The 104,971-nt window shown below is 42.6% G+C and overlaps 2 protein-coding genes and 2 long non-coding RNA genes across 4 annotated transcripts; all 4 read right to left on the bottom strand.

The window, feature by feature from the left end:
• Positions 1-6,079: 6,079 nt before the first annotated feature.
• LOC140374544 (IgGFc-binding protein-like) lies at positions 6,080-58,368 on the bottom strand. Its single transcript, XM_072461483.1, has 37 exons — positions 58,108-58,368; positions 57,444-58,023; positions 56,768-57,366; positions 56,135-56,702; positions 46,693-46,958; positions 46,199-46,531; positions 45,432-46,005; positions 45,163-45,362; positions 44,950-45,091; positions 44,550-44,878; positions 43,889-44,474; positions 43,081-43,682; positions 42,223-42,790; positions 41,547-42,142; positions 40,907-41,474; positions 40,633-40,832; positions 39,994-40,371; positions 39,498-39,784; positions 18,783-19,107; positions 18,119-18,698; positions 17,430-18,028; positions 16,797-17,364; positions 13,754-14,019; positions 13,288-13,620; positions 12,520-13,093; positions 12,251-12,450; positions 12,038-12,179; positions 11,638-11,966; positions 10,977-11,562; positions 10,073-10,674; positions 9,215-9,782; positions 8,542-9,137; positions 7,903-8,470; positions 7,629-7,828; positions 6,783-7,160; positions 6,340-6,626; positions 6,080-6,123 (listed from the first exon to the last, which is right to left on the bottom strand). The coding sequence occupies exons 1-37, from the start codon at positions 58,336-58,338 to the stop codon at positions 6,114-6,116; spliced, it is 15,318 nt and encodes a 5,105-aa protein (XP_072317584.1). The 5' UTR covers positions 58,339-58,368; the 3' UTR covers positions 6,080-6,113.
• On the bottom strand, positions 30,078-30,450 carry LOC140374147 (uncharacterized). The gene is made up of 2 exons (XR_011929071.1): positions 30,376-30,450; positions 30,078-30,283 (listed from the first exon to the last, which is right to left on the bottom strand). It is a non-coding gene; the product is annotated as an uncharacterized lncRNA (long non-coding RNA).
• A 1,694-nt stretch (positions 58,369-60,062) lies between the features above and the next one.
• LOC140374148 (uncharacterized) lies at positions 60,063-61,374 on the bottom strand. The gene is made up of 3 exons (XR_011929072.1): positions 61,285-61,374; positions 61,172-61,219; positions 60,063-60,443 (listed from the first exon to the last, which is right to left on the bottom strand). It is a non-coding gene; the product is annotated as an uncharacterized lncRNA (long non-coding RNA).
• Positions 61,375-62,971: 1,597 nt separating this feature from the next.
• On the bottom strand, positions 62,972-76,510 carry LOC140374546 (IgGFc-binding protein-like). The gene is made up of 21 exons (XM_072461484.1): positions 76,324-76,510; positions 75,335-75,681; positions 74,670-75,249; positions 73,971-74,569; positions 73,338-73,905; positions 70,843-71,108; positions 70,377-70,709; positions 69,609-70,182; positions 69,340-69,539; positions 69,127-69,268; positions 68,727-69,055; positions 68,066-68,651; positions 67,162-67,763; positions 66,304-66,871; positions 65,626-66,221; positions 64,987-65,554; positions 64,713-64,912; positions 63,878-64,255; positions 63,435-63,721; positions 63,267-63,310; positions 62,972-63,174 (listed from the first exon to the last, which is right to left on the bottom strand). Exons 1-20 carry the CDS (start codon positions 76,508-76,510, stop codon positions 63,301-63,303), a joined length of 7,920 nt encoding a protein of 2,639 aa, XP_072317585.1. The 3' UTR covers positions 62,972-63,174; positions 63,267-63,300.
• Positions 76,511-104,971: the final 28,461 nt, after the last annotated feature.

The raw sequence follows: 104,971 nt of genomic DNA on the forward strand, positions 1-104,971 counted from the left end.
AACGAAAAAAAAAATGGCCCAGAAAAAATAAAATTTTTCGCCGATTCTGAATTTTGGGCAAAGTTTGGTGAGTTTTTGAGCATGTTCAGGGGGTCAAATTAGAGATCAAAGCGCTGAAGAAGAACAAGAAAAATAATAATAATAATAATAATATTTTTAGCAAAAACAATATAGCCGTTTTTACTATAACAACAAATGATACATCGTTTGAAAGCTCTAAGCCTTCCCGATGCCGCCATGGGGTGGAATCATCATTACGAGCGCTTACGCGCTCGTCACTCCCTATTCCGTCGGGATGCCCCGCCCACTCCCCATAGACTTCCATTGATTTGAGCAGATACAAGCATGGCCCATGCCTGCGGCATGGATTCTCGCATACGGGACGATGCCAGGAGGGTTTTTGGAGGAATGCAGCGCTTCGCGCTGCTGTTGTCAACAATTAGTGAATGGGCTACGCCCATTCACTAATTGTTGACTATTTCTGTCATAGCAGGAGTAAGTATGCATGATCCATGCCTTCGGCATGGGCTAGTTCACTGTACTTGCCAGGGGCGACGGGGCACCAAACATGCGGGCTGCGCCCGCATGTTTGGTAAGACAGTTGCAACGCTGCCTTCGGCAGCGTTGCGGGAGCAATAGGCCCTCCGCCCTGCTGGGGCTCGGGCCTAATAATAATAATAATATTTTTAGCAAAAACAATATAGCCGTTTTTACTATAACAACAAATGATACATCGTTTGAAAGCTCTAAGCCTTCCCGATGCCGCCATGGGGTGGAATCATCATTACGAGCGCTTACGCGCTCGTCACTCCCTATTCCGTCGGGATGCCCCGCCCACTCCCCATAGACTTCCATTGATTTGAGCAGATACAAGCATGGCCCATGCCTGCGGCATGGATTCTCGCGTACGGGACGATGCCAGGAGGGTTTTTGGAGGAATGCAGCGCTTCGCGCTGCTGTTGTCAACAATTAGTGAATGGGCTACGCCCATTCACTAATTGTTGACTATTTCTGTCATAGCAGGAGTAAATATGCATGATCCATGCCTTCGGCATGGGCTAGTTCACTGTACTTGCCAGGGGCGACGGGGTACCAAACATGCGGGCTGCGCCCGCATGTTTGGTCAGACAGTTGCAACGCTGCCTTCGGCAGCGTTGCGGGAGCAATAGGCCCTCCCCCTGCTGGGGCTCGGGCCTAATAATAATATTTTTAGCAAAAACAATATAGCCGTTTTTACTATAACAACAAATGATACATCGTTTGAAAGCTCTAAGCCTTCCCGATGCCGCCATGGGGTGGAATTATCATTACGAGCGCTTACGCGCTCGTCACTTCCTATTCCGTCGGGATGCCCCGCCCACTCCCCATAGACTTCCATTGATTTGAGCAGATACAAGCATGGCCCATGCCTGCGGCATGGATTCTCGCATACGGGACGATGCCAGGAGGGTTTTTGGAGGAATGCAGCGCTTCGCGCTGCTGTTGTCAACAATTAGTGAATGGACTACGCCCATTCACTAATTGTTGACTATTTCTGTCATAGCAGGAGTAAGTATGCATGATCCATGCCTTCGGCATGGGCTAGTTCACTGTACTTGCCAGGGGCGACGGGGTACCAAACATGCGGGCTGCGCCCGCATGTTTGGTCAGACAGTTGCAACGCTGCCTTCGGCAGCGTTGCGGGAGCAATAGGCCCTCCCCCTGCTGGGGCTCGGGCCTAATAATATTCCGATGCGAAAACAATGTTTCCCATTTTTCAAATATCATAAACTATACATTTTCGGAAAGCGCTCGCGCTTTCCTACCTCATGGTGTGGGTCACTGACGGGTACTTTCGTTAATTTTGAGTGGGCTCCGCCCACTTTGTGTTTTTGGCCCTCTATACAGTAATAATGTTCAATTTTTGCATTACATGCTTATATGCACGGAACATGCAAGAGATGGGGAACGTATTCGTGAGCTACTTAGCGCAAATGAGTGCTTTATATGGGGATGACGACCGCTTCGCGGTCGTCATCTCAATGTAAAGTGCTCGTTTAGTGCGCACTTTTGCACGGGCTTCGCCCGTTTACAACGGTAATGTTCCATTTTCCTACTACTAATTAGTATGCACGGGGCGTGCATGAGTGAAGGAGTGCGTTAGTGAGTGTTTGGAAGTGGGCGAGCGCTTCGCGCTCGATTTCGTGCGCACTACGTGCGCACTTTCGCAGCCGTGCTTCGCACGGCCTTACGAGTTTAATAGGCCTCTCGCCAGCTTGTGGCGCTCGGGCCTAATAATAATAATAATAATATTTTTAGCAAAAACAATATAGCCGTTTCCACTATAACAACAAATGATACATCGTTTGAAAGCTCTAAGCCTTCCCGATGCCGTCATGGGGTGGAATCATCATTACGAGCGCTTACGCGCTCGTCACTCCCTATTCCGTCGGGATACCCCGCCCACTCCCCATAGACTTCCATTGATTTGAGCAGATACAAGCATGGCCCATGCCTGCGGCATGGATTTTCGCGTACGGGACGATGCCAGGAGGGTTTTTGGAGGAATGCAGCGCTTCGCGCTGCTGTTGTCAACAATGAGTGAATGGGCTACGCCCATTCACTCATTGTTGACTATTTCTGTCATAGCAGGAGTAAGTATGCATGATCCATGCCTTCGGCATGGGCTAGTTTACTGTACTTGCCAGGGGCGACGGGGTACCAAACATGCGGGCGCAGCCCGCATGTTTGGTCAGACAGTTGCAACGCTGCCTTCGGCAGCGTTGCGGGAGCAATAGGCCCTCCGCCCTGCTGGGGCTCGGGCCTAACAAGATGCAGCCCAGATTGTTCCTTAAGGCACTTGGCCCAATTACCCTATCAGAGGTGGCGCTGGTCCGTAGTAGCAGGCCTGGGACCCGGTACAGTCCCACAGTCCGGCCAGGTGCCAGAGCAGGCACTCAGAAACTCCAAACCTCGATATGTTACAGTCTGTCAGTGTAGAATGGGGCCGGTGCAAACGTGCCTGAACCCACCAAGGGCACTTAGAGGGAAGTTCGTGGTTTTTGGGGTCGAAGGAGAGACCCGCGGAGTTACCAATCCGGTGCTCAAATCTGTGCACAATGCGCGCCTGGAGCAAGCCGTCACGGGTTGCCGTGGACACGGATACAATACGCAATCTTAATATGGGTGATGCGCTGCGTTTGGGAGGAATCCCGCCGCACAAAACCTGCACCTAACGTCACGCACCACAAACAGTGCCAAATTAGAGCGAGTTTGGTTAAAATATACATCTAAGAAGCGAGACGGCTTACCGGGGCGTTAAACCTGGAGAGCGTGCGGTACGAGTCATACAGCAAGGTTTGAGCAGGGTTTGGTGAGCGCGCTGGAATGATCGCTGGTTTAAGCCTAAACTTTGGGTTGTTTTTGGGGCGATCAGAACTAATGCTCCGGTCCTCGTGCCGCTTGCACTGCTCCCAGATGGCGGGTGACGTCAGAGGCAAGAAGGGCCAGCGCAGGTGAGGAAGCCTCCTTTTAAAGGCCCAGGTCACAGGCCATAGGCTGTCAGTGGTTATGAGGGCCTACTGCCACATTCGCACCAGTACTTGGTGAATAATTTTGTTCAAGTTTTTATATTGCTGTCACCAGAGATCCTTAAATTGTTGTTAATGGTATTAGTGTCCATGATCTACACTGAACCGTTTGTGATTTTAGATGCCTCAGACTTGTTTTCTTTTACGCTGCTTTTCACACCTATCACCTTGGCACCAAAACCTCAGTATACACAATATTATAGAGCATATACAATTAAGTTTTATTGTATGTATTTGGGAATTAATGTCATCACATCAAGCACTTGAGGCGCAATCAAGAAGCAAGATGTTTACAGGACAAATAAAACATATCAATGTAGCAAAGTGGACTGGCGCTTCCACTATTTTACTCTGTAGTTGTTTACATACACAAATCACCAACAACGCCACCTGAGATTTTGGCTCAGGACCAATTTAAAGCACATATGTTCATTGTTGGACGACAGAGGCAAGGTTTAAGTCATAATACTGATCATTTATTAATACAATCATGAATGGTTTCACAGTTCATAGTTTCCATAGTTTAGTCCATTCAGTTCATGCACTTTGAGACAAGTTGTAATAGAGTTCACAAAAAGGTTTCACAGAAAGGCAAGACAGGGTCTTCTCCGGGGCACCTACAGACGAAGAAACTTATAACCACACTGATCGAACTTCACTATAGGGTCTTATCTAAAGCAGGCCACGAACCTGAAACGAGATGGATGAAACACGGCTCAGCTAGCGCTTGGATAGCGAGGCTTTACGCCGCGGTAGCCGCCCGGCAAAAAGTACACCGTACATCCCGGAGGTCGCACACCACGCGGACCCATGGTAGCACCGCGGCACAATAAATATTGACACTAGTACATATCATACAGGGTTATCGCACCCAAATGATTCTACAGCTAAAACATCTGGACTGAGGAGCGATTTGGAGCAACACAGCAACCAGGAAGTGTGTGAGGTCAGAGGGCGACTGACGTCACCAGACGTTAATTTATGGAGCTACTCTAGATTGATTCACCTATCAGGGGTGTCTAAGCAGTGGCAGGGGCCCGCCGGCAGGCTATCTTGCCACATAAAGTTCAAGCTTGTTCGATTTTTTATGATATTGCTACACTTTTAAATGTCCGAAATTTGCAAACATTAGTGCTGTTTTTGTACTGTAGATGTGGTGGGATGGGTGAATGTGTAGTGGTTGAAATGGCATGTCTTGTTTTGTTTCGGAGAGTCTTTGTGACCATCGTTTGTCCAATAGGAATTTCTCTATAAGAAGACAATGAAGGCAGATCTAATCTAATCTAAAATGCAAAATTGATTATTTACTCTCAGTAAACTGTTACTAACAACATTTAGCCATATTTTATGTTTTTTGGATTTGTTGGTTCTAATTACTGAGAATAACAAGACAAGATTCTGCTCGTTATAATAAAAGTGTTTATTCCCTACGATTACAAAACTAACAGATTAAAACGCATGTCATGTCCCTCAAGTTCCCATCAGCCATCTGTGCTCCTCATCTGGGGGCTTGTCACACACAGGACAAAGAATATGAATATTCATAAGAAGGTGGATCTTTTCTGGCACCTCTTGGTACCAGGCTGTACCAGGCTTCACCTTCCAGGACATCCTAATATGGTCGTGAGATGCGACCCTTGACCCAAACAGAGAAGTTGGAGGGGCAGAGACAGACACAACCAGACAGAGCAAAGAATGTGCAGTGTGTGTGTGTGTGTGTGTGTGTGTGTGTGTGTCCAGTCTGCAATAACTATGATGAAGGTATTTTAATGCATTACAATATTAAATGCTTAGTAATTCCTTCAGATTCAAAGATATTTTGCTAAAATTGACATTTCCCTTCTTCAACCCAAGCAGGCTTCAAGGTGCAGGACTGTTGAACTGTTGAGGGTCATCTGATTGTGATCTATACTCGAAAAAGTATGTTGCTAAAGGTTTCAACATGAACTCAAAACCTTTTGGTTGAATGGCACCATGGATGTGCTAAAAATAGCCCCATAATCATATAAAAGGTATTTTCAGCCCAGCTAATTTAAGATTATTCAAGGTTTGGCACTAATGCTGCTTAACGTGATGCTAAATGTCTTCAAATCTAAGGAAAGTGACAGTGAGGTTGTTGAAAGCAATAGTAGCTTAAACACATTTCTAGGCCATTCTATCACAGCCTCATTTCTCTGAGCCCCGCTAAAACAACTTCTCAAAAAAACAATAAGCAGAACGGAATGTGAGATGCTTTTTATTTGTCAGTTAAAGAAAAATGCTTAAAACGTATACAGCTGTATCTTTGTCCAGTCAGCTGAAGGTGGATGATAGGTCCCATCACCACAAGACGGAGCTGTTAGTCCAAAATAAGCGAGGAGAAACAGGTAATACATTCCCATAACCGAGGGGATAGGAGAAGATTGTAGGCTGTGTAGTTATCCTGCTTATGAGAAAAAACATGTGTCACAAGGCTGGTTATGGACATTATAATAAGTATGCAAAATAAATGCTTTTTGTTTGTTTTTTACCTTTAAACTCGATCATTTCCATCATGTGGAAGAACTAGAGGCCACTGTGAAAATAACAAATAACAAGTTAAATTCACTCAGCCACACAACAAAAAATTCTAAAAGTTGAAATCTCAAATTGATACAGCACCCAGAAGAAACTTAAGTGTCCATTGAGGACAAGCACTGATTGGATTGCAAGCTTGGTAACATTTGATGCAATGTTTGGTAATTAAGTTTAGATCAAAAGTAGACTTGATGTACTTTTTCTGAAAACTTACCAGATTGAAAAGTCGCCTGCACTCCAAGAACGCACGACCGCAGACACATCCTCAGCGCTTTTTCCATCTGACGTCATCATGTCATCTTTGGAGTTGTGATTGTAGTTACCACAGGCCCCACACATTCTATAGGAGAAGCTGGCGTCCACAATCACAGTGACCTCCAGCGAGATGGAGAATTTGATCTGAAGAACCGACGCCTTCTCGATGATAATGATCCCGTCTAAGATGTGCACGTATATGTCACAGCTCACTTTTAGAGGAAGAGACACTTTTCTGCCATTTACCTGAACAAAAGAGAAAAGTTAGAGGAGGAAAACATTTGTTTAATCTAAATCTCACTAAATGATAATTATTGTGTTACTGTTGTTACATTTCAAAGTACCGGTAATACAACTAAAAGATGTTTGATAAAGGAGATCATTCTGATATTGTTCTCTCACCCAAACTTCATGCAGACTGTTCACTACGATGATGGTTTTTCTGGTGAATATATAAATTATGTCCACTGAATAGGTCTCGTTCCTGCAGCTCCGTACGTCTACCACGACCCTGAACCAAAGATCTGCAGTGACATTACACAAAGAGGCCACCTCAAAAGCCCCCAGAGCACCCATGGGTCCAGTCATGCCGTCAAAGGAGGAGAGAAGGCCATCCTGGTTGATGATACATTGGCCTTGTGCCACGTGGCAGTCTCTGACACCATTTCGGACTTCACAAACTTTTCCGCTGTCACAGGACAATCTTTGACATTTCACTGTCCCAGACGCCTTGCACACACATTTGGACTTACATTCTGGATCCACGACAGTTTCACCAACCTGTAAACAAATGTGTTTAAGTTTGAGGTGAACAATAAAACATCTGCAAGGTAGTAAAGCCACCCCAGGAGATGTCGTTTTGTGTCCTTAGGAAAGACACTTCACCCACATTGGTCATTGCAATGTACCTTGAAGGTGGAAAATAGTTGTTTTGAAAGTTTAAATAGGGTACAATGATTCTAAGTTTTAAAAATAAATAAAAAAATTAAGCAACAGTAAGATTTAAGAAAGAAACAAAACCCTGCAGTCTGATCTTCCTAACAAGGGATAAGGAGATATTTTAAAGCCTTAGTGTTTTACTGTCCATTCTGAACTAAAATGGGATAAAATGGGATCATCATTAGCCGGGAATCCAAAAATTTAATATATTTTATACCCAAAAATAAAATATAATGTGAAAAGTGCCTATCTCTACTCTGACCACGTCACCCTTTCACCTCTCATCTAATGTATAAGCATAAATGTTACCGTTAGGTATCTGCCGTTGTGTTCACATCCACAGTTGCCCATAGAAACACAATGAACCCCGTCAAAAACCAAGCCCTGGTCACACTGACATCCTTCAAAGCAGGCCTTAGAACAGGTGACTGGGTACATTAGATTAGCACAGGTGACTCCACAGGTGTCAGCACACAGCTCATAGTGGCTGTTCTTTGGGCACAAACCAGCTGCAAAAAATGTCTGTAGTTAAAACACTGGATAGAAAAGCACCTTTTTACGTACTTATGTTTGTGTTTCTTACGGCAGAAGGAGTCTGTCCTCCACGACTGGATCTGAACTCCAGCACTCTGGCAGGCCAGGGCGTATGCCAGGACACTGTTGCACAGAGTATCCTTATTGCCATCCATCGCACAGACATCAAAGACACAGTGAGAAAAGTAAGTCGCTGGATCAATTTTGCTGTGACAATCTTTAAAAGGCCCATTTGGTGCACTTATGATACCACAGGACTCAGGCTTTCCAAATGAAGCTGCTTTGGCCTCATCACAGACTGGGCACTGACCACCACATCCTCCGCACAAGAATCCAGGAAGATCCACGACCCAGGCCTTTCCAAACTCATCAACATTATTGATCGGTTTGCCATTTGGGAGCATGAAGTCATCTTTGGGGTTCTTGTTGTAGTTGCCACAAAGGCCACACATCCTTTCCACATAACTGGATGGCACAATGACTTCAACATAATAGACAGTGTCATACAGCACTGTCAAACCAAAGTCAGTTCTAACAATAATGTTGCGGCCTTCTTGAGTGATTTGTATGCGCCCATCATGAAGGAACAGGGGAAGCTTGACAAGTTCATCATTCACCTAAACAAAATAATCACAAACATTATGGTTTTTGTTTTTTATCTGTTTTAAATGGAAACAGTTTAACTTACAATGACTTTCCAGGAGATTCTTTGTTGAATATAGATGACAAAACCATAGACAGCCACTGTAACAGACTTCGTCACAGCAACTTTTCCATTTCCATACTTCTCATTCCCCTGGGTTACAGTGAATGGTGTTAGCTGGCCTTTGTCATCATCACAAACCTTAGCCAGAACATAAACGCAGGTACCCTGGAAATCAAACCTGCGCCCATCAAAGGAAATATAATGTGGGTCACCAGAAGCCACACACTTGGCCTGGCCCTCGGGGTGGCAGCCTTTCACACCGTTCACGAGCCTACACGTCTCACCAGGACGGCACTTGGCATTTTCACATGAAACTGCTCCGTTCTCTCCACATGTGCACTTCTCCACACATTCGTCCTCTGGATAGAAGATGTCTCCTATTTTGTAATAGTGTCCATCATAGGAGCAGCCACAGTCTTTAACAGGCACGCACACATCCCCACTCAGCAGGAAGCCCTCATCGCATTCACAAGCTTCTGTACAGGGTCTTTTGCAGGTCACAGAGGTTAAGCTGGCACAGGTTTCTGGGCAGCCCGTGGCACAGAGGGTGTAATGGCTATTAGCGGGGCACACCATCGCTACGGGACAAGAACAAAGAAGGTTTGAGCAACATAAAACACTGAATTGTTAAAGCTGAAAGTTGAAATAAACTTACGGCAGAAATCTTCTGTTCTCCAGGAGAGGACTGTTATTCCAGAGCTCTGACAGGCAGAGGCATACGCACTAATGGCCTCACATACTGAGCTAGAGTGCCCATTATACTGACAGGCATCAAACACACAGTCCTCCAGATATGGGGCAGGATCGACCACACTGTGGCACTCTTTAAAAGGCCCGTCTTTGTCTGCGATAATGCCGCAGTATTTCTGTGCTCTATACATTTCTTTCTGGGAGTCTGTACAAGCATGGCACCATGGCCCCTGGCAGACTGATGAACAGCCTGGAACAAGGGCCAACAGCCAGCTCTCGCCCAGCTCTTCTCCATTTGCAGCAGTCTGGCCATTGCGCATGGTCAGATCGTCCTGGGGTCTTCCATTGTAGTTGCCACACAGACCGCACACGGCGCCCTGGTAGTTGCTGGGCAGAGTCACAGTGACAGTGGAGCGCCAGTCAAAGGTCAGAGTGATGCCAGCAGTTGTTTCCACCACGGCTTTTTTGCCGGAGCGATACACCTTCAGATCATCACTGTACACCAGAGGCAGAGACTCGAGCTGTCCATTAAGCTGAGGAGAACACAAAGAGCGGATATGTTAAGGAGTTTATAGATTGAATAATTATACAGCCTAATCTATATTGATATGCAGCTAGGTCTCAGTTTAATTGAAAAATGATTTTGAAATTTAACTAACTTGTGTGCAAATGTATAATATGAAATTCTGCCTTTATTCCCACATGTCAGAGTATGTGTCCTGGTTCTTTATCCCTTAAACTAATACAGTGTCCCGTTTTGTCCTCTTCAAAATGCTTCTGCCTGGTTCCAGTCTAAAGGCCAATTTGACATGTCTGCACTCACCAAGATTTTGTTGGGGATGTCTCTGCTGATAGTGATAGTGGCTCCATAGATACTGAAGGTGACAGATTTGGTGATGGACACGGCCTTGTTGTTGCCTCTGTGCTCATTCTGCACATTCACTGTAAATGGCACCAGACCAGGTCGTCTGGAGCACAGAGCTACCAGTTGATACACACATGTGCCTTGGAAGTCAAATTTGCGACCATCAAAAGAGCGGTAATGGGGGTCACCCGAGGCTCTACAGATAGCATAGCTGGTGGGGGTGCAGCCACGGACCCCATCCACCACTGTGCACTGCTCATTGGCAGAGCAGGACGCGTCTTTGCATATCACCATACCCAGAGTTGTGTCACAATCACAGAGGCGCCTACAAGCCTGGTCCTCCCAAAACTGTTGGCCTGGTTTGTAGTAGCGGCCCTGATATGAGCAGCCACAGGTTTTTTCCGGCACACAGACCCCAGCACTGAGGACATAACCCTCATCGCACACGCATGTCTCTACGCAAACAGCTGTGCATATCTCCTTTTGTTCTGGGAAGGGGCAGGACGGCTGGCATGGGCTGGCACATTCTTCAAAGTGGCTGTGGCGCTGACAGTTCATTGCTGCAAAAAAGTTATACAAAGACAATTATAACTTTATTGTTATTATCATAATTATTAATGATAATATATTACTAACATTTTAAAGATAGATGTATTTATTTCAAAGGTGAGTGTTGTTTGTTAAATATTACCATTTGGTTTTATGATATTGACATTATTGTGTTGTTAATGTGTTTTTTCCGGTATCAATACAATTTCAATTGTTTTTGTGTTATTTTGTGTTTGTTTTAACATTTTAAAATATGTAGTAAATTAACAACAGTATCGATCAAATTAACAGCATGTTAGTCAAAAATACTCACGACAGCCAAATTTCTTCCTCCAGCCTTGGATAATGATTCCCTCGTCGCGACATTCCTCGATGTAGGAGGCCAGAGCCTGACAGAGCATCTTCTTGTCTCCATTATTCAAACACATGTCAAACACACAGTTTTTCATGAACGCTTCAGGGTCCACTTTATCATGACACTTCTGGAACACATTTTCGACTTTGGTGGTGAGGGCTCCGCAGAAGGCTTCAGTCTCATATAGCTTACGTTGGTCGTCATCACAAGTTGGACAGTTTCCTTCGCACGTGTCCCAGCACGGACTGTCCTTATCTTGCTCAGGGGTTTGCCAGCTTTTGGCCCATTCGACGATAGAGGACACAGATTTGCCGGCTGGATTTTGAAGCTCATCGCTGCGGTTGCCATTGAAGTTGCCGCACAGGCCACAGACATGGTTGTAGTAAGAGCTCGGGAGCCTGATCACAAGTGCCTGGTTCCAGTCGTAAGTGACAGTGAGACCGAAGTCTGTCTTGATTTTGATTTTATTCCCCTGTTGAACTAGAGACACAACAGTGTCTTCCTCATCCAAAAGCACTGGCAGGTTTAAAAGATCTCCGTCCACCTGTAAAAACACACATTCATGTTTTCAAAGATGCATTTGAAGCTTGCTGAATAATGCCTAATAGGGAAATCTTACAGTGACTTTGCCGACTTGGTTCTTGCGCACAATGATACTATATCCATACACAGATACCTCCACCTCTCGGACGTAGGAAACAGCTCTGTTCCCTCTATTGTCATTTCTCTCTGTGATTGAGTAGGGCACTAGACCGTCCAAGTCTCCACATGTTTTAGAGATGACGTATCTGCATGTGCCTTGGAAGTCAAAGTTATACTTATCAAAGGTGTGATAGTGTGGGTCGCCCCAGGCCCAGCAGACACCAGTGTACTCTGGGACGCACACAGCTTCACCCTTTTCAACACGACACTTTTCTTTAACACGACAGTTTGCATCTTTGCAGGGATCTACGACAAAGAGAGGTACTTGTAAGTCCACGTATCATCTGTTCCTCCGGTTGTGTCAGAGTGGGCCTTGCCTGTGTTGTAGCATCCCTGAATGCCTTTCTTCACTGTGCAATTGGTGCCTTGAGGACATGAGTGATTTTCACAAACCAGGCCTGTAGTTGAATTACACATACACTTTGTAGTGCAGTCTTCATTGTAAACCACTTCACCAGGCTAAGTGCAAAGAGCATTATTGGGCATCAATATTGACACTTGTTTTCAAATGACTTCATTATTGAAAGTACCTTGTACGTTGTTCCCTGGTCATAGCAGCCACACTCGTCCTCTTTGACACATGTTTGTCCATTGAACATGAACCCTGCGTCACATTCACATCCCTCTGTGCAGCCGGTGGGACACTGCACTATTTCTGTGAGGCCAGGACAGGCAGCAGAGCAGGAATCTGCGCACACTTCATAGTGGCTGTTGGCTGGGCACTTCATTGCTGAAAAATATGAAGACATTGTTTTATTACAAACTATTTAACAGCACTTTGAAAATCGACAGCACTTACGGCAGAAGGAGGGAGACCTCCAGCTTTTCACATCCACTCCTGCGATTTGACAGTTCAAGGCATAGGCCGCTACACTGTCACAGAGCACCTTTCCTTCTCCATTAGACGCACAGACATCAAAGACACAGTCATCAAAGTACAGCTGTGGGTCCAGTTTACTGTGGCACTCTGAGAAAGGACCTTGTGGAGCTGTTATTATTCCACAGTAGGTGGACCTGGAGAACACAGCCTTTCGTGCTTCGTCACAGTTGGGACATTCATTTCCTTCACAGCCATTGGAACACACAACATTTGGAATGTTGACTTTCCATGATTTTCCAAAGGTGTTGACATTGTCAGTGAGATTTTCATTAGGCATTTTAAAGTCATCTGTGGGTTTGCCGTTGAAGTTACCGCACAGGCCACAGACCTTATCGCGATAATTGCCAGGCACTGTCACAGTAACAAGGTATATGAGGTTATAGCTGACTCGAAGCCCGAAATCTGTCTCAATCACATAATTAGTCCCCTCCTGGTAGACCAGGACTGCACCGTCCATAATATTTAAAGGGAGATTGTTTAAAATTCCATTCACCTAAAAAACAATAAAAAACAATAAATTATAAAGAGCAGAATACTATAGTCTGAACATTGTAGTATTCTTTAGGTCAGTGTAAGAATTTCTGTTAGTCACAGCAATTACACATAAAAAACAATTCATTTATTCACAGAAAACAATGTAAGTTCAATATTTGTAAACTTGTTGCTGTGTGAAATGTATGAACTTACCAGAACTCCAAACATGTTCTTTCTCATAATGAATGTTGTGTCATAGACTTTCACAGCAACAAGCTTTGTGACTGATGCCCTCCTGTTCCTGGGCCACTCCTCGTTCAACACTTGAACTGAGAAGGACGTGAGGTGTGTTCCCTCCAGACCGCAGCTCTGGGACAGGATATAGGTGCAGGTTCCTTGGAAGTCAAATTTCCTCCCGTCAAAAGAGGTATAGTGGGGATCACCGGAGGCTTGACACACGCCCTTCCCAACTGGGTGACACTTCTGGACGCCATTCTCTATTGCACACTTTTCATTCGGACCACAAGAGAACTTCTTACATTCAACCTAAGGAAAAGAAAAAAACAAATAAACATGTATAGAAATTTAAAACTGGGTTGTTATGTACTTTATTGATTTTTTGTCTTGGCTTTACTGTATTTAAATGTTAATATTTCAATATCATATAAAAATGATGTACCTCTCCATCTTGTCCACATTTGCATTCTTCCTCACATTGTCCATTGGGGTAAAACACTTGGCCAAAAGTGTAGTAGCGTTCTTCATAGACACAACCGCACTCTGTGGATTCCACACATTTGTCTCCGCTGAGGATGTATCCATCATCACAGGCGCAGTCCTCTTTACACAATTCCTTACAGTTCTCTGGAGGGCTCAGGCTCTGACAGGTAGCAGGACAAGCATCTGCACAAACCTCATAGTGACTATGGACTGGACACTTCATAGCTGTGAACAAACAAATAAATAAATATTAAAGCAAAGCAAGTATGAACTCAATGGTCCTGGGCCCCCATCATGATAATGAGGAATCTACCCACTCCACATATGGCCCTTCTGATGCCATGTTGCCTCCCTGCACACTGCACCAGGAGTCTGTACTGCCTGCTGTGGTGGTAGAGAATCTGTCAGTCGGTCAGTGCAGGTACTTAAAGGAGTGATGGAAGATTTTTCGCAGATTTGAGAACTCAAGCGGAAGTGCGAATGCGCACTCACCCTGTGCAGACGTGCACAACAGCCTCGCGGGTACACGTGCGTTTGTTTATTAGCGCCACAAATCGCATCGCTCTCGTCTACCGTAGATTTCCGTCTCTTCTGAGCCAGTTCAAACTGTCTTTCTCTGTCTTAATTTTGTCCTGTACACTGAGGGAACTATTTTATGATAGATCCATGCGCCTAGACACAGGGAAATGTGCTGCTCTCCTGGGGACGAGCCGACGAGGCTGCAGGTGAGCAGTAGGTGCATTCTAAGATTGATACGTGGCAGGACTAATTGGCAATCCACGCTACGAGGAAATGAGACTCAGATTTGGGCAAAAAAATAGTCCATTACGCCTTTAATACACTGGGTACTAATACAACATTTAGTCTAGAAAAACATGTGCGGCAGTGCGCGCTCCCTCTAGTTCTCGCTCTCTGGCCTTTGACACTGCTGTCACTTCCGGGTTTGCGCCGAGGGTTGGGCTCCCATCGTCCTCAGGTATGAGATAGACAGAGGCTGATAATGTATTTTAATTTAATTCTAACCTACTTTGGCCTTAGTGCCGTCGCTCCTAGGGCATCACCCCTGCAACGTCTCACACAGACATTCGTCTCGCTTGTGTACGCTCCTGCGTGTGTCTGGTCGCTCGCTATGCCCCATTGTCACTGTCGCTCACTTTGTCGTCCACGTTTGGTCGGTTCCGCTGACATGGCGTAAAGCCTATGGATTGAGGCGTGGTGCGCCAGGAAAGTGGTACGTGTTGCCCGTTCGCTTAGATCCCACGTGAGGGGGCTGTTGTACTAATGAAACTGTCCATAGGTAACTGGTAGATCAATGAAGCTGCTGCGTGGAGTGATGGCACTGAGGAAGACCTACAGTTTTGTCTTGTTTTGCTTTGTTTTGTTTTTTGTTTTTGTTTTGTCTTGTCTCTTTATTATACATTGTTTACTTCCTGTAATTGTACGGTGTAATGTGGCGGTCCTGCACCTCCGTAGGTTTGAATGGGAATTGACCTGAATGTATTTTACATTTTAACTGAAAATAGAATTAAATTATGTATAAACTGAACCAAGTGTCTGTCTGCCAATAAAGAACCCGCGTGTCCTTCACTTTTAATTTCGGTCCTGGGCCTATCCCAGGTGGCGTTGTTGGTGTCGTTAATCCATCTCCTAAACTAAAATATAAATGTAAATGCCTGTAACACCCTCGTCGTGCCACACATGCTTTAACTGCTGTAACACACCAGGTGCATTGGTACATAAATTGGTCAAGTGTGATGCTATATCCATCCCTTGGGTTTGTCTACATATAATCTTTTTCGTGAAAGTTTCTGTAAACTAGACATAACCTTTCTCAATCAATGACAAACCCTTTCATAGGATCTGTGTGGTCACTCAGTTTTATTCAAGCAATGTGCTTCTTAACATTTTTTTGAAAAATCACTATAGTTAATTTAATGAGAGCATTATTATCATTATATTATTATTAACAGAATTATGCATGTATGCAAAATAAGAATGCTTTTAAGAGGAACACAATTGATTTTCCAGAAGTGCCAGAAATGTCAACAGGCAGGAGGTTCTATCGGGCCTTTATATAGCTAGTTATAGCTTCCTCTGCAGCCCATCCACTCAAATTTAAACTTAAAACTTAACTTTGTCAGCTTTCACACACAGCCCCTCTCCCACCTGCAGCATCTGACTGAAAAACCACGTAGCCACAAACGCCACCATAATCAAAGTGTGGTGTGGATTGGCCAGTAGGTGTCACTCCACTCAGTATAAAGTGTCAAGGGTGCGCAGCAGAAGTTTCCCAACGGTCATGGGGGATGGGACAAGCAAGCTCCGCCACCTTGCCTTTTTCTTGACCTCAACATAAATGTGATTGTTTTTATAGACAACGATGACTGTGTCATTTCACTGAGACCTATGTTTTGATTAAGAAACGTAAGAAAACGTATTCATAAATAAATCATATTCTGTATTAAAAATGTGTAAGTGCCTCTTGTCAACAACGAGTCTGTGCGCCTTTCTTTTAATGTTTTCAATATGGTCCTGGGCCCATTAATGCCCAGGTGGCGTTGTTGGTCCTCTGATTGGGTTTTAAACAGTAACAGCTAAAGTTAAAACACCCCACATGCCACAAAAGCATATTTTCTAGACTCTTTGTAGTTCTAGTTCCCAGTCAGTGTATCAAGTCTATCTGAGAGTTGAACCTGCTGATCCACAGGCAGATTCTCTACACCATATTAAGCAGTACAGGCTCCTGGCACACTTTATGCATGACTTTAAAAGGGCCACATGTGGTATGAGTGGATTATTCATTATCATAAATGGAGGGACATGGTCACACACCAATAAGAAAACCAGAACAGTAGTCCATAGTGTGGGAGTAGACAATTGCTCAAAAACAATGGTGTTCAAAATTGGAATTAATTGGAGTTATTAGAAGAATATATTCATTATTTTTGACTTCTTTTTTTAAACATTGTACACCTTTGATAATTAAATGAAAACAAACTTACCACAGCACTGACCGGTGCGCCAGCTGTAGACCTCGGCTCCTACTGCTTGACAAGCAGAAGTGTAGCTTGTGATAGACTGACACAGCACATCTTTTCTTCCTCTAAACAGGCAGACGTCATACACACAGTCTTCAAAATAGCCTGCAGGGTCTACTTTGGCATGGCAGTCACGGAAAGGACCTGTAGGATCTCTGATAATGCCACAAAAATCTTCTTTCTCATATTGAACCATCTCAGTTATGTCACAATCCGGACAATTTCCTTTACATTGGTCAACACATCCTGGTATCTCTGCCACTCTCCAGCTTGCACCAAAGTCTGCTGGATTGGCAGGATTGTTACCGTTTTTAGGAATGAGATCATCCGCTGGTTTATCATTGTAGTTGCCACATAGGCCACACACTGCTCCCATGTACACACTGGGCAGAGTTACAAAAACAGCACTTTGCCAGTTGAAGATAACCTTTAGTCCAAAGTTTGTGTGAACGACGGCGTACATCCCACTTTTGTACACATTCACATCTCCATCTTGAAGACTGATTGGGAGGTTTACTAACTCATTATTTACCTGTGAAAGAAATCAATGTAAGTATTTCAGAAAAACTATTACTACATCTCTAGCTGTAAACTCACCAGGATACGTCCTTTATGTGTTTGTGTAATCACAATGCTGATGGAGAAGACCTTAACTTCCACTAACTTAGTTAAGGAAACAGCTTTATTGCCTCTGTTGTTATTCTGCACATAAACTTCAAATGGCACTAACTCAGGATCCTCGGAGCACAGAGCAGTAAGCTGATAAACACACGTGCCTTGGAAATCAAACTTCTTCCCATCAAAGGTCTTATAATGGGGGTCACCTGTGGCCTGACATGTTTTGACAGAGATGGCTGCACACTTCCTGATGCCATCTACAACTTGACACTGCTCTCCATTCCTACAGCCTTTGTCTTTGCAATCCACCTTTTGGCTTTTGGGATCACATCTGCACCACTTCTGACAGTTCTGGTCAGCCCAAAACGACTCTCCGGGAGGAACATAACACCCGTTGTAGGTGCAGCCACATTTTTTTGCCTGAACACATCTATTTCCACTCCACAAAAAGCCCTTTCTGCAAGTGCAGCTCTCAATACAGGGGCGTTTGCATTTTGAGGGCGCGTCGGGATCAGAGCAGGTGGCAGGGCAAGCGCTGCCACAGAGCTCATACTGACTGTTGGCTGGACATCTAGGTGCTAAACAAGGAAAAATACACAATAATCAACAATCAGAAATCAACAATAGTGTGTTCACATCAGGTTTACTTGTTTTTTTAAATTACTTACGGCATTTGGCCATTTTTCTCCATCCACTGACCACAATTCCTGCACTTTGACAAGCATCGCTGTAGGTTTCCAGAGCTTTGCAGAGGAAATATCGCTGACCCTTTCCCATGCAGATGTCATATTTACAGTTTTCAAAGTAGGCTTGTGGGCCAATGACACTATGGCATTTGCTGAATGGGCCATCTATGACCATAGTGATAAGCCCACAGTTTAAGTCTCCCTCCCATATCGTCATTAGCTTGTGTTCACATGTCTCACAATTGCCCACACAGTCATCTCTGCACAAAGCCCCTTGCGTCAGCCCCGGGACCTTCCAGCTGCTGCCGAATGCAACCACGTCTCCTGCCTGGTTGCCTGAAGGTGTGGTGAAGTCATCACTGGAGTTTCCGTTGAAGTTTCCACAAAGGCCACATGTTTTTCCACTGTAAGAGGGAGACAGGGAGAGCACCAGAGAGTGCTCCCAGTCGTACCGCACACTCAGACCAAAATCAGTGTCAATGACCACAGAACGACCACTCTGAGAAAGGACCAGTTTGTTGCTATTCAGAGTGACAGGCAATGCCCAACGATTGTTATCAATCTAGAAGAGGGAAAGAAAATAAAGACGTGTATTGTTTATAGTAATACATTTTATAATAGTGTTTAATGTTGAAAAATATCTTACCCTGACATAACCTCTCTCAGACCGGGCCACAATAATAGTTGTGTCATACACCTTTACTATGACCAGGCCAACGTATGACACTTTAACGTTGCCTCGGTTTTCATTTTGAGCGAGAACCTCAAACGCTGGAAGATTGTCACTTGGCATACAGTTTTTAGCGATGACATATGTGCAGGTGCCCATGAAGTCATAGCGTCGCCCATCAAATGTCTCGTAATGCGGATCCCCCATTGCCCAGCAGGTGGCAGGTGTTTTGGGCTTGGGCACACACATGGGAGAGCCATCAATCATCTGACACTCGAGATTGTAACCACATTTAACCGTGCTGCAAGTAGGAGATTTCATGGATTTCCCTCCATGAGCTAAAGGAAGAAAAAAATCAAATTTTTCTTGCTTACTGTTTTTTGCTCACCATATTATAAAGCCCACCATCAATAAATGGTCTATTATGGATAATTTCTCATTTATAAAGCACATCGGACTATAAAGCGCATTAAACAAAACAGACGGATAAGTCAGAGTCAGTTGAGCTGTATTAAACACGTTCAAATCATTCAGATCAACATTATTCAACATCAAAACACACTCTGCTACCGCTAAATGACACGTTAGCATATTCACAACCATTCTCAGACAAGCTCACTTGTAAACACGTAAAATCTTTTTCAGTTCATTCCTCATCCACAAATCCCTCAAATTCTTCATCTTCAGATGCCGTACATCCCCCATCCCCGGATCACGTCGGATCCATCTCCGAGTCACGCGGCAGTTCAGTGATGATTTCGGCCTTTGTGAAAGCTTGGACTAATAGTTGAGCCCAGAGTTTAAAGTCTGCGTCGTAAGTGTGTCTCTTGCGATAATATAATAGATCCATGGCCAAATAGATCCATGATCCATGGTCTCTCGGCAGGAGCCATCTTGGGGTCCTTAATTTGGGGTCCTGTATTTCGGTGTCCGCGTTGTTCCTGACGTATAATGTAGTTTACATTTTGACAGAGCGCGACCCCAAAAAAGGGAACAAGCGGTAGAAAATGGATGGATGGATGGACAGAGCGCCACGAGCGCCATGTGTAGCGGTAGACTACTGTTCCCAGAATGCTTTGCATCATTCCGGAGTACCGTAAACATACTTCTAGACGTGCATCTGAGTCTTTCGTGTCCCGAGTCTTATTTATACATCGTGTACCACACAAAATCACTGCGCACTTTAAGTGCACCTTAAAGTGCGGAAAATACGGTGCTTACTATTAACTGTGGCACTTCTTTTTCAAAACTTGAAACTTTTCTCTCCCTGAGGAATCATCTACTATGCTAATGTAGCAAAGTGGGCCGGCAAGTTATAATACTGATAATTTATTAATACAATCATAAATGGTTTCACAGTTCGTTGTTTTCATAGTTTAGTCCAGTCATGCACTTTGAGACAAGTTGTCAAGTGAAGAGAGTTCACAGAAAGGCAAGACAGGGTCTTCTCCAGGGCACATGGAACGAGATGGATGTAACACGGCTCAGCTAGCGCTTGGACAGCGAGGCTTTACGCCGCGGTAGCCGGCCGGCACGCCATTTATCGCGGAGGTCGCACACCACACGGGCCCATGGTAGCACCGCGGAACACTGGACTGAGGAGCGATGTGGAGCAACCAGCAACCAGGAAGTGCAGTCAGAGGGCGACTGACGTCACCAGAGGCTAATTTATGGAGCTATGTCTAGATCAATTCACCTATCAGGGGTGTCTAAGCAGTGGCAGGGGCCCGCCTGCAGGCTATCCTGCCACACTAATGTGCCATTACGAGTGGTAGAGCCGTCTTCGTACCCACAGTATCTGCTTCACAAGTACAACAACGCCACCCTGTTTTTAGAGCAAGGACCAGGGAACCCTCAAACTAATTAGTTAATCCTGTGTCATAAAGGTCACACAGGTAAGTTAGGACTGTAATAATTGGACAGAGACAAAGATGTAAAAAGGGTGTACATTTATCAAGCTGCAGAATAATTTATATAAGTTAGTTCGATAAATTAAAACAGATATTTTCATGTTACCTTTGAGATTACAGTTTGACTCGCATCCAGCGTTGTCACTACTTCACTGTAACGTGACACTTGAATAGTCCCAGATCATTTAATCACATACTCTAGTCTTAGATGGAAGAAGAAGAAAGAAAGGGGAGGACCGCATGATGTTTCATTCTATGCCCAAAGCGCGTTTGGAGACGCCACCGAGGCCGGCTTCCCGGAAGGACCCCAAACGCTGATGAATGGCATGTTAGGCTCCTGAGTTAAGGACCAGAGCGACTCAACAAGCCGACACCCGAGCCTAGATTACGGACGAGTTAGCTCCCGCTACACAAGAGTGCAGAAAGTACGTATAGATTCAACACACCAAGTGTGAGCTAAACTACCTTGAGGCCACGACGCTTTACACTAAAAATAGCACTAGTTTGTCACTATTCTTTGGCTGCCTAGTCTGCGGCTCTGCGAGCTGCCATCTTTGTTTGACGTCAGAGGTGAGGTCGGGCAACGTAACAGACCCTCCTTTTATAGGGCGCCCTCACCTCCGTCATTACCTGCAGGTGGACAATAGACCGTCCTGCTACACTAACATCACTATGTTTCCTAAAACCTACCATTATATATTTTTGGGTATACTTTGTAATAGAATTGTATTTTCTTCAAAGTTAGTTCATGGAAAATTTCTCCCTGGACAGGGTTCCAATCTATAACAATATTGATTGTATACACTACATTATTCATTTATTTTGAGAAACTTTAGGGTGCATCTGATCCAAACTCTGGTCCGATTGGAAAGGTCGGTTTTGGTCCGATTGAATCAAACTCTGGCGCGATTCGTCTGAATTGTGGAAGATACAATGTCCTCAATCAAACCAAATCCACTTCAGTTTGTATTGTGGATGCAACCACCAATTTGGTGTACAAAAATGGGTTTATGTGTGAGTGAGTTATGTGTAAGCTCCCACTCCTTCCAGGAAAAAATAAATTACCCTGTCTAGTGCATTATCCTGGTGCACCGTATCTCAGCCGACCCGATGCTGTACAGACCAAACAAGGGGCAGATGCTTGAAACTGTGGGGCTGTAACCATCTTCTGTTTAGCTATAGGACATCTTGGCCCATGAATACTCTGTTCCTTCTGGGCACATCGCCATTAACTTTGATGTACCAAAGCCTGGTTATCAAACCCATTTAGACCCTTGAGTTCATATGCAGAACAGAAGAGATTTGAAGACTTGGATAGCATGGTCAGCTTCAATGGCCTCTGTTGCAGGGTATTTGTAGGTGATTTATTTTGAGTCTCCTTTTTTCATTTTCAAAACTTCTTTCTTTTGGCCATTTTGGACAGTGACCTGAGTACTCTGTGATGTCTGGATATAGACACTGTCAAATTTTGTCTGTGTGACCCACTCACTCTCAATAGCAGCTAGCTAGCTAGGCATATGCTATTCCCAACAAAAGCTATTTTCAATTTAGATGGCCATTCTTTGTGCTGCTCCAACAATGGACTCTGATGGAGGCGACGACACAGATCCATTACGACACATTAAACCATGACTTGGCCACACACAGGGCCAGAAATAAAGAGCTGCCATTCAACAGTCAATACTCTTTGGTGATATTCCCCATTAGATTTAAAACGGTTTGTAAAAATGTGCTAACAGATATATGACATGATTTAAAATGACCAAATTAATCTTAATAAAGATCAACAGAAATCAGAAGAAACACTTTTAAAACAATGAACTTACAGCTCTGGAAAAGCAGTGCAGCACAAAGCAGCAACAGGGAACCCATGGCTGAAAGACAATTTCCAAATGTTACTTAGTATTAATTCAATTTGAATTATCTAATGGTATTTCTTGAGCTCTTCTTACCTGCTAAGATGCACACTATAGAGACATTCAATATGCATCAATTTATACGGATACTGCCACAAAAAGGTGTGACCAATCACAATTTGAGACCTACCCACCACAAACAGGACTTAATGTGAGATAGAACAGTGTGTGCGTGCGTGTGTGTGTGTGTGTGTGTTTACAAAGGAACAAGGACTTTAATAATAAATAACACACCCATTTGAGTCAATTTCATGACACAAAAGATGTTGGGAATCAGAGCTCTATAAATTCTGAATGTACTAATGGGCACAAACTTTTGTATTTAACATATGTATATTCCCATAAGACTTGGTTTGAGAGAAATAAATACTCCCCTCCTTGAACCAACACCTTAAAGTGGTGGAGGGGTTCGAGTGCCCGAATGATCCCAGGAGCTATGTTGTCGGGGGCTTTTCTTAATTTTGTATTTACAGATACAAAACAGTAACAATAGTATATTAGAACAACAACGGCCCCTGCCGGTCTTCGGACTCTGCTCTCTGCATTTTACAGAGATGGCGCTAACGCGCCCTCATTGTGTGTGTTAACTAAGAACTAAGACAGCGACACATTGTACATGGCCAATGCTGTGCTTAACCAGTGCAATTTAACACAATTGTCGGTCAAATTTGCGGCTCCGCCACACAGAGACCGTGACACTTGAAATAAAAATTTTAATAACTTTTGATGGCCCGCTTGTGTAGATGATTTTCCCCAAATATGAGCTTGATCGGGCAATCGCCCACGGATGAATTTGTTTAAGTGTGAAGCGTAAATGTGAACATTTCAGAGATTGTGCGTTTTTTCCCATTTGTGACGTATATTTGCGGCTCCGCCGCACAGAAACCGTAACACTTGGAATAAAAATTTGAATAACTTTTTATGCCCCGCTTGTGTAGATGATTTTCCCCAAATTTGAGGAATCAGGCTATCGCCTTAGGAGGAGTTCGTTAGAGTGTGAAGCGTAAAAATGTGGTAGTTTTACAGATTTTGCGGTTTTTCCATAGGGATAACATGGGATGTTTCAGTCATCGCTACGGGTACGCCGTACAAAATATGACTTTGTCTCCCATACTTTTATGATCGGGATGGCAAATTAGAATTGTGTGCAAAATGTCATGTCATTTGGAAAAACTCTATTGTTTATAGGCCACTCTGAAGGCCAAATTGTCCAAATTCTGGGAAAAGTTTGCAGCACCGCCGCACAGAGATTGTAAAAGTGATCCCAAAAATTTTAATAACTGTAGATGCCCAACTTGTCTAGAGGACGTACACCGATTTTGAGGTCGGTGGGCAAAATGCCCTAGGAGGGGTTTGTTAAAGTGTGAAGCATAAATGTGAACATTTCAGAGATTTTGCATGTTTCCCATTTGTGACAGTATATTTGCGGCTCCGCCGCACAGAGACCGTAACACTTGGAATAAAAATGTTAATAACTATTGATGCCCCGCTATTGTAGATGATTTTACCCAAATATGAGCTTGATCGGGCAATCACCCACGGAGGAGTTCGTTAAAGTGTGAAGCGTAAAAAATTGGTAATTTTAGAGATTTTGCAATTTTTCCATAGAGATAACATGGGAGGCTTCAGTCATCGCTACGGATACGCCGTACAAAATATGACTTTGGCTCTCATACTTTTATGATCGGGATGCCAAATTAGAACTTTGTCCAAAATGTCATGTTATTTGGAAAAACTCTTATTGTTTATAGGCCACTCTAAACACCAAATAGTTCAAATTCTGGGAAAAGTTTGCGGCTTTGCCGCACATACACCGTTTAACAAATCAAAATAATTTGAATAACTTTTGATGCCAAAGTGCTGAAGATGATTCTAATCCAATTTTAGGTTGATCGGGCAAACGCCCTTGGAGGAGTTCGTTAAAGTGTGAAACATAAAAATGTAAAAATTTGGGCATATGTCTGATTGGCTTTTTTGATTCTGACGCCAAAATAGAATTTTGGGCAAAGTTTTGAACATTTTTGTAAAACTAATTTATGTCCGTCAATGTTAATTTAAAGGTCACTCTGTAGGGGGCGCTATCAAAGCCATTGACATTTTTTCACCATAAACTGGTCCACACTTGAAAGTTTAACAACTGATTCAAATTTGGTCCTATTCTGACTCGTTTTGTTCAAATGGGAGCAATTTTTAGATTTGCAAAATTACTGACTCAGCGTGTTTTCATTTTCCCACAGGGTAAGTCTAGGGGCATGGCCACAACAATATATATTTTTTGTTCGTATGAGAGGAATGCGTGTCCCGAATTTTGTAGCTCTACGACAAAGTTGACGTCGGGGCATCTCCCATAGGCGCAATGTATTTTGACTTTTGTTGGTGGTGTTTTTTAACGAAAAAAAAATGGCCCAGAAAAAACTGAATTTTTCGCCGATTCTGAATTTCGGACAGAGTTTTGTGAGTTTTTTGAGCATGTTCAGGGGGTCAAATTAGAGCTCAAAGAGCAGAAGAAGAACAAGAAAAAAAATTAAAGCCGGCCTTCCAACTCTGCTCTTGTATTTTACAGAGATGGCGCTAACGCGCCCTCATTGTGTGTGTTATCTAAGAACTAGAAAGAAATTTGCAACTCCGCCACACAGAGACCGTGACACTTGAAATAAAAAAATGTATAACTTTTGATGCCCCGCTTGTGTAGATTTTCCCCAAATATGAGCTTGATCGGGCAATCGCCCTAGGGATGATCAAAGACCAAATCCCACTCCTTTTTTGTGATAACACCGTTTCTGTGGAGCCTGTTTCCCAAAATTGGTCTTCTTTTAAGCCTGTCACTCTAGGGGACATCTCAGCTTTGGTGACCAAGATGAAACCCTCCTCTTGTACATCTGATGCCCTTCCCTGCAGGCTCTTCCTTAAAGTGTTTGATGTTATTGGCCCCTGGGTTACCAAAATGGTAAATCTCTCTCTTTCTATCGGTGTGTTTCCTGGTCCATTTAAACATGCATAGAGCCATTACTCAAAAAGACAAATTTAGACCCGACAGACCCAAAAAGTTTCAGACCTATTTCAAAGCTCCCTTTCATGTCCAAGATCCTAGAGAAGGTGGTCTCTGAACAATTGTCAGATTTCCTTGAACAGTCCAACTTTCACGACTCTTTTGAATCTGGTTTCCGCAAACGTCATTCAACGGAAACCGCATTGCTAAAAGTGTCCAGTGACATCATGATGTCTGCTGATTCTGGAAAATGCACTGTTCTAGTTTTGCTGGATCTGTCTGCAGCCTTCGACACTGTCGACCATCATGTACTGTTAAACAAATTGAGGGACCTGATTGGACTATCAGGGTCAGTTCTTCATTGGTTTCCCTCATATTTATCCGGTCAGAGCTTTAGTGTCGCTGCAAACCAAATAATGTCTGATTCAGCTGATCTGTTGTGTGGAGTTCCTCAGGGCTCCATTTTGGGTCCCGTCTTATTTTTGGTTATATAATCCCCCTGGGAATGATCATTAAAGAGTTTAGTGATGTGTCCTATCACCTGTTCGCTGACGATATTCAGCTATATTGCTCTTTTAAACCTTCTGAGATCCAAAAGCTGAACTACTTCAGTCAGTTGTTTAGTGCAAATGCAACAATGGCTCAGTAAAAACTCTCTGCAGCTAAATGCAGACAAAACAGAAACACTGATTATTGCCCCTGATGATGCCATTCCAGGGATAAACCAGTATTTGGGTGTTTTAGGCCAGACTGCTAAACCAAGTCTTAGAAACTTGAGGGTTATCTTTGACAAAGACATGTCTTTAGAGCACCACTCCAAGCTGTTGACGAGGAACTGTTTCTTTCAGTTGAGGGAAATCTCCAAACTCAGGAAAATGGTGTCTCAAAATGATCTGGAACTCATAATTCATGCTTTTGTCTCTTCACGTTTAGACTATTGTAACAGTTTGTTTTCCTGTCTAAACAAGAAGGAGCTCTCTCGTCTGCAGATGGTCCAGAACTCTGCAGAGAGGATCTTGACCCGCACAAATAGAAGGGCCCACATTTCACCCAATGCCCTTCACTGGCTGCCGGTCTCCTACCGGATACAGTTTAAGATTTTAGTCCTGACTTTTAGAGCTTTGCATGGTCAGGTCCCTTTGTACATCAACGATCTGATTAAACCGTACACTCCCCCTCGCTCACTGAGGTCTTTGGATCAGAAACTGCTGTTGGTTCCTCGCACTCGTTTTCGGACCAGAGGAGACAGATCCTTCCAGGCTGTTGCGCCCAGACTCTGGAATGATCTTTCGCTCTCCCTACGGTCACTGGACTCTGTTGTTGCTTTTAAGGGTCAGCTCAAAACCTTTTTATTTAGTCAAGCCTTTTAAATTGGATTTGCTTTAGGGACTGATTTGACTGTAATTGTTGTATGTGTATTGCTCACTGTAAGTTTTTTTTTTTTTTTTATTGTTTTATTCTGTGTTTTTGTGAAGCACTTTGTGACGTCTGTCTGTGAAAGGTGCTATACTAATACAATTTACTTGCTTACTTACTTTACTTAGAGTCCTGTCATATAGATACTGTCAATTTGTGTTGAGGATTAGGTGCCTTTGTGAGCGGTCTGATAACACACGACTCCAGGAATCATTACTTTCTGACATCATATTCTGACTGTTGTGCCTTTTTAAGCTGGAGTCTGTGAGATTTGTTCAGTTAGACCTGGGAGGGAGAGACGACTCTGTCAGGGAAAGCATTTTGGCTTGCGCACCGCTAAAATAAAGACCAACATTTGAACAAGACAACTTGGTTCTTTTCTGCCTTTTTTCTCTGGCACCGTTTATGTATTTTTTCCGCAACAGTGGCTCGGGCATCGGTTTTGGATGCCTTCTGGGCGCCTCCCTGGGGAGGTGTTTCGGGCATGTCCCACCGGGAAGAGGCCCCTTGGGAGACCCAGGACACGCTGGAGGGACTATGTCTCTCGGCTGGCCTTTGAATGCCCCGGGATCCCCCTGGAGGAGTTGGAGGAAGTGTCTGGGGAGAGTGAAGAGTGGGAGCCCCTGCTTAGACTGCTGCCCCCGCGACCCGACTCCGGATAAGTGGAAGCAAATGGATGGATGTGTAGCAGTATAGGCTGCAGGCAGGTTCTACTACTGATCAGACTTTCTATTGGCTGACGGTGACGTCAACCACTCTTAAAAGCGCTTCCGTCCTTACCTTGCGCCCTCTGACTTCGCGCTCTTACTTCCGGGTTCCCGATGTTTAAGCCGCACACGCCACTCTCAGTGCTTGCTGCCATGGGCCCGCGCGCTCTGTGTGCCGCCCGTTATGCCGGCTAACGGGCGTGCTATTGTTTACACTCTGTCCAGTCCTCCGTCGCACTTATCCAGCTGCAGATCTGAGCCATGGAGCTAGGATGCACTGTCGCCGCCTTGCCTTGCCCTCTTGTTGCCTTCTTGCCTTGCAGTAGTGTCTTTCCTGCTTTACGTGACTGTTCTACACCGTTCCGAACTATTTGGGAATGACCTGAGTGTCGGACAATGAACTGTGCGTAAATTATTCCAACTGTAATGTCCAATTAACTTATTGACCATGTACAAATAAACATTTATTTTTGCTAACCTCAAGTCTCTGCCTATCAACGATGAACCTACGTGCCTTATATTTAGCTGGTCCTGGGCCAACTCCCAGGTGGCGTTGTTGGCTTTTATAAAACATGAGATGGTTTAGTCTGGTTTAGCCACTATGGACAGAAGGGCTAAGCTAACGACCCTCGGAATACCACAGATGGATGGATGGATAAATACACAAGAAAAAAGGTTTATAGTTTTGATAGTATCTTAAAATGTTGGTCACACAAAACATTGCTGGGCGGGTGGTGTTATTTCAAACATTCAGCGGTGCACATTGGTGTAACCAAATATTGCAATCTAGTTTATATTGAGTGATGCACAACTGTGATAAGAAATATACTGTTAATAGTTGCACAATACTGACATGTTGAATAATTTGAAAAGCAAAAAGGGTTGAAGGCACTCAAGAGAGCTAGGAATTTTCCTACATTTTCCTAAATCCCTCAAGTGCCTTTTTTATTCTGATCCCAAATCTGAAGGCCACCTGGGTACAATATTTTTGAAAACACTAGTTTTCCAGTAGCTTTTAACATTTTGGGAACATGTTGAATACTTAATCTATGTAAGATTCTCATTCTCATCATCCATTGCATCTGTGCTAATCCTAATTCAAATCAAATGTTTTTGTTACGCTTGTTCAATGGGAGGGTGACAGCAGACCTGACCAACCTAATGCTTAAGCAATCATGCAGCATGGGAAATGTAGTGTCATCCGTCATACAGGGATAACAAACAGAAGGTGCAAACATTTGTTAAGAGGAACAAGTAAATACGGCTCACCCTTATAAAGTTTGCATTAGCTTTGGTGTTCTATGATTAAAAGTGTGCATTAGCATTAGCTTAGGAGTGTCCTCATAAGTCATCCAATAAGGTTAGTGTGGAAAAATATGAGATGACAATTGGTTAACAGTCAATAATAAGTGTATTTGCATCCCTAGACTGATGTAGCAGAGACTGATAAGAAGTTATTTGGGTTTCAATTCCACTCATACATCTTTTCCACTGCTTTTCACACACATCACTTTGGCACAAAAATCTCAGTATACACAATATTATAGAGCATATACAATTTATGTATTTTGGAATTAATGTCATCACATCAAGCACTTAAGTAGCAAGATGCTTACATGACAAATAAAAAATATCAAGTTCAAATTTGCACTAGTGCTGTTTTTGTACTGTACATGTGGTGGGATGGGTGAATGTGTAGTGGTTGAAATGGCATGTCTTGTTTTGTTTCAGTGAGTCTTTGTGACCATTGTTTGTCCAACAGGAATTTCTCTATAAGAAGACAATAAAGGCAGATCTAATCTAATCTAAAATGCAAAATTATATTTATTCCATTTACTCTTTGTAAACTGTTACTAAGAACATTTAGCCATATTTTATGTTTTTTGGATTAGAAGATATTTTGCTAACGAACGAGACATTTCCCTTCTTGAACCCAAGCGGGCTTCAAGGTGCAGGACTGTTGAACTGTTGAGGGTCATCTGATTGTGATCTATACTCGAAAAAGTATGTTGCTAAAGGTTTCAACATGAACTCAAAACCTTTAGGTTGAATGGCACCATGGATGTGCTAAAAATAGCCCCATAAACCATATAAAAGGTATTTTCAGCCCAGCTCCAAAAAATTTTTTTTACTAAAGTTCAGTACTTTTACTTTTGTAACCTGCCTATTTAAGGTTTTGCAATAATGCTGCTTAACGTGATGTTAAATGTCTTCAAATCTAAGGAAAGTGACAGTGAGGATGTTGAAAGCAATAATAGCATAAACTCTGTCCTTTCAAGGCCATTTCTCTGAGCCCCGCTAAAACAACTTCTCAAAAAAAAAAACAATAAGGAGAACGGAATGTGAGATGTTTTTATTTGTCAGTTAAAGAAAAATGCTTAAAACGTATACAGCTGTATCTTTGTCCAGTCAGCTGAAGGTGGATGATAGGTCCCATCACCACAAGACGGAGCTGTTAGTCCAAAATAAGCGAGGAGAAACAGGTAATACATTCCCATAACCGAGGGGATAGGAGAAGATTGTAGGCTGTGTAGTTATCCTGCTTATGAGAAAAAACATGTGTCACAAGGCTGGTTATGGACATTATAATAAATATGCAAAATAAATGCTTTTTGTTTGTTTGTTTTTTACCTCTAAACTCGATCATTTTCTTCATGTGCAAGAACTAGAGGCCACTGTGAAAATAACAAATAACAAGTTAAATTCATTCCACACAACAAAAAATTCTAAAAGTTTAAATCTCAAATTGATACAGCACCCAGAAGAGACTTAAGTGTCCCTGGATAATAATAATGATAAATAATAATACTGAACTTTACAGCCGCTATTCAGTATTCAACAGCTGGTCATCTAGTTGGTGCCCTAAAACAATGTAGTCTTTGTTGACAATTGGAGTGCGCTTTGGGGAAAGCCCAGGCTGATATGCAGGATGGCATCCATCCAATTTCGTAGGGTACATCCCTATTAGTTTGGAATCTGACCGATAGCCTTAGTCGTCTAAAGTGACCAACCAGGGATGAGCCCCAGGCGCAGAGCAGCAGCGTAAGATGCTCTTCTGTGGCTGAACTCTCGCCCGCTCTGTCACAAATGAAGTGTTCAGATTCAAGGCAGATAGAGAGATAGTGTATTTGTCCCTCGTGCAAATAATGCCAAAAGGTCAAATCTCAGAAAAACTATTTCAGGCGTCAGACCAAATGACTTAAGAAAAATAACACTCGCAAATGATGCAAATAAACAAATAAATACGCATATAAAATGTGGACTCCTCCTTGAACCGACACCTTAACGTGGTGGAGGGGTTTGAGCGCCCGACTGATCCCAGGAGCTATGTTTCGGGGGCTTCAAGCCCCTGGTAGGGTCTCCCAAGGCAAACAGGTCCTAGGTGACGGGTCAGACAAAGAGCAGTTCAGAAGCCCATTATGAAGCACAAAAAAACAAGGCCAGTTACATCGCCCGGATTGTTGTCACCATGGCCCCATCCTGGAGCCAGGCCAGGGGTGGGTGCTCAAAGGCGAGCGCCTGGTGGCCAGGTCTTTCCCCACGGGGCCCGGCCGGGCACAGCCTGAAAGAGCGACATGGGGCCGCCCTCCCATGGGCCCACCACCTGCAGGAGGATCCATAAGGGGCCGGTGCAGAGTGATCTGGGCGGCCGTCGACGGCAGGGGTCTCGACGACCAGATCTCCGGACACAGAGACTAACTCTGGGGACATGGAATGTCACCTCGGTGGGGGGGAAAGAGCTTGAGCTTGTGCGGGAGGTTGAGCGATACCGACTAGATATAGTCGGCCTCACCTCCACGCACAGTTTGGGCTCTGGAACCCATCTCCTTGAGAGGGGCTGGACGCTCCACTTCTCTGGTGTTGCCCGCGGGGAGAGGCGGTGGACTGGTGTGGGCTTGCTTATAGCCCCTCGGCTCAGCCGCCACGTGTTGGAGTTCACCCCGGTGGACGAGAGGGTCGCGTCCCTTCGCCTTCGCGTAGGGAACAGGTCTCTCGCGGTTGTGTCGGCCTACGGGCCAAATAGCAGTGCAGAGTAGCCGGCCTTCTTGGAGTCCTTGGGAGGGGTACTAGACAGTGCACCGACCGGGGACTCCGTTGTTCTACTGGGGGACTTCAACGCCCACGTGGGCAATGACAGTGACACCTGGAGAGGGGTGATCGGGAAGAACGGCTTCCCCGATCTGAACCTGCGCGGTGTTCAGTTATTGGACTTCTGTGCTAGCCACGGATTGTCCATAACGAACACCATGTTCAAGCATAAGGGTGTCCATCAGTGCACGTGGCACCAGGACACCCTAGGCCGGAGGTCAATGATCGACTTTGTTGTCGTGTCATCTGACCTCCGGCCGCGTGTCATGGACACTCGGGTGAAGAGAGGGGCAGAGTTGTCAACTGATCACCACCTGGTGGTGATTTGGATCCGCTGGCGGAGGAGGAAGCCAGAGAGACTTGGCAGACCCAAGCGCATTGTGAAGGTCTATTGGGAACGTCTTGCGGAGCCCTGTCAGTAGGGTATTCAACTCCCAGATCCCGGGGGAGGCTGGAGACATTGAGTCCGAGTGGACCATGTTCTCCACCTGCATTGTTGATGCGGCTGCGTGGAGCTGTGGTCGCAAGGTCGCAAACCCCCGAACCCGGTAGTGGACCCCGGAAGTAAGGGATACCGTCAGACTGAAGAAGGAGGCCTATCAGGCCACTCTGGCTTGTAGGTCTCCTAAGGTCAGCGACAGGTATCGGCAGGCCAGGCGGGCCGCAGATTGTACTGTCGCAGAGGCAAAAACCCGTGGCTGGGAGGAGTTTGGGGAGGCCATGGAGGAGGACTATCGGTCGGCCCCAAAGAAATTCTGGCAAACCGTCCGGCGCCTCAGGAGGGGGAAGCAGTGCTTCACCAACATTGTTTACGTGTTGGTGAGGACCTCTTTAATCCCACCGTCACGTCTTCCGAAGAGGGAGGAGAGACCGGGGACTCAGAGGTTGGCTCGTCCATCACCCAAGCTGAAGTCACTGAGGTTGTTCGCAAACTCCTCAGTGGCAGGGCTCCGGGGGTGGATGAGATCCGCCCTGAGTACCTAAAGTCTCTGGATGTTGTAGGACTGTCTTGGCTGACACGTCTCTGCAACGTCGCGTGGCGGTTGGGGACAGTGCCTCTACACTGGCAGACCAGGGTGGTGGTCCCTCTGTTCAAGAAGGGGGACTGGAGGGTGTTTTCCAACTACAGAGGGATCACACTCCTCAGCCTTCCCGGTAAGGTCTATTCCAGGGTACTGGAGAGGAGAATCCGACCGATAGTCGAACCTCGGATTTAGGAGGCGCAGAGTGGTTTTCGTCCTGGTCGTGGACCACTGGACCAGCTCTATTCTCTCCATCGGGTGCTCGAGGGTTCATGGGAGTTTGCCCAACCAGTCCACATGTGCTTTGTGGATCTGGAGAAGGCTTTCGACCGTGTCCCTTTGGGGGGTGCTCCGGGAGTATGCGGTCCGGGGCCCTTTGCTCAGGGCTGTCCGGTCCCTGTATGACCGAAGCAGGAGCTGTGTTCGCATTGCCGGCAGTAAGTCAGATCTGTTCCCAGTTCATGTTGGACTCCGCCAGGGCTGCCCTTTGTCACCGGTGCTGTTCATAGTTTTTATGGACAGAATTTCTAGGTGCGGACAAGGGTTGGAGGGTGTCCGCTTTGGGGACCACAGGATCTCCTCTCTGCTGTTTGCAATGTCTTTTGGAGGTCAATTTCCTCCAAATCGCTTTTAGTGAATTAATTAGTGATTATAACATAGATCTTCTAGCTCTAACTGAAATTTGGCTTCAACAAGATGATTATGTCAAACTAAATGAGTCCACCCCACCCATGTTAACTTTTAGACCGCCAGGAGCACAGGCCGAGGTGGTGGTGTGGCAGTGATGTCATATTCAAGCCTACTCACGAGTCCTAAAATTAACAATGCATTTCGCTCATTTGAATGTCTCATGCAAAAAGGAGTTTTGTTCATAGTTATCTACCAACCTCCGAGTTTTCTGACTTTATAAGTAGTTATAGCTGGAGACTTCAATATCCACGTGAACGTGAGTGATAACTTCCTCAGTAATTCCTTCAGCACCCTGTTAGACAGCATTGGTTTTGCTCGAAATGTAAATAAACCGACTCACAGTCATAAGCACACTCTGGATCTTGTCCTAACATATGGAATAGAGATTAGTGACCTCATTGTCTTCCCTCAAAACCCTATATTGTCAGATACTTTCCTAATTACCTTTCAGTTTATTCAAGGAATAAACATATAATGAAAAGGACAATTTCCGAAAAATCTATCTCAAAGTTCAAAGAAATAATAGAGCCAATATTCAGTGACATGTCATGTGATCCTACTGAGAACAGCTTTAGTCTCAGGGTAAGTGACCAATTTGTCGACTTGAATTCCCTGAAGTCTGCACTTGATGTTGCAGCTCCGTTAAAACAGAAGGTCGTTAGGCCAAAACGCGCCACCCCATGGTACGATGAAGAACTGCGTTCACATAAACAAAGAGTTAGAAAATTAGAAAGACCATTTCGTCGCTCCCACACAGAAGAATCCCTAAAAGCATGGAAAAGCTGCCTACTGTCCTATAAGCAGGCTTTGCGTAAGGCCCAAACTAGATATCAAATCTATTAGAAGTCAACAAAAGTAACACTAGATTTCGTTTCAGCACTGTAGCCAGGCTAACAAACTAGAGCCCTCAATCCCAGCTACTCTCAGCTCAGATGATAATTATTACATCATAAAATTATTATAAAAAAATATTTTTATGATAAATTAAAAACAATCAGATATAAATTAGATGAAATTACTCCCACTATTAGCCCTGAACAAGCTCAAGCTGTAAAACTAGTATCTCATATAAATCCATCAGTAAATTGATCTGTTGAGCTGTTGATCAAGCAGATGTAATGGGCTGTAGTTTGTCCTACAGGAGCCACCGTACCAGCTGCCGGCACGCGCCGCTTCCGCATGCCAGTGACTCACTTGTTATTTAAGGCGGAGGATGGCGAGTGCAGGTAAGCACGGTTAGACTTTTTGTTTGTTTAGTGCACTGTGTGATTTCCCTCCTCTCTCCCCTGCTGTAGCTGGATGTGACGCTGCCGTGACCGCATCTCCTCGGCGTTAAGAGCCCTAGCTCGTCGGCGTTCGGTTAGCTACTCAAAGCAACCTTAAGTAGGATTTTAATGTCTGACTAACGTTTGTTTTCTTATGGAGATAAGTTTGTTATCTTAAGTTCGGGAGCAGGACCACGCCCCTTCCTACGCCCCTTCCTGCGGCTACACTACTTAATCATCCAGATCACACCCACCTGTGTTCGGGATTTTCGTGCCCCTCCCTCCCACCCTCTTTAAACTATTCTAATTCATCTCCTAGATGGGGGTATCGAGGCCCGGGAGCCTTCAGCCCTCATCGCAAGAAGACCCAAAACGGCATCAACTTCGTACGTTCGTGTTGTTCATGTTTCTCCCCTGCCAATAAACACCTTGCATCGTATCTGGGGTCGTGGTCCTTGCTAGTGAATTATAGAGGTCATTGGCAAGCTGCTGTTTTATTTTTTTTTAGTTTTGTGTCTAATACTGTTTTTATTGTAGTTTTACTTGTCTGTTATTTATTCTCTTTTCTGCTGCAGTGCGTGGTCGCTCGCCCTGTGTGGGGGTTGGTGTTCAGACCGTCTCACTTCGGCCCCATCACTCCCGTATGCCGTGGTATTTTGAGCACATCCTCACTTTTTGCATGTTTTGGTTATGCTTGAAGTTTATTTTGTTTGTGTGTGTGTGAATTGCACGGCGCCGAGTGAGCGCTCTGACTCCTCTCCTATTGTTCCCCCCCACCACGTGCGCCCGTGGCCAGCCCCTGTCTTGTCCAAGTGTAATACAGATAGTGTTTTACAGATAGTGTTTCAAATATTCTTTTAGCCTTTTAGAATAAAGTACCTGTGTATCTGTTGTATACCTCCCATTAAATTGTTAATATTTACATTGTCTCAGCCTTTCCTTTGGCCACCTGCAACATTACCCGCTGGTTTTAAACTATACTTTTAAAGGAACCATTTTCTCCCGGTTACACAGCGATAACGTCAGCCATTATGTCCTCTAAAACCTCAACTTGTATCCTAGACCCGATTCCAAGCAGACTCCTCAAAGACATTCTCCCCCTAATTATAGACTCTATTCTTAATATAATAGAAACATGCAAAAGTCATTAAATCGCTTTTGAAAAAGCCTAACCTAGATCCTGACCTATTGGTAAACTACAGACCTATTTCAAATCTTCCCTTTGTCTTTAAAATCCTTGAAAAAGTTGAAGATAAACAGCAGGAAAATAACTTAGTTTTCCAGTCAGGATTCAGAGCCCACCACAGCATTGAAACTAGTTAAAGTCACAAATGATTTGTTATTAGCTGCAGATGATGGACTGGTCTCAATCCTGGTTCTATTGAACCTCAGCGCAGCGTTTGACACCATTGACCACAACATTCTACTGCAGAGGTTAGAATGTGATGTAGGTGTCAGAGGGACAGCCCTCAGCAGGTTTAAATCCTATTTATCTGATAGGTACCAATTTGTTAATGTAAACCAGAGCTCCTCACCTTGCTCTAAAGTCTCAGGGTTCCGTCAGGTGACATTATCAGAAAGCATGGCATTAACTTCCACTGCTATGCAGATGACACACAGCTGTATTTATCAATGAAACCTGATCAGACCGATCAAGTAGACAGACTTAGTGCTTGTGTGAAGGATATAAAAACCTGGATGACACTTAATTATCTGCTTCTTAACCCTGAAAAAGCCTTGGTCATTGTGCTTGGCCCTAAACATCTGCAAGACGCTTTATCTGAGCAGATAGTCACACTGGACCATGGCAGCGTAGCCTACAGTTCTACTGTAAGAAACCTTGGAGTCTTATTTGACCAGGAGCTCTCATTGAAAGCGCATATAAATCAAGCCTTCAAAACATCCTATTTCCATTTGCGCAATATAGCCAAAATCAGAAGAATCATGCTTGAAAGCGATGCTGAATTTAAAATCGTACTCCTGACTTACAAAGCCATAAATGACATGGCCCCATCCTACCTCAAAGATGCTATAGTGCAATATCATCCAAACAGAGCTCTTCGCTCTCAAAATGCTGGACTTCTGGTGGTCCCAAGAGTCTCTAAAAGCACAGTAGGAGGTAGAGCGTTTTGCCACCAAGCTCCTGTGTTATGGAATCAGCTCCCTATCCATGTTAAAGAGGCCAACACAGTCTCTTCATCTGTTACCATCCGCCTATTTTGCCCCTGTGCACAATGGTTGGACATATTCAAATGGCATTGCTTATTAAAATAGGATCTTACAGCCCACATGCAAGTGTGATGCATCATTAGAAATCTTAGGCCTTCTAGTTTCTACAGATGTGCATATGAACACTGTCAGGGCTTTAGAATTTACACTACAGAACCCCAAACATACAAAATACATCCTTTTTTTAGTCTCGCCTGAATATTGTCAATTTGTAATGGTCCTGAGCATGACATACTTCATTGTGTGCTTTTGCTGTTCACTGCACATGCTGTTTATCTTGTTGACAACAACTGTGTAAAGTTTCAGATCTCTAGGAACAGGCATTTTGGTGCTGTTGACCTTTTTGTATCAAAAAGTATATTCGGAACGGAAATGGAAGTTATCCAAATAGGTGCCAACTATTTTACTACAATTTTAGCTCCTCTATGATCATAAAAAATACATTTTGATGTTTGATAGACCACAAATACCTATTATAACTGCTAAAAACATGTATGTGAAAATGTGTAAATATGAGTTTACCCATGAATTTCCCATATAGAGGTGAAAAAAAACAAAAATATATAATTTATATATTTATATATATATATATTTTTTAAATTGGTATAATAATAGGTATATCTATCAAAATGTGCGTCCAAAAAGCTAACAAAATCAGAAAACGTGGTGCGTAATATCTTACGCTTTACGCATGAGCCTAGAGAAGATTCTGTTTGGGGAAGTCCTAAAACCCACCCACCGTTCGAAAGCTTGGCTCATTGGCTGGAATAATATGTCAATAAAAAGTGTCTACGTCACTGTTTTCTTAACACTTAAGAAAGCGGAATCAACAATGACCCTGCGCGTTTGAAGCGCGGCGATGGTGGCGCATATGTTTCTCTGAAGGCTGTAAAAACCAAACCCGTGGCCAAAAAAAATTGTGTATGGTCTCATTCTGTAGCTAACAATGAGGAAAACATGCATACCAAACACCATGTAGGAAATTGATCCGGTCTTTTGTTATGCACAGAGAAATGCGCCGGACGAGCTTTAGTTGAGAATGTTTTCACAGAAGAAACGCTGTTTACTGGACTATTTCTCCAAATAGGATTACTTCAGGTAAAATACAAGTAGATATTGCTTATCTGTGGACTCTTACGGACAGAATGAGTACTGCTACAGATCAATGGAACGCAGTTGAGTCCGTCATAAACAGCAAAACAGGTAAGAAAGGGGTTATGAAAAGTTGAGAGACTTTATCACAAAATATTATTGGAGCATATTATTCAATTATATATATATATATATATATACATAATATATGATGGCTCTCGCCACCCGTAAGACCGCTTTCCCGCTGTGATGTAAAAATGTACTGTCTTTGCCTGATGCCATAAAACTAAGGTCAACATATGTGTAACATCCGGGTCACACTTATTATGGCTCTGCATGCAGACATCCCTGGGAACACAGACTGACAGCTGCAGATCCAAGGATGTCTCGCATGCGGTAGAACATTGAGTGTGCTTTTTCTGTAATATGTTTAGACTGGTTTTGTGCATACGTGGCACCTGCTATGCCTTAATAAGCTGAACTCAATGTTTGCTCTGGTCAGAGCAGGGAGGGACAGACAAGAACTGTCAGGGAGAGCATTTTGGCTGTGCACGGCTGAAATAAAGAACAACTTTTGAACGAGACAACTTGGTTATATTTCGCCTCATTTTCTCTGCCATTTGTTACAGTATAGTTTTTCCACAACACTGCGCAACCGTGTTTTGATCGCGATTGCCCCGACACTGCATTCTCTTAGACTTTATTCTGTAGACTTTATTATTTAAACCCCTTCCTCCCTGTATCTCCGTCACCTAGCAACAGAGATCCGCCGCTAATGCTGATGCTAACGCTAATGCTAAGACCACGGCACGAGAGGAAATGTTCCATCAAAATAAAAGAGTAAGAGGAAGTGAAGGCATTCATTGCGCCCCTGCTGGCCAATTATGAAAATACACAATATCTGCAATGCAATTTTTTCATGGCGTTTCGGGGAGAATATAATCCATGAGTTTCAAACAAATCAGACAATGTTGAGTTTTTCACACAATGGGTAGGGGGCGCTATAGAGTAAATTTGTTACATGGGTATTAATTATTTCCAATCAGACCATAAAAACGCATTAGTGAGTGAAATATAAGCTCCGTAGATCAATTAGTATAGTATTTTCTGGCCGAGAAGGAGGGTGTAAGGACAGGGGACCCTGGGACATTGCCAAGTCCCTATGAACAATGTTCAATCCGTCTTTCACTGTCGCCCTCCGAGGCAACTACTGTTGTAATTTTGGGCTTTACAAAAATAAATTGAATTGAAATTGAATTGGATGACAAGCACTGATTGGATTGCAAGCTTGGTAATATTTGATGCAATGTTTGGTCATTAAGTTTAGATCAAAAGTAGACTTGATGTACTTTTTCTGAAAACTTACCAGCTTGAAAAGTCGTCCGCACGCCAAGAACGCACGACCGCAGACACATCCTCAGCGCTTTTTCCATCTGACGTCATCATGTCATCTTTGGAGTTGTGATTGTAGTTACCACAGGCCCCACACATTCTATAGGAGAAGCTGGCGTCCACAATCACAGTGACCTCCAGCGAGATGGAGAATTTGATCTGAAGAACCGACGCCTTCTCGATGATAATGATCCCGTCTAAGATGTGCACGTATATGTCACAGCTCACTTTTAGAGGAAGAGACACTTTTCTGCCATTTACCTGAACAAAAGAGAAAAGTTAGAGGAGGAAAAAAGATTGAAACATAAGATAACCAACATGTTTTAAGCAAAATTTGATGTTTTGATATAACAATCACTAAATCTCATCAAATTATGATTATTGTGATACTATTTTTACATTTCAAAGTACCGGTAATACAACTAAAAGATTTTTGATAAAGGTGATAATTCTGAATATTGTTCTCTCACCCAAACTTCATGCAGACTGTTCACTGCGATGATGTTTTTTCTGCTGAAGACATAAATTGTCTCCACAGAAAAGTTCCCTTTCATGCAGCTCCGTACATCTACCACGACCCTGAACCAAGGTTTTGCAGTGGCATTACACAAAGAGGCCACCTCAAAAGCCCCCAGAGCACCCATGGGTCCAGTCATGCCGTCAAAGGAGGAGAGAAGGCCATCCTGGTTGATGATACATTGGCCTTGTGCCACGTGGCAGTCTCTGACACCATTTCGGACTTCACAAACTTTTCCGCTGTCACAGGACAATCTTTGACATTTCACTGTCCCAGACGCCTTGCACACACATTTGGACTTACATTCTGGATCCACGACAGTTTCACCAACCTGTAAACAAATGTGTTTAAGTTAGAGGTGAACAATAAGAGATCTTCTAGATAATAAATCAAAAGAGGCATTTTGGATGTTTGAAGGAGTTGAAAAGTGTAATCTTCCAAATCTGGGATAATGTGAATTTTGAATCTTTAGTATTTATTTGAACAAGACTATTGTCATTCGGAAAGATTTAAAAAATAAAATGTGTTTTGTAAACAAGTGTCAGTGCATCATTGTTTCACCTCTCATCTAATGTATAAGCATAAATGTTACCGTTAGGTATCTGCCGTTGTGTTCACATCCACAGTTGCCCATAGAAACACAATGAACCCCGTCAAAAACCAAGCCCTGGTCACACTGACATCCTTCAAAGCAGGCCTTAGAACAGGTGACTGGGTACATTAGATTAGCACAGGTGACTCCACAGGTGTCAGCACACAGCTCATAGTGGCTGTTCTTTGGGCACAAACCAGCTGCAAAAAATGTCTGTAGTTAAAACACTGGATAGAAAAGCACCTTTTTACGTACTTATGTTTGTGTTTCTTACGGCAGAAGGAGTCTGTCCTCCACGACTTGATCTGAACTCCAGCACTCTGGCAGGCCAGGGCGTATGCCAGGACACTGTTGCACAGAGTATCCTTATTGCCATCCATCGCACAGACATCAAAGACACAGTGAGAAAAGTAAGTCGCTGGATCAATTTTGCTGTGACAGGCTTTAAAAGGCCCATTTGGTGCACTTATGATACCACAGGACTCAGGCTTTCCAAATGAAGCTGCTTTGGCCTCATCACAGACTGGGCACTGACCACCACATCCTCCGCACAAGAATCCAGGAAGATCCACGACCCAGGCCTTTCCAAACTCATCAACATTATTGATCGGTTTGCCATTTGGGAGCATGAAGTCATCTTTGGGGTTCTTGTTGTAGTTGCCACAAAGGCCACACATCCTTTCCACATAACTGGATGGCACAATGACTTCAACATAATAGACAGTGTCATACAGCACTGTCAAACCAAAGTCAGTTCTAACAATAATGTTGCGGCCTTCTTGAGTGATTTGTATGCGCCCATCATGAAGGAACAGGGGAAGCTTGACAAGTTCATCATTCACCTAAACAAAATAATCACAAACATTATGGTTTTTGGTTTTTTATCTGTATTAAATAGAAACAGTTTAACTTACAATGACTTTCCAGGAGATTCTTTGTTGAATATAGATGACAAAACCATAGACAGCCACTGTAACAGACTTCGTCACAGCAACTTTTCCATTTCCATACTTCTCATTCCCCTGGGTTACAGTGAATGGTGTTAGCTGGCCTTTGTCATCATCACAAACCTTAGCCAGAACATAAACGCAGGTACCCTGGAAATCAAACCTGCGCCCATCAAAGGAAATATAATGTGGGTCACCAGAAGCCACACACTTGGCCTGGCCCTCGGGGTGGCAGCCTTTCACACCGTTCATGAGCCTACACGTCTCACCAGGACGGCACTTGGCATTTTCACATGAAACTGCTCCGTTCTCTCCACATGTGCACTTCTCCACACATTCGTCCTCTGGATAGAAGATGTCTCCTATTTTGTAATAGTGTCCATCATAGGAGCAGCCACAGTCTTTAACAGGCACGCACACATCCCCACTCAGCAGGAAGCCCTCATCGCATTCACAAGCTTCTGTACAGGGTCTTTTGCAGGTCACAGAGGTTAAGCTGGCACAGGTTTCTGGGCAGCCCATGGCACAGAGGGTGTAATGGCTATTAGCGGGGCACACCATCGCTACGGGACAAGAACAAAGAAGAAAGTTTGAGCAACATAAAACACTGAATTGTTAAAGCTGAAAGTTGAAATAAACTTACGGCAGAAATCTTCTGTTCTCCAGGAGAGGACTGTTATTCCAGAGCTCTGACAGGCAGAGGCATACGCACTAATGGCCTCACATACTGAGCTAGAGTGCCCATTATACTGACAGGCATCAAACACACAGTCCTCCAGATATGGGGCAGGATCGACCACACTGTGGCACTCTTTAAAAGGCCCGTCTTTGTCTGCGATAATGCCGCAGTATTTCTGTGCTCTATACATTTCTTTCTGGGAGTCTGTACAAGCATGGCACCATGGCCCCTGGCAGACTGATGAACAGCCTGGAACAAGGGCCAACAGCCAGCTCTCGCCCAGCTCTTCTCCATTTGCAGCAGTCTGGCCATTGCGCATGGTCAGATCGTCCTGGGGTCTTCCATTGTAGTTGCCACACAGACCGCACACGGCGTCCTGGTAGTTGCTGGGCAGAGTCACAGTGACAGTGGAGCGCCAGTCAAAGGTCAGAGTGATGCCAGCAGTTGTTTCCACCACGGCTTTTTTGCCGGAGCGATACACCTTCAGATCATCACTGTACACCAGAGGCAGAGACTCGAGCTGTCCATTAAGCTGAGGAGAACACAAAGAGCGGATATGTTAAGGAGTTTATAGATTGAATAATTATACAGCCTAATCTATATTGATATGCAGCTAGGTCTCAGTTTAATTGAAAAATGATTTTGAAATTTAACTAACTTGTGTGCAAATGTATAATATGAAATTCTGCCTTTATTCCCACATGTCAGAGTATGTGTCCTGGTTCTTTATCCCTTAAACTAATACAGTGTCCCGTTTTGTCCTCTTCAAAATGCTTCTGCCTGGTTCCAGTCTAAAGGCCAATTTGACATGTCTGCACTCACCAAGATTTTGTTGGGGATGTCTCTGCTGATAGTGATAGTGGCTCCATAGATACTGAAGGTGACAGATTTGGTGATGGACACGGCCTTGTTGTTGCCTCTGTGCTCATTCTGCACATTCACTGTAAATGGCACCAGACCAGGTCGTCTGGAGCACAGAGCTACCAGTTGATACACACATGTGCCTTGGAAGTCAAATTTGCGACCATCAAAAGAGCGGTAATGGGGGTCACCCGAGGCTCTACAGATAGCATAGCTGGTGGGGGTGCAGCCACGGACCCCATCCACCACTGTGCACTGCTCATTGGCAGAGCAGGACGCGTCTTTGCATATCACCATACCCAGAGTTGTGTCACAATCACAGAGGCGCCTACAAGCCTGGTCCTCCCAAAACTGTTGGCCTGGTTTGTAGTAGCGGCCCTGATATGAGCAGCCACAGGTTTTTTCCGGCACACAGACCCCAGCACTGAGGACATAACCCTCATCGCACACGCATGTCTCTACGCAAACAGCTGTGCATATCTCCTTTTGTTCTGGGAAGGGGCAGGACGGCTGGCATGGGCTGGCACATTCTTCAAAGTGGCTGTGGCGCTGACAGTTCATTGCTGCAAAAAAGTTTATTGTTATTATTATAATTATTAATAATGATAAATTACTAACATTTTAAAGAAATATTTATTTATTTCAAGGGTGAGTGATGTTTGTTAAATATTACCATTTGGTTTTATGATATGTGTTAAAATGTTAAAATATGTACCACAATAACAACAGTATCGATCAAATTAACAGCATGTTAGTCAAAAATACTCACGACAGCCAAATTTCTTCCTCCAGCCTTGGATAATGATTCCCTCGTCGCGACATTCCTCGATGTAGGAGGCCAGAGCCTGACAGAGCATCTTCTTGTCTCCATTATTCAAACACATGTCAAACACACAGTTTTTCATGAACGCATCAGGGTCCACTTTATCATGACACTTCTGGAACACATTTTCGACTTTGGTGGTGAGGGCTCCGCAGAAGGCTTCAGTCTCATATAGCTTACGTTGGTCGTCATCACAAGTTGGACAGTTTCCTTCGCACGTGTCCCAGCACGGACTGTCCTTATCTTGCTCAGGGGTTTGCCAGCTTTTGGCCCATTCGACGATAGAGGACACAGATTTGCCGGCTGGATTTTGAAGCTCATCGCGGCGGTTGCCATTGAAGTTGCTGCACAGGCCACAGACATGGTTGTAGTAAGAGCTCGGGAGCCTGATCACAAGTGCCTGGTTCCAGTCGTAAGTGACAGTGAGACCGAAGTCTGTCTTGATTTTGATTTTATTCCCCTGTTGAACTAGAGACACAACAGTGTCTTCCTCATCCAAAAGCACTGGCAGGTTTAAAAGATCTCCATCCACCTGTAAAAACACACATTCATGTTTTCAATAATGCATTTGAAGCTTGCTGAATAATGCCTAATAGGGAAATCTTACAGTGACTTTGCCGACTTGGTTCTTGCGCACAATGATACTATATCCATACACAGATACCTCCACCTCTCGGACGTAGGAAACAGCTCTGTTCCCTCTATTGTCATTTCTCTCTGTGATTGAGAAGGGCACTAGACCGTCCAAGTCTCCACATGTTTTAGAGATGACGTATCTGCATGTGCCTTGGAAGTCAAAGTTATACTTATCAAAGGTGTGATAGTGTGGGTCGCCCCAGGCCCAGCAGACACCAGTGTACTCTGGGACGCACACAGCTTCACCCTTTTCAACACGACACTTTTCTTTAACACGACAGTTTGCATCTTTGCAGGGATCTACGACAAAGAGAGGTACTTGTAAGTCCACGTATCATCTGTTCCTCCGGTTGTGTCAGAGTGGGCCTTGCCTGTGTTGTAGCATCCCTGAATGCCTTTCTTCACTGTGCAATTGGTGCCTCGAGGACATGAGTGATTTTCACAAACCAGGCCTGTAGTTGAATTACACATACACTTTGTAGTGCAGTCTTCATTGTAAACCACTTCACCAGGCTAAGTGCAAAGAGCATTATTGGGCATCAATATTGACACTTGTTTTCAAATGACTTCATTATTGAAAGTACCTTGTACGTTGTTCCCTGGTCATAGCAGCCACACTCGTCCTCTTTGACACATGTTTGTCCATTGAACATGAACCCTGCGTCACATTCACATCCCTCTGTGCAGCCGGTGGGACACTGCACTATTTCTGTGAGGCCAGGACAGGCAGCAGAGCAGGAATCTGCGCACACTTCATAGTGGCTGTTGGCTGGGCACTTCATTGCTGAAAAATATGAAGACATTGTTTTATTACAAACTATTTAACAGCACTTTGAAAATCGACAGCACTTACGGCAGAAGGAGGGAGACCTCCAGCTTTTCGCATCCACTCCTGCGATTTGACAGTTCAAAGCATAGGCCGCTACACTGTCACAGAGCACCTTTCCTTCTCCATTAGACGCACAGACATCAAAGACACAGTCATCAAAGTACAGCTGTGGGTCCAGTTTACTGTGGCACTCTGAGAAAGGACCTTGTGGAGCTGTTATTATTCCACAGTAGGTGGACCTGGAGAACACAGCCTTTCGTGCTTCGTCACAGTTGGGACATTCATTTCCTTCACAGCCATTGGAACACACAACATTTGGAATGTTGACTTTCCATGATTTTCCAAAGGTGTTGACATTGTCAGTGAGTTTTTCATTAGGCATTTTAAAGTCATCTTTGGGTTTGCCGTTGAAGTTACCGCACAGGCCACAGACCTTATCGCGATAATTGCCAGGCACTGTCACAGTAACAAGGTATATGAGGTTATAGCTGACTCGAAGCCCGAAATCGGTCTCAATCACATAATGAGTCCCCTCCTGGTAGACCAGGACTGCACCGTCCATAATATTTAAAGGGAGATTGTTTAAAATTCCATTCACCTAAAAAGCAATAAAAACAATAAATTACAAAGAGCAGAATACAATAGTCTGAACATTGTAGTATTCTTTAGGTCAGTGTAAGAATTTCTGTTAGTCACAGCAATTACACATAAAAAACAATTCATTTATTCACAGAAAACAATTTAAGTTCAATATTTGTAAACTTGTTGCTGTGTGAAATGTATGAACTTACCAGAACTCCAAACATGTTCTTTCTCATAATGAATGTTGTGTCATAGACTTTCACAGCAACAAGCTTTGTGACTGATGCCCTCCTGTTCCTGGGCCACTCCTCGTTCAACACTTGAACTGAGAAGGACGTGAGGTGTGTTCCCTCCAGACCGCAGCTCTGGGACAGGATATAGGTGCAGGTTCCTTGGAAGTCAAATTTCCTCCCGTCAAAAGAGGTATAGTGGGGATCACCGGAGGCTTGACACACGCCCTTCCCAACTGGGTGACACTTCTGGACGCCATTCTCTATTGCACACTTTTCATTCGGACCACAAGAGAACTTCTTACATTCAACCTAAGGAAAAGAAAAAAACAAATAAACATGTATAGAAATTTAAAACTGGGTTGTTATGTACTTTATTGATTTTTTGTCTTGGCTTTACTGTATTTAAATGTTGATATTCAAATATCATATAATAATATAATATATAAAAATATCATATAATTATGATGTACCTCTCCATCTTGTCCACATTTGCATTCTTCCTCACATTGTCCATTGGGGTAAAACACTTGGCCAAAGGTGTAGTAGCGTTCTTCATAGACACAACCGCACTCTGTGGATTCCACACATTTGTCTCTGCTGAGGATGTATCCATCATCACAGGCGCAGTCCTCTTTACACAATTCCTTACAGTTCTCTGGAGGGCTCAGGCTCTGACAGGTAGCAGGACAAGCATCTGCACAAACCTCATAGTGACTATGGACTGGACACTTCATAGCTGTGAACAAACAAATAAATATATATTAAAGCAAAGCAAGTATGAACTCAATGGTCCTGGGCCCCCATCATGATAATGAGGGATCTACCCACTCCACATATGGCCCTTCTGATGCCATGTTGCCTCCCTGCACACTGCACCAGGAGTCTGTACTGCCTGCTGTGGTGGTAGAGAATCTGCCTGTGGGTCAGTGCAGGTACTTAATACACTAGACTAATACAACATTTAGTCTAGAAAAACATGCTTTAATTGCTGTAACACACCAGGTGCATTGGTACATAAATTGGTCAAGTGTGATGCTATATCCATCCCTTGGGTTTGTCTACATATAATCTTTTTTTGTGAAAGTTTCTTCTTGTGTAAACTAGACATAACCTTTCTCAATCAATGACAAACCCTTTCATAGGATCTGTGTGGTTTCATAGGATCAAGCGATGTGCTTCTTAACATTTTATTGAACAACTCACTATAGTTAATTTAATTGGAGCATTATTAGGCCCGAGCGCCACAAGCTGGCGAGAGGCCAATTAATCTCGTAAGGCCGTGCGAAGCACGGCTGCGAAAGTGCGCACGAAATCGAGCGCGAAGCGCTCGCCCACTTCCAAACACTCACTAACGCACTCCTTCACTCACGCACGCCCCGTTTATACTAATTAGTAGTAGGAAAATGGAACTTTACCATTGTAAATGGGCGAAGCCCGTGCAAAAGTACGCACTAAACGAGCACTTTAAATTTCCCCATATAAAGCACTCATTTGCGCTAAGTAGCTCACGAATACGTTCCCCATATCTTGCATGTTCCGTGCATATAAGCATGTAATGCAAAAATTGAACATTATTACTGTATAGAGGGCCAAAAACACAAAGTGGGCGGAGCCCACTCAAAATTAACGAAAGTACCCGTCAGTGACCAGGGACCCACACCATGAGGTAGGAAAGCGCGAGCGCTTTCCGAAAATGTATAGTTCATGATATTTGAAAAATGGGAAACATTGTTTTCGCATCGGAATATTATTAGGCCCGAGCCCCAGCAGGGCGGAGGGCCTATTGCTCCCGCAACGCTGCCGAAGGCAGCGTTGCAACTGTCTGACCAAACATGCGGGCGCAGCCCGCATGTTTGGTACCCCGTCGCCCCTGGCAAGTACAGTGAACTAGCCCATGCCGAAGGCATGGATCATGCATACTTACTCCTGCTATGACAGAAATAGTCAACAATTAGTGAATGGGCGTAGCCCATTCACTCATAGTTGACAACAGCACTCATAGTTGACAACAGCAACCCTCCTGGCATCGTCCCGTACGCGAGAATCCATGCCGCAGGCATGGGCCATGCTTGTATCTGCTCAAATCAATGGAAGTCTATGGGGAGTGGGCGGGGCACCCCGACGGAATAGGGAGTGACGAGCGCGTAAGCGCTCGTAATGATGATTCCACCCCATGGCGGCATCGGGAAGGCATAGAGCTTTCAAACAATGTATAATTTGTTGTTATAGTGGAAACGGCTATATTGTTTTTGCTAAAAATATTATTAGGCCCGAGCGCCACAAGCTGGCGAGAGGCCTATTAATCTCGTAAGGCCGTGCGAAGCACGGCTGCGAAAGTGCGCACGTAGTGCGCACGAAATCGAGCTCGAAGCGCTCGCCCACTTCCAAACACTCACTAACGCACTCCTTCACTCACGCACGCCCCGTGCATACTAATTAATAGTAGGAAAATGGAACATTACCGTTGTAAACGGGCGAAGCCCGTGCAAAAGTGCGCACTAAACGAGCACTTTACATTGGGATGACGACCGCTTCGCGGTCGTCATCCCCATATAAAGCACTCATTTGCGCTAAGTAACTCACAAATACGTTCCCCATCTCTTGCATGTTCCGTGCATATAAGCATGTAATGCAAAAATTGAACATTATTACTGTATAGAGGGCCAAAAACACAAAGTGGGCGGAGCCCACTCAAAATTATCGAAAGTACCCGTCAGTGACCAGGGACCCACACCATGAGGTAGGAAAGCGCGAGCGCTTTCCGAAAATGTATAGTTTATGATATTTGAAAAATGGGAAACATTGTTTTCGCATCGGAATATTATTCTTTCTTTCTTTCTTTCTTTCTTCTTCTTCTTCTTCTTCTCGGGACCAACCCCCCTATTTTTCACCCAGTGAACATTGACGAAAAGTCACAAAAATTTGCACACCTCTAAAAATCGTGCCTCTCTACATTCTGGCTATTTCCCTTTTCTAAAATAAAAAAAATTGGCGCGTCAGCGCCACCAAATGTACCAAAAATGCATTGAGAGATGGGAAATGACCCAAAAAAAATCTGATCGTAGAATCATGAAATTTGGCGCAGAGGTAGATGGTGACAAGAGAAGTAAAAAATATTATTACGGCAACGCCGTCCCCCGAACCAAATGTCGGCCATATTACTTCAAAAATGGCTAAACATGACTTCGGAGTTTTTCCAAACGTCGTACTTTTACGAACTCCTCCCAGGGCGTTGGCCCTAAAAAGCTGAAATTTGGTGAAAATGCTACTGAGGAGTGGGACATCAAAAGTTATCCAAATTACATTGATACCTCTCACGGTCTCTGTGCGGCGAAGCCGCAAACTGTAACTAAAATTTCAGAAATCTCCCATATTTAAAATTTCTGCCGTTTGCGCAGATAAAGTCCGAATTGCGTCAAATTAGAATCAGTTGTTAAACTCTTTGCCCTAAACCTACTTGAAGTGAAATAAATTCATTTGGCGCCACAGCGCCCCCTACAGATTTTATATGGAGGTTAAATGTTTAGTTTTGCGAAATTATATGAAATTTGACACACAACTCAATTTTAGCATCCCCATCAAAAAAGTCAATGAGACCCATGTCATAATTGTTATGGCGTTGCCGTAACGATGACCGAAACCTCCCATGTTATTCCAATGGGGCCAGAACATGTTTACACTTTAGACTTTCACAAACTCCTCCCAGGGCGTCAGCCCTATTAACCTGAAATTTGGTGAGACTCATCTTCAGGACCATCAAAAGTTATCCACATTTTCATTCAAAGAGTCACGGTGTCTGTGCGGCAAAGCCGCACATTTTGCCAAGAATTCAAAATAAAATTGCTTTTTGATGGTAAAACAAAGGGGAGAACATGTGACAGCGTCACAGATTCAGCAGTAGGCGTGATAAAAGGACAATTGGGGCGCGTTAGCGCCCCCTCCTCTTGCGGCGTGGCGGCGGTGTGGCGGCGGCGTGGCGAGGGCCGATCATTGCCGCTTGCGGCTATATTCTTCTTCTTCTTCTTCTTCTCGGGATCAACCCCCCTATTTTTCACCCAGTGAACATTGACGAAAAGTCACAAAAATTTGCACACCTCTAAAAATCGTGCCTCTCTACATTCTGGCTATTTCCCTTTTCTAAAATAAAAAAAATTGGCGCGTCAGCGCCCCCAAATGTACCAAAAATGCATTGAGAGATGGGAAATGACCCAAAAAAAATCTGATCGTAGAATCATGAAATTTGGCGCAGAGGTAGATGGTGACAAGAGAAGTAAAAAATATTATTACGGCAATGCCGTCCGCCCAACCAAATGTCGGCCATATTGCTTCAAAAATGGCTAAACATGATTTTGGAGTTTTTCCAAACGTCGTACTTTTACGAACTCCTCCCAGGGCGTTGGCCCTAAAAAGCTGAAATTTGGTGAAAATGCTACTGAGGAGTGGGACATCAAAAGTTATCCAAATTACATTGATACCTCTCACGGTCTCTGTGCGGCGAAGCCGCAAACTGTAGCTAGAATTTCAGAAATCTCCCATATTTAAAATTTCTGCCGTTTGCGCAGATAAAGTCCGAATTGCGTCAAATTAGAATCAGTTGTTAAACTCTTTGCCCTAAACCCACTTGAAGTGAAATAAATTCATTTGGCGCCACAGCGCCCCCTACAGATTTTATATGGAGGTTAAATGTTTAGTTTTGCGAAATTATATGAAATTTGACACACAACTCAATTTTAGCATCCCCATCAAAAAAGTCAATGAGACCCATGTCATAATTGTTATGGCGTTGCCGTAACGATGACCGAAACCATCCATGTTATTCCAATGGGGAAATCGCCAGAACATGTTTACACTTTAGACTTTCACAAACTCCTCCCAGGGCGTTAGCCCTATTAACCTGAAATTTGGTGAGACTCATCTTCAGGTGTGGACCATCAAAAGTGATCCACATTTTTATTCAAAGAGTCACGGTGTCTGTGCGGCAAAGCCGCACATTGTACCAAGAATTCAAAATAAAATAGCTTTTTGATGGTAAAACAAAGGGGAGAAGATGTGACAGCGTCACAGATTCAGCAGTAGGCGCAATAAAAGGACAATTGGGGCGCGTTAGCGCCCCCTCCTCTTGCGGCGTGGCGGCGGCGTGGCGAGGGCCGATCATTGCCGCTTGCGGCTATATTTTTTTTTGTTCTTCATCTGCGCTTTGCGCTCTAATTTGACCCCCTGAACATGCTCAAAAACTCACCAAACTTTGCCCAAAATTCAGAATCGGCGAAAAATGTGACTTTTTCTAGGCCATTTTTTTTTTCGTCAAAAAATGGCACCGACAAAAGTCAAAATACATTGCGCCTATGGGAGACGCCCCGAGGTCAACTTTGTCGTAGAGCTACGAAATTCGGAACACGCATTCCTCTCGTGAGGACAAAAAAAAAATATTATTGTGGCCACGCCCCCAGACTTACCCTATGCCCGCCATCTTCCTTTGAAAATGAAAACACGCTGAGTTAGCCATTTTGTTTACGTCAAACTTTGACGAACTCCTCCTAGGGCGTTTTGCCCACCAACTTCAAAATCGGCGTACGTCCTCTGGACAAGTGGGGCATCTAAAGTTATCCAATTTTTTGAGATACCTTTTATGGTCTGTGTGCGGCGCAGCCGCAAAGTTGGACAACTTATTTTGAGATATTGCTAATCTAAAAATTGCTCCCATTTGATCAAAACGAGTCTGATTAGGACCAAATTTGAATCAGTTGTTAAACTTTCAAGTTTGGACCAGTTTAGGATGACAAAATTGAAATGGGCGCGATAGCGCCCCCTACAGAGTTGCCTTTGAGTGAAGATTGATGGACAAAAACTGGTTTTACACAAATGTTCCAAACTTTGCCCAAAATTCTATTTTGGGGTCCCGAGAAAAAGGCCAATCAAACTTATGCCTTAATTTTTACGGCGTAGCCGTAGCCATGACGGAAACCTCCCATGTATTCCCTATGGGAAAATCGCTAAATCTCTCGAATATCCACATTTTTCTGTTTCACACTTTAACGAACTCCTCCTAGGGCGTTTTGCCCACCAACCTCAAAATCGGTGTACGTCCTCTAGACAAGTGGTGTATCTAAAGTTATCCAAATTTTAAGGATAACTTTTACGGTCTCTGTGCGACGGAGCCGCAAACGTTTCCCAGAATTCTGACTATTTGGCCTTCAGAGTGGCCTATAAACAATAGAGTTTTTCCAAATGACATGATATTTTGAACAAAATTCTAATTTGCCATCCTGATCATAAAAGTATGAGAGCCAAAGTCATATTTTGTACGGCGTAACCGTAGCGATGACAGAAACATCCCATGTTATCCTTATGGGAAAATCGTAGAATCGCTCAAATCACCACATTTTTACGCTTCACACTTTAACGAACTCCTCCTAGGCAAGGCAAGGCAAGGCAAGTTTATTTGTAGAGCACATTTCATACACAAGGCAATTCAAAGTGCTTCACACAGCAGGAAAAATGCATTCAAATCACAAAGAAATTACAGAAATACAATAAAATTAACTAAATTAAAAATTATCAATCCAACTGATTTTCTAAACTAATAAAATCACAAACAAAAGAGAAGAGTGCAAAGAAAAAATCCTTTCAGTCATATGCGCAGCTAAACAAAACAGTTTTTAGCTTAGATTTGAACATTGTCAGAGTAGAAGCCTGTCTCACATCTTCAGGAAGACTGTTCCAGATTTTAGCTGCATAAAACTGAAACGCAGATTCCCCATGTTTTGTCCTGACTCTGGGCACCAGCAGGAGGCCGGTCCCTGAGGTCCTCAGAGTCCGAGATGGTTCATATGGCACTAACATATCCAAGATGTACTTTGGTGCTAGGCCATGGAGAGACTTGTACACAAGCAGAGCTGCTTTAAAGTCTCTTCTCTGAGCCACAGGAGCCAGTGCAGAGACCTGAGAACAGGACTAATGTGCTCATACTTCCTGGTTCTGGTCAGGACCCGAGCAGCAGCGTTCTGGATGTACTGCAGCTGTTTTACAGCTCGTTTGGAGAGACCAGTGAGCAGGCCGTTACAGTAGTCTAATCTACTGGAGACAAACGCGTGGATAAGTCTCTCTAAATCTGGTTTTGACAGTATATTTTTGATTTTGGCAATGTTTTTTAGATGGTAAAAAGCTGCTGATGTTATTGATTTGATGTGGCTATTAAAGTTCAAGTCTGAGTCCATTATTACCCCCAGATTTCTAATTTGGTTTGTAGGTTTTAGAGCGAGACTCTGGAGGTGACCGCTAACACTTTCTCTTTGTTTCTGTGGGCCAAAAACGATCATTTCAGTCTTGTCTGAGTTCAGCTGGAGAAAGTTGTTTTGCATCCACAAACTGATCTGTTGGATGCAGTGACAGAGTGAATCCACTGGTCCATAGTCACCTGCCGATAGTGAAACATAGATCTGAGTGTCATCTGCATAATTGTGATAGGACACATTTTCACTGCGTATCAACTGACCCAACGGCAGCATGTAGAGGTTGAACAGAAGGGGACCCAGGACTGACCCTTGGGGCACTCCACAGGTCAGGGTCATGTGGTCTGAGACACAGCTACCAATTTCAACAAAGTACTTCCTGTCTTCCAGATAGGACCTTAACCAGTTTAGGGCAGTGCCAGTGATGCCCACCCAGTCCTCTAGTCTCTGTAAGAGGATCCCATGATCGAGAGTGTCAAAAGCAGCACTCAGATCTAACAGAATTAAGACTGAGGCTTTGCCCGTGTCAGTGTTGAGGCGGATGTCATTTGTCACCTTGACAAGAGCAGTCTCAGTGCTGTGATGAGGTCTAAAACCTGACTGAAAAACATCAACTCCTAGGGCGATTGTCCAATCAAGTTCATATTTGGAGAATATCATCTACACAAGCGGGGCATCAAAACGTATCCATATTTTGATTCTAAGTGCTACGGTCTCTGTGTGGCGGACCCGCAAATATATGTCAGAAATGGGAAAACAGCGGAATCTCTAAAATGACCACATTTTTACGCTTCACACTTTAACAAACTCCTCCTAGGGCGATTGCTCGATCAAGTTCATATTTGGGGAGAATCATCTACACAAGCGGGGCATCAAAACTTATCCATATTTTGATTTTAAGTGGTACGGTCTCTGTGCCGTGGAGCTGCAAATATACTGTCACAAATGGGAAAAACGCCAAATCCTTGAAATGTTCACATTTACGCTTCACACTTAAACAAACTCCTCCGTGGGCAATAGCTCGATCAAGCTTTACTTTGGGAAAAAAATCTACACAAGCGGAGCATCAAAAGTTATCCATATTTTTATTCCAAGTGTCACGGTCTCTGTGCGCTGGAGCTGCACATTTGACCGACATTTGTGTTCATTTGCACTGGTTAAGCACAGCATTGAACATGTCCAATGTGTCACTGTCTTAGTTCTTTGACAATGAGGGCGCATCAGCGCCATCTCTGTAAAATGCAGAGAGCAGAGTCGGAAGGCCGGCGGCCCACGAGGGCCGTTGGATGCCGCTTGCGGCTTTAATTTTTCTTGTTCTTCTTCTGCGCTTTGAGCTCTAATTTGACCCCCTGAACATGCTCAAAAACTCACCAAACTTTGCCCAAAATTCAGAATCGGCGAAAAATTTGATTTTTTCTGGGCCATTTTTTTTTTCGTTAAAAAATGGCGCGACAGCGCCACCGACAACAGTCAAAATACATTGCGCCTATGGGAGACGCCCCGAGGTCAACTTTGTCGTAGAGCTACGAAATTCGGGACACGCATTCCTCTCTTGAGGACAAAAAAATATATATTACTGTGGCCACGCCCCCAGACTTATCCTATGCCCGCCATCTTCCTTTGAAAATGAAAACAAGCTGAGTTAGCCATTTTGTTCACGTCAAACTTTGACGAACACCTCCTAGGGCGTTTTGCCCACCGACTTCAAAATTGGTGTACGTCCTCTAGACAAGTGGGGCATCTAAAGTTATCCAATTTTTTGGGATACCTTTTACGGTCTGTGTCCGGCGCAGCCACAAAGTTGGACAACTTATTTTGGGATATTGCAGATCTAAAAATTGCTCCCATTTGATCAAAACAAGTTGTTCAACTTTCTAGTTTGGACCAGTTTATGATGAAAAAATTGAAATGGGCTCAATAGCGCCCCCTACAGAGTGACCTTTAAATTAACATTGAAGGTCAAAAATTAGTTTTACCAAAATTTTCTAAACTTTACCCAAAATTCTATTTTGGCGTCCCGATCAAAAAAGCCAATCAGACAAATGCCTTAATTTTTACGGCGTAGTCGTAGCGATGACATAAACCTCCCATGTTATCCCTATGGGAAAACCACCAAATCTCTCAAATTACCACATTTTTCTGTTTTACACTTTAACAAACTCCTCCTAGTGCGTTTTGCCCACCAACTTCTAATTCGGTGTACGTCCTCTAGACAAGTGGGGCATCTAAAGTTATCCAAATTTTTTAAGGATAACTTTTACGGTTTCTGTGCGACGGAGCCGCAAACTAGACTAGACTTCTAGACTCTTTGTAGTTCTAGTTCCCAGTCAGTGTATCAAGTGTATCTGAGAGTTGAACCTGCTGATCCACAGGCAGATTCTCTACACCACATTAAGCAGTAAAGGCTCCTGGCACACTTTACAGAGAGGCTGCATGACTTAAAAAGGGCCACATGTGGTATGAGTGGATTATTCATTATCATAAATGGAGGGACATGGTCACACACGAATAAGAAAACCAGAACAGTAGTCCAAAGTGTGGGAGTAGAAACCTGCTCAAAAACAATGTCCTCTGGTGTTCAAAAGTGGAATTAATTAGAGTTATTAGAAAAATAGATTTATTATTTTTGACTCCTTTTTTAACATTTACACCTTTAAAATTGAGAAGAAAACAAACTTACCACAGAACTGACTGGTGCGCCAGCTGTAGACCTCGGCTCCTACTGCTTGACAAGCAGAAGTGTAGGTTGTGATAGACTGACACAGCACATCTTTTCTTCCTCTAAACAGGCAGACGTCATACACACAGTCTTCAAAATAGCCTGCAGGGTCTACTTTGGCATGGCAGTCACGGAAAGGACCAGTAGGATCTCTGATAATGCCACAAAAATCTTCTTTCTCATATTGAACCATCTCAGTTTTGTCACAATCCGGACAATTTCCTTTACATTGGTCAACACATCCTGGTATCTCTGCCACTCTCCAGCTTGCACCAAAGTCTGCTGGATTGGCAGGATTGTTGCCGTTTTTAGGAATGAGATCATCCGCTGGTTTATCATTGTAGTTGCCACATAGGCCACACACTGCTCCCATGTACACACTGGGCAGAGTTACAAAAACAGCACTTTGCCAGTTGAAGATAACCTTTAGTCCAAAGTTTGTGTGAACGACGGCGTACATCCCACTTTTGTACACATTCACATCTCCATCTTGAAGACTGATTGGGAGGTTTACTAACTCATTATTTAGCTGTGAAAGAAATCAATGTAAGTATTTCAGAAAAACTATTACTACATCTCTAGCTGTAAACTCACCAGGATACGTCCTTTATGTGTTTGTGTAATCACAATGCTGATGGAGAAGACCTTGACTTCCACTAACTTAGTGTAGGAAACAGCTTTATTGCCTCTGTTGTTATTCTGCACATAAACTTCAAATGGCACTAACTCAGGATCCTCGGAGCACAGAGCAGTAAGCTGATAAACACACGTGCCTTGGAAATCAAACTTCTTCCCATCAAAGGTCTTATAATGGGGGTCACCTGTGGCCTGACATGTTTTGGCAGAGATGGCTGCACACTTCCTGATGCCATCTACAACTTGACACTGCTCTCCATTCCTACAGCCTTTGTCTTTGCAATCCACCTTTTGGCTTTTGGGATCACATCTGCACCACTTCTGACAGTTCTGGTCTGCCCAAAACGACTCTCTGGCAGGAACATAACGCCCGTTGTAGGTGCAGCCACATCTTTTAGCAGGAACACATCTATTTCCACTCCTCAAAAAGCCCTTTCTGCAAGTGCAGCTCTCAATACAGGGGCGTTTGCATTTTGAGGGCGCGTCGGGATCAGAGCAGGTGGCAGGGCAAGCGCTGCCACAGAGCTCATACTGACTGTTGGCTGGACATCTAGATGCTAAACAAGGAAAAATACACAATAATAAAATTATTCAGAAACACATATCAGGTTTACTTGTTTTTTAAATTACTCACGGCATTTGGCCATTCTTCTCCATCCACTGACCACAATTCCTGCACTTTGACAAGCATCGCTGTAGGTTTCCAGAGCTTTGCAGAGGAAATATCGCTGACCCTTTCCCATGCAGATGTCATATTTACAGTTTTCAAAGTAGGCTTGTGGGTCAATGACACTATGGCATTTGCTGAATGGGCCATTTCTGACTTTAGTGATAAGCCCACATCTTAAGTTTCCCTCCCATATCGTCATTAGCTTGTGTTCACATGTCTCACAATTGCCCACACAGTCATCTCTGCACAAAGCCCCTTGCGTCAGCCCCGGGACCTTCCAGCTGCTGCCGAATGCAACCACGTCTCCTGCCTGGTTGCCTGAAGGTGTGGTGAAGTCATCTCTGGAGTTTCCGTTGAAGTTTCCACAAAGGCCACATGTTTTTCCACTGTAAGAGGGAGACAGGGAGAGCACCAGAGAGTGCTCCCAGTCGTACCGCACACTCAGACCAAAGTCAGTGTCAATGACCACAGAACGACCACTCTGAGAAAGGACCAGTTTGTTGCTATTCAGAGTGACAGGCAATGCCCAACGATTGTTATCAATCTAGAAGAGGGAAAGAAAATAAAGACGTGTATTGTTTATAGTAATACATTTTATAATAGTGTTTAATGTTGAAAAATATCTTACCCTGACATAACCTCTCTCAGACCGGGCCACAATAATAGTTGTGTCATACACCTTTACTATGACCAGGCCAACGTATGACACTTTAACGTTCCCTCGGTTTTCATTTTGAGCGAGAACCTCAAACGCTGGAAGATTGTCACTTGGCATACAGTTTTTAGCGATGACATATGTGCAGGTGCCCATGAAGTCATAGCGTCGCCCATCAAATGTCTTGTAATGCGGATCCCCCATTGCCCAGCAGGTGGCAGGTGTTTTGGGCACACACATGGGAGAGCCATCAATCATCTGACACTCTTTATTGTCACCACATTTAACCGTGCTGCATGTAGGAGATTCCCCTCCAGGACCTAAAGGAAGAAAAAAATAAAATAAAATGTGCCTACTTTCTGTTAACTTTGGCAAGTCTTTTTTAAAACTTGAAAACCTTTGTGCTTGTCTCCCCCTGAGGAATCATCTACTTCAGTAGATTAGTCCAGATTACTACAACAGAATCTTTTTTCTACTACTGTCACTATGTTTCCTAACACCTACCCTAATACATTTTTAGGTATACTTTGTGATAGAATCATATTTTCTTGAAAGTTAGATCATTGAAAATTTCTGCCTGGACAGGCTTCCAATCTATAACAATATTGATTATATACACCGTAGTATTAATTAATTTTAATATTGGAAACTTTAGGGTGCATCTGATCCAAACTCTGGTCCGATTGGAAAGGTCGGTTTTGGTTCGATTGAATCAAACTCTGGCACGATTCGTCTGAATTGTGGAAGATACAATGTCCTCAATCAAACCAAATCCACTTCAGTTTGTATTGTGGATGCAACCTTAAATTTGGTGTACAATAAGGGGTTTATGTGTGAGTGAGTTATGTATAAACTTCAACTGCCAAGAGAGAATGGTGGGACTGAATGTGTGAGTCAAAATAGTCCCGTTTAAAAAAATGAGAAAAAATAAATTACCTGGTCTAATAGTAGAAAAAGCTTCAGTTGTAGTCATCTGGACTCAGTTTGAAAAACTGAGTCCAGATGACTACAACTGAAGCTTTTTCTACTATGGAACACGCCTGGACGAATGAGGGATTACACCGACATACCTGGTCTAATGCATTGTCCTGGTGCACCGTATCCGTTCATCTCAGCCAACCCGATGCTGTACAGACCAAACAAGGGGCCGGTGCTTGAAACTGTGAGGCTGGAACCATCTTCTTTTAGGCTATAGGACATCTTGGCCCATGAATACTCTGTTCCTTCAACTCTTCTCCACTGTACATCTCTGGGCACCACTCCATTAACTTTGATGTCTACCATTTCATTCGTTTTTGCCACTATCAAAGCCTGATTATCAAACCCATTTAGACCCTTGAGTTCATATGCAGAACAGAAGAGATTTGAGGGCAATACGTTTGTCAGAAATGGGTCGAAGTATTTTCTCCTGCCCATGGTAACACCATTGAAGAGCAGGAGGACTTGGATGGCATGGTCAGCTTCAATGGCCAGTGTTGCAGGCGATGTGTAGGTGATTTCCTTTGAGTCTCCTTTTTTCATTTCCAAAACGTCTTTCTGTTGGCCATTTTGGACAGTTACTCGAGTATTCTGTGATGACTGGATATAGACACTGTCAAATCTTGTCTGGAAGCTCAGTGGGGGTATGATGAAGTTCACACCCCATTTGCTAACTGGCAGCAGCTGCTCATAGACGTGGTTACATTTGGAGAAGCGCATGGTACAAGTGTGACCTGAGAAAACGGCAACTGGTTTTGTGGAGGTAATTTGTGTACCAGAGAGGTCGGCATGGCTCTGAAACTGCACGCTTTCAAAAGGCTGAAGATCTAGTTGTAATTGTTGGCCTCTATTGTACACTTTGCCCCCGAATCTAAGAACACCTGTCAGACTGATTTCTAAACTGTTGGCCTCCTTCCCGTTCGTCACAACAAATTCCTTATAGGTTTCAGGAGGAGAACCAGCAGGAGTAAAGAGGAAATATTCAGTGCCCCATTCAGTAGACGGCAAAATTAAAGAGGTATCAGTAGTATAGAGCTTGTTGTTGAGGGAGGATACAGTGACTTGTGCAGAAGCTTTAATGTGAACAGTATTGGGGGACTTCCCAGTGCCGCTCAGTTCTACTTTATTGGGCAGGGAGATGGTGACGCCCTTTCCAGCCTTCAGGTCCTCATCTTTCTGAAAATGTAAAGAGGGCACTGTGACAGTAACGTTAGTGTCGGTGTCAACAGCAGTGATATGCAACTCGAAGCTCGGGGTGTCATAGGTTGGAAGATAATTCTGCATAAAAGAGAGGGCAAACTCTTTCCCTGCCCACAGCGCCTGGCATGGGCCTGAAAGAAACAAAAAGCAACTGTAATCCCGACATATGTTTTTTGGGGAAAAGAAAATATTACATAACATCATGTGCTAAACAGTGAACAGATGCAGACTATCTAGTCTATTATGGATGGATTGCCTTTTGTGATAACCACTTACATAGATTTGTACTGCTCACTCTGCTCCACTGCAGCACTCCATTAGTTATTTGCACAAACAATATAATTACTTAAAAGAAATATTATCAATATGTGCCTTTGCTGTGAAAAGAACATTCAGGGCCCTGCCAGAGCCTGAGGGATTTAGATGACACTTCTGTGTGACCCACTCGCTATAATAGATCACTCTCAATAGCAGCAGAAGGTAAATGCTATTCCCAACAAAAGCTATTTTCTATTTAGATGGCCATTCTTTGTGCTGCTCCCTTGAATTCTTCACCTGTTTAACATTAGGTTTCTTTCACAGAGGCACCAGCTTCTGCACCAACAATGGACTCAGCTGATGGAGGTGACGACACGGATACTTCACGACACATTAAACCATGACTTGGCCACACACAGGGCCAGAAATAAAGAGCTGCCAACAGTCAACAGTCAATACTATATGGTGATATTCCCCATTAGATTTAAAACTGTTTGTAAAAATGTGCTAACAGATATATGACATGATGTAAAATGACCAAATTAATCTCAATAAAGATCAACAGAAATAGGAAGAAACACCTTTAAAACAATGAACTTACAGCTCTGGAAAAGCAGTGCAGCACAAAGCAGCAACAGGGAACCCATGGCTGAAAGACAATTTAGTATTAATTAAATTTGAATTATCTAATAGTATTTCTTGAGCTTTTCTTACCTGCTAAGATGCACACTATAGAGAAATTTAATATGCATCAATTTATATAGGATATTGCCACAAAAAGGTGTGACCAATCACAATATGAGTTGGCTGAACCAACCCACCACAAATGAGGGCTGAATGTGAGATAGAACAGTGTGTGTGTGTGTGTGTGTGTGTGTGTGTGTGTGTGTGTGTGTGTGTGTGTGTGTGTGTGCGTGCGTGCGTGCGTGCGTTTACAAAGGAATAAGGACTTTAATAATTGATAACACACCCATTTGAGTCAATCTCATGACACAAACGATGTTGGGAATCAGAGCTCTATAAATTCTGAATGTTCTAATGGGCACAAAATATGAAGCTGTATTTATATTCCCATAAGACTTAGATTGAGATAAATAAATACACAAGAAAAAAAGGTCAATTTGAACATTAATAGTTTTGATAATATCTTAATATTTTGGTCACACAAAATATTGCTGGGAGGGTGGTGTTATTTCCAACATTTTCCTAATTCCCTCAAATGCCTTTTTTAGCTTTTCCATTATTCTGATCCCAAATCTGAGGAGCACCTGGGTACAAAATATTTGCAAACACTAGTTTTCCAGTAGCGTCATCATGCATTGGACCTGGGCTAATCCAAATTCAAATACAATGGTTTCAATGGGGGGGGAGGGTGACAGCAGACCTGATCAACCTAATGCTTAAGTAATCATTCAGCATGGAAAATGTAGTGGCATCCGTCATACAGGGATAACAAACGTGTCAACCTAAGGCGCAAAATTATTTTAAGAAGAAGAAGTAAATACGGCTCACCCTGACAAAGTTTGCATTAGCTTTGAGGCATGAGGTCACCTTAAGCAATTGGGTAAGTCAATAATAAGTGTATTTGCATTGACTTCCCAGACTGATGTAGTAGACACTGATAAGAAGTTATTTGGGTTTCAATTCCACACCGAAGCACACAGGGAAGGATTCCATCTCTGGACCACGACCACATTTTACTTATGGTCTGGTTCTTTGTAAATTGGAGACTCACCTGCCGGCAAGTGCAGGAGGGACATCTGCAGCCCATTCATCGTCTGAGAGGACGAAAAAGACATGGTCTGCTTTATGCACCAGTACTTAGTGAATAATTTTGCCCAAGTTTTTATATTGCTGTCACCAGAGATCCTTACATTGTTATTAATGGTATTAGTGTCCATGATCTACACTGAACCGTTTGTGATTTTAGATGCCTCAGACTTGTTTTCTTTTACGCTGCTTTTCACACGCATCACCTTGGCACCAAAACCTCAGTATACACAATATTATAGAGCATATACAATTAAGTTTTATTGTATGTATATTGGAATTAATGTCATCACATCAAGCACTTGCGCAATTATGTAGTCCATGTTTAATGGACAAATAAAAAATATCAATTTCAAGTTTGCTCAATAAAAGGTATTTTCAGCCTAGCTCAAAAATAAAGATACCTACACATTTTACTAAAGTTCATAACTTTTGTAACCTGCTAATTTAAGGTTTGGCAATAATGCTCCTTAACGTGATGTTAAATGTCTTCAAATCCAAGGAAAGTGACAGTGAGGTTGTTGAAAGCAATAGTGGCATAAACACAGTCATTTCTAGGCCATTCTATCACAGCCTCATTTCTCTGAGCCCCGCTAAAACAACTTCTCAAAAAAAAAACAATAAGCAGAACGGAATGTGAGATGCTTTTTATTTGTCAGTTAAAGAAAAATGCTTAAAACGTATACAGCTGTATCTTTGTCCAGTCAGCTGAAGGTGGATGATAGGTCCCATCACCACAAGACGGAGCTGTTAGTCCAAAATAAGCGAGGAGAAACAGGTAATACATTCCCATAACCGAGGGGATAGGAGAAGATTGTAGGCTGTGTAGTTATCCTGCTTATGAGAAAAAACATGTGTCACAAGGCTGGTTATGGACATTATAATAAATATGCAAAATAAATGCTTTTTGTTTGTTTGTTTTTTACCTCTAAACTCGATCATTTTCTTCATGTGCAAGAACTAGAGGCCACTGTGAAAATAACAAATAACAAGTTAAATTCACTCAGCCACACAACAAAAAATTCTAAAAGTTTAAATCTCAAATTGATATAGCACCCAGAAGAAACTTAAGTGTCCCTTTTCTGAAAACTTACCAGCTTGAAAAGTCGTCCGCACGCCAAGAACGCACGACCGCAGACACATCCTCAGCGCTTTTTCCATCTGACGTCATCATGTCATCTTTGGAGTTGTGATTGTAGTTACCACAGGCCCCACACATTCTATAGGAGAAGCTGGCGTCCACAATCACAGTGACCTCCAGCGAGATGGAGAATTTGATCTGAAGAACCGACGCCTTCTCGATGATAATGATCCCGTCTAAGATGTGCACGTATATGTCACAGCTCACTTTTAGAGGAAGAGACACTTTTCTGCCATTTACCTGAACAAAAGAGAAAAGTTAGAGGAGGAAAACATTTGTTTAATCTAAATCTCACTAAATGAAAATTATTGTGTTACTATTGTTACATTTCAAAGTACCGGTAATACAACTAAAAAATGTTTGATAAAGGAGATCATTCTGATATTGTTCTCTCACCCAAACTTCATGCAGACTGTTCACTGCGATGATGGTTTTTCTGGTGAATATATAAATTATGTCCACTGAATAGGTCTCGTTCCTGCAGCTCCGTACATCTACCACGACCCTGAACCAAAGATCTGCAGTGACATTACACAAAGAGGCCACCTCAAAAGCCCCCAGAGCACCCATGGGTCCAGTCATGCCGTCAAAGGAGGAGAGAAGGCCATCCTGGTTGATGATACATTGGCCTTGTGCCACGTGGCAGTCTCTGACACCATTTCGGACTTCACAAACTTTTCCGCTGTCACAGGACAATCTTTGACATTTCACTGTCCCAGACGCCTTGCACACACATTTGGACTTACATTCTGGATCCACGACAGTTTCACCAACCTGTAAACAAATGTGTTTAAGTTTGAGGTGAACAATAAAACATCTGCAAGGTAGTAAAGCCACCCCAGGAGATGTCGTTTTGTGTCCTTAGGAAAGACACTTCACCCACATTGGCCATTGCAATGTACCTTGAAGGTGGAAAATAGTTGTTTTGAAAGTTTAAAAAGGGTACAATGATTCTAAGTTTTAAAAATAAATAAAAAAATAAGCAAAAGTAAGATTTAAGAAAGAAACAAAACCCTGCAGTCTGATCTTCCTAACAAGGGATAAGGAGATATTTTAAAGCCTTAGTGTTTTACTGTCCATTCTGAACTAAAATGGGATCATCATTAGCCGGGAATCCAAAAATATAATATATTTTATACCCAAAAATAAAATATAATGTGAAAAGTGCCTATCTCTACTCTGACCACATCACCCTTTCACCTCTCATCTAATGTATAAGCATAAATGTTACCGTTAGGTATCTGCCGTTGTGTTCACATCCACAGTTGCCCATAGAAACACAATGAACCCCGTCAAAAACCAAGCCCTGGTCACACTGACATCCTTCAAAGCAGGCCTTAGAACAGGTGACTGGGTACATTAGATTAGCACAGGTGACTCCACAGGTGTCAGCACAAAGCTCATAGTGGCTGTTCTTTGGGCACAAACCAGCTGCAAAAAATGTCTGTAGTTAAAACACTGGATAGAAAAGCACCTTTTTACGTACTTATGTTTGTGTTTCTTACGGCAGAAGGAGTCTGTCCTCCACGACTGGATCTGAACTCCAGCACTCTGGCAGGCCAGGGCGTATGCCAGGACACTGTTGCACAGAGTATCCTTATTGCCATCCATCGCACAGACATCAAAGACACAGTGAGAAAAGTAAGTCGCTGGATCAATTTTGCTGTGACAATCTTTAAAAGGCCCATTTGGTGCACTTATGATACCACAGGACTCAGGCTTTCCAAATGAAGCTGCTTTGGCCTCATCACAGACTGGGCACTGACCACCACATCCTCCGCACAAGAATCCAGGAAGATCCACGACCCAAGCCTTTCCAAACTCATCAACATTATTGATCGGTTTGCCATTTGGGAGCATGAAGTCATCTTTGGGGTTCTTGTTGTAGTTGCCACAAAGGCCACACATCCTTTCCACATAACTGGATGGCACAATGACTTCAACATAATAGACAGTGTCATACAGCACTGTCAAACCAAAGTCAGTTCTAACAATAATGTTGCGGCCTTCTTGAGTGATTTGTATGCGCCCATCATGAAGGAACAGGGGAAGCTTGACAAGTTCATCATTCACCTAAACAAAATAATCACAAACATTATGGTTTTTGTTTTTTATCTGTTTTAAATGGAAACAGTTTAACTTACAATGACTTTCCAGGAGATTCTTTGTTGAATATAGATGACAAAACCATAGACAGCCACTGTAACAGACTTCGTCACAGCAACTTTTCCATTTCCATACTTCTCATTCCCCTGGGTTACAGTGAATGGTGTTAGCTGGCCTTTGTCATCATCACAAACCTTAGCCAGAACATAAACGCAGGTACCCTGGAAATCAAACCTGCGCCCATCAAAGGAAATATAATGTGGGTCACCAGAAGCCACACACTTGGCCTGGCCCTCGGGGTGGCAGCCTTTCACACCGTTCACGAGCCTACACGTCTCACCAGGACGGCACTTGGCATTTTCACATAAAACTGCTCCGTTCTCTCCACATGTGCACTTCTCCACACATTCGTCCTCTGGATAGAAGATGTCTCCTATTTTGTAATAGTGTCCATCATAGGAGCAGCCACAGTCTTTAACAGGCACGCACACATCCCCACTCAGCAGGAAGCCCTCATCGCATTCACAAGCTTCTGTACAGGGTCTTTTGCAGGTCACAGAGGTTAAGCTGGCACAGGTTTCTGGGCAGCCCATGGCACAGAGGGTGTAATGGCTATTAGCGGGGCACACCATCGCTACGGGACAAGAACAAAGAAGAAAGTTTGAGCAACATATAAAACACTGAACTGTTTTAGCCAAAAATTGAAATAAACTTACGGCAGAAATCTTCTGTTCTCCAGGAGAGGACTGTTATTCCAGAGCTCTGACAGGCAGAGGCATACGCACTAATGGCCTCACATACTGAGCTAGAGTGCCCATTATACTGACAGGCATCAAACACACAGTCCTCCAGATATGGGGCAGGATCGACCACACTGTGGCACTCTTTAAAAGGCCCGTCTTTGTCTGCGATAATGCCGCAGTATTTCTGTGCTCTATACATTTCTTTCTGGGAGTCTGTACAAGCATGGCACCATGGCCCCTGGCAGACTGATGAACAGCCTGGAACAAGGGCCAACAGCCAGCTCTCGCCCAGCTCTTCTCCATTTGCAGCAGTCTGGCCATTGCGCATGGTCAGATCGTCCTGGGGTCTTCCATTGTAGTTGCCACACAGACCGCACACGGCGTCCTGGTAGTTGCTGGGCAGAGTCACAGTGACAGTGGAGCGCCAGTCAAAGGTCAGAGTGATGCCAGCAGTTGTTTCCACCACGGCTTTTTTGCCGGAGCGATACACCTTCAGATCATCACTGTACACCAGAGGCAGAGACTCGAGCTGTCCATTAAGCTGAGGAGAACACAAAGAGCGGATATGTTAAGGAGTTTATAGATTGAATAATTATACAGCCTAATCTATATTGATATGCAGCTAGGTCTCAGTTTAATTGAAAAATGATTTTGAAATTTAACTAACTTGTGTGCAAATGTATATTATGAAATTCTGCCTTTATTCCCACATGTCAGAGTATGTGTCCTGGTTCTTTATCCCTTAAACTAATACAGTGTCCCGTTTTGTCCTCTTCAAAATGCTTCTGCCTGGTTCCAGTCTAAAGGCCAATTTGACATGTCTGCACTCACCAAGATTTTGTTGGGGATGTCTCTGCTGATAGTGATAGTGGCTCCATAGATACTGAAGGTGACAGATTTGGTGATGGACACGGCCTTGTTGTTGCCTCTGTGCTCATTCTGCACATTCACTGTAAATGGCACCAGACCAGGTCGTCTGGAGCACAGAGCTACCAGTTGATACACACATGTGCCTTGGAAGTCAAATTTGCGACCATCAAAAGAGCGGTAATGGGGGTCACCCGAGGCTCTACAGATAGCATAGCTGGTGGGGGTGCAGCCACGGACCCCATCCACCACTGTGCACTGCTCATTGGCAGAGCAGGACGCGTCTTTGCATATCACCATACCCAGAGTTGTGTCACAATCACAGAGGCGCCTACAAGCCTGGTCCTCCCAAAACTGTTGGCCTGGTTTGTAGTAGCGGCCCTGATATGAGCAGCCACAGGTTTTTTCCGGCACACAGACCCCAGCACTGAGGACATAACCCTCATCGCACACGCATGTCTCTACGCAAACAGCTGTGCATATCTCCTTTTGTTCTGGGAAGGGGCAGGACGGCTGGCATGGGCTGGCACATTCTTCAAAGTGGCTGTGGCGCTGACAGTTCATTGCTGAAAAAAAGTTATACAAAGACAATTATAACTTTATTGTTATTATCATAATTATTAATGATAATATATTACTAACATTTTAAAGATAGATGTATTTATTTCAAAGGTGAGTGTTGTTTGTTAAATATTACCATTTGGTTTTATGATATTGACATTATTGTGTTGTTAATGTGTTTTTTCCGGTATCAATACAATTTCAATTGTTTTTGTGTTATTTTGTGTTTGTTTTAACATTTTAAAATATGTAGTAAATTAACAACAGTATCGATCAAATTAACAGCATGTTAGTCAAAAATACTCACGACAGCCAAATTTCTTCCTCCAGCCTTGGATAATGATTCCCTCATCGCGACATTCCTCGATGTAGGAGGCCAGAGCCTGACAGAGCATCTTCTTGTCTCCATTATTCAAACACATGTCAAACACACAGTTTTTCATGAACGCTTCAGGGTCCACTTTATCATGACACTTCTGGAACACATTTTCGACTTTGGTGGTGAGGGCTCCGCAGAAGGCTTCAGTCTCATATAGCTTACGTTGGTCGTCATCACAAGTTGGACAGTTTCCTTCGCACGTGTCCCAGCACGGACTGTCCTTATCTTGCTCAGGGGTTTGCCAGCTTTTGGCCCATTCGACGATAGAGGACACAGATTTGCCGGCTGGATTTTGAAGCTCATCGCTGCGGTTGCCATTGAAGTTGCCGCACAGGCCACAGACATGGTTGTAGTAAGAGCTCGGGAGCCTGATCACAAGTGCCTGGTTCCAGTCGTAAGTGACAGTGAGACCGAAGTCGGTCTTGATTTTGATTTTATTCCCCTGTTGAACTAGAGACACAACAGTGTCTTCCTCATCCAAAAGCACTGGCAGGTTTAAAAGATCTCCGTCCACCTGTAAAAACACACATTCATGTTTTCAAAGATGCATTTGAAGCTTGCTGAATAATGCCTAATAGGGAATTCTTACAGTGACTTTGCCGACTTGGTTCTTGCGCACAATGATACTATATCCATACACAGATACCTCCACCTCTCGGACGTAGGAAACAGCTCTGTTCCCTCTATTGTCATTTCTCTCTGTGATTGAGAAGGGCACTAGACCGTCCAAGTCTCCACATGTTTTAGAGATGACGTATCTGCATGTGCCTTGGAAGTCAAAGTTATACTTATCAAAGGTGTGATAGTGTGGGTCGCCCCAGGCCCAGCAGACACCAGTGTACTCTGGGACGCACACAGCTTCACCCTTTTCAACACGACACTTTTCTTTAACACGACAGTTTGCATCTTTGCAGGGATCTACGACAAAGAGAGGTACTTGTAAGTCCACGTATCATCTGTTCCTCCGGTTGTGTCAGAGTGGGCCTTGCCTGTGTTGTAGCATCCCTGAATGCCTTTCTTCACTGTGCAATTGGTGCCTTGAGGACATGAGTGATTTTCACAAACCAGGCCTGTAGTTGAATTACACATACACTTTGTAGTGCAGTCTTCATTGTAAACCACTTCACCAGGCTAAGTGCAAAGAGCATTATTGGGCATCAATATTGACACTTGTTTTCAAATGACTTCATTATTGAAAGTACCTTGTACGTTGTTCCCTGGTCATAGCAGCCACACTCGTCCTCTTTGACACATGTTTGTCCATTGAACATGAACCCTGCGTCACATTCACATCCCTCTGTGCAGCCGGTGGGACACTGCACTATTTCTGTGAGGCCAGGACAGGCAGCAGAGCAGGAATCTGCGCACACTTCATAGTGGCTGTTGGCTGGGCACTTCATTGCTGAAAAATATGAAGACATTGTTTTATTACAAACTATTTAACAGCACTTTGAAAATAGACAGCACTTACGGCAGAAGGAGGGAGACCTCCAGCTTTTCACATCCACTCCTGCGATTTGACAGTTCAAGGCATAGGCCGCTACACTGTCACAGAGCACCTTTCCTTCTCCATTAGACGCACAGACATCAAAGACACAGTCATCAAAGTACAGCTGTGGGTCCAGTTTACTGTGGCACTCTGAGAAAGGACCTTGTGGAGCTGTTATTATTCCACAGTAGGTGGACCTGGAGAACACAGCCTTTCGTGCTTCGTCACAGTTGGGACATTCATTTCCTTCACAGCCATTGGAACACACAACATTTGGAATGTTGACTTTCCATGATTTTCCAAAGGTGTTGACATTGTCAGTGAGATTTTCATTAGGCATTTTAAAGTCATCTGTGGGTTTGCCGTTGAAGTTACCGCACAGGCCACAGACCTTATCGCGATAATTGCCAGGCACTGTCACAGTAACAAGGTATATGAGGTTATAGCTGACTCGAAGCCCGAAATCTGTCTCAATCACATAATTAGTCCCCTCCTGGTAGACCAGGACTGCACCGTCCATAATATTTAAAGGGAGATTGTTTAAAATTCCATTCACCTAAAAAACAATAAAAAACAATAAATTATAAAGAGCAGAATACTATAGTCTGAACATTGTAGTATTCTTTAGGTCAGTGTAAGAATTTCTGTTAGTCACAGCAATTACACATAAAAAACAATTCATTTATTCACAGAAAACAATGTAAGTTCAATATTTGTAAACTTGTTGCTGTGTGAAATGTATGAACTTACCAGAACTCCAAACATGTTCTTTCTCATAATGAATGTTGTGTCATAGACTTTCACAGCAACAAGCTTTGTGACTGATGCCCTCCTGTTCCTGGGCCACTCCTCGTTCAACACTTGAACTGAGAAGGACGTGAGGTGTGTTCCCTCCAGACCGCAGCTCTGGGACAGGATATAGGTGCAGGTTCCTTGGAAGTCAAATTTCCTCCCGTCAAAAGAGGTATAGTGGGGATCACCGGAGGCTTGACACACGCCCTTCCCAACTGGGTGACACTTCTGGACGCCATTCTCTATTGCACACTTTTCATTCGGACCACAAGAGAACTTCTTACATTCAACCTAAGGAAAAGAAAAAAACAAATAAACATGTATAGAAATTTAAAACTGGGTTGTTATGTACTTTATTGATTTTTTGTCTTGGCTTTACTGTATTTAAATGTTAATATTTCAATATCATATAAAAATGATGTACCTCTCCATCTTGTCCACATTTGCATTCTTCCTCACATTGTCCATTGGGGTAAAACACTTGGCCAAAAGTGTAGTAGCGTTCTTCATAGACACAACCGCACTCTGTGTATTCCACACATTTGTCTCCGCTGAGGATGTATCCATCATCACAGGCGCAGTCCTCTTTACACAATTCCTTACAGTTCTCTGGAGGGCTCAGGCTCTGACAGGTAGCAGGACAAGCATCTGCACAAACCTCATAGTGACTATGGACTGGACACTTCATAGCTGTGAACAAACAAATAAATAAATATTAAAGCAAAGCAAGTATGAACTCAATGGTCCTGGGCCCCCATCATGATAATGAGGAATCTACCCACTCCACATATGGCCCTTCTGATGCCATGTTGCCTCCCTGCACACTGCACCAGGAGTCTGTACTGCCTGCTGTGGTGGTAGAGAATCTGTCAGTCGGTCAGTGCAGGTACTTAAAGGAGTGATGGAAGATTTTTCGCAGATTTGAGAACTCAAGCGGAAGTGCGAATGCGCACTCACCCTGTGCAGACGTGCACAACAGCCTCGCGGGTACACGTGCGTTTGTTTATTAGCGCCACAAATCGCATCGCTCTCGTCTACCGTAGATTTCCGTCTCTTCTGAGCCAGTTCAAACTGTCTTTCTCTGTCTTAATTTTGTCCTGTACACTGAGGGAACTATGTTATGATAGATCCATGCGCCTAGACACAGGGAAATGTGCTGCTCTCCTGGGGACGAGCCGACGAGGCTGCAGGTGAGCAGTAGGTGCATTCTAAGATTGATACGTGGCAGGACTAATTGGCAATCCACGCTACGAGGAAATGAGACTCAGATTCGGGCAAAAAAATAGTCCATTACGCCTTTAATACACTGGGTACTAATACAACATTTAGTCTAGAAAAACATGTGCGGCAGTGCGCGCTCCCTCTAGTTCTCGCTCTCTGGCCTTTGACACTGCTGTCACTTCCGGGTTTGCGCCGAGGGTTGGGCTCCCATCGTCCTCAGGTATGAGATAGACAGAGGCTGATAATGTATTTTAATTTAATTCTAACCTACTTTGGCCTTAGTGCCGTCGCTCCTAGGGCATCACCCCTGCAACGTCTCACACAGACATTCGTTCGCTTAGATCCCACGTGAGGGGGCTGTTGTACTAATGAAACTGTCCATAGGTAACTGGTAGATCAATGAAGCTGCTGCGTGGAGTGATGGCACTGAGGAAGACCTACAGTTTTGTCTTGTTTTGCTTTGTTTTGTTTTTTGTTTTTGTTTTGTCTTGTCTCTTTATTATACATTGTTTACTTCCTGTAATTGTACGGTGTAATGTGGCGGTCCTGCACCTCCGTAGGTTTGAATGGGAATTGACCTGAATGTATTTTACATTTTAACTGAAAATAGAATTAAATTATGTATAAACTGAACCAAGTGTCTGTCTGCCAATAAAGAACCCGCGTGTCCTTCACTTTTAATTTCGGTCCTGGGCCTATCCCAGGTGGCGTTGTTGGTGTCGTTAATCCATCTCCTAAACTAAAATATAAATGTAAATGCCTGTAACACCCTCGTCGTGCCACACATGCTTTAACTGCTGTAACACACCAGGTGCATTGGTACATAAATTGGTCAAGTGTGATGCTATATCCATCCCTTGGGTTTGTCTACATATAATCTTTTCCGTGAAAGTTTCTGTAAACTAGACATAACCTTTCTCAATCAATGACAAACCCTTTCATAGGATCTGTGTGGTCACTCAGTTTTATTCAAGCAATGTGCTTCTTAACATTTTTTTGAAAAATCACTATAGTTAATTTAATGAGAGCATTATTATCATTATATTATTATTAACAGAATTATGCATGTATGCAAAATAAGAATGCTTTTAAGAGGAACACAATTGATTTTCCAGAAGTGCCAGAAATGTCAACAGGCAGGAGGTTCTATCGGGCCTTTATATAGCTAGTTATAGCTTCCTCTGCAGCCCATCCACTCAAATTTAAACTTAAAACTTAACTTTGTCAGCTTTCACACACAGCCCCTCTCCCACCTGCAGCATCTGACTGAAAAACCACGTAGCCACAAACGCCACCATAATCATAGCATCATTTTTATTTTCTAGACTCTTTGTAGTTCTAGTTCCCCGTCAGTGTATCAAGTGTATCTGAGAGTTGAACCTGCTGATCCACAGGCAGATTCTCTACACCACATTAAGCAGTAAAGGCTCCTGGCACACTTTACAGAGAGGCTGCATGACTTAAAAAGGGCCACATGTGGTATGAGTGGATTATTCATTATCATAAATGGAGGGACATGGTCACACACCAATAAGAAAACCAGAACAGTAGTCCATAGTGTGGGAGTAGACAATTGCTCAAAAACGATGGTGTTCAAAATTGGAATTAATTGGAGTTATTAGAAGAATAGATTCATTATTTTTGACTTCTTTTTTTAAACATTGTACACCTTTGATAATTAAATTAAAACAAACTTACCACAGCACTGACTGGTGCGCCAGCTGTAGACCTCGGCTCCTACTGCTTGACAAGCAGAAGTGTAGGTTGTGATAGACTGACACAGCACATCTTTTCTTCCTCTAAACAGGCAGACGTCATACACACAGTCTTCAAAATAGCCTGCAGGGTCTACTTTGGCATGGCAGTCGCGGAAAGGACCTGTAGGATCTCTGATAATGCCACAAAAATCTTCTTTCTCATATTGAACCATCTCAGTTTTGTCACAATCCGGACAATTTCCTTTACATTGGTCAACACATCCCGGTATCTCTGCCACTCTCCAGCTTGCACCAAAGTCTGCTGGATTGGCAGGATTGTTGCCGTTTTTAGGAATGAGATCATCCGCTGGTTTATCATTGTAGTTGCCACATAGGCCACACACTGCTCCCATGTACACACTGGGCAGAGTTACAAAAACAGCACTTTGCCAGTTGAAGATAACCTTTAGTCCAAAGTTTGTGTGAACGACGGCGTACATCCCACTTTTGTACACATTCACATCTCCATCTTGAAGACTGATTGGGAGGTTTACTAACTCATTATTTACCTGAAAAAGAAATCAATGTAAGTATTTCAGAAAAACTATTACTACATCTCTAGCTGTAAACTCACCAGGATACGTCCTTTATGTGTTTGTGTAATCACAATGCTGATGGAGAAGACCTTGACTTCCACTAACTTAGTTAAGGAAACAGCTCGATTGCCTCTGTTGTTATTCTGCACATAAACTTCAAATGGCACTAACTCAGGATCCTCGGAGCACAGAGCAGTAAGCTGATAAACACACGTGCCTTGGAAATCAAACTTCTTCCCATCAAAGGTCTTATAATGGGGGTCACCTGTGGCCTGACATGTTTTGACAGAGATGGCTGCACACTTCCTGATGCCATCTACAACTTGACACTGCTCTCCATTCCTACAGCCTTTGTCTTTGCAATCCACCTTTTGGCTTTTGGGATCACATATGCACCACTTCTGACAGTTCTGGTCTGCCCAAAACGACTCTCCGGCAGGAACATAACGCCCGTTGTAGGTGCAGCCACATCTTTCAGCCTGAACACATCTATTTCCACTCCACAAAAAGCCCTTAGTGCAAGTGCAGCTCTCAATACAGGGGCGTTTGCATTTTGAGGGCGCGTCGGGATCAGAGCAGGTGGCAGGGCAAGCGCTGCCACAGAGCTCATACTGACTGTTGGCTGGACATCTAGATGCTAAACAAGGAAAAATACACAATAATTAAAATGATTCAGAAAAAAAAAATCAAAAATAGTGTGTTCACATCAGGTTTACTTGTTTTTTTAAATTACTTACGGCATGTGGCCATTTTTCTCCATCCACTGACCACAATTCCTGCACTTTGACAAGCATCGCTGTAGGTTTCCAGAGCTTTGCAGAGGAAATATCGCTGACCCTTTCCCATGCAGATGTCATATTTACAGTTTTCAAAGTAGGCTTGTGGGTCAATGACACTATGGCATTTGCTGAATGGGCCATCTATGACCATAGTGATAAGCCCACAGTTTAAGTCTCCCTCCCATATCGTCATTAGCTTGTGTTCACATGTCTCACAATTGCCCACACAGTCATCTCTGCACAAAGCCCCTTGCGTCAGCCCCGGGACCTTCCAGCTGCTGCCGAATGCAACCACGTCTCCTGCCTGGTTGCCTGAAGGTGTGGTGAAGTCATCACTGGAGTTTCCGTTGAAGTTTCCACAAAGGCCACATGTTTTTCCACTGTAAGAGGGAGACAGGGAGAGCACCAGAGAGTGCTCCCAGTCGTACCGCACACTCAGACCAAAGTCAGTGTCAATGACCACAGAACGACCACTCTGAGAAAGGACCAGTTTGTTGCTATTCAGAGTGACAGGCAATGCCCAACGATTGTTATCAATCTAGAAGAGGGAAAGAAAAACAAAGACGTGTATTGTTTATAGTAATACATTTTATAATAGTGTTTAATGTTGAAAAATATCTTACCCTGACATAACCTCTCTCAGACCGGGCCACAATTATAGTTATGTTATACACCTTTACTATGACCAGGCCAACGTATGACACTTTAACGTTGCCTCGGTTTTCATTTTGAGCGAGAACCTCAAACGCTGGAAGATTGTCACTTGGCATACAGTTTTTAGCGATGACATATGTGCAGGTGCCCATGAAGTCATAGCGTCGCCCATCAAATGTCTCGTAATGCGGATCCCCCATTGCCCAGCAGGTGGCAGGTGTTTTGGGCACACACATGGGAGAGCCATCAATCATCTGACACTCTTTATTGTCACCACATTTAACCGTGCTGCATGTAGGAGATTCCCCTCCAGGACCTAAAGGAAGAAAAAAATAAAATAAAATGTGCCTACTTTCTGTTAACTTTGGCAAGTCTTTTTTAAAACTTGAAAACCTTTGTGCTTGTCTCCCCCTGAGGAATCATCTACTTCAGTAGATTAGTCCAGATTACTACAACAGAATCTTTTTTCTACTACTGTCACTATGTTTCCTAACACCTACCCTAATACATTTTTAGGTATACTTTGTGATAGAATCATATTTTCTTGAAAATTAGACCATTGAAAATTTCTGCCTGGACAGGCTTCCAATCTATAACAATATTGATTATATACACCGTAGTATTAATTAATTTAATATTGGAAACTTTAGGGTGCATCTGATCCAAACTCTGGTCCGATTGGAAAGGTCGGTTTTGGTTCGATTGAATCAAACTCTGGCACGATTCGTCTGAATTGTGGAAGATACAATGTCCTCAATCAAACCAAATCCACTTCAGTTTGTATTGTGGATGCAACCTTAAATTTGGTGTACAATAAGGGGTTTATGTGTGAGTGAGTTATGTATAAACTTCAACTGCCAAGAGAGAATGGTGGGACTGAATGTGTGAGTCAAAATAGTCCCGTTTAAAAAAATGAGAAAAAATAAATTACCTGGTCTAATGCATTGTCCTGGTGCACCGTATCCGTTCATCTCAGCCAACCCGATGCTGTACAGACCAAACAAGGGGCCGGTGCTTGAAACTGTGGGGCTGGAACCATCTTCTTTTAGGCTATAGGACATCTTGGCCCATGAATACTCTGTTCCTTCAACTCTTCTCCACTGTACATCTCTGGGCACCACTCCATTAACTTTGATGTCTACCATTTCATTCGTTTTTGCCACTATCAAAGCCTGATTATCAAACCCATTTAGACCCTTGAGTTCATATGCAGAACAGAAGAGATTTGAGGGCAATACGTTTGTCAGAAATGGGTCGAAGTATTTTTCTCCGTCCATGGTAACACCATTGAAGAGCAGGAGGACTTGGATGGCATGGTCAGCTTCAATGGCCAGTGTTGCAGGCGATGTGTAGGTGATTTCCTTTGAGTCTCCTTTTTTCATTTCCAAAACGTCTTTCTGTTGGCCATTTTGGACAGTTACTCGAGTATTCTGTGATGACTGGATATAGACACTGTCAAATCTTGTCTGGAAGCTCAGTGGGGGTATGATGAAGTTCACACCCCATTTGCTAACTGGCAGCAGCTGCTCATAGACGTGGTTACATTTGGAGAAGCGCATGGTACAAGTGTGACCTGAGAAAACGGCAACTGGTTTTGTGGAGGTAATTTGTGTACCAGAGAGGTCGGCATGGCTCTGAAACTGCACACTTTCAAAAGGCTGAAGATCTAGTTGTAATTGTTGGCCTCTATTGTACACTTTGTCCCCGAATCTAAGAACACCTGTCAGACTGATTTCTAAACTGTTGGCCTCCTTCCCGTTCGTCACAACAAACTCCTTATAGGTTTCAGGAGGAGAACCAGCAGGAGTAAAGAGGAAATATTCAGTGCCCCATTCAGTAGACGGCAAAATTAAAGAGGTATCAGTAGTATAGAGCTTGTTGTTGAGGGAGGATACAGTGACTTGTGCAGAAGCTTTAATGTGAACAGTATTGGGGGACTTCCCAGTGCCGCTCAGTTCTACTTTATTGGGCAGGGAGATGGTGACGCCCTTTCCAGCCTTCAGGTCCTCATCTTTCTGAAAATGTAAAGAGGGCACTGTGACAGTAACGTTAGTGTCGGTGTCAAAAGCAGTGATATGCAACTCGAAGCTCGGGGTGTCGTAGGTTGGAAGATAATTCTGCATAAAAGAGAGGGCAAACTCTTTCCCTGCCCACAGCGCCTGGCATGGGCCTGAAAGAAAGAAAACGCAACTGTAATCCCAACATATGTTTTTTGGGGAAAAGAAAATATTACATAACATCATGTGCTAAACAGTGAACAGATGCAGACTATCTAGTCTATTATGGATGGATTGCCTTTTGTGATAACCACTTACATAGATTTGTACTGCTCACTCTGCTCCACTGTAGCACTCCATTAGTTATTTGCACAAACAATATAATTGCTTAAAAGAAATATTATCAATATGTGCCTTTGCTGTGAAAAGAACATTCAGGGCCCTGCCAGAGCCTGAGGGATTTAGATGACACTTCTGTGTGACCCACTCGCTATAATAGATCACTCTCAATAGCAGCAGAAGGTAAATGCTATTCCCAACAAAAGCTATTTTCTATCTAGATGGCCATTCTTTGTGCTGCTCCCTTGAATTCTTCACCTGTTTAAAGGTGCCATAACATGCTTTTTTCCACGTTTCGTAGTCTATCCTAAGAGTATAATTGATAATAATAAGGGTTATGCAACACCCATAACATAATAGTTAAGAAACATCACCCATACCTTGGACCCCCTCACCAACCCGGAAATGCAAACGGCTTGGTTTGATATTCGCCCCCACCCTTGCGAAGATCGATCTGGCTCCCCCGCCCAACCCGTGACGTAGTCTCAGAGCGCGTGTGTGCCCCGCTCACCCGTGACGTAGTGTGTGCCCCACAGCTGTCAGCTCCGCGATGCGCCGCTCCGCGCCAGTGAGTGAGAAACGATAGAACTTCAGATCAACACTACTTTGAGACTAAATAAATAAATCTGGTGTTTATTCTACAGCGTGCGCAGAACAGATATATCTATAGATCTATATCTATATCTATATATATATAGATATAGATAAAAGTCTTATGTCCATCGCGCTCTTATTTCCTGGTTTTTCGTATCGGATAGAACTTCTCTCCGTTTATTTTTATTTCCCGGTTGCTGCATCAACTGCCACATCAACCTTCACCATTGTGATAATAGTAAAGAGTGCGATATCATTAATGAAGTTTTGGGCCTCTTTGAGCCGTGTTTCGTCGTGAATCGAAGCAGAAAAACTCCAGGCTTGTAGGGAGACACGAGCAGCGCGGAGCCGGGGGGAAGGGGGCGGGAGGCGGCAGGCGGGAGGGGGAGGCGGGTGGAGAGGGGGGAGGGTGAAGGTGAGGGGGGATGATGACGCGTGCTTGCCCTTATGACGCGGTCTTGCCCCACCGCCCGTCTGTTTGGAGATTCGAGGAAAGGAGATAGTCTGTAATATAGCTAAACACTGCGGGAATCAATCAAAAAAACACTCTGGGTGAAGCACAAACAGAAATGTAAGAAGGCTAAAAGCTCTGAAAAGTCGATTTAGCATGTTATGGGACCTTTAACATTAGGTTTCTTTCACAGAGGCACCAGCTTCTGCACCAACAATGGACTCTGATGGAGGCGACGACACAGATCCATTACGACACATTAAACCATGACTTGGCCACACACAGGGCCAGAAATAAAGAGCTGCCATTCAATAGTCAATACTCTTTGGTGATATTCCCCATAAGATTTAAAACGGTTTGTAAAAATGTGCTAACAGATATATGAAATGATTTGAAATAACCAAATTAACCATATAAAGATCAACAGAAATCAGAAGAAACACTTTTAAAACAATGAACTTACAGCTCTGGAAAAGCAGTGCAGCACAAAGCAGCAACAGGGAACCCATGGCTGAAAGACAATTTCCAAATGTTACTTAGTATTAATTCAATTTGAATTATCTAATTGTATTTCTTGAGCTCTTCTTACCTGCTAAGATTCACACTATAGATACATTCAATATGCATCAATTTATATAGGATATTGCCACAAAAAGGTGTGACCAATCACAATATGAGTTGGTTGAACCAACCCACCACAAATGAGGGTGAATGTGAGATAGAACAGCAGGTTCTTCTGTGTGTTTACAAAGGAATAAGGACTTTAATAATAAATAACACACCCATTTGAGTCAATCTCATGACACAAGCTCTATAAATTCTGAATGTTCTAATGGGCACAAAATATGAAGCTGTATTTATATTCCCATAAGACTTAGATTGAGATAAAGAAAAAATACACAAGAAAAAAAGCTAAATTTGAACATTTATTGTTTTGATAATATCTTAATATTTTGGTCACACAAAACATTGCTGGGCGGGTGGTGTTATTTCCAACATTCAGCGGTGCTATGCACATCAGTGTAACCAAATACTGTAATCTATTTTATATTGGGTGAGGCAAAACTGTGATGAAAATGTACGGTTAAAAGTTGCACAATACTGATAATAATTTGAAAAGCAAAAAGGGTTGAAGGCACTCAAGAGATGAAGGGATTTTCCTACATTTTCTTAAATCCCTCAAGTGCCTTTTTTAGCTTTTAAATTATTCTGATCCCAAATCTGAAGAGCACAATATATTTGAAAACACTAGTTTTCCAGTAGCTTTTAACATTTTGAATACTTTATCTATGTAAGATTCTCATTCTCATCATGCATTGCACCTGTTCTAATCCTGATTCAAAGAAAATGGTTTCAATGGGAGGGTGACAGCAGACCTGATCAACCTAATGCTTAAGCAATCATTCAGCATGGAAAATGTAGTGTCATCCGTCATACAGGGATAACAAATGTGTCAACACAAGGTGCAAAAAAAGAAGAACAAGTAAATACGGCTCGCCCTGATAAAGTTTGCACTAGCTTTGGTGTTCTGTGATTAAAAGTGTGCATTAGCATTAGTTTAGGAGTGTCCGCACAAATCCTCCAATAAGGTTAGTGGGGAAAAATACGAGGTGACAATTGGTTAACAGTCAATAATAAGTGTATTTGCATTGACTTCCCAGACTGATGTAGTAGACACTGATAACAAGTTATTTGGGTTTCAATTCCACACCGAAGCACACAGGGAAGGATTCCATCTCTGGACCACGACCACATTTTACTTATGGTCTGGTTCTTTGTAAATTGGAGACTCACCTGCCGGCAAGTGCAGGAGGGACATCTGCAGCCCATTCATCGTCTGAGAGGACGAAAAAGACATGGTCTGCTTTATGCACCAGTACTTAGTGAATAATTTTGCCCAAGTTTTTATATTGCTGTCACCAGAGATCCTTACATTGTTATTAATGGTATTAGTGTCCATGATCTACACTGAACCGTTTGTGATTTTAGATGCCTCAGACTTGTTTTCTTTTACGCTGCTTTTCACACGCATCACCTTGGCACCAAAACCTCAGTATACACAATATTATAGAGCATATACAATTAAGTTTTATTGTATCTATTTTGGAATCAATGTCATCACATCAAGCACTTGAGGCGCAATCAAGAAGCAAGATGTTTACAGGACAAATAAAACATATCAAGTTCAAGTCTGTTTGATCTTTATGATATTGCTACACTTTTAAGTGTAGCAAATTTGCAAACACTAGTGCTGTTTGTGTACTGTACATGTGGTGGGAAATTGTACCCTTTTATCCAGACCCATCGACAATTTCTTAGTTATAATCTGAACAAATTCCTCTGAGTTGTCAGATATATTGCTTATTTGATTATTTCTCTCTTTACAGTCTTTTTTTTCCTGCATACCTTTTCAACAGATTGTCACAAGTATTTTGTGCCTTCTGAACAAGTCTTAATTTAGTAATCTACAGGGGCAAAGCATCTGTCCAGGATTGAGGCAGTTTTATTAGACAGATGACCATCTCGTATCCCTCATCAGATTTCTCACCATTCAAGTTGTTGATTGTTGCGGCACAGTGCCAAGACACAGTTAACCCGAGGTACGGCATGAAGGACAGCTCAATTTTCACTCCTGATGCCCTGCTGACTGTCTCCCGCTCCGGCTCTGAACACTTCAAATCGACTGTCATCAGCAAAGGGCACTCCCCACTCAACACTATTCATCTACAAACAGTCAGTTTAGGTGTAGATTCTAGACAAGTGTTATGTAGATGTGTTATGGAGAATGATTTACCTGAGTCTTCTATAATTTTGTTCAGAGACATTTCAAAAGTGATATCTTAGTGAAGCCTTAACATGAATATTGTATCTGCACAATAAAGCTGCTTTTGGGGAATGTCATTTACATAAGGGAAGGAGCAAGAGGTTATCAACAAGGTTTTAATAAAAAAACAACTGAAAATAAATTAAGATGTGAACTTTTTCAACACAAAAATGTCTTCACTAGTGCACAACTGGTGAAAATGTTTTAAATAGATAGATATGAAAGATGTAATTAAAAAGTTATTTAAACATAAAATATAAACTAGAAACAAATAACAGAGCAGGAGGCCACTTTGGGTTTTGGAAAGCCCGCACAGGCTTTGGTTATGCATATGTTCATAGCACAGGAGACAGTTTGACCGATGACCTGAAGGTGCCATGCAGACCCTTCATGCTCTGTACTCATTTTGCCGAAACGCAGGCTGCTAGGAACCAGTCCAGCCTCACAGAGGCTTCTTTAAACCTTGATGAATCTCAATGGTGCAATTATTCACACTGAGGCACAGGTAAACTGGGGCAGAACTTATAATATAAGTCAGGGGTGGGCAATTATTTTCCTCCGAGGGCCATATTCGAATCCAGGCAAGTAGCGGAGGGCCGGCCCGCGATCATTGGTGTGAAAAAAAATAAATAATGTCAAATAAAATATAACTTTTCTGTCAAATATAGGCTATTGAATCTATTATTTAATTGATTTCAAGTCATATGTATTAAAGATACACGTGCAGACAGATGCACGTGTATCCGTGTATCGCGATTAGGCCGCGGCGGTCTGTACACAGCTTTAGGCAGTCTGTACACAGCTTTAAGTGTGTACAGACCGGCCTAATCGCGCCCGACACAGAATTTGAGCGCGTGTACATTTGAAAGGTTTACGCACCGGACGCGCACTCTCGACGCCCCGGGCACTATACATAGGCGCGTGTACGGCGCGCTCGAGCTCTCTGTGCACATGCGCAGTAGAGGTGTTGTCGTGGCCTTTCATTGTGTAAAACTGCAGATATCGAGAGTGTTGTTTTCGCGTTTTTGGTTTGTTTCTGTCTCTATTCCACCGTGAATACGTCGTACAGCACCTTTCTCCCACAAACAGCCACAATCAGTCTTTTGTCTGCCATTGTTGACGAGCAAGGAAAAAGTGGCTCTTCTTGGGGAATTCCACGGGGAATACCGAAAATGGAGGGGAAATACATATGTACGTACCCCGGGGGGACGACTCTGTGGAAAAGTGTGTCCATGCCCGTACAAAAAATCGCGGAAAAGGGGGGGTTTTCCGGCCGTTTCCGTAGATCCGCGCGGATCCGTGATTAGGGGTCCTTTTTTTTACCTTTTTCTGCAAATAGGGGTACTTTTTCAAGCAATCTTGGTAATTTTTTTGTTTGTTGACTGTGACGGTGCTCCCTAACCGCCCCGTCATCTCTTCTCCCCGGCGTGCGTGCCCGGCTCTCTCACTGCCCAAGAGTGCCGCGCACGGAGAGAAGCGAGCGGAGTGCGCGCGGTGCGGAGCGCGCGCGGTGCGCTCTTCGTATTTGCGGAGCGCCCAGTTAGTTGAATCACGAACCTTCACTTCCCTGAACTGTTTCCCCACTGCCCGGACACTTTTCCCCGCTGTAAAGCGTTCGTGCACACTACGCACCACACTCACCTGCTGCTGCTGCCTCCTCTGGGCCGAGGCTGATAATGTAAATACATTTTGCTTATAAATAGAGTGCTGAGTTTTGTGCTATGAAACTTGTGTACATTAAAAAACTGTTATATGTGCTAATAACTATCTGTACATAAAATGTCTGCCTTGCATATGTGAGTTATGTTCATGTGCTTGAACATACAGTAAGGTGTCTTGATCTGAACCTGTTTTTTTGACAACTCATTGCTATAAATATCATTGTGTATTGCGATCCCTCGCTATATCGCGGTTCACTTTTCGCGGACTCGCTGCTTCGCGGATTTTCATCATGCATTGTGTTCTGCGTTCTGATTGGCTAAACAGTCTCTCCGCGTCTTCTCTACCTGTGTGTCAATAACGTTATGGATTAATATGTACACGTACGTAAAACCGCTTGCCAAATTGAAGTTTGCAAGGCCGGTGAGAGCGCGCGTGTGAGCTTCAATGTTTTATGGAGTATTTCATTGTATAATAACTGTAAAAAAATAAAGGTTTCTACTTCGCGGATTTCGCCTATTGCAGGTTCGTTTTGGAACGTAACCCCTGCGATAAACGAGGGTTCACTGTACTTGTATATACGTTTGAAATAAAGTTATTTCTGAGAATTTTCATGTCATTGAATGGTAAATTTGTATAACAATACTATGGTAATATGTTTCAGTGCACTTTTCTAACTTTTAAAGTGAAAAAGGGTACATTTTCAGGGTTTGTCAATGAAAATGGGTACTTTTTTGGGTTTGGTCAGTGAAAAGGGGTACTTTTTCAGGGGTAAGGAGGTCAGTGGGTTAGGGGTGTTTTTTCAAACCTGTGTACGAGCATGGGCACTATATAAAAGCGATAGAGTCGGCCCCCCGGGGTATGTACATCACTGGAGCGTCAGCTCTGATTGGCTGCTGCGGCGGCTGCGGCACATCTGCTGCAGAGACCTGAACATATCTGAGCACGTTGCGCTAGCCGCTTCAGCTGCCTCGGTCGCCTTATAAGCGCGCTCAAAGCGTCAAGAGCGTAAAAAAAATGCACCAATCGCGCCGCAAAAACGAAGAAATCGCGCCGCGGATAACGCACTACGTGCTCGACGCGCGTTTACTATAGACTTTGAATGTAAACTGGACGCTTTGGCCGCGGCGGTGTGGAAGCCCCTTTACAAGAGCAGCCCAGTGTGAGTTAAAGCGAAATATTTAACTACTGGTTTTAAGAAAACTAAAGGATTTTGAACTGGGAAAAAGGATATGACCCGAGCACGGGACGAGGAGAGAGAACGCTGTCACTGCGTGATCATAAAATCAAGCCGGTTCAATCTATTTGAATATCGTGTTCACCTTAAAGTCCAGCTCATGTCCTAAAGCTACTTCTTTGCTTTTACAACATTTACAACACATGAGAACATTTGATAATTAATGTATTTTTGTTTTCATACGTAAATTTCATAAGTATATTTGAATACATCGTACATTTTGTATATATATATCAAATCTATTTGTTGTCATGGCTCTGTCAGTCAATATTTAACTGTTATTACTCAGTGTTTTGTGATGTATTGCAAATAAAAACCATAAACAAACCTTTTATAGAATAGAATTAGAAATAATTGTGATTATTATTAAGTAAATGGAATTTAATATCATGAATTGTTTTAAATTACAGATGTTTTAATTACTACACAAAAGTATATGAAAAGCACATATGTTATACATAGACAGACAAATTGAAATAAAGGCAAGTGAAACTTTTTACAACATGAGGTTAAAAAAAATCCATGCACACAAACAAATATATGAAAAAAGTGATCCTACCACAAAGGATGGGCACTGACATATTATTTAAACAAAACACGAACACCAAAAATCACAATCACCGGGTGTTCCGCAACACTAAACGTAATTTATTTTATACCTAGCAATACATTCATGTCCTCGCTTTCCTTCCGTAGCATTTCTTAGGTTCTTTCAGTTTTTCAGCCATAAACATTTCAAGACATCGCTTCTGAGTAGTAGATCCTCAGATCCGTGGTGATCATTAGTTCCTTGATTTGTTCTGTTATTAAACCTATGGATCTATAGTTTTACGTCTGCAGCTCGCTCGTGGCATTTGGGCTCACCCACGGCATCTCGACTCGTTTACGTCACCTACACGCGCTGATTGGTCTAGACGGTCACCACTCTGACCAATCAGCACCAAGCCCCCAGCAGCCAAGATGGCCTCCCATTCAAGTCAATAGGAGCTGCTCAGTAGCGCATGTCGCCAGTTAGCCTTTAGCTCATGGATGTATTATATTATCTGGATAGGGTACGCCCCCTCTGCCTCTGGCTCCAAATTGAGTAGTGGCCATTAAACTTATGCATACGTAAATGACTTTTGGTCAGGTCACTACAGGTCACTGCAGGTCACTGCAGACACAGAGTCATCTCAAGTAAACTCCTGACGACTCCAAAGCAAAAGGTATTTTAATAATAACGTGTGCCTCGACTAAAAGTAAACAGTGTAGAATCAGTACTTTGAATTTATAAAATGTCTGTTTTGTTATGACCAAAAAAACTAAATGATAATTGTTCTTCAAAAGAGACACTGCTGTGTCACATGTGTCTGTAAAGCAGCTTCAGGACAAACATATGAAGTGTGTGTTATATGACTTTTATAAATCTAAAGCTGTGACATGTTCTGTTCGTCTCTCAGTCAAACGATGGAGCTGAACGGAGGAGTTTACTGAAGTACAGAAGACTGCGTAGCCATGGAAACAAAGTCTTATACTGAGATACTGAGATATTCAGTATTTAACGCAATAATGTCACATTCATGTGCATATAACTGATGTAAAAAGAGTGTTTATTTTACCATTATTATTAGTATTATTTTGTCTTACGCTGTTTTTATTTTATCTGTATCTCTATTTTTCCCCTCCATTCCTTATTAAGAAATGAGAGGTTCTGTCTATATGAGATTTTGTTTATAAGAGTTCTTCTATTAAGATCGATCTATTAAGAGTGTTTTTTAAACTTCCAATAAGTTATCTGTCCTCTTCCTCTGTATCTACTGCGTTGCAACCATGTAATTTCCTCATGTGTGGACAATAAAGGAATATCTTATCTTATTCAGTATGTTCTTTTTGACTTATACAGGTTGTTTTATCTTTGTTCATTGTTTTATGTTGCACTGAATCACCAAAGCAAGTTCCACTGTTTGTGAATTCTGTTCTTTGACAATGGCAATAAACCTTTTCTGATTCTAGTAATGATGATGATGATAAAAATAATGAACAGTACACAGACTCCAAAACACCTTAATAAGGGAGTCCCACATTGTAGCCTTAAAACTCACTGGAGCTGTAAAACTCAACTAAAACTGGCTAAAATCAATTTATCATTTGTAGCTATAATCAGATTTACATTTATTGAACAAGTTCATTCATGTTCATTATTCTTATTGAATACATTAATAAACAAATGTGTTTTGTATTTATTAAAGATTGACATGATACAAAAACGACACAAAAGGAAACTGAATATAATTAAATACTGCTTAACTCAATTATGTAACAGAATCGATGATTATATTTCTTCTCATCTGATTAAAAAAAATGCATATTGGCCAAATTATATTATGTAAATAAATAACTGAAAAGTTAATAACAAAATAAATACCTAAACCAAAAACTACAGAAAATGATGAGGACGTTATGTAATTCCTTGTCATTAAACCAGACTTTTTTATCTTAACACTTCTTTATAATTCTCTTAAATATCAGAGCTTTACAACATGATACACGTATATTTATAGATGGATATAACAATTCATCTTAATAAGTTACGTAAATAGACTATTTCATGCCGAATTATTCCAAAAGTCCGTGTTGACTGTTCTCAGTCTATCACGCTGCTGTGACGTGCGCGCTCCCGACGCCAAAGCCTCACGGCGATGACGTCACAAAAGTGGGAGGAGATATACCAGTATTCAGGAAGTAATGCGGAACTAAAACACTTTTTGGAGCCATGATAGCTTTAGCTCTCCGGCGACGCGCGGCCCAAGTTTCCGTACCACGTGATTGTGCTGACCAATCAGAGAGAGTTACAAGAGCAGCGCAGAGCACAGTGTGAGATAAAGCGAAACATTAAACTACTGGTTTTAAGAAAACTGAAGGATTTTGAACCGGAAAAAGTTGACCAGAACACGCGGTGAGGAGAGGGTTACCCCCCACGAGACCGAAGGTTCACAAGTCCGAAGGTTTTAAAGGTTCACTAGTCCGAAGGTTCACTGGTCCGAAATTTCGCTAGTCCTTAGGTTCACTGGTCCGAAGGTTCACTGGTCCGAAGGTTCACTGTCCGAAGGTTCACTGGTCCGAAGGTTCACTGTCCGAAGGTTCACTGTCCGAAGGTTCACTGGTCCGAAGGTTCACTGTCCGAAGGTTCACTGTCCGAAGGTTCACTGGTCCGAAGGTTCGCTAGTCCGAAAGTTCCTCATAGGCATCGGGATGTAGTCAGTCTGTAAAATGCGCACGAAGCACGAAGACACGCGCTGGGGCTCGTCACAACGTTGTGTACCAGCTGCTACAGGAGGCACCGCAAGTTGTACTGTGTATATGCAAATAACAAGGGAACATCTTGAATCCTCCGCCTTATGCCCTCATTTGATCATAAAAAAAAATGTGTGAACAGAATCCTCAGTTCTATGCCTTCATTTGATCATAAGAAAATGCGTGAACAGAATCCTCAGTTCTATACCGCGGTGAAGTTAGTTTCACGTTGGACGTTGGATATTCGCCTCCGCAACTAGAGCGGGAGCTTCCTCTGAGTGTGCCCCGCCTGCAGTAGCTCGACACAGGGAGCTGCGCGCTGAAGTGCCGCTTGGTGCGCCAGTTAGGGACAATCTCTAAAGTACCGTTTGTTATCTTAAAAAATATAAACATATTTATAAAAAAAAAAAAAAAACATTGAGCATGAATCCAAGTTGCTAATCCTAGATGTCATAGTCCTTTTGGGCTAAAAAATTAACCCTTTGTAGATTTTTAAAGAATATTTTTAGTCAAAAAACAAGGATTCTTTTCAATAGCTCCTAAATGAGCGAACCTAGATAGTAAACGTTAAATGATTATAGTAGTTTGAGTCTCCGGGTATCACGCACACCTTTTACTTTTTCAATTTAACCCTTTGTTAATTTTAAAGGAATATTTTTCGTCAAAAAACAAGGATTCTTTTCAATAGCTCCTAAGTTAGCAAACCTACATAGTAAAAGCTAAGTGATTATAGTAGTTGTGGTCTCCAGGTATCACGCACACCTTTTACTTTTTCAAATTAACCCTTTGTAGATTTTTAAGGAATATTTTTCGTCAAAAAACAAGGATTCTTTTCAATAGCTCCTAAGTTAGCAAACCTAGATAGTAAAAGCTAAGTGATTATAGTAGATGTGGTCTCCAGGTATCACGCACACCTTTTACTTTTTCAATTTAACCCTTTATAGATTTTTAAGGAATATTTTTCGTCAAAAATCAAGGATTCTCTTCAATAGCTCCTAAGTCAGCTGACCTAGAAAGTCAAACCCAAGTGATTATAGTAGTTGTGGTCTCCAGGTATCACGCACACCTTTTACTTTTTCAAATTAACCCTTTGTAGATTTTTAAGGAATATTTTTCGTCAAAAAACAAGGATTCTTTTCAATAGCTCCAAAGTCAGCAAACCTAGAAAGTCAACCCCAAGTTATTATAGTAGTTTGAGTCTCCAGGTATCACGCACACCTTTTACTTTTTCAAATTAACCCTTTGTAGATTTTTAAGGAATATTTTTCGTCAAAAATCAAGGATTCTCTTCAATAGCTCCTAAGTCAGCTGACCTAGAAAGTCAAACCCAAGTGATTATAGTAGTTGTGGTCTCCAGGTATCACGCACACCTTTTACTTTTTCAAATTAACCCTTTATAGATTTTTAAGGAATATTTTTTGTCAAAAATCAAGGATTCTTTTCAATAGCTCCTAAGTTAGCAAACCTACATAGTAAAAGCTAAGTGATTATAGTAGTTGTGGTCTCCAGGTATCACGCACACCTTTTACTTTTTCAAATTAACCCTTTGTAGATTTTTAAGGAATATTTTTCGTCAAAAAACAAGGATTCTTTTCAATAGCTCCTAAGTTAGCAAACCTAGATAGTAAAAGCTAAGTGATTATAGTAGTTGTGGTCTCCAGGTATCACGCACACCTTTTACTTTTTCAAATTAACCCTTTATAGATTTTTAAGGAATATTTTTCGTCAAAAATCAAGGATTCTTTTCAATAGCTCCTAAGTTAGCAAACCTACATAGTAAAAGCTAGTGATTATAGTAGTTGTGGTCTCCAGGTATCATGCACACCTTTTACTTTTTCAAATTAACCTTTTGTTGATTTTAAAGGAATATTTTTCGTCAAAAAACAAGGATTCTCTTCAATAGCTCCTAAGTCAGCTGACCTAGAAAGTCAAACCCAAGTGATTATAGTAGTTGTGGTCTCCAGGTATCACGCACACCTTTTACTTTTTCAAATTAACCCTTTATAGATTTTTAAGGAATATTTTTTGTCAAAAATCAAGGATTCTTTTCAATAGCTCCTAAGTTAGCAAACCTACATAGTAAAAGCTAAGTGATTATAGTAGTTGTGGTCTCCAGGTATCACGCACACCTTTTACTTTTTCAAATTAACCCTTTGTAGATTTTTAAGGAATATTTTTCGTCATAAAACAAGGATTCTTTTCAATAGCTCCTAAGTTAGCAAACCTAGATAGTAAAAGCTAAGTGATTATAGTAGTTGTGGTCTCCAGGTATCACGCACACCTTTTACTTTTTCGAATTAACCCTTTGTAGATTTTTAAGGAATATTTTTCGTCAAAAATCAAGGATTCGCTTCAATAGCTCCTAAGTTAGCAAACCTAGATAGTAAAAGCTAAGTGATTATAGTAGATGTGGTCTCCAGGTATCACGCACACCTTTTACTTTTTCAATTTAACCCTTTGTTGATTTTAAAGGAATATTTTTCGTCAAAAAACAACGCTTCTTTTCAATAGCTCCTAAGTCAGCAAACCTAGAAAGTCAAACCCAAGTGATTATAGTAGTTGTGGTCTCCAGGTATCACGCACACCTTTTACTTTTTCAAATGAACTCTTTGTAGATTTTTAAGGAATATTTTTCGTCAAAAAACAAGGATTCTTTTCAATAGCACCTAAGTCAGCTGACCTAGAAAGTAAATGCTAAGTGATTATAGTAGTTTGAGTCTTAAGTTGCCTTTTACTTAAATCAGGTTCTGTCTCCATGAATCATAATATAATATCATCTTGCAATCAACATTATTTCCAATGCACAAATCACATACAGGTGAGTATTCACAATTTTAACATAAGTTTACTGATTTCCTTTGAATTGGTGGAAATTTACCAATTTATTTCAGGAATATACCTACATTTTATACGTGCTACTGTATGTTACAGGTTGTATACACTGCATAATTTTAGCAGAGATAAATTCTCTGCCATGGATAAAATTGAACTGCATTTGCTATGACGCAACATTTGAGGAAAACAGCCAAAAAATTTCTGACCAGGACCTCCACAGGTAATGCACTATATTTGTTCCTAAAAGTGACATATCACAAATTAGGTCATTAATTCTTTTCCATTCTCTCTTTCTCAATTCTTTTATCAGCAATTACAGGATCAAGAAATATTATAACATTTCATTTGACTTTGACAATAATGACAACCAGGGCCTTCTCCAGAGAATGAAATGTGAAATTTCAGCCCACACATTTAACGTTACTACATCACTGCCTGGAATTTCTTAAGGAGTTCTGAGATTTTCAGACATCTGCAGTGCTTTTGTAAATTGAATAAATATTACAATTCAACCCCTGATTAGGTGCTCTTTTGGCTTGTGATTTATTATCATCCATCTTCCGCTTCTCCGGGGCCAGGTTGTAGGGGCAGCAGTCTAATAAAGGGCTCCCAGACACTCACTGCAGCTCCTCTAGGGGGATCCTGAGGCATTCCTAGGCCAGCCGAGAGACATAATCCCTCCAATCCATCTCCCTCAGTTGGCTCCTCTCGACATGGAAGAGCAGCGGCTTTACTCTGAGCTCCTCTCATGTGACTGAGCTCCTCACCCTATCTCTAAGGGAGCGCCCAGCCACACTGTGGAGGGAATACATTTCGACCGCTTGTATCCACGATCTTGTCCTTTCGGTCATTACCCAAAGCTCATGACCGGGTGAGGGTAGGAACGTTGAGCTTCAGCTCTTTCTTCACCACAACAGTCCGATGCAGTGACTGCATCACTGCAGCCGCTGCACCGGTCCAACTGTCAATCTCACGCTCCATCCTTCCTTTACTCGTGAACAAGACCCCGAGATATTTGAACTCCTCCACTTGTGGCAAGGACTCTCCACCGACCTGGAGAGGGCAAACCACCTTTTTCCACCTGCAGGAGGATCTGTAAGGGGCTGGTGCAGAGATACCTGGGCAGTAGTAGTAGTAGTAGTAGTTTTAGTATTATTATTAGTAGCATTATTATTCAAACGATAAATCTAATAGGATAGCCTAACGGTAATTTTATTTGAGAAAAAATCTGTAAAATTTGTATTAATTTAGCCTTCTGATGTTGGTGATATTAGGTGACAAAAACATATAGTCCATAAATTTTCTTTTATTGTAAACTGCACCAACAGACTACTGATCCATATCAAACATATGTGCCCAGAACCTCAAATCAGGGCCAAACCTGGCTAAAGACCATGTTTAAAGAAGTAATACATTTAGCCTCATCTTCTCCAGCCGTATCATAGTCTAAGGTAAGATAAGCCTTTATTTGTCCACACAATTGGGAAATTTAAGTGTTGCAACACAAGTAGGTACAGAAGTAAAAGAACAGATAACTTATGGAAAGCTTTTAAAAAAACACTCTTACTCGAAAAAAGTGAAATTGGAGCATTTTGATTATTCAATAGAATATCCATAATTCTCCTCTTTGCCTACTCAATAATTGTAGACCCAAGCAATATTATTCCTATTCTGAATTATTCTTATTGGTCTTACTACAATTATAATTTATACATTTTTAAATTATTATTATTATTATTATTATTATTACTATTATTATTATTATATAAAATGCAAAGGATATGGTAATTTTCATTGGCTAGTATACCAATTTGGACGTCACTCATGCTGTCTTCTCCTGCGCAAGTCATTATTTCCATAGTCTGTCCCGGATGCAAGGAAGGTCAAAGTAATTGTACAAATTTATATATCGAAGTATGCCATTTGAAACATGGGACGTGTTAAAAAAGGAAAAATACCGAAGCATAACGACCTCTGGGAAGAAGCAGGAGGGAGAGATGCATTGATAAATGCATTCAAGGATAGCGGGTTTAGTGGTGTAATTACACCTGGAAAATGGAGCGCCATTACGCATGTGGTTTTCGCCGAAAATCAACCTAATTTAGAAAAATGGTTGAAAACAATTTGGATGGAAAACAGAAGAGGAATCCGAGAAGAAGTTCTTCAGCGAGGTATGTTTCTTAATCAAATTATATCAATTAATTATATCAAAGGCTATTCTGAAAGTTATAATACGGGGGAAGCCTCGTGATAACTTATTTAAAGTTTAGATTGATAAATGTATTACCAGTAGTGACTCAGCCGTTTTAGAAGCTGTGCCACGGCTTTTGTAAACTTATTATTCTCTTTTTATTTGTATTTTTTTACATCGTTTCGTTTTGACCATCTCCATGTGCATTCAGCACACCGGTGGATTTCCACGGTGACGGGCCCAGTAGCCTAAAAAATCAGGCCTAATTATTTGATAATTGTGTTCTTGGCACAGGGATCTGGCATGCTGGGTAGTGTTGTCTTTCATTTGAGGCCTAGTCTGTCTTTAGTTCTAAATCAATCCAATACTTGAGTTGCGCCTCTCTCCAAATTGGAGATGTGCACGGGCAGCTCCGCAAGCCACTGTTTAAACAGACACAGAGAGATCAGGGGCATTGCTAGAAACAATGTTGGTACATATTCTATCAACTACAAGTATCAATACAGTCTTTAGATGATGAAAATTGGCCTCATATTCTAACAGAAACCACGAAAATAAGACGTGCGATGCCTCCAGCTGGTGCGGCAAACCGCGGAGCTGACACCGCGCGTGCGCAAAGTCAAATTGACTCAACTTGTTACAAATGTCGAAGTCATGTTTTTATAAATTTAAAATAAATAGTTTACAGTCTGTGAGCCACGATCTGTTCTGCAAAAGAGAAGAAGAAGGGCATTTAGGGACTGTGAGGGGCCCTCATATATAATTGGAGAGTATTGAGTTGCAATTAACATTGTATCTAAAATGCACTAAAATACAGAAAATGTAATTATTTTTGTAGAAAACTTCTTAGTAGATGCCACGTAGGATTGTCATCTATTCTATATTTACCAAATTAAATTGATAAAAAAACAACTTCAGATGTAGTTACCTTAAGTTTAGATTATAGACATCAAACCCCTAGTACATTTTACACGTTGTGGGTAGGGTGCATGGGGGCACCACTGAGCAGTTTTGCTAAGGGAACCCAAATGGCTAGCAAGTTATCATCCTACATTTTTGGTTTTGTTTTTTGATTAATTTCTTCAATAAACTCACCCTTTTTTAGGAAAAAGAAAGTGTACACAAGTGGAGGCAAAAACAAACAAAGATGACCCAGTGCCACACTCTCAAGAGCCACACTCTCCAGAGCCACACTCTCAAGAGCCACACTCTCCAGAGCCACACTCTCAAGAGCCACACTCTCCAGAGCCACAGTCTCCAGAGCCACAGTCTCCAGAGCCACAGTCTCCAGAGCCACAGTCACCAGAGCCACAGTCTCAAGAGCCACACTCTCCAGAGCCACACTCTCAAGAGCCACACTCTCCAGAGCCACACTCTCAAGAGCCACACTCTCCAGAGCCACACTCTCAAGAGCCACACTCTCCAGAGCCACAGTCTCCAGAGCCACAGTCACCAGAGCCACAGTCTCCAGAGCCACACTCTCCAGAGCCACAGTCTCCAGAGCCACAGTCTCCAGAGCCACAGTCTCCAGAGCCACAATCACCAGAGCCACACTCTCCAGAGCCACACTCTCCAGAGCCACAGTCACCAGAGCCACAGTCACCAGAGCCACAGTCATCCTCAGGTGACCATCATCAAAATATTTGTTGTTTTTTAATTAATTTCTTGAATAAACTCACCTGTTTTTTTTTTTAGGAAAAAGAAAATCTACACAAGTGGAGGCAAAAACAAACAAAGATGACCCAGTGCCACACTCTCAAGAGCCACACTCTCCAGAGCCACAGTCACCAGAGCCACAGTCTCAAGACCCACACTCTCCAGAGCCACAGTCACCAGAGCCACAGTCTCAAGACCCACACTCTCCAGAGCCACAGTCACCAGAGCCACACTCTCCAGAGCCACAGTCACCAGAGCCACAGTCTCAAGACCCACACTCTCCAGAGCCACAGTCAGCAGAGCCACACTCTCCAGAGCCACAGTCACCAGAGCCACACTCTCCAGAGCCACAGTCAGCAGAGCCACACTCTCCAGAGCCACAGTCACCAGAGCCACAGTCACCAAAGCCACAGTCACCAGAGCCACAGTCACCAAAGCCACAGTCACCAGAGCCACAGTCACCAAAGCCACAATCACCAGAGACACAGTCTCCAGAGCCACAGTCTCCAGAGACACAGTCTCCAGAGCCACAGTCTCCAGAGACACAGTCTCCAGAGACACAGTCTCCAGAGACACAGTCATCTTTGCCCCATCAGCAAAAATCCAAAAAGAAAATGAGACTCTGCAACGCGGGGCCACAGAAATTCAAAATATATATTGGCAAAGAACAGTGGAATGAAATAAAACCAAATTGTGGGGAAAACAAATTGAGAGCCCCGTGGACAACTATATTTTACAACGAATTTGTAAAAATGAGTCCAAGTTGCCCACTTAAATTTACTTATCAACATCTCCGCAAAAAAGACAGTCGTAAACAAAAAAGTTTGTTCTTTTCTGCTACAGCAATTTGTACTTTTGACAACTGTAAGGCAAGCTATCACTTCACCAGGGCTCATGAACCGTCTTCCAGTTTGAAAGCAGTAGCATTCAGGGTTACAAGAAGGGGCAAAATAATGCATGCCAAAAAACAACACAAATTCCGACCTGCAAAATATTCCAGGCGTGGAGCAATTGCCAAAGCTATAAAAAATGGAATAAGTAATTATTATTATTCACAACTCAAAAACACACCAAGAGACGAAATATTTGCTGGCAATGTGACAAAAAGTCTGACCAAAGATGTCCTTAAGACTATCAGTTCTGAGTTTAGAAAAACAAGGCGCCTTCATGCTGATTCACTTTTGGAATTAATGCTAACACACAAAATCCTAAAAGAGAGTGGCAGTTACCCCACTTCAAAAGGCTATCTGTCCCGGTTGCAAATCGAGCCACTTTCAATTCACCTGGAGACTGAGGCCGGAATGAAAATACTGACGGAGCATCTCAAAAGAGGGAAGGTGGCTTTATATCTGGATGCAACTGGTGGTGTCGTGAAAAAAATGGACCAAGGTAAACGCATTTTATATTATGTTTTGGTTTTGCCAGGGATGGGAAAAAATAACCCCCCCTTACCGGTGACAGAGATGATCACAAATAATCATGCCATCCCGTCCATCACAAACTGGCTCATGGAGTTCCAAAGGCATCTCTCTTTCATAACAAAAAGGAAAATAAGCCAAATAGAAACCGATTTCAGTTGGGCACAAATCCATAGCGTGTTGCTTGCCTTCAACAAAGAAAATATTAACAGCTACCTTGAAAGAGCACATTCAATTGTCCACAATGAGTCTGGAAATATTTCATTCACCGTAGTTCATCTTTGTGCAGCCCATATAATAAAAGCTGTTAGCCAGGCCATAGGCTTAAAAACAAAAGACAAGGCCATGAAGGAGTTTGTCCTGTACTGTTTTGCTGCTCTCCAAAACACTACGAGCCTGGAGAGAGCACTCAACATTTTTAAACACATGTGTGTTATCTTCATTTCTGAAGAAGAGAACAGCAGGGTCAAACAGAGTCGAAGGGTCTTGGATGGTTTCATCTTACGTCATAAAATGGAGCCTATACTCGAGAGGTGCTCAGCGGATGAAGTCACAAAAGAGAGGACGCAAAAAAATATTGTGGCTTATTCCCCCTTTACCGCAGCGTTTGCCCTTCAAAGAGAACAGGCTCTGTGTGACATACTCTCTGAGGAAAAAACAGGCAGGGCAAATGGGTATTTTTGCCCGGGTGTGGTTGAGGTGCTCCTGAAACGATATATGGGACTATTCCCTCTGTGGAGTGGCATTTTACTGGGGGACCTAAAACGGTATACTGGCTCCGATGCATTGACTACCGTGACAAAAAAAAAACAGAGACACCAACTGTCACGTTGAACTGTGGTTTGGACTGGTCAAAAATTCCATTCTTCAACGGAAACTACATTTGAGACCAGCTGATTTCATTAAGGTCTTGTTCACATCTCTGCAGGGACGGTATGTTGAGCACATCAACGAGAACAACTTCCCATTGAAAATTTTGTACACATCCAGTAGAGCGGTTAGGCCAAAGGATGATCACCAGGAGGCGTGGAATAAGAGAATCCGTTCAACTACTACCTCCAAGTCAAAATATTTCAACCCTCCAACAACACTGCCAAGGCCAAAGAAAATTAATGCAGAGAAACAAGATGAAGAGAAAAAGGTAACGTTCACATCTTTAAGAATATGTTTGTTTTATTCTACAGTGACAGCTCATCTCTTTGTATAATGTATACTATTCAGTGCAGTATTAAGGTTACTTTAACATTTTCTAATTTTCCACAGGTGGCTTCATTATGGAGAAGGCAGCAGACAGAAATGGTGGTATGTGCCATTGCGGCACAAAATCCTGGGAGTAGCATACTCATCCGTCACTTTGATTTGAATACACTGAAACCCCATGAATGGCTTAATGGAGAGGTAACAACAAGCAGTCCAAAAAATAATAAAGGCCTTTGTTTATTGAATAATAACCTTTTCCTCTCAGGTGATTGAAGGTATCATACATCATGCTGCCAACCATGAAAAAGTCCTGAACAAATTTTTTTTTGATGGACCACTATACAGCTATGGTCATTCTGTATAAGGAGCAAAGCCAGGTGGAAAGACATCTATTATCGACTGTAAGTGTGTTTTTCTTATGTTACACATAGCTCCTGTAGATACAGAGAGACGGTAACCGAGAGTGAGGAACAGCAAAGAGAGAGAGATATTAAGTGAGATTTTTAAAAGACCATTATTGTGACCAATATTTGACACACCTTTATTTGGAAAAAAAAAGGTCAAAAAATCAACTGCTCCTCCCACAGTGAAGCAAAACCCCTGCGGTTCCCAAAAATCGACTCATCCCCGTTCATTGAGTAAAGCCAAACTTAACCCTGAGCTAAGCCTGGATCATCCTCAGAAACAGGGTCCTCACACTGATCTAGCTCTGTCTGAACCCTCCACCCCTTGTTCCGATCCACCGCTATCTTGGCCTGTCCCAACCTGAAGCTCACCCCTTTTTCCTAGTCCTGTCAGAGTTACTACACCTTCCGTTTGCATGTGTCTGCCCGTATATGGATGGGTTTCCTTCTCATGCTCCATCTTCCCAAATCAACAGAAAATATGTACAATATGTACATTTTTTCAAGTGAAGGTAGTCCTGACTAAGCCGAGCTCAAGAGGATGGGTCAAATGCCCAGATATCACTACGGGGAGACCAAAGTGTACCTTAACAGTGAACACCTGTTCGAAAGGCCCTGAACATCTTTGACTGCCTGAGCCTTGACGGTCTGAGATCCTCAGAGTCCGAGATGGTTCACATGGCACTAACATGTCCAAGATGTACTGAGCCCAGTTGTTTTTGAGACTGTCACTGCCCAGGAAAACCCTCAAAAGAGAGGAGGGAGGAAGAGAGAGGGGGGGTGGGAGAGAGAAACAGAAGGGAGAGATGGAGAGAAAGAAAGAGAGGAAAGGGGAAGAGAACGCGGCTATGAAGAAAGAGCGAGAGGGAGGAAGTGAGCGAGAGAAGAATTTGACTAAATAAATGTGTTATTTATTGGCAGGTAAAACAGACCAAGTATGATGCCATCCTTTCACCTGTGCTTGTTAATGACAACCATTGGAACCTACTGGTTTGTTTTTGACAAAAAGTGTAATGTTCACCCAATACTGCACTACAATACAACAACAGAATAATGCCTTGTTCTTTCAGTTCATTCATGCTGGAAAAGGGACAGTATATTTGATTGACCCCGCCAAAAGTGCTTTGGAGATGGAGTCTTCAAGTCAGGCAGCCGAGAAATTGAAGTATGTACATAAGTTGATTGATATTACATGGGAAATGTAAAACTTTAAATAAAATATGTGTGCACAGGGTATATCTCAATCTGAGACACCTTCATCACCAGAAACGGGAGTGGAGAAACATTAACTGGAAGGGTGGGACACTACAACACCCTTTGCAGAAGGATGGATTCAGCTGTGGTGTAATAGTGGCTAAGGTATCATGTATTATATGGGGCATGGGAGATATAAAGGGCACTTGTTTTGACAGGGTCGACTGTGAGAAAGAGATCTAAAAAAGACCTAAAAAATTCTGTAATGTGCATTTATCATAGAGCAGTGTTTCTTAACATTTATTACCTCAAACCCCTACTTTTTCGGTAAGTGAAGGCAAGTTTATTTGTAGAGCACATTTCATTCACAATGCCATTCAAAGTGGTTCACACAACAGGAAAAATGAATTAAAATCACAAAGAAATGACAGAAAACACAAGACAGTTTAAGAAATAAAAGAGAAGAGTGCAAAGAAAAAATCCTTTCAGTCAAACACAGCTAAATAAAACTGTTTTTAGCTTAGGTTTTCAACATTGTCGGAGCAGAATCTGTCTCACATCTTCAGGAAGACTGTTCCAGATTTTAGCTGCATAAAACGGAAACGCAGATTCCCCATGTTTAGTCCTGACTCTGGCACCAGCAGGAGGCCGGTCCATGTTTTGTCCTGACTCTGGGAACCAGCAGGAGGCCGGTCCCTGAGGTCCTCAGAGTCCGAGATGGTTCATATGGCACTAACATGTCAGAGATGTACTTTGGTGCTAGGCCATGGAGAGACTTGTACACAAGCAGAGCTGCTTTAAAGTCTATTCTCTGAGCCACAGGAGCCAGTGCAGAGACCTGAGAACAGGACTAATGTGATCATACTTCCTGGTTCTAGTCAGGACCCGAGCAGCAGCGTTCTGGATGTACTGCAGCTGTTTTACAGCTCGTTTGGAGAGGCCAGTGAGCGGCCGTTACAGTAGTCTAATCTACTGGAGACAAATGCACAGATAAGTCTGTCCAAGTTTAGACACTATACTTTTGATTTTGGCAATGTTTTTTAAAAAGCTACTGATTGAATTGACATGGCTTTGAAAATTCAAGTCTGAGTCCATTATTGCCCCCAGGTTTGTAGGTTTTAGAGTGAGACTCTGGAGGTGAACACTTTCTCTTTGTTTCTTTGGGCCAAAGACGATGATTTAGGTCTTGTCTGAGTTCAGCAAGAGAAAGTTGTTTTGCATCCACACACTGATCTGTTGCACCAGCAGGAGGCCAGTCCACACACTGATCTGTTGGATGCAGTGACAGAGTGAATCCACTGGCCCACATTCACCTGCTGACAGTGAAACAGAGATGTTGTCTGCAAAGTAACCAGACTGTGCCCATATCTGTATTGTATTTAACTGATCATGCTGTCCTCAATAAGGTGCTCACGCCTCTACTTTGGGCCCTATGGTTAAAAATAGAGGTTAAAAAATATGGTTTATATTAGGGCCCAGAATTTTCTCTTTCAGAATTAGAATAAGAAAGAGGCTTATTGACATTATCAATTAACAGGATTCACTATTATTGCATCGCATATTGTAATTTTCTTTGTTTGTAAATGTGTATTTTTAGATGGCAAAGCAGATAATGCAGGCTTTCCCGGCGATCCCCAACATCGAGTTCTCTACTACGAGAGGTAGTATGTACAAAGAGAGAAAGGCAATGGCTGTTGACCTCTTGCAGGGTTCAGGTCAGTAGTATGCAAGTTAAAAACATTTTTTGTACAGTAAATAAACTAATAAGACTAAAACTACTTTTTTGGTAGTATTTCAAACAGAATCTAATTGTGTGATGTGTGCACACAAAAAAACACCTAAACTTCCTGGTCAGCCACCAGCAGGCTGGGTAAGAGTGATTTAATTTAGTTGTAATTATGTATTAACATACTGCATTCCTAAAATACCACATAATAATGTTTCTTATTTAATTTTATTATGACAGATTCAATGTGATGATTGTGACCGTTGGTTTCACGGGGAATGCGTTGGAATGTCAGAAGTTGACATCAACAACGCAGACGAAAAAGCATGGAAATGCCTTGTCTGCAACTGAGACAACCACACAACACCAACAAACTTGGCTTTCTCATTTTGTTTCAGAATGTTGTTATTCTGCTGGACACATATTTTCTATTTATTTATTTCTTACCTGTTGCAAACACATTAATAAATATGTATATTTCATCCAGTGCAATTTTATTCTAATGTACTTTCAGGGATTATCAGAATCAGAAATCAGAATAAGAAAAGGTTTATTGCCATTGTAAATGGACAAATTAAAAGGCCAGGAACTTCTTTTGGTGATTTTGATGCAACATACAACCAAGAACAATAATACAAACAGGATGTATAAAATTAAATAGGCCATGCATGAAAGAAAAACAATTTAAATTTAATATAAGATAAAAAAAAAAAAAGACTTACTATGTACACAAGATTTAAAGTTGACTTTACTTTACAAGTGCAGTGATTGATTAAATCATGGTTAAAATGACAGTGTTTAAGAAGTGTTCCATGAGTCCAACAACAGAGGGAAAGAAACTTCTTGTGGTGGGAGGTTCTGGTCCGGATGGACCGTAGCCTCCTGCCTGAGGGGAGTGGTCTCCTGCTTAAGGACTACTCAAATAGTCCAGGGTGAGAAGGGTCGGTGGTGATCCGACCTGCTCGTCCAAGAGCCCTGAAGACGTACAAGTCTTGCAGAGATGGCAGCGGCAGAAGGAGCAGCAGTTTGTGTACAGGGAGAAGAGCAGTGGAGAAAGTAAAGAGGGTTATGAGAGGTTGAGCCCAAATGAACCTATGGAGAAGCTACATTGTCAGGGGCTTGAGGCCCCCGGTAAGGTCACCCAAGGCAAAGAGGTCCTGGGTGACGGGTCAGACCAAGAGCGGCTCAAGAAGCCCTTTATGCTGAATAACAATGAAAGGCCTGTTATATCGCCCAGATTGGAATTGAAAAAGTAAACTGTGTGTGATACCTGGAGACCACAACTACTATAATCACTTGGATTTGACTTTCTAGGTCAGCTGACTTAGGAGCTATTGAAAAGAATCCTTGTTTTTTGACAAAAAATATTCCTTAAAAATCAACAAAGGGTAAATTTGAAAAAGTAAAAGGTGTGCGTGATACCTGGAGACTCAAACTACTATAATCACTTGGGTTTGACTTTCTAGGTCAGCTGACTTAGGAGCTATTGAAAAGAATCCTTGTTTTTTGACGAAAAATATTCCTTAAAAATCAACAAAGGGTCAATTTGAAAAAGTAAAAGGTGTGCATGATACCGGGAGACCATAACTACTATAATCACTTAGCTTTTACTATCTAGGTTTGCTAACTTAGGAGCTATTGAAAAGAATCCTTGTTTTTTGACGAAAAATATTCCTTAAAAAACTACAAAGGGTTAATTTGAAAAAGTAAAAGGTGTGCGTGATACCTGGAGACTCAAACTACTATAATAACTTGGGGTTGACTTTCTAGGTTTGCTGACTTTGGAGCTATTGAAAAGAATCCTTGTTTTTTGACGAAAAATATTCCTTAAAAATCTACAAAGGGTTAATTTGAAAAAGTAAAAGGTGTGCGTGATACCTGGAGACTCAAACTACTATAATAACTTGGGGTTGACTTTCTAGGTCAGCTGACTTAGGAGCTATTGAAAAGAATCCTTGATTTTTGACAAAAAATATTCTTTAAAAATCTACAAAGGGTTAATTTGAAAAAGTAAAAGGTGTGCGTGATACCTGGAGACCACAACTACTTTAATCACTTGGGTTTGACTTTCTAGGTCAGCTGACTTAGGAGCTATTGAAAAGAATCCTTGTTTTTTGACAAAAAATATTCCTTAAAAATCTACAAAGGGTTAATTTGAAAAAGTAAAAGGTGTGCGTGATACCTGGAGACCACAACTACTATAATCACTTGGGTTTGACTTTCTAGGTTTGCTGACTTAGGAGCTATTGAAAAGAATCCTTGTTTTTTGATGAAAAATATTCCTTAAAAATCAACAAAGGGTTAATTTTTCAGCCCAAAAGGACTATTGCATCTAATATTAGCAACTTGGATTCATGCTCTATATATATATATATATATATATATATATATATATATATATATATATATATATATATATATATATATATATATATATATATATTTAAATATAAATACGTTTGATATTTTTTAATAACACATTTTTAAACAAACGGTACTTTAGAGTTTGTCCCTAACTGGCGCACCAAGCGGCACTTCAGCGCGCAGCTCCCTGTGTCGAGCTACTGCAGGCGGGGCACACTCAGAGGAAGCTCCCGCTCTAGTTGCGGAGGCGAATATCCAACGTCCAACGTGAAACTAACTTCACCGCGGTCAGTTCTATGCCTTCATTTGATCAAAGTATAGAAATGATATATGTATATATAGAAACGCGTGATCCGATCACCGTAGGATTGGTAGTCAAAAAGGAAATTCAGCTCGCCAAGACGGGAGTGTCTACAGAGCCGCGGCGCGCCGCCGAAACTGCGGGGCTATTTGAGTTAATTCATTCATTAATAATACGATAAGGAGCTCAGGCTATGCACAGAAACAAGTCGGTTAAGGAAAATACGTGAGTTTAATCATAAAAAGTGCATCAACAAAGGGCAAAGGGAGGCGAGGAGAGCCCGCTGCACGGACACACAGCTTCGGACTAATAAACCTTCGGACTTGTAAACCTTAAAATTTCGGTGACATTTTTAGAATTTCGGTGAAATTTCGGACTCGTGAACCTTCGGACCAGTAAACCTTCGGACTCGTGGGCAGCCACCGAGGAGAGAGCAACAGTCACTGCGTCATCATAAAATCAAGCCGTTTTCACTCATGGATCTATTAAAATATGAGCTTCACCTTAAGTCCAGCTCATGGTCTAAAGCTGCTGCTTCTTCACTTTTACATCAGAACATTTGCTCATTAATGCAATTTGTTTTTTACACGCCAGTTTGATTATATTACAGAATATACATATATCTCTGACAATGGAAATAATTCTGATTCTTAAGTACATGAAACGTATGATCTAAAATTGATTTCTTAAATCACGGATTTTTTTTATCTGCCAAATACCAATCACTCTACAACATGTAAAATGTATTAACATATTTATCTATCACAAATCATGTTTAAGTCATGATGAAGTCAGTATTCATGCTAAAGTCATGATTGAGTCAGTATTTGTGCTGCTTGTGTAATACAAATAACACACTGATGTTACGAAACGTAACATCATAAGTTCATACCCGGCAAATCGTTCCATTTCCTCGCTTTCTTTCCGCAGCATTTCTCACGTTCTTTCAGTTTTTCAGGCAAAACAATTTAAAAACATCGCTTCTGAGCAGTAGATCCACGGCCCTCGGATCCGTGGTGGTCATTAATTCCATGATTTGTTCAGTTATTAAACTCATAGATCCATATTTTTACGCCTGTAGCTCAGTCGTGGCATTTGGGATATTTCAAGGCATCTCGGCCTGTTTACTTCACCTACACGCGCTCTGATTGGTCTAGACGGTCACGAGCTGGGCTAGAGCCGCGCGCTAGAGCGTAGCCGAAGCTAACATCTTAAATGCATTTTAAAGACAACTGAACAATCTTAAAATTAAAAAAAGTCAATGACCCAAAAATAGGTAAGAATTGCCGCGATATCCGACATTTTTGAAACCTCTAGGTGCTCTTTCAGCCGAACACAAGCAGTTTTTCGTTACATTGCGCTCTAGGGAAAAAAACCTTTCTGGGCCGCGGGATTTGGACGATGGACGACATGCTGCGGCTAGCCATACCCTATCCAGATATTATAATAGACCTGTACTAAAAGTTGGATTAAAAGACACGACTGAAATTGAGATGTTGTTCTTCTTTATTTCGGCCAAGATAAAACAATACAGATATTGAATTTTCCTCACTTTAGCCCCTTTATCCCGTCACTTAAAGACGCCCGGCAAACTATAAACATGTTATTTGGCGCCCTCTAGTGATAAACATCCAGTAAGCATTATTTTGACACTGATTTCTCTCCTTATTACATTTGATAATAAAAGCCCATGTGTTTTAGAGTGGTATAATTAGAAGTTGATGACACATTTTGAACTCATTATTGGCTTCCATGAGTGAGTTTTGAACACAAGTCTCGTCGTTTAGGTTGGTCCACTCCTCCTTTAGTTACTTCTCATTTGGCAGAGTGGTCTCATCCCTTTTTCTTCTGCACAGTATCGTAGCTGTTCCTGCACTGCACTTTTCTGGACTGAGATGTCTGATATTTTTCCAGGGATTCCAGTTTGGGGGGGTCATTGTCTA

The sequence above is a fragment of the Eucyclogobius newberryi genome, unplaced genomic scaffold (assembly GCF_026437365.1).
Source record: "Eucyclogobius newberryi isolate DKJ021-1_F unplaced genomic scaffold, fEucNew1.0.hap1 SCAF_3, whole genome shotgun sequence".
NCBI classification, from domain to species: Eukaryota; Metazoa; Chordata; class Actinopteri; order Gobiiformes; family Gobiidae; genus Eucyclogobius; species Eucyclogobius newberryi.

Bases quoted from the DNA above. Each gene is read 5' to 3' on its own strand.
- LOC140374544 (XM_072461483.1), bottom strand. From the start codon at position 58,338: ATGGGGGATCCGCATTACAAGACATTTGATGGGCGACGCTATGACTTC. The intron at 9,783-10,072 runs GTGAGTGCAGAC...TGTTCTCCTCAG, and splicing joins ACATCCCCAACAAAATCTTG to CTTAATGGACAGCTCGAGTC. The intron at 9,138-9,214 runs GTAAGTTTATTT...CTTGTCCCGTAG, and splicing joins GAGAACAGAAGATTTCTGCC to CGATGGTGTGCCCCGCTAAT.
- LOC140374546 (XM_072461484.1), bottom strand. From the start codon at position 76,510: ATGGTAGACATCAAAGTTAATGGAGTGGTGCCCAGAGATGTACAGTGG. The intron at 71,109-73,337 runs GTAAGTTTGTTT...GTTTGTTCACAG, and splicing joins GCGCACCAGTCAGTGCTGTG to CTATGAAGTGTCCAGTCCAT. The intron at 69,540-69,608 runs GTAAGTGCTGTC...CATATTTTTCAG, and splicing joins GAGGTCTCCCTCCTTCTGCC to CAATGAAGTGCCCAGCCAAC.